The sequence below is a fragment of the Euleptes europaea genome, chromosome 7 (genome assembly GCF_029931775.1).
Source record: "Euleptes europaea isolate rEulEur1 chromosome 7, rEulEur1.hap1, whole genome shotgun sequence".
In the NCBI taxonomy this organism is placed as follows: domain Eukaryota; kingdom Metazoa; phylum Chordata; class Lepidosauria; order Squamata; family Sphaerodactylidae; genus Euleptes; species Euleptes europaea.
This window is the reverse complement of record NC_079318.1, coordinates 47,926,742-48,070,920: the sequence shown is the minus strand read 5'-3', so window position 1 is coordinate 48,070,920 and position 144,179 is coordinate 47,926,742. Positions and strand designations below refer to the sequence as shown.

At 42.8% G+C, this 144,179-nt stretch overlaps 4 protein-coding genes across 10 annotated transcripts; 3 read left to right on the top strand and 1 right to left on the bottom strand.

Annotated features, from left to right (window-relative positions):
• The first annotated feature begins 26,206 nt into the window (after positions 1-26,206).
• MARK1 (microtubule affinity regulating kinase 1) lies at positions 26,207-99,364 on the top strand. 7 transcript variants are annotated; one of them, XM_056852831.1, is made up of 18 exons: positions 26,207-26,259; positions 65,456-65,659; positions 67,418-67,471; positions 70,169-70,217; positions 71,404-71,469; positions 74,220-74,290; positions 75,266-75,322; positions 78,440-78,676; positions 78,755-78,874; positions 83,041-83,140; positions 84,423-84,535; positions 85,694-85,847; positions 88,985-89,178; positions 90,829-90,929; positions 92,522-92,683; positions 93,210-93,461; positions 95,691-95,735; positions 98,511-99,364. In XM_056852831.1, the coding sequence occupies exons 1-18, from the start codon at positions 26,209-26,211 to the stop codon at positions 98,863-98,865; spliced, it is 2,385 nt and encodes a 794-aa protein (XP_056708809.1). In that variant the 5' UTR covers positions 26,207-26,208; the 3' UTR covers positions 98,866-99,364. The 7 variants fall into 7 exon arrangements, with proteins under 7 accessions (XP_056708809.1, XP_056708807.1, XP_056708812.1 ...); XM_056852829.1 differs by having other exon boundaries at positions 85,694-85,868; XM_056852830.1 differs by lacking the exon at positions 26,207-26,259 and adding an exon at positions 46,731-46,772 and having other exon boundaries at positions 85,694-85,868.
• A 7,436-nt stretch (positions 99,365-106,800) lies between these two features.
• On the top strand, positions 106,801-116,266 carry C7H1orf115 (chromosome 7 C1orf115 homolog). The gene is made up of 2 exons (XM_056852841.1): positions 106,801-107,073; positions 116,114-116,266. The coding sequence occupies exons 1-2, from the start codon at positions 106,801-106,803 to the stop codon at positions 116,231-116,233; spliced, it is 393 nt and encodes a 130-aa protein (XP_056708819.1). The 3' UTR covers positions 116,234-116,266.
• Positions 116,267-128,313: 12,047 nt separating this feature from the next.
• PFN3 (profilin 3) lies at positions 128,314-128,716 on the bottom strand. The gene has a single exon (XM_056852840.1). It carries the CDS (start codon positions 128,713-128,715, stop codon positions 128,314-128,316), a length of 402 nt encoding a protein of 133 aa, XP_056708818.1. The 5' UTR covers position 128,716.
• Positions 128,717-132,829: 4,113 nt separating this feature from the next.
• LOC130480349 (mitochondrial amidoxime reducing component 2-like) lies at positions 132,830-142,780 on the top strand. Its single transcript, XM_056852838.1, has 7 exons — positions 132,830-133,077; positions 135,331-135,504; positions 137,374-137,536; positions 138,396-138,536; positions 140,845-140,906; positions 140,983-141,054; positions 142,651-142,780. The coding sequence occupies exons 1-7, from the start codon at positions 132,830-132,832 to the stop codon at positions 142,775-142,777; spliced, it is 987 nt and encodes a 328-aa protein (XP_056708816.1). The 3' UTR covers positions 142,778-142,780.
• The last annotated feature ends 1,399 nt before the right edge of the window (positions 142,781-144,179 follow it).

Genomic DNA, 144,179 nt, shown 5'->3' with positions numbered 1-144,179 from the left:
AACGTCAGGAAAGAAAATACCAAGACCACGGTCACACAGCCCGGATAACCTACAAGAACCATTGCCCTTCATTTTGTGCAAGGTTTTCTCTCCTTGTGCAGGAGGACCGGGTGCAAGGTTTTGTGCAAGGTTTTGTGCAAGGTTTTCTCTCCTTGTGCAGGAGGACCGGGTGAGGGAGGGTGATGTATGCAGGTTCTCTAGGGTTGCCAACCTCTAGGTACTAGATAAATTCAACAAAACAGCACGAGGCTCATATATAGAAAAACATGTATTGCTATTAAATACAATCTTATCCCAAGCACAAAGAAGACAACAATGCCAATACATGTAACAGACCAGGTACTAGCTGGAGATCTCCTGCTATTATAACTGATCTCCAGCAGACAGAGATCAGTTCCCCTGGAGAAAATGGTCGCTTTGGCAATTGAACTCTGTGGCATTGAAGTCCCTCCCCTCCCCAAACCCCCCTCCTCAGGTTCTGCCCCAAAAACCTCTTGCCGGTTGTGAAGAGGGACCTGGCAACCTTAAGGTTCTCCCTTCTTACTGTAGCCCTTTGCTACATTCCCTGGTATTCCTGAGGGTCCCCTGATGCTCAGGAATGAGATTTCAGTGAGCACAGGGGCCTGTACTGAGAAAGAAAAGGTGACAGAAATCCACCTCTACTAGGGCTGGCAACATCCAGGTGGAGCCTGGAGATCTCCCAGAATTACAGCTGATCTCCACTGTAGTTTTTATGGAGAAAATGGTTGCTTTGTAGGGTGAACTATATGGTGTTATAAGTCTCTGAGGTCCCTCCCCACCCAAACACTGCCTTCCCCAGGCTCTACCCCCAAATATCTAGTAATTTGTCAACCCAGAGTTGGTCAACCTAATCTCTGTGTAGAGCAAATTTGCAGAACCCGCCCAAGGCTTTCACCATTAAACCATATGATATTTGCCCAAAATAAAACAAAGATCAAATTGGACATCATATCTGAGTGTATTTTACCTTTTACTCATTTCTCCAGCTCCTGGATACAATGACAGAAAACACATATATTACATCTTTCCAGCATATCCTTCCTTTCAGTGTTTTTGTTCACTTTTTCTCTTAATTGTGAAAATAGGTCAGGCAATGTTGCTGTTGTTTGTAGAACTGATTCACTGCAATTTTGATAGATACCTGCACAGTATTGCTGAGGGGGGGGGGGAATCAGGCCAACTCAATTTAAGTGTTTTTGGAGAATATTCTAGATATTTCAAAATGCAAATTACATTGAAATCAATGGATTGTGACCACTGAATATGTGAAGCCATGATGCTATTTACTGAGCTGTTTCCAACTAACGTTTAAGACTGTCTTTCTAAAATGGGCTGTAGCTCTCAGAGACACCCTTCTAAGTCTCTGGGTTCAGAAGGGTGTAACTCTGCTTAGGATGCTACTGTCAGTAGTAGACCGAGCATCTGCTTTGCATGCAGATGAGCCTGCCTCCACGTGGGCTGAGAGAGTTCTGAGAGAACTGTAACTGGCTCAAGGTCACCCAGCAGGCTTAACCATGCTGGCTCTCTATGTTATGTGGTTAAAAGCATTCGATCAGGAGCAACGCAAGGATTGTGTGAATTAAGATACACACTATCAAAAACACATTTAGATCTAGCACTGCAGTACTTCAGTTAATACTCATTAAAACATTACTGGTTTGCTGTTCATAGTTCAGGGAAAATGCCAACAAGCTAGAAAGGATTTAGTGGAGAGCAACTGAAATGCTAAAGTGATTAAGCTTCAGGATAAATATTTACTGTACTAATAGTTGTCTTTCTCACTAAGAAACAAAGCGGATTAAAAAATCTGAAGGAACAATGGGGAAAAGCAGACTATAAAATATGCCATAAGCAATGCACACAACTTGATTACAGAAGTTCAAAATCAGTGCAGTGCAGATAATATATGCAGGAAACAGCGGTTAACTATCCCGTATTCCCTATATGAAAGCACCTACATGACCAGTTCCATTTACTACAATCCCATTCCCTTTATATAAAGGCCCTCCTGAATATTCAAAAACAATGGAGTGCTAACAAGATAAGACGTATAATAAACTACAAACCTGTTTCCTTTATGAAGATACTCTCCTGACTAGTTCTATTCACTGCTGTATTTACTCTTTATTATTTATTGTGAACTTAGGCAGATCATTAGAGGAAGGGCAGGGAGGGTTGCATCAGTGTTTGGCTCTCGTGGCCCTTTTTCTTACATGCCCAGGGTAATCCCGATTGCCACTTTGGGGTCAAGAAGCAATTTCCCTTCAGGCCAGATTGGCCAGGGATCCTGGAGGATTTTGGTGGGGAAGCATCTTCTCAGCATGAAGTTGGGGTTACTGGGGGCGTTGGGGGGAGGCAGGTGTGAATTTCCTGCATTGTGCAGGGGGTTGGACTAGATGACCTTGGTGGTCCTTTCCAACTCTATGATTCAATGATTCTACAACCCTAGTCCTTTTATAGGAATGTCCTGAATAATTCTGTTTGATGTATTCTGGAAATGACAAAAGTGTGGGAGTCTTTCTGACTTTCTCAGGCAGGTTCCTCAGTGGAACAGGCTTCCTCGGGATTTGGTGGGCTCTCCTTCTTTGGAAGTTTTTAAGCAGAGGCTAGATGGCCATCTGTCACCAATGCTGATTCTGTGAACTTTGACAGATCATGAGAGGGAGAGCAGGAAGGGTTGTGTCAGTGTTTGGCTCTTGTGGCCCTTCCTTACATGCCCAGAGTATTGCCGATCGCCACTTTGGAGTTAGGAAGCAATTTTCCTCCAGGCCAAATTGGCCAGGGATCCTGGAGGGTTTTTGTTGCTATATTCTGGACAGGGAATAGGGGTCACTGTGTGTGTGTCGGTGGGGGGAGGCAGTTGTGAATTTCCTGCATTGTAAAGGGGGTTGGACTAGATGACCCTGGTAGTCCCTTCCAGCTCTGTGGTTCTGTGTGGACATTTCACAAGGTGGAAGTCCCAACAAAGAACACTAAGGTCTAGGAAGCTGTTGATCTCACATGTTGGCAGAGTGACAGTCTCAGAAGCCTGTTCAGAGGAACACAGCTATTGCAGCTGGAAAGGGAGGGAGAAATGGGCATACCTTACTTACCCAAACTACAACATTGTTCTAATCTATTATATATATACTTATTGTTGTGTATATATATAGTTGGGGAGTAATCAAGGGGGACTCAGGAGCTTGAGTTCTGCACGAAGGATCCTAAACCCTGCTCACTCTATTGGTCAAACAAACGGATCCTATTGGCTCTCAGCCAGCATGTCCCATTGGTCACCGAGAGGGTATTCCCCCCCCCATCATGGATCAGGGGGGGAGTGGCCGCAGGCGGCCAGGGGGCATATAAGCAGGGCACGTTCAGTGTGTAAGTTAGTGCTGTGCTGAAATCAAATAAAGCTGTGTTGTTGAACTCCGTCTCTGATCTCGTGAATCCTTCCCACGCGGACTTAACACTTATAATCTTGCTTTTCCTCCAAGAAGCTCAGGATGAACTACAAGGGTCTCCTTTCCTCCATTTTATCCTCACAATAATCATGTGATGTGTGTGTGTGTGTGTGTGTGTGTGTGTGTGTGTGTGTGTGTGAGAGAGAGAGAGAGAGAGAGAGAGAGAGAGAGAGAGAGAGAGAGAGAGAGAGAGGTGAAAATTGTTACATGCACATATTACAGTTTTTTGGGATATTTAATGGTCTATGACTACAAATGAAGTCTGTATTCTGGTATTCATGCACATATTCATAGTTATTTTTCCTGCTGTGTTTACACAGATGTTTTTCTGTATAATCTATATATATATCTACAATAATTGTTATCACATAATTATTGTTACTGCATACTGATGTCTGGGCCTGGTTTGTTTCAGACCGTGCTGTTCTGTTGTGCAGAACATGAGAGTAATTATGTTTCCTCTTGAGCGCAATGATCCTGCTAGGTGATGGAAACAGTGTGAATCAATTAAGGGCCAAATTTGGTAAGCCACCAAGAGATTCATTCGTGGATCTCTCAAACATTTTTATTGGTAAAGAGCTATAGAGAGTCAGATTCAGAGCTCAGGCACAATGTGGGACAGCTAACCCTGTTCAGCCAAACCTTTGCTGCTGATTCCTTCCCCAAAGCCTTGCCGGTGGAAACACACAAATGGCCGGTATGTCCCCTCCAACAGGAAAAATACGAGCTCTAGAGGCCTGCTTGCGATCAGGAAAATTAACAAGGATTAACTCCCTTTGCCTGAAACACAGCCTGAATCCAAGTCTGGAATGGACCTGGAAGTAATTCCTGCCTGCAGAGAGCAAAGGAGCAAGCCAATTTGTTATGCTTAATGAAAGCTCCTGAAAGAGTTCCTGGAGAAAGTTTGGACTTAGCTGTTGCTAGACTGATGTTACTATGGGACTAGCACTGTGGAGGGGCCGTGGCTCAGTGGTTGAGCATCTGCTTGGCATGCAAAAGGTCCCAGGTTCAATCCCCGGCATCTCCAGTTAAAGGGACTACCGGTAGGCAAGTAAATTATGTGAAAGACCTCTGCCTGAGACCCTGGAGCGCCACTGCCAGTCTGAGTTGACAATACTGACTCTGATGGACCAAGGGTCTGATTCAGTAGAAGGCACCTCCATGTGTGTTCATGTGTGTCTTATGCTTGCTGCTACACCACTGCACCTGCTCAACCTGTAGAGAAATAAATTATAACAAATATAGTCCTTAATTTGTCCTGGGGTGTGTGCGCTGTCCAGCAATGGAGATATTGCTTGCCAGTGAATGCTACTAATATTCTCCGGATTATTTTTATTCTTTCCAGCTAACACCAGGCTTTCTCAGGAACAAGCCCAAATCTCTAGGCATTTGTTCGCTTGGAAGATGTTTGGCTCCACAGCTGGATGAAAACATTGTGTCCATAATGGAAAGAATTACAGACGGAGCCCTACATCATGTAGCCTTGAACATGTCTTTATTACACTTGTTGCAGCTTTCAGGTTTATAAACATTATTAAATATTAAGAGCTCACTTCTGACAGAGTGCCAAGTACCTGAAGACGTCAGAGTAAACTTGCCAATATGGAGTCTGTCTCTGCTGTTTCCAGACCATTAGGATATGTCTCTTGAATGTTTAAGAATTCAGTGACTTATACGAGCTCTGACAAACATACAACAGGAGCAGGAAATATAAGAACTTCAGTGAACTCATTAAAACATGAAAAAGTTATTGTTAAATGGTGCCAGCTGCTATATAAAATAAATGCCATTGTTTGTACACTTAAATAAAACTTTAAATAACTTTAAATACACTGACCATCAATGCTGGAATACTTGGATTTAAGCTGTCAAACTTCCAGATACATGTAGTAAGGATTGGTACTCCCTGACCTGTGTTCAACTTATTGGAAAATTTGTCTTGTTGGTCCCAATGGGACTTAAGCGTGTAGCAATGTTCCTATATGGAGATAAATGGTGCAGGAACATTGTAATGTATGAAGCAGAACTAACTTGCAGGTAAACTTGAGAGCCAGCGTCGTGTAGGGGTTAAGAGCGGCAGACTCTAATCTGGTGAACGAGGTTTGTTTCCCCACTCCTCCACATGAAGCCTGCTGGTGACCTTGGGCCAGTCACAGTTCTCTCAGAACTCTCTCAGCCCCATCTACCTCACAAGGTGTCTGTTGTGGGGAGGGGAGGGAAGCTGATTGTAAGCCGCTTTGAGACTCCTTAAAGGTAGAGAAAATAGGGGTATAAAAACCAACTCTTCTTTTTCTTCTAAATGTTGTCATTTAGATAAAAAACTGGAGATGTGCCCTGTATGGTTTAAATCTCTTGATGCATTGGGTTACCAGGAAGCTCAGCTTCTTTCCCACTCCTTTTTGCCCACAGGTCTTTCCACCTCACCCCCCTACAGCACATTGCTCACCCAAGTAGACAGGGTAGGAAGGTGAATGACAAGACTAGAAGCAGTAACCTTCCTTGGTGTGTGTATGCTGCGGCGGCTTGGGGGCCCCTACCCGACAGGTTGTCCCTTGAATCAAGGAACAGCCAAGGCAGTGGGGCTGAATTGGTTCAAGTCTACAAAGAGTAGGTTAACTGATTGCATTTCACACAATCACTCGAAAGGCTGAGGCTTTGAACCAGCAATACCTCAACAAAAAGAGTAAAATTTTGCCCTGCATTCCCTTCCCCATTTGAGGTTGCAGGACCCCTGTAACCAAACAGCCATGGGGATTCAAGGACTGCACAGAGAGGAACGGGAAGGGGGTGACTTTCTCTACCACTTAAAGAAGAATCAAACCGGCTTACAATCTCCTTCCCTTCTCCTCCCCACAACAGACACCCTGTGAGGTAGGTGAGGCTGAGAGAGTGTAATTAGCCCAAGGTCACCCAGCTGGCTTCGTGTGTAGGAGCAGGGAAACAAATCCAGTTCACCAGATTAGCAACCGCTGCTCATGTGGAGGAGTGGGGAATCAAACCCAGTTCTCCAGATCAGACTCCACCGCTCTTAACCACTATACCACACTTTACAGCGCACAGTTTCATGTGCGCTGTAAAGAAAAAGAAGGGAGTAGCTGAAGCCTCCCTCTTCCCAGGCAAAGGAACTATTCAAGAATGCTGGGCACCAGGAATTAATTAACTGAGTGGTATAAAGAGATGGAAATGACTTTAGAGGGACAACTGCAGAGAAAAGCAGGACTTGGTAAAATGGGCCTTAATTCAAAGAAACATGATAAGATCTTGCCCTTGGAGACAGGTATTACCAGATTTAAGGTTAATGTTATATGAAGAGCTTTGCAAAATCCCCCGTGTCAAGTTATACTTGCTGCTCAATGCAGAAAATAAATTTTTCAGCAGTACAAAATGGTCCTAGTGTGGAACTGAATAGATGAAGTCGCCATATGCCTCTTTCATTTATATTCCATCCGAATAATGGAACTGCTGTATATGTTGGTTACGAAAGACTCCAAATATTACAGGCAGCATGTCAAGGAGAAGATAGGTGTTTTCAATTTCAACCAATATTTTTTAAAAGAACTTATCCTGTTGGCCAGCATTAACTCTAGAATATGACCGGTCATGCTCTTAAAATCTCCATATTTTAATGGTAAAACTGTATTTAAGTCCAGCAGGGATTCCCCCTCACTTTTTTGGTAATATTTCCCCACTTTGGGGGTTGCTTTCGTTAATTGTGAATTATAGTCAGTTGTCAGTTTGGGTCTCTTGCTCTCCAATCTTAATCAGTTGTAGTTTGTCATATCATTTGTTTCTTTCTCAAGGATAGTTTCCAGAGAAGGGAAATAAAAATGTATCATGGCTGGAGACACAACTGCTTGCCAAGGTTATAAGAAAAATAACATGATCCAGATTAAACAGAGCTTGTCAGCTCATAGTTACTGGAGTGAATAATAAAGAAATATGTTTAGAATACACCAGTATAAACAGCATTGGGGAGAAATATGCAAAAATGACTCACAGGTGCTTACTAGCCAGGTTAGTTCAACAGACAGAGAGCAGTGGTTAGATGAGAACTGGATTCAAGGCTTGCCTTTGCCATAGAACAACTAGATGATGTTTGACAAATTAGCTTAATTTTCCTGTCTGTAAAAAATTCTTTAGAATATGAGCTATATCATTAGGACTCTCTAGGATTCTTTCAGTGGCTTGATAGACACCTTACGTTGACATCTTCTCCAAAGGAAAGAAGGGTCAAGAAAGTTTTAGATGATGCATACAGGTGAAGAAAGGAGTAGCCAAAAAGGGACGATTGGACCATAAACTGAGGAAGACTGATCTAGCAATTCATCCTCAGCTATCTGGAAGATATGAAGGGTAAGAACTAGAAAGAAGGAAGAGGGATTTGTATGCACGAGTCTATCCTGTGCTGTCTATCCATCCTGTGCTGTCTTGCAGCAGCTGAAATCATCCCTGTTAAAGTCAGATGAGAAAATTAAGTGATCTGCAACATACAAATCAATACCTGTCTTTTTGGTCATTAAAATACTGACGAAATGTTGGACAATGTCAATCGATCACAAAAGCCCTTTAATGTGTTCTTGCAGCAGCACAAGTGGTTTTAATGTTTTATTAGAACAAACCATAATGGGAGAATGATGAGCAACCTTTCGAACATTAGTGTTCTCTGATTCACTACATGATGGGTGAAAGAGGAAGAGGAAAGCAGTTCAATCTATTTACAAAATAAAGTCAAAGGTGGATTGCAGGTAGGGTTCCCAACTGCCCAGTTATGGCCGGCAATCTACCGCCCATTGCTTCTGTTGCCCGCCAACTCTCAGCTGGTCGTCGTCGGAAGTAGGGGGAAGAGAGGGGGGAGTGACCAGTGTCATCTAAGCAATGATGTCACTTACAGTTTAAGCAGAAGTGCTGGTGTGAGGCCTTTCCTGCCCCCTCCTGTTCCTATCTCAGTCTCTAAGCAGCCGGTTTCACTCCCACCACCACTGCTCAGCTGTTTGGTGGCGATGCGGGCTTTCTCTTTTGCTCTGCTGTATCTCCGCAGCGTCCCTGGCCGCCCCAGTGTTGTGAGCCTTCTTTGCCGCTCTGCCCAGCATCCCTGATTTCCAAGGCAGCTTCCCCCCCCCCACATTTTTCCCAAGCAGCTGGAAGGACGCTCTAGCACTCATGAGAAAAAAACCTCTATGGTTCCCATGGAGTTTTTTCTCGCAACTGCTGGGGCATCCCCCCAGCTGCCTGGGACACCACAGGGAAAAGCTGCTGGGGAACCAAAGCAGCTCGGGGGGTGGGGCTCAGGAGAGGGAGGGGCAGGAGAAGGGAAGGTCCAGCCAGGTCCATATGCTCAGATTCTGTTCAGTCACTATAGGCCTGCTCCTGAAGAAAGTGGATTGGAGGAGCCTGGGGTCAGTCCACCCCCCCCCCCGAGAGTCCTTTACTAGGCCAGCCCTGGCAAGTTTATGTATGGGAGACCACCAAGGAATACTAGGGTCATGAGGTGGAGGGAGGCAATGGCAAAGCACCTCTGAATGTCTCTTGCCTTGAAAACCCCACCAGGGGTAACCATAAATCAGATGAGACTTGATTGCAAAAAGAAAAGCTGGGAGGAAAGCAAGAAGGAGTCATAGGGGAAAGTGCTAGGTGGCTTGATGTTATGTATTGGTTGAATATGTTGTTGTATTATGTGGGACAGAATGGAACACTAAGTAAGAGCCTGTCGGCCTGCCGTTGAGCCACCCAATCACAAGAGTGGGGGGGAGAAAGAAGGCGGGCATTCTGACAGTATATAAGCCAGGCGGATAGCCAGAATCCTCAGTTCAATGCAGTTATAGTTACAGTTACAGAGTGTTACCGTTAATAAAGGAGTTATCTGTTAGCTGAGCCTCTGGCCTCTTGGTGTTACCCACGATACATAATACTTGAACATCTCACTCACATGCCCATTTGTTGCTTTAAATTGCACAAAATGTGCTTCAAAGACTTGGAACTGCCACCACCCAAGATGTTTTGGGGCTTACGTACAAGTAATTTAGTGACATTTCTGATTAAGAATGCTTAGGATCCGACTGATTTTTTTCCTGCTGGAATGCATTGGCTTCTTTCTAAAATAAATCACTGAAAAAGAGAGATAAAGAAAGATACATCAGCATTATCTGTCATTATTGATTCTTCCTGTCATTGTGGCTGCTCTACCCATCTCTGAAAGTACAGGTTTTATTGACTGTAATGAGGAAGTTCACTGCTGTGACTTTTCTCTCGATTATTTTCTCTCCTCTTCCCGTTCTCCTTCCCGTCCTTAGATTCACCACCCTCGTATTCTTTTATTTAGAGAATGTGTACTCCACCTTGGCAATCAACGAAGTACTCATGATGCCTTATAATAAAAATAAAAGCAATAATAATAATAATCATAATACAAACTTTGAAATCAATAACCACAACAGAGAAAGTTGCAAACTGGGCATAATAGAGCAATGAATCATTATGTATCAAAAAATTTGGTAAATTATTGTGTGGATGTGTTGTGTTTCCCCTTCTCTGGTTAAGGCAGCCTTTATATTGATCCCTATCTGGAGGGTGGTTAAGGCAGCCTTTATATTGGTCCCTATCTGATTGAAAATGAAATAGGTTTGGGGCAGATCTTGATTACTAGTGGGGTGGGGAATCCACCTTGCAATATAAACCATTCTGTCCCTTAATTTAGTATTCCTTTCCACCAAGACCATTAGTTGTGGGAATGGATTTTCAAGATCCATATGCAGTCTATTTGTAAAGCACTCAATAGACGTAGCTTTCCCTTGGGAGATTATTGGAGAGACTCTCATCTGATCCCCAAGAGTTTTCCTAATATATTTGCCCAGCAATGTGTGTTTGTGTCTACACACACACACACACACACACAGCGTAATATGTAGGAAGTAGCTGCTATAAATATTTTGGGAGTAGCTTTGGAGGACTGTGAGTATGCAAAGCCCCCTCATTCCCTACAGCTACATATTACAGAACTACCCATGGAGAATGTTTTAAGAATACTTTGGCTGAAATCCATCCTTCCAACAGCTGAGTCTGTGTATCTTGTAATATGTACAGGCTTGACAGCTGGAAAATAGTAGAGCCGAGCAAAGCAGCTTAGCAGAACATCCAATATGACTTAGTGACAACCCAAAGGTGAAATAGCTGATACTTCCGTAGAAAACCAGACTACTGATGTAATAGGCAGAGGAATGATTTCCAAATTATGTACTATCAGTAGGGCTGCCAGGTCCCTCTTCGCCAATGGTGGGAGGTTTTGGGGGCAGAGCCTGAGGAGGGCGGGGCTGGGGGAGGGGAGGGACTTCAATGCCATATAGTCCAGTTGTCAAAGTGGCCATTTTCTCCAGGGGAACTGATCTCTATTTGCTGGAGAGCAGTTGCAGTAGCAGGAGATCTCCAGCTAGTACCTGGAGGTTGGCAACTCTAACTATCAGAAGGAGGCAAGCAGTACTTTGAAAACCGAAACCACCCTGTTAGACTGATCTGCTGCCCTTAGCCCACTGCAGCAAGGGTCTCTTCTGACAGCTGGCAATGGCATAGTCCCAAGGAAGAAAACAATTCCCTGGCGTACATTATGCTACAATTTACAGACACAGTGGTGTCGCAAAAGCGTCAGCATTGAGCATTATAAAACACACCTCTAGTCCTGAGTAATTGGGCAAAGGATTGGGTTGCCAACAGGTCTGAAGAAAAATGGCCTGTCTGTTGAATTAAGGCTTATTGTGTAGCAATGGGCAGCTGAAGATTTTCATTGCATGGAGGGAAATAACATCGCTGCATAAATAATATCCCATTAAGATGCTGTTGAACGGACAGGATCTTTTTCTCTCTCTAGGCTATCTGACATCCTTATCAGCCATTCCAAGGACTTCAGAGGAAGAATGGGAGACAAATGTGATAACCTTTTGGAGAAGCAATCCAAGTCTGTGCCTGCCCTGGGGCTGTAAACAGCCAGCTAGGGTCTGTGTTTGTTTTGCCTAAGATCAAACTTCAATGAACCTTACTGTGAAAAAGGAAAGAAATTCCCATTTGCTAAATAAAATGTGAAAGTGACTTTATAAACCTTTCCTGATCAGCGCTTCAATGTGGCTTCTCATTTTTTTGATCAGATCACTTGTACATTGCAGTACAAGCAAGAATCCTGTTTTCTCCCATAAAAGTGATGAGTTTCCATTACTGCTGTGGGAGAATGTAAATGGGCTGCATAGGGTGGCCAGCTCCGGGTTAAGAAATACTTGGAGATTTTGGGGGTGGAGCCTGAGGAGGGCGAGGTTCGGAGAGGGGAGGGACTTCAATGCCATACAGTCCAATTGCCAAAGCAGCCATTTTCTCCAGGGGAACTGACCTCTATTGGCTGGAGATCAGTTGTAATAGCGGGAGATATTTGTTGCTAACCACATGGAGATTGGCAACCCTAGGGCTGCAACTGGGGGTACCGAGGAGGGATCAAAGACAGCCCTCCACCCCAGACGTTTTAAATATATATATATATATAATGGCAGTCGTACAAAATATTCACGGGAACTCCCAGTTTAAGGCTTCTAGCTACTAAAGTGTTCCATGACACAGACTACTGATACAAATGATGCAGCTTCTGAAATAGGCAAAAGAGAGTCTCTTCAAGGAACAACAGTGCTCCACAACACAGCATGAATGTTGCTATGAGCTAGTACGTGCTTTGTGGACTTGGGAACCACTTGGCTTTGGTCTTGTATGTGCATCAAGCCCGGGTGGATTATCTTGTGACAAATGAGGAGCCTAAATATGTTCTTCCGATGACAATATGACCCCACAAGAATAAGATGTTTCATTGTTAGGACAACTCACATATCCTTCCAGCAAAAACTGAAGCTGCCTTGGTTAAATTATCGGGCCCTTTACTATACCTGGATTGAGTGCGTTATCTTACTGTGTGTGGCATTTTAATGAAATGCACATTGCATCTTTTGAACATGTGACGTTGCTAGTGGATGGTTTATTATTCATGAATGTGTCTTTTAGCTGTATGCAAATACAATTGTAATCATTGTTTTGTGTGCTCGCCCTGCATATATCAAACTCATGAAACATATATGTTTCAAAAGCAATGAATTTTAACTTATACAGTTCAGATTTTTTAAAAAGCCTGTCCACTGATATTGTGCTTAGATATTTAAATACTTAATTTCCAATATAACAGGGACATTCTAGGTTTTCTAGGCATCTATAAATTGCAAACTTTTAAACAGAACATGCTTGTATGCGTGAATATATAAATTGAACTATTTGTGTGTTGTTTCAAGGACTGTGAAGATGAAATGTACTTTAACGGCTGATGAGCATAATTATTAAGATTATGTGTGCCTGAAATGTAAAGTTAAATTGTTTGATATTGATATACAATTATTTTATTGTGTAATAATAGTTAAACTACTTTGGAGCTTTGCTTTGATTATGCTTGCATTTTCTGACCTTCAGAGGTTGTCTCGCTCTCCTCACAGGTTTCAGCACGTTTCGCCCGCATTTTCTGAATTTGTGTTTAGTCACCATCCACAAAACGCAGGGGAAAATGCGGGGAAATGTGTGGGGACAGCGAGGCTACCTCTGACGGTTGGAAAATGCAAACATAATCAAAGCACAGCCCCGAAGTAGTCAGTGGGGTGACTGCGAGGAAACAGCCATGCATAAATGGCCTATGAAAGGTACAGGACATTTTTTGCCCTAGGCAGTTGGCCAACCTGAGAGAAGAAGGGGATGGATGAATGTAGCCAAGGCCGAATAGTTCCTGCCTTGGGCTGCCAGGTCTTCCAGTCCATCAGGAGACCTCATGCCTGGCGATCTCTGGTCTCTGCTCAGTAGGGCAGCAGGTAAAAATGTGTGTGTGGGGGGAGGAATTGGCATTGCTCCAACGGTGCAATGTCACTTCTGTCGCAAACCCAAAGTGACATCATTGTGTCAGGGCAATGCTCTAGGATTCCACCAAAACTCAATGGTAAAACCATAGAGTTTTGGGGAATCCAAAGAGTGTCACCCTAACACAATGATGTCACTTCCAGGTACACAACAGAAGTGAAATCATGGCATGGGAGTGACACCAATTTACATGTCCCCACCCCTAAAAAGCTGCCATCTGTTGGCAGCACTGGGTTGACAACTCTGTTCCTGATGGGGAAACAAAGGTCCCAGTCATGAGAGAATATGTTGGAGAAGGAGCCTGTACAAGGCATGAGTAAGATAGAGTTGGAGGCAGGCTCGGGTTAGGGTTAGTGGTGAACAAGTAAGACTATAGGGCAAAGCTTGGCAGAAGAGAAGGCAAGAACAGAGTATGTAGTATTGGAAGTGAAGGGCTTTGTGCTGTCTCTTAGACTCAGACTTGAGAGGGGAACCATAGAGAGTCAGAGAGAGAAATAGGTCAGGACCCTGAACATCCTTCCTTTCTATTGCTCTGATGCTATCCCTTTGATGTGTAGATTACTACTTTCAGGGAATCTTCTTTCCTTCTGGCTGACACCTTCTCTCCACACAGTCTTCTCCATCTTGGCACCACGAGGGCAGGACTTGCCTCCTGCATCTCCATTGATCGTAGCTAATTAGACTAGATTAGAATCCGGTCTCTGCTCTATCCTGTCTAGAATGGAGTTCCTTACTAAACATGACTCATGTGAGTTTTGCAAAGATAAAAAGGCTCTGTCTTCATTTTGTTTCTCAGTAGCACATACACCAGGTAAATTCTGCTGTGTCATGTGCCTTTGAACACTCTACTAACCCAATACTTCTTCATGTAGGTTGACTCAGAGCCTGGCATCTGCCATTTTCGAAACTAAGCACTGGGAGAAAGTGTACTGTGTGAGGGATGTAGAGGTCTGATTTGTTCCTAACTCTCTTTCCTTCAAAAGCTTGAGTTTCCATGCCTCTTTTTGCCTAAGCATGGTGGAGCCGAATTTTCTTCTCCCTTCTGTCCTGACAGCCATGATATTTTTGGGTTCCCAGAATTCGATATATAATTGGGCCCTTGTGATCATCTGACATATATTATGCTTCCCTTACACCAATGAAACAAAATGGGGCAAAGTAAAAATCTGACTGAAAGATCAGAGCTTTCTTTATTAAGTTCATATTAGAAATAATATTTATTTATTTACCATACATTACTTATAGTCCACCTTTCCCACTGAGACTCAAGGTGAATTACACAAATGGAACTCAAATACGATCAATTGGATCCAATAAGCAAAGCAATATGACTTGAATTGCAGAAATCTGAAACAGAGCAGCCGTAAAGCATAAGCATTAACATGACATGTTAAATGATGCAGAAATTATTTCATAGTATCATACTTACAACAATGGACAGTATACATTATTCACAGTATGGCCCAGGCTAACCTGATCTTGTCAGATCTCAGAAGCTAAGCAGGGTCAGCCCTGGTTAGTATTTGGATGGGAGACCACCAAGGAATACCAGGGTTGCTGTGCTGAGGAAGGCACTGGCAAACCACCTCTGTTAGGGCAAAAACGCATGGTCACTTTATCCTCCTTTAATCCCTGTTTTAGCCAGGATCGAACGCACATTAGGCGAAACATGCATTCGATCCAGGCTGAATCCTGGCTGAAACAGGGATTAAAGGAGGAATAAAGCAACCGTGCGTTTTTGCCCATTGTCTCTTGCCATGAAAACCCCAAAAGGGGGTCGGCATAAGTCGGCTGCTACTTGAAGGCACTTTACACACACAGTAGAGTCCACCATCCCTATTGCTTGACCATATTAAACATTTGGTAGGAAGTGAATTTAGACTGCTGCTAGGGTTGCCAGTTCCGGGTTGGGAAATACCTGGAGATTTTGGCGGTGGAGCCTGAGGAGGGCAGGGTCTGGAGAAGGGAGGGACTTCACTGGAGTATAATGCCATAGAGTTCATCTTCCAAAGCAGTCATTTTCTCCGGGTGAACTGATTTCTGACACCTGGGGATCAGATCTAATAACGGGAGATGTCCAGCCATTGCCTGGAGCTTAGCAACCCTAGCTGCTGCCCTTCAATCCTGGGATGCGAAGTGCAGCTACTAGCCACAAACCAACTCATGCTTATGGGTTCTGGGGAAGAACCATTTCTCCCAACCTGTTGTTCTACCTTCCTGCCTACCTTGCTCCTTGTCATGGGATGGAGTGAGATCACAGTTTTGCATGAATGATGGAGGTGGTGACAGAAAACATGAATATGAGAAGTTGATGGCTCATGAATGGTTATAATCTGCTTTTTAAAATTTTGTATATCTGTCAATTGAAATGTTTGTTGAATTGATATAAGCCACTTTGAGTCCAATTGATCAGAAGAATAGTTACGAATAATTTAAATAGATAAATTGAATAATTTGTTTTAATTTATAGCAACTGCTGCTGCAGCAATGAAATGAACCTTTGCAGCTACATTCTTTTCTTGAGGTTATGTGAACACTTGCTAAAAGCTGAAGCAAGCAGAACTCAATTGCGCAAGAAACTTGAGTCCAACTGAGTGAAAAAATATTTCCTGGACTGGAATGTATGTGAAGTACTAGTACCAAATTTAAAAACCCTTATTCAATCATCAATCCTGCTGAAATGGAAGTTTATTTCAGAAATCCCCAGAGCTTCAAACCTGCAACTTCCAGTATTCAGGAACAGTAAACCAGAACTTAATGAAATAATAAAAACCCTCTTTGCCCATAGGGTATTGGTCTGAATTATTATTTTTTTAACAAAGGGAATTGATTGCTCTCGAGATGATCTCCCAGTGGCACAATTTAAGAAAAAATCAAGAGGGATTATACATACACACAAAACAAATGCTGTTACTCACCATATTTCTTGAGTTATTTTTCCCCGAGCAGGCATCGTCTAATATGTTTGCTGCATTACAAGCAAAATGCCGGGGAAATGTGACTAGCTGACAAAATAAGCTCCCTACCATAAGCAAAGCATGAAAACTGGGAATACAGAAACTTGGCACCTACCCAACCAAAGTTAACAGTTAGGGTTGTCAGGTCTCTCTTCACCACTGGCGGGAAGTTGAGTGGAGCCTGAGGAGGGCGGGGTTTGGGGAGGGGAGGGACTTCAAGCCCATAGAGTCCAATTGCCAAAGCGGCCATTTTCTCCAAGTGAACTGATCTCTATCAGCTGGAGATCAGTTGTAATAGCAGGAGATCTCCAGCTAGTACCTAAAGGTTGGCAACCCTATTAACAGTGCAATCCTAAGAACACTTTCTTAGGAGCATGCCCCACTGAATAGGCCTGAGTAGGATTTTGAGTAGACCTCTTAAGGATCACTGTCCTTAAGGATTGCTGTCCTTAAGACAACTGGACCTGATGGCCAGAATCCAGTTGATAAAAAGTAAGTTTCCATGCTCATCTGGGACTTTTCAAATTTAGCTTCCCTGCATTTTCTGAATCCCTGTGTAGTATGTGAATCTATTCTAGGGCCTCCAGTGAAGTTGGGAGTGGGGGGGGGGGGCACTGGTGAATACAGAGCTTCTCAGCTCACTGAAGCTCCACCTTCTGTCTTTAATAAAGCCTTCATAAGCACTTGATGGTATTTGATAAGCTTTTCCTCACAACTTTAGCAACATGATGTATGCTGAACAGTGCCAAAAAATTAACCTTGACTAATTTGTGTTTTGTCAATGAAATACTTGAGAATCCTTGACCTTTTCAGAGTGGGTCTGGAGAATTTTACTAGGACAGTCTTTTGGAAAATGTTTCAAAGAATTGGCACTAAGCCTGCAAATAGAAAATGCTGGCTTTTCAATAATCCATTTGTTTGTTGCTTGTTTAAAGATGCCAAAGAGGCTTGACAGCCCAGCTAAGGTTTTATTTTCAGAAGTGGGTAAAAATTGTTCTTTCTGCTCATGTCAGGAGTGGATGGGTGTATAGAGGCCTTATTGATCAATAATCTGGTGTATTTTTTCCTTGCTGCCAATTGGTAATTTATATGATGAATTTTATTGGTATGTTTTGAATGAAATATTATTCCTCTGTTGACTATGATGTTATTAGTTGCCTTAAAGCGTCATGGTAGACATCTGGCAGGGTGTAGATTTTAAAATAAACTAAAAAAAAGTTATTAAACCTTTAAAGTACAGATTCTAGCACAACAAGCTTCCCCATATTTTAATGGGAAATATAGTGGTGGAACTGGACTTGACCCTGGCTTTGCCGGGGGAGGGCAGAATATAAATTAAAGTTGTTTTTTATTATTTATTATTAATTATAATTACTAGAGTTATTTGTTACTATTTCTAGGCTGCAACTAGGATGGAAGACCCTATGTTAGGCATATGCTTGTCAAGGGCCACGGCAGCACTTATGCCCCCCTTTCAGAGTTTGCAGATGCTTGTAACTACCTTTTAGGTATGAACCTTGCCTGCCTCCCATGTATTACATTGCTATCTTTGATGCTGTTCAGAGAATGACTCCATCCCTGCCCCAGGTCCAAACAGCAAGTGCATTCTGGAAAGTTGCACAATAAACCACTAGATTCTAAGGTGGCAGGTAATATTTTTCCTTTCAACATACCTTCCTTGTCAATTTCCCCAAAGAATGAACTTAACTAGTATTTTCAGAAAATGAGGTAAGACCTCATTATCTGGACTGGCATTTAGTTTCTTAGGAGGGGGAAAGTTCTGTGGTATTTTAATTAGAATACTTTATCTTTCAGTAATGCCCCCATTTTATTGTCTATTAGTTATTGTTACATCTATTGAGCCTTTGGGATCATGTAAGAAGCAAAACCTAGCTGACATTAACTAAATGCAGAAGCAAAGAAGATTTATTTTTCTTTTCTCACTGGCTGTATCCCACTCCACACAGTGGTGAATGATGAAAGTAATTTTTAATAACATGCTTTTATATAGCATTTAATAAATCTGCACAGCATTTATATAGTCTTCATCTTAAAAATGTTTAACAAACATCTGTAAATTCTTACGAACATTGCAAAGAAAATTGTTTCCTTCTTATCTTTTCAAAGGAGAATAATTATTGACACAAAAACTTAATAAGTAGTAGCTGAGATTTACAACCGAACTCTAATTAGGTATAAACCGTACTTGGTTCCAGAGTAATATTAAAATCAGGGAAGCATCTCTACCAATACAGTATTTGGAATTTTATTCTTAATGACAGTTTGACATCATGATTTGCCACTGGATATTCCGATGCCATAGAACAAGTAATATGCAACGAAAATGCTGGCTTATGGTTTCAAAACCTTACGAGACCTTCCACTTTCCTCACTTAGCAGGTCTGTGCTAGTTCTCTTTCTCAGAGTGTCTTCCCTTCTTCAGATCCTCCTGCTGGCCTGTTCACTTTTGGACCATCACTTCTTCCAACCCCATTGCCTAAGCCCCAGGTTTTCCTTGGGCCTTCTCAGAAATCTGTGTGCTGCTTTTCTGTACCTTTCTACCATTCCTTAAGTTGGCGTTTCTGGATACTCTGTCCCTTTCTAGTCCTGAGCAACCCAGCTAGTGGAAACCAGCAAATTTTGCCTGTTTAGCCCTTCCGTGACATTACAGAAATCCAGCCAATCACTACAGAGACCCTTCGTCATAAAATATTACGCGGTGCATTACAGCATAGATTTCCCCCCTTTATTTTTTAGGCCTGATCTACTAGTCCAGAGCAGACTGAGCTGGTAACAAGGTGGCAGAATGTTGAGGTAGCAGAATGGACAGTACCATTTCAGGTGAAGGATTAATTTTTTTTCAGAATTCCCTTACGTTAATAATTTCCTGTAAGTGGAAAACTAGCACAGCATGTGAAGAGCTCGGTTAGAACCTTTCTCCCCGACACGCTATTATTTTTTTTAATTTGCAGGGAGTTTTTAGATAAAGCATTGAAAATAGGACCCTGCACCTGCAATCTGAAGGGGTACAACCCACTCTGCCACCTCGGATTTCTACCTTCACTGTCACAAAACCTCGTGTAAAGTCTGTTTATGATCTGGAATCACTTAAGTGCTCCAATTACATGTCTTAATTGGAAGTCTCATATGTGCTACAGACTAGAAGTGTAATCCCTCCCAACTGTAAGATATGAGACCCCTTATAGAGCTGCAGCAAACAAAAATGACTTCTTGACTTTATTGTGGTCTTTTACTTTAGAAGCCACTGTGGTTAATTTTACCTCAGTTGTGGGAACGGCTGCCCAGTTTCAGTTTTCTAACTCTTGATATGTGGTGAGAAAACAGATGAGACTGGAAGGGAAGTGGGAGGGAGTGACTGAAAGGTGAACAAATATCAAGCCGAGGTTCCTCTGTATGGCTCAGTCTGAGCTGCTGGTTCTTGACTTGTGACTTTTCTAACTCGAACCAAAGCATTTGAAAATCATGAACCACAGTTAAAAAGAAACCAAGTACGAAAAATTTACATATATTTTTCCTACACAGAAATGTAGGTGAAAGTTTACAGCATACATATAGGTCAGGAGTTGCTAACCTTTTCTTTGAGGAGAGCTGCTTTTGAAAAATGATCAATCAATCAATCGACCTTTATTGGCATATACTCAGAAACATGACGTAAGCAGTACACAAAATTCACTGTCCATACATTTTTGGAGTAATGAAAAATATCCTAAGCTACTAAAACATACATACACACATACATACCTATGAATATATGCAAGTTGCTTCCTTCCTCCTGCATGTTACCAAGTTTGGTTCTGTTACAGAAACTGGAAATGGACTAGGAAGAGCACCAGGTATCGGCTAAGCAGCACAGAGAAAAATCTTATGAAAGTTTTTTTTTAAAAAAAAGCTCACAGCCGTATTTCTATAAAAGCACAAAATAACAGCAATTTACTAAGAGAAAGTAAACAGTAAATATATCCACACCATGGTAAAAGTAATGCTGAACACATTTCCAATAGCAGTGATCTTATGAAAAAAGGTAAAAACAATGATTACTACAAAAAGAACAAAGACAAACCAAGAAGACACCCAGCAGCCTGCATTCCTAATTCTCCTGTCTACATTGCGGTCCCCCTTCCGAGCTAGATGAGCTCCTTCCTTATGCCCACTTGGAAAACACTCTCCATTCCTATTCTCTTTCACTCTCACTTTGGCCATTCTCAACACAGAAAAGGGAAAGAGCTAATGGCACCAATTCCCTTCTCATGTGACAGTGACCACATGTACATCCTGCATGTACATGTGAACATCTGTTTGTAAGAATGAGCCAACATACGCTCACTTTAGAAATGAATCTGGGGACCAGTACCTGGATAAACATGTGGCTTTTAATCACCCATACAGGCGCACATGAGTTGACGGCAACAGAGTTACTCAGTGCACATATACAGAAAAAACACGCGTACACCGGACACGAATTGTAGACATATTCATGGTAACTTGTGAACAGGCCTTCAAGACACGTCAAATGAGTTGATTGAGTCTCCCCAGATCTTTGAGCCCTGCAAAAGCATTATCTGCCATGATCATTTCCAGAGTCTTCTAGGGGCTGTATGAGGTACTCTTCAGTAGCCGGTGAGCTACCAATAGCTAACAAGTTGGTTGCTGGAGATCGATAATATAGGTCATCATGTCTATTTCATTTTATGTACACAAAACAAAAATGGAGACACTCAGCCCCAACACAGCTTTTTAAGCAACAACCATACTTGCTGTGAACTGGTTCTCTGTCCGTTTCAGACGAACCAACTTCAGCCATTGTCCTTTTCCCCTCATTAAGGTGGTTTTGTGCCATTGTATATATTTTTAGGGTTTTTTTTTTCCAATTGCCTGAGATTGCTTCAGAAACAAAGTAGGGGATAATAAGCACAAGGGAAGGGGCTGGGACCCAGCGGCACACAAGTTTTACCGCAGAAAGGCAGAAATTCAATTCCTGGTGTGATTCAGTTAAAAGGATTTCAGTCCATAGATGTTGGGAAAGAGAGCCACGGCTAGTTAGACAGCACTGAGGTAGATGGACCGCTGATCTTGGTGAAAGGCAGCTTTGTATAGATGTTCAAACTATTTGAGTCCAATATTGAGCTGTTGTTGAACCAAGGTCTTAATCTGGACATTCAGCTTGTCTGTTCTAGACTGTCCACCCAGCCACAATATTGAGAATTCTTGATTGGTCAGAAAGGTAACCAGGGAGACCTTCTGAAAATGTAACTGCCCACTGTTGCCCTACTGTATTGCAATAAAGAGGTCAAATGTTGTGTTTTAATTGATTAAAAGTTTCATTGTTGTGGAATTTCTTTTGTATGTCAGTTGATAAACATGCTCCCCCCCCCCCATTATAGCAAGGTTTGGTGAATTTTCAGAAGGCAGAGATAGATTCCAGAAGGCAACGACAGTTGTAAGGAGCAAACCCCAGCGTATGTTTTCATCTATTAGAAAAAGTATTCTTTATGGCAAGTGGGAATTTCAGTCTTATAGTTCCAGGCAATACCAGCCTTGAGCCTTACAAACCTCACCACAATAGGATTTTTGTTAGCTGTTTAGTTTGACCCACCCTCCTGAAAATCAGGAAGATGTTAAAGCCAACAACTGAAGAGAAATTACCCTCAGAATGGCCTGAAAACACATATTGTCATAAAGCTGTTAGCTAAGCATATACTTTTATGTGAAGAGAGAAAGGGGGATTCCAGGAAATAGGAAAGTATTGCTTTAGTCATCTCTCCCTTATGTTTTTGCACATCCCAGTTAGATCTTTTCCTGTCAGTTATGGCTGTTCCAGCCCTCTCTGCTGCTCTGTTATTAAGAACAACACTTCACCTCCGAAAACAACACATCATAAAAGAGATAAAATCACATTGACAACAGTGAGAGTACTGGACAAGAACACTTTAGGTTACCAAAAGTATAAGGTAGCATTCTGTATAATGATGACCTGGTGTGTGTGTCTGTGTGTGTGTGTGTGTGTGACCGTATTATTAGTCAGCTCATGCTCAAATGCTATTACAGGAAGTCAGCCAGTCTTTTCCGACTCAGTGGTGACACTGAATACATCTTGATAAGTATTTAGTTGAAGCCACTTTCCCCTGAAACCACAAATCCATAAAGAAATTCATATTGGTCTTTCTGAAAATCATGCCTGTGCTATGCTGGCTCTGTATGTCCCTATGCATGCGTCTGAATAAAGTTGAACATTTTAGATATGTGAAGCAACCAAATTCTATTGTAGCTTTCAGGGAGGAGCATGATGTGGCACACTGAGAGATCATGCCCTCCTTACCCTGGAGCAGAAGGAACCTTCATGGTAAATAATCCAAGGTTCATTTTGTGCTACTCATATTTAGATCCAGATGCCCATGACTGGAAAAAAAATTGTATCTAAATGCCGAAAACCACACTAATTCTCAAGTTGCAGAACTTCTCTTTTTAGGTTTCTTGATCGTTGAAAACTGCTGGAAATCGATGTGAGTCACACCACTCCCATCTGTTCTTGAATTATTTATTAATTAAACGATTTCTAGCTCACCTTTCATTGTGGGTTATCATCACACTTAAAACATTACAATTTAAAACCAACAAAATAAAACCCCAGATATCCCCCTCCAAAAAACGCCTGCAGTTTGTACCCCATTAAAAGCGCTGGTGAATAAAATGGCCTTGCAGAGCCTCCTGAAGATTTCTAATGATGGTGCTCCCCTCACCTTCTCAGGGAGCCTGTTCCACAGAGTGGGAGCTACAGAGGAAAATGAAAGGCCTCTGATGCCAGGCGGGTCACCTTAAGTGGAGGACTAGCCAGAAGGCGGCAGCCTGAAGTCCAAAGTCACATAAACACATGAAGCTGCCTTATACTGAATCAGACCCTTGGTCCATCAAAGTCAGTATTGTCTACTCAGACCGGCAGCGGCTCTTCAGGGTTTCAGGCAGAGGTCTTTCCCATCACCTACTTGCCTAGTCCCTTTAACTGGAGATGCCGGGGATTGAACCTGGGACCTTTTGCATGCCAAGCAGATGCTCTGCCACCTAGCCACGGCCCCTCCCAAGTCAGCACATGGAGACATATGGAAGGAGATGGTTCTTTAGATATGTGGGTCCTAGGGAGTGAAGGGCTCTAAAGGTCATAGCCAGCATGTGGAATTGGACTCAGGAATAAACTGGCAGCCAATGTAGCTGTTTTAAGATGGGCAAGATATGTTCCTATTCTGAACCAGCTGCAATTTCTGGGTTGTCTTGAAGGGCAGCCCAACATACAGCGCATTACACTAATCCAACTGCGGGGTTACAAATGCAAAGATCAGATTGGGTGAGTATAAGAAAGTTTGGCAAACCAAATGCAGCTCATAGAAGGTTCCCTTGGCCACTAAACCAACCTGTTTTTCTAACTGCAAGGCTGGGTCCATGAACACCCCTCAAACACTTAACCTGCCTTACCAAAAGGAACTCTGCTTCATTCACTACAAGTGGATCCAGGCCATCTAGAACATCACAATTCCCAACCAGCATCACCTCTTTCTGGATTCAGCTTCAGGTTCAAAATACCGGTTCAGAATAAACAGCACAGAAACCTCTTAAAGAATCAAGATATTTTCAAAATTGATCCCCAAATTAATAGCCATTACTTGTACCTCAGTCTTTAGTGTGATTCTCTTAACTAGTCATAGGCAACCTTTTCAGTACAGTTAAAGATGGTCATACGAAAAGTGTTATCATCCAGAAGCCTATAGTTAATGTGAATGTATTTCCCATTAATATGAACAGTTAGTGGACATATTGCTTTCATTTGACTAGGAAATTCTTGTCACCAAGAGTGCAAATTAAAACTTCTGTCACCCTTTAGAGAGGTGAAACGGACATTATTTCTGATATTTTAGTACTTTACCAAAAAAGTCACCAATTTCTTTCTCTATAGTAATCAAGGCCAGAAAGATACTTTTTACAGATTAAAAATTGGGATTCTAAAAAGGTCTCCAGGTTACATAAAATGGAACAAGATTGAGGAATGGAGACTGAAGCAGTTGCACCTAACATTGACATCATTAGCATCACCATGTCTTTCATACAGTAGAGTGTTCAGAGCCCTTTATGTAGGATCTCAAGGATCCACTGACAATCAATCCCCTGTGGCCACATTCCTAAGAACACTTTCCTAGGAGTAAGCCCTGTTGAACAAAATGGGATTTACTTCTCAGTAGACCTGCTTAAGGCTCCCTCCCTGTGAAGATGTCAGCACCAGCATCAGTCTGGACTCACTGTCTAGACCAAACCTAGGCTAAATCCTGACATTCTTATTTCACTGGTACCACCTTTGGAAACAGTCCCTTCTATCCTACACGCCACAAAGGGCTGAAGAAAAGGAAAATGTCATGTAGGAAATGTGCGCGCTATAGTCACGTGTCTCTATTGCGGTCTGTGTGAGCAGGGAGCCCTGAGTGGAAAGGGGTTCATGCAGAGCGCATCCCTGGCGACACAGGTACAGCGTGCCTCTGCCAAAGGTGACCCTGTTTCCCGCATGGCACTGATTCCTGTGCTGTTTTTTTGTTCTTTTTAAATGACATCATGGGGAAAAAAGCACAATACACCATCCGTCGAGGCATCTCCTTGCGGGGAATTCACAGCCCGCCTTTGCGCGTGAGACGCGCGGTGGTTTCCAGAGACACGCCGCGTGGGATGACCGCACGTCTGCCAGGCGCGTCTGGCGTTCCTTCCTTCCCCGCGGGAATCCCGTAACGTGTGAATGAATCGAGAAAGACGGAGCGGCAAGAGGGGGTGGGGGAGAGGAGGGGATCGGATTGCCCTCCATGAAGATAATTCGCAGTGGGTCGCCGTGTGAGTCTGTCTGCAGTAGTAGAAAAGAGCAAGAGTCCAGTAGCGCCTTAAAGAGTAACAAAAATATTTTCTGGCAGGGTAGGAGCTTTCGTGAGCCACAGCTCACTTCTTCAGATACAGCTAGAATATGAATCCACATTCTAGCTGTATCTGAAGAAGTGAGCTGTGGCTCACCAAAGCTCCTACCCTGCCAGCAAATATTTTTGTTCGTCTTTAAGGTGCTACTGGACTCTTGCTGTTTTCTACTACTGCAGATCTGAAGAAGTGAGCTGTGGCTCACGAAAGCTCCTACCCTGCCAGAAAATATTTTTGTTCGTCTTTAAGGTGCTACTGGACTCTTGCTCTTTTCTACTACTGCAGATCTGAAGAAGTGAGCTGTGGCTCACGAAAGCTCACACCCTGCCAGAAAATATTCTTGTTCGTCTTTAAGGCGCTCCTGGACCCTTGCCCTTTTCTACTGATTGCCCTCCTTCTGTCGCTGTGACCGGTGTTGGGGGGGGGGGCGTAGTGGGCAGGGCAATGAATGAAGACGGGGGCTCCTCCGCATCGCCTTGCTGAAGCGCCCCTAGTGTTCCCTGCGTCCTCCCGCACTGGAAGCGGCGGCGGCGGCGGCGGGGCTGCTGCGTTCCCTCGGCAGGGACCGAGCCGCGTCCCTCCCCTCTCTTTGGGCCTGGCTGCGGGAGGAGGAGGAGGACAGGGAGGAGCCGCCGCCGCCGCCGCCGGGTGCGTGGAGGCCAGGGCCCCGGCTCCCCCCGCGCAGCCCCGCCGGCCGCTCACCTGAGCGACGCAGCCGGAGGCGGGAGGGGTCGGCCGGGCCGCCGCCGTAATCCCGGCCCCGGCGGGGCGGCGGCGCAGGCCATGGCCACGGCCCCGGGAGCCCCGCCGCGCCGCCGCGCCGCCCGCTAGGAGCGCCAGGCCGGCCGGGGGCCCGCGACGAGGCGCGCCGCAGAGGCCTGCGAGGCCCGCCCCGCCGGCCCGGCCCGGCCCGCAAGATGTCCACCCGCACGCCGCTGCCCACCGTCAACGAGCGGGACGCCGAGAACGTGAGTGCCGGCAGGGGCGCCCGGCCTGCTTGGCCTGGCCCGGGCGGGTTCATTGCGCGGGGGGGGGGGAGCTGTTAGCGGGACGCCTCCTACACCCACAGACCCCTTCCCCCAGGCCGCTGTTGGGCCCCCGAGCGCGGCCCGGGCACCCCCGCCGCCAGGCCTCCTCCCTCTGGGGCGCCTCTCTGCCTCGCTGGGGGTGGGGGGGGGATGCTCCCTTTTTCTCTCCTCCAAAAGCCACACCCGGACCCCCCCCTCCTCCTCCTCCTCCTTCTTCTTCCTCCTGGGGACACGGGCTGCCCTTCCTCCTAGCCCTCTTCAAAGCCTCCCAAGCCAAAGCCTTTTCTGGCTGAGGGTGCGCCTCTGCCCCCCCTCCCCCCCTCCTGGGTCTGGCTTAGCCCAGCAGTTCCCCAGAGCCTTTTTCTCCCAGTGGGTAGTCTGTCTGCAGGAGTAGAAAAGAGCTGGAGTCCAGTAGCACCTTAAAGACGAACGAAAATATTTTCTGGCGGGGTAGGAGCTTTCGTGAGCCACAGCTCACTTCTTCAGATCTGCAGTAGTAGAAAAGGGCAAGAGTCCAGTAGCACCTTAAAGACGAACGAAAATATTTTCTGGCAGGGTGTGAGCTTTCGTGAGCCACAGCTCACCTCTTCAGATCTGCAGTAGTAGAAAAGGGCAAGAGTCCAGTAGTCTTTTTTTGTTAGTCTTTAAGGTGCTTCTGGACTCTTGCCCTTTTTCTCCCAGTTTGACTTTCTGCATCTCTCTGTTCCACCCTCCCTTTCCATAGCTGTTTCCCTCCCAAAGTTGGCTGTCATACCAACTCAGGTTTCATATCTTTAGTTCTCAAATTCATATCTTTAATTCTCAAATTCTCAAAACTCAACAATAAGCCCCCCACTCCGTGCAGAGTTTGGAGAATTCAGATGGGGGAAATGTGCATCGAGAGAGTGGCGAATCCAAGGCAAAACCTCCCGTGCGTTTTTGCCCTTTATTTCCTTTGAGAAGTACTGCTCCGTTCTTCAACACTGTATCTTTAGGGGTTCCGTTGTCAGGCTGCATATGCAAGACCTACATCCTGTAATGGGCCAGGCCTGGATGTCTGCATATGACCTCCAAAAACAGGGCTGTTCTGTATATCTGTCGCTGTCTTTATCTATCCATTAAGGCCAGGACAGGATCTGCTTTCATTCCTGTTTTGTCCCAGACTCCTCCTCCTTTCCATTTGCCTCTGCTTCTAGCAAACAACGTATTTCTTTTTCCTCCTGGAGAAGCTCCCTTGGACCTTTTTTTTTTTGGTTCCTGTGAAGTATTCCAGTGAACTTTCCTTTGTGTGGGGACTGCTACTAAAAGAGAAGACTAAGATAAGAGCAATAGAAATAAAGAGGGGTGATCATTTTCCACTGGAAGAGTGTTATTGGAAAAAAAATACAGGAGGAGAAAAAGAGAATGAGAAGCTTGTAAAATCAGTGTTTAAGGCATGCAGTATTTTTAATTGCTTGCTGTGTTGTGACTCCTCAATACAGGAGCACACAAAGTGGAAGATATTAGGCTCTGGGAAAGAAGAAACATGTTTTGAAACGTCCATTTCACATTGCTAACGATTGTTTCAGGTAAAGGAAAAGGCATAGACAGTTCTGAACAGTGATGTGGGACAGAAAATTTTCCAAAACTGTAAATTTTCCAATGCTATATTTTTCCATGGAAAATTTTCCACCCCACATATGTAAATACAGCAGTTTATCTAAAGATATCAAGGGAGTTGTGCTGCAAATCAGTTATGTTTGATGAGTTAAATAAGTGGTATGAAGTGTGGACAAATCCCAGTGCTTATACAAGTTCCAGGGTTGTGTGTGTGTGTGTAAAGTGCTGTCAAGTCGCAGCCGACTTATGGCGACCCCTTTTGGGGTTTTCATGGCAAGAGACTAACAGAGGTGGTTTGCCAGTGCCTTCTTCTGCACAGCAACCCTGGTATTCCTTGGTGGTCTCCCATCCAAATACTAACCAGGGCTGATCCTGCTTAGCTTCTGAGATCTGACGAGATCAGGCTAGCCTGGGGTGTATTTGTCTTTTTTGGCTAACATTATTTAAATCTGAATTGGGAACATATTCAGAAATTTTTTCAATGCATATTGTCCCCCCCACCCAAAAAAAAAAAAACATCACTAACTCAGGGAGTATAAAATCTGGCACTATGTCGGTATGAGCTTATTCTAGTCAGCAGGTGTGATTAATGGGAAGTGAACTGTGGATGGGGTGGAAAGGCTCATTTGTAAGTGGTGGTTGAATGGAAGTAGGGTTTACTATGTTAATGGTGAAATGGGGTATGGTATGTGCAGCCCCATTGGGTTTGGAGGCACAATCTGCTGTGCTTGCTTTTCCTAACAGTTGTAGACAATATTGAACTTGGGAATATTGTGACAATATACCAAGCCCTATATAAAAACCCTTGTTTTGAGAGTTTGATTTAATGTGAAAGTGTGGGGGGCGGGGAGAGAAGCACAATGGGAAAAGCAACTCAAGTCATGAAAGTAGCATTGCTTCCCATAGTCCAGTATACCTTTGTCAGACATTCTGACCAGTGTAAACTTCTTGTGAACGTCTCCCTTTTACTGGAGACTGGCAGCCCATTCCTAAGGGTGTGTGTGTTACAACGACAGCCGGGAGTGGCGCTGCCATGCTGCCTCCTCAGAGGCTTTCTGGCTGCCACAAAGAAATTTAACTTCTGTAAAAAATAGGAAAATGCCTCCATAGACTTCAACGGGGCTAAAACACCAAAAAAGGTACTGTAGTTATGCCACTGCGGGAAGGGGTGTTCCTGGGGCAAAAGTGGTTAGGAAGCTGCCTGAAGGCAGCTCCGCCCCCGGGAACACCTCCCAGGATGGTGGAGTGGGGACTTGTGCCACTGGTATGCTGCCAGGAGGCAGCGCCTGAGCCACAGCGTGGCATCCCAGCACCAGCGTGGTTGCCACACATTATGGCATAATCGCCCCTTATCACAGATTAAATGGGTACTTACACTGACGCGGGGTCATGCCGTCTTCTAAGGAGCTTCGCCTCCCCCCCCCCCCGCCCCGTTCAGCCTTGGTATAAACTTGTTCCTGATTATTGTGCAACATCTCTTCTGGTTTAATTAATACTTTCAGATGTAAGACTACTGTAGTGTAAAGGAAAACACCTCGTATCCCAATAAACATTACACTTTTCCAATGGGTTTTGCTATATTTAAGACCTCTCAAGTGGGGAGAGCTCCTCTTCTAATATGTCTGTACCTCCTACCCATCGCAGTACCTTCTACAAGGGAAAATGAAGAAGAGTTGTTTCTTTATCCACAGTGTTCTTAAGGATAACATCATCCCTTCCAAAGGCAAAAATCTTACTCTTGAAAGGGGATGGTATAGTACTAGGATTACCATCATGCTATGATTTGTTATTTTCAATCAAGGTTGAAAGCATGGTTTAAGTCACCGAAGGGTGCTCCCTCCTCCTTTTAACTTGTCATATTTTGACATTACTTCCTTGACAAATGGCATTTTGTTGGCTTGGTTTCACAGTTTAGGCAGATTAGTTTGTTTCTTGTTCTGTTCTTTGAATGCATTATAGTAAAACCGAACAGCTGTATGAAGAAGGCAATGGGATGGATGAGGGTCAATAAACTGAAACTCAGTCCAGATAAGATTAAGGTGCTGATGGTCAATGATTAAGCCACTCAAGAACTGAGGAGTCCGTGAACACCCCATGAAGGAGCAGGTTTGTAGCTTGGAGGTGCTGCTGGTAGGGATATAAATTTCATTTTTTAAAGCAACCATTCAAACATGATTTAATTAGCTAGAGGACCTCAGACGTATAGAGAGGGCCCAATCCTGCAGATTCTGTAATTGTTCTGTTGGCTCTCATTAACAGACTCCTCTGTTCATTTGGCCTTATGTTAAATGTTTGTGGAAATATATAAATGGTAAATGAATAATTCTTGTTTAATCATTTAAATATTTAACAGTTTAGACCTCTACCTGTCAGATTCTAGCTTGTGGTTGGAGGCTCAGATCACCTCTGTGGTCCCTAGCAGCATTGGTTGATGCAGTAGCTATAGTCCTTCCTCAGAAAGTGTGGTCTGGTCATGGAGATGCATGTTTTGATCATATACAGGTGACACTACATTTTTTGATCATATGCAGGTGACATTACTGTAATGTGCTTTGCATGAGACTGGATGCTTCAGTTGGTCTAAAATGTAGTGGCCAGACTATTGTCAGGGACTGGATTCAGCTGCATGGGCTGCCCATCTGTTTCTGGCCACAATTAACAGTACTGGTTCTTATCTTGTGTGCGTATAAAGTGCCGCCAGTTGCAGCCGACTTATGGTGACCTCAGCAAGGGGCTTTAAAGGCAAGTAAGATACAGAGCTGGTTTGCAATTGCCTTCCTCTGCGGAGTCTTCCTTGGTGGTCTCCCTTCCAAGTACTGAACCTGCTTAGCTTTCAAGATCTGATAAGATTGGGCTGTACCATGCTGCCTTCCCTCCTGGTTCTTACCTTAAAGGTCCTACATTACTCGGGATGGGGGTACTTGAAAGACTGCCTCTTCCCATATTGTCTGGCCTGCCTGTTAATATCCTCTTCTCAAGCCCTGCTCTTAGTGCTTCCACTTGCAGAAGTGAGACAGGGCTTTTTCAATAGTGGGACCTCACCTTTGCAATTCCCTCCCCCTTGAGGCTCACCTGATGCCTACCGTACTTTGCTCTTCTTTAGATGCCTGGCCAAAACGTTTCTTTTGATCCAGGCATTTTTTTAAAGCTGTTTTTGTGGTCTGCTTCTAGCCTGATTCTTTTATGAATATCGTTTAAGGCTGCTTAATGTTTTATGCTGGTTTTTGTTTTTGTTTGTTTGTAAGATCTCTGGAGAGGCAACATACATTTTCTAAATAAATAAAAGGAAGTCTTGTTTGCTTGCTTTGGTAAAGCTAATAGAAGCTTGAAGAAGGTTAATTTTTCTTTCATATTGTGAAGCAGATTTATTTATATTTGACATGCTTTGGAAACCTAGAAATAATGTAGAATATGGTTACGGTAGTATATATGAACTCTGGGTCTTCTGTGGATGGTTCTGAACAGAAAAATATAGCAGTCTGTGGTCCACCGTACTGGCATCTTTCATGGAAGGAAGATTAGGAAAGCAGTGTGAGGATTGTTAAGAAAAAAAGAAGTTGGAAAATAACAAAATACTGTAATATGATGAAGAATCCCACACCAACACTACAGAAGCAAATAACTGATTGTCTGAAGAATGATCTGAAGATATTTTAAAGGATGGGATGTAGTTTTTCTTCCTGCCACATGAACAAGCTAGTTCCTAATTTTATTTTACACCGCCTTGATATACCGCCTGTCTTTCCAATGGGGGGACTCAAAGTGTCTTACATCATTCCCTTGAATCTGTGTCTTCTAGATCCTAGTCCAACACTAACCACCACACAACACTGGCTGTCATAGATGCTTTGGTTCTTCTGCTGCTACAGATGATGGGTTTGTTCTGGATTATAAGAGTGGTGTGGTTGTAAATCCAATAGTCTCTGAATGTGGGAAATCATATTGGAAGGGCTGAGGATGAGGCTTGTTTGTTTGTGGACTTCCGAGGGCAGCCTTTAAACAGTGTGGCAGAGGGAACCTACATGCAAGTCCATAGGCTGAGAATTCCCTTGTGGCTTGCTTATGACTGCAATACCCAGAAAGGAAGACTGAGATACCAAGAGCGGAGTGAGAGGGGCCGGACTGGGCACAGTACCTGGGAAGGCTGAATAACTTCTTTACTCCCACAGGGACAGAAATAGATGCTTGCAAGATTGTTTCCCCACACTGTGGGAATTTTTTCCCCTTTGGGGGTGGGGACTGAAATTTTAGGGAAAACTGAAATATAGGTGATACTTATTTTGCTATTAAACCAAACCTATTTTGCTGCTTTAACAACAAAGTGCATTTATCAGGTGACACAGTTGGCCCATTTCCAGAGTTCTCACTCTTCAAATGCCAGCTAGATTTGTAAATAGCAAAGCTGTATTCTTCTTAATCCTTTCATTGCAGGCTTGGATACCCTGGGATAATGGGGCAGGATGGCTTGAGAAGGTAGCTGTGGAAGGCAATGGCATAATTCCTGGCTATATAACACTTCCATGACAGTGGCTAGATTCATTGGAGTGGGATGGAATTGAACTACTAGAAGAAAACAACTTCACCCTCTAGTATGGGGACTGTATAAAGGAGCGTCTTTTCCCAACTAGACACCTTTCTTCATTAAAGGTGGAGCTGGGTCACAGATCCTTCTAGTGATCAGGAGCATGAGCAACACAAATGAAGGTAGTAAACTGCTATTTTAAGGAAATAAATTGGTGCTTTATTTTTGCTTGGGAAGTTTGATAGACATTAAGTTTGGACTTGTTTTTTTGAGAAATTTCTGCAGAAGTTAAATGGAAAATTCTCTCTTTAAAAAGCCGTGGAATTATTTAATTAACAATCACCAATAGATTACATCATCTACTTTTAATTTTTTTAACTTTTTATTCTTGAATTTGAAATTGTAACACATTCATAACAGTTTTGTTAACTGTGACTTAAAATCTTAACTGTAAACAAATTACCACTCAAAGGAGATAAATTCAAGCTTTTGGAGCATGTGATGTTCTTAGTTGAACCAAACTTGTCTTAAATTAGTTTTTAAAAGCCATGCAGTGTTTCCACTCTAAAGCTGGTGCATGTGGGAACAGTTTAGATTGGGCAACAAATCTGTAAGTTTCAAGACTGACAACTGGTGAAGGAGCAGTTTAGAAAAGCACGTAGCAGCAATGACCACTTCTGGTTTGAGAGAAAGAACAGGTATTTGGCTCAAAGAAGAAGAGGTAGTTGGCTACATGTATGACAGTAATTCTTAGGCTTGCTTCTGAGTACGAAAATATGGATCATATCTGAGGAGCAGAGCTGCAGGAGACAATTCTTGTTAAATAGTTCCTTTTATTGCCTTAAGGAACAGCATGTCCTATTTTCAGGTTCACAGCTGAACTGATTTTTTTTTGCCCATACTTGTAGAATGGTGTGATGATAGTATCTCCCTGTAGATGGGGTGGGGGGCACTCTTCACTATTAGGACATATGATACCTAGTCTCAGATCACAGTATTAAGGACTAGTCCATCAGATTTTCCTGTTTTGTGCACTGGTTTTCCTATTTGCTTCTAGGCCCAATTCAAAGTGATAGTTATTACCTTTAAAGCCCTTTGTGGCCTAGGGCCTTCATACTTATTGAGCCACATTTCCCAGTACGTGCCTATACACCAGCAACGTTTTTCAGACAGCCTTCTCTTTATGATTTCCTCCCTTTGGACTGTCCGTGCCGCAAGGTCACAGGCTTTCTCCAGGTCACAGGCTTTCTCTGTGGTAGATCTGGTCCTTTAGAATGGCCTACCAGTGTAAGCATGGAGGGCACCTTCACTTGCTACATTTGCAAAATACGTGTGTGTGACGTAGTTTTATTCCAGAGAGCGTTGGATGGTAGGTAATCTACTTTGGGAGATTTGACTGCAATCTTTTAAAAATCAGTGTGCTTTTAAATAGTGTGTGCTTTTTAATCTGTAGTTTGTCTGTTTTTACTTTGTGCATTTTAAAATCTTTATTGTACTGTTTTGTTTCCTTGTAAACAGGTGTTGCATTGTTTTATTTATTTATAAAATTTACATACTGCCTTTTCACCCAACTCAGGTACCCCAAACTGGCAAACATTTGAAACATAAAAATAGCATATTATATATTTATATATAATTTAAAACAAAACATGCCAACAGGCAGGATGGCTAATAAGAGTTAGTAAGGGAATGCCAAATAAAAATCACCCGCCAGCCGAAGACAACAATTAGGGGAGACAGTTGAATCTCCTTGGGTAGGAAGTTGCAAAGTTTTGGTGCCGTGACTTAGAAGGCCCTTTCTCTGGTTGCTGCCTCTCTAGTCTCTGATTTTGGAGGCACCTGAGGCAGAGCCTCTGAAAATGACAGGAATGGTTGGATTGGTTCATACGGGAGAAGGTGGTTCTTCAGGTATGCTGGCTTGAAACTGTACAGGCCTTTAACAGTTAATATCAGCACTTTGAATTGGGCATGGAAGTAAATAGGGAGCCAGCGCGGAAGAAACAAGATTGGAGTGATATGATCCCTATGACTCGCTCCTGTCAGCCTTTTGGCCGCAGCATTCTGTACCAGTTGTAGCGTCCAGATAGTCTTTAAGGGCAGCCCCACATAGAGCACCTTGTTAGCAGCCCTGAGTCTGAGGAAGTAAGGTGGGATATAAATGTTTTACGTAAAGAAAATTTGATTATTCTTCACAGACTAGGTAAATTGTCTGTAAAGTTCATGTAGCAATTGTCTTTTTTCATTTATTTATTTATTTTCTGCATTTCAGCTAAGAGTTAGTGTGGTGTAATGTGGTTAGAATGTCAGACTGCCCTTGGAAAGACCTACGATAGGTTCAAATTCCAGCTCATGTATCTCACTGAGTGGCCTTATGCAAGTCACCTTTTCTCACGTAAAATCTACCTCACAAGGTTGTTATGAAGATAAAAAGAGGGAAGGGGTCAATGCATGTTGCTCTGAGCTTCTCAAACAGTAGGCAAGATTTTAAGAAAAATCCTTATAATAGATTTCTTACCAAATGTATGTCACCATTTTAGAGTATGCATGTGTGAAGTGGTTAAGTTCTATTTCTGTGCTGTAACTCCTTTTCCCCTGACCGGAAACATCTGTGAAGAAGTTGTGGAGAACTGTAGAACAACATGCAGTGAGAGCCAGTGTGGAATAGTGGTTAGAATGTTTGGACCATTCTTCCTCAGAAGCTTGTTGGGGCCAGTGACACACTCTCAGCTTAACCATCTTCACATGGTTGTTGTGAAGATAAAACGGAGAAGAGGGAAATGTTATAGGCCACTTTGAGTCCCCATTGGAGAGAAAAGCTGGGTATGCATATATTAAATATCCTACATACTGAATAATATTGAAAAAAATATTTCAAATTCCTTGCTGCCAAAATAATTTTTAGAGGTGCTAACACAAGATATTTAAGTTTTGGGGATTTTTCAGCCTTGAATGTATTTGTAAAGCTTTCATCACTATTTATAGAAGAATCTTTGGGTAGTGGGGGTAGGTTGAAGGGCTGTTTGAAAATCAGAACTGTGGGTTCATGAAATTTTGTGGTAATGTTCTAGGAGTTTTACTTGTAATGGTTTTCTGATTATTCCTGCCTCCAGGTTGGAGGTAACAGGTGACAGTTGAGCCGTGTGACTGGGTTAAGTCTTCACTTGGTATTAAGCCTTTTTTAGTGGAGGCGTTTCTTATTGTGATGATTTGTAGGTTACTGTAATTTGAATGCCTAGCTGTAGAATAGCGTTCTGAGAGTGAGCGTTTGTACACACACTGGGAGATAAGGTAGCTTTCTTTATATTGCTGTTTTGTGATAGTGTCTTATCGTTATTCCAAGGAGTAGTGGATGTATGAGAGTTGGTTGAAGTTACGAAAATTCCAGATTTTTTTCAGACTTAGTATCACAAGGTCACTTCAGAAAAGGTCAGCATATCGAGAAGCTGGTTTATACGCAGCTTTCTTCATGATTTTGAACAAAGCATCATTGAAAGGGTGAGAATGAAGCAAATTGGTTTTATCCTGTACTTCAGAGTGAATTTGAGTGATTGCTACTATTCAGTATGTGTAAGACAGGCTGTAATGCTGTCCAGATGGGGAAACTTACAGGGAATGTCAGAATCTTGAGAATAGATGGTTGGTGTAGAAGAGTAGAGAAATATACGGTGTTCTGAGTGAAACTAATTCTTTAGACATGCATTTTTAAGCTTGTATAAATTTAAATATGTCTGGAAAACCTGCTGTAACCCACTCTGAGCTCATAGGATAGTGTCAGAAACGAATCTAATAAATAAAGTTGCTTTATGTTAAATTAAATGTGGATGAGAACAGTCTCTGCTACATTATACTTCTCAAGGTAATAAAAGAGGCAGTGTGAACATTTATTCTGAAATGTGCAAAATTCAGGAATGACTATGGATATGAAAAGAATTTCCTTTCTAGGAAAGGTGTATGGGCACTGACAATTTACTGCAAAACATGCCTTCATTGCATGAATGTTGAAAGTTTTGATTTAAATTACCGCTAGAAGATCTGTTAGTATTTTTGCTGTCTCCTTAAATGTTTGAAAGTGAATGTTTGGACCACTGTATACTAGGGAACTACTCTTGCAGAAATAGTTTGGATAGAGGGCTCTTTTCAATGCATTTTCCATTGTTATTTAACACAGAGGAGTATGAGATACTTACTACTTCTCTGTACGAGGACAGATTTTTAAAAGGTTTAGAATCATCCCCACTGAAGTGGCCATTTAAACAGTATTTATATTTTATTGTATGTATTAAGGTTTCTTTTCTCATTAAGATCCAAGTCTCAGAATCCCCTTCGGGGGGAGACCATAGCTCAGTGGTAGAGCATCTGCTTGGGGTGCAGAAGGGCCCAGGTTTAATCCCCAGCTACTCCAGTTAAAAGGACCAGGTAATCGGTAATGTACAAACCTCTGCCTGAGACCCTGGAGAACCACAGCCAGTCTGAGTAGACAGGACTCACTTTAATAGACCAATGGTCGGATTCAGTAAAAGGCAGCTTCATGCGTTCAATCTTTTAGTAGCTCTATCATCTATGAAGCTAGTGGCCAGTATAGAATAGGCTTTCTTTATGTGCAGTGATCCCCAAAACCATCTTCTTGCTGGCTGAGATGGTCTAAATTAGGGTTTTTTAAAATCTATTTATACATGTCTAATCTAGGATGAGAAGAGCCCTGTGGCGCAGAGTGGTAAACTGCAGTACTGCAGTCCAAGCTCTGCTCATGAGTTCGATCCCAACAGAAGTCGGTTTCAGGTAGCCGGCTCAAGGTTGACTCAGCCTTCCATCCTTCTTAGGTTGGTAAAATGAGTACCCAGCTTGCTGGGGGTAAAGGGAAGATGACTGGGGAAGGCACTGGCAAACCACCCCGTCAAACATAGTCTGCCTAGGAAACGTCGGGAATGTGACCCCATGGATCAGGAATGACCTGGTGCTTGCACAGGGGACCTTTACCTTTTTTTAAATCTAGGGTGATTTGGTTTTATTTGCCACATTTTAGTTATTCTGCATTTTGCTTTTTGGATTTTTTTTATTGCCATGTGTTAAATGTTATTTTCTCCTTGCCTTGAAAATTGTTGTATTGAAAAGTAGACTAGAAGTCTTCTAAATAAATATACTGTACGTTCCCCTCTTGTAAAACTATGTGGTTGGCATCATGACAAAGTTGTGAATAGACCACAAAGTACCTGGGCCTCTTTTTGCTATTTTATGGTACATATCAGAGGCACCTTTAGGATTTGCTGCATCAGACCTGATGCCATCTGTCTACTACATAGTAGTGAAATGGCAGAAGAAGAAGAACCTCACACAGACTCTGTGAAGTCCAGTGGGCCCCTGTGACCATCAGCCTTCGTGGTTAGATTTGGAGTCTGTGGGTAGTGTAATGTCAATGCGGAAGAGCCCCCAAGGAGGATTGGGGATGGTGGGGATAAGCTGACCCTTATTCTGGCTTCCACCATATTGGCAGCTAAGTTCCATAGCAAGGGCAGCCCATTCCTGAGCTCTGGGGCCAAAAGAGCTCAGGAGGCGCAAGTGACCATGCCAGCATCCGGGCCACTTGCACTGCCGAGAGAGGCAGGGACGCCAGCGTTGGGGCACTCATGCCGGTCTCCCTGCACTGGTGCGGCAGCACAGCCCTGGGACGCCGGCATGCCCTCCTGCTGGCGTCCCACCGACGCAAATTCCCGTGCCATCATCCCAGGAGGCATTTCCAGGGTGTGTCGGGGGCGGAGCTGCCAGCAGGCAGCTTTCTGACCCCTTTCAGGCCAGGAACGCCCCCCTCCAAAACAGCATTGCTGTGCCAGGTTTTTCCTGGTGCAGACTCGCTGTTTTCAATGGGGAAATTGGCCCATTTTTAGGGGGAATTTTTTTAAAGGCTTTTTAAAGCCTTTTGGCAGCCGGAGAACAGCTTTGGAGGTGACGTCTTGGCTACGCTGTCCCCAGCCACAGAAAAGTTCAGGAATGAGCTGTAAGTAGCTACAGGAATACCTCCTTCTCTTAATCATTCAACCTTCCCAATAAAAGGTTGGTAGCTCCAGCTGCAGGTATTAGCCCCAAGCCAGCATGACCAAGCAGATTGCCAGGTGTTACTAAGAATCATAAGACCTGGGAGACTGTACCTAACAGGTAGAGGAAGAAGAGGTAACAAGTGAGCTTTCACCAGAGACCAGGAGGTGTTATGGAACTAGGTTCTGGGACCTGGCTATTGCTGCTGATGTAAAAGACTGCTGTCTTTGTTTTGTGGGCTGTTTTTGGTTAAACCGCATTCACATAAACAAGTTATCTTGCCTCTGTGAGTTTTAATGACCGTCCAAATCCTTTGAAGGACCCCTGCCTCAGGCAAAACAGCCTCTGGGAAAACATGAATAAGTGCAGCTGGTGGTGGAACAAGCTGTGACAGTACATATAGAACAGAAATGATATATAACTCCTCTTTAATCATCAGTTCGGCAGAGTATTAGCCACCTGATGACGCAAGAAGTCATCAAACACACATCAAGCTGCTTTCTACTGAGTCAGACCCTTCACCTAGCAAGGTCAGATTCCCCCCCCCCACTGAGCTCCATCCCCTAACAGTACACCTTGTGTCCCTGCTCCCCGCAAGGCTAAGCGTATTACAGGTTCATTTTGTAACTTGAACTAGTATTGGGTGATATTGCGTGTTTACTGTGTTTGCTGCAGTAATAGGAATTGTGATCAGCCCTTAATGTAACAAAACATCCTATGGGCAGGGAGCTGTTCCTGTTGGCAGCAGAGGCTAGAACTCACAATAGTGGGTATAAAGTATGGACAGAAAAGTACCGACTGGACATTAGGAAAAAAAATTTTTACAGTAAGAGTAGCTCAGCAGTGGAATTGGCTGCCTAGGGAGGCAGTGAGTTCTCCCTCTCTGGAAGTATTCAAGCAGCGGCTGGACGAAAATTTGTCAGGAATGGGCTGCTCCTGCACTGAGCAGGGGGTTGGACTAGATGGCCTCTTTGACCCCTCTATGATTCTATCCATGTTAGTTACAGTGTTTCCCAGCCTGTGGGTTATGACCCAAGCCCTCCCTAATGTTGTTAATTAATTAATTAATTAAATTCAATTTATTCCTCATCCTTTCCTGGCAGGGCTGGGCTCATGGCGGCTTACAATGTAAACATGATAAATAAATAGATGTATAACATTAAAGCATGTATTTAAAACCATAAATCCTAAATCTAATAACAATACAGGATGGCGCCCTATCACTGCTATGAAGATGGTAGACTAGAACAATGACTATTAGGGAGGCCACACTGTTTTAGCCAGAATCTGGAAAATGCGGGCAAAACGCATGGGGAGAATGAGGTGACCTTTGAGGGGTGGAAAAGGCATGCATAATCAAAAGGAAGCCCCAAAGAAGTCAGTGGGGGTGACCATGGGGAAACGTCCCTGCATAAAAGGCCTTTGTTACAGCAACTAATGGAAGCATGTTAAATTGGAGGGGGCCATTGGAGAAATAATGCCTTAGCTGATCAAGAATTTCCTTCTTGGTTTCCCATGTTAAAATCTAAAACTCTGCCTTGCTCTTCTATAGCAACCCTGTTACCTTTCTGAGGGTCTATAGCAATAAATGTTAATTTTGATCTGTTGCTTATCAAAGATGTTCAGAATAGGGTGTAATTCTTCTCTGTGGAGTTGTGAGCAGTTGCTAATGAGGTGAGAGTTTCTTCTTTTTCTTGTCTGTTTCTCTCACCTTCCCCTGCCCAGTCCAATTTTAGCATATTTTCATTGGGACAGACAATAATTCAAACACACTCATTGTGATTTGAATATGCTTGCTTTTGTGCTTAGCACTGGGGATGACAGTGCCATAGGTATCGATGTGTGTGATGTGTATATTGTGAGCTATCACTGTTCAACTGTTGCCGAGATGGGGGGAAAAGCTTTCCGCCAACATTGGGAGGCAAATTATGAGAGTTCAGGCGCCAGCATGTTAGTAACACAGTGCAGGCGCCAGATCATCCGAGAGGCTTTTGGCATATGTGCAGTCTGGCTTTCCCAGAACCATGTCCACCAGGCTGAAAGTTTGTTTTGTTTACCTTAGGAGATTTGCCTTAGGAGATTTGTTTGTCTGTGTCTTCTGGTCAGGTGATTATTAAATGACATAGCTTACAAAAAAAGAATTGTGAAGAAAGACGATAGCTGATGATGTAATTCAGTCTACTGTAGAGTTAAATTGCCCAAATGATGCTCAGAAAAGGGGAGAAGGGTGTCCATCCATAAAGAATTTTGAAGGTCTTTGGTACTATGCCAATAGTTGCTGTTGTCAGCTGTGCTGGTGGGCATAAATGCACCATTTGCATTCCTTCAATCTGCCATTGCACATGTCAATCACTACAGCACTACTGCATCTGCTGCTAGGACTGCTGGATGGGTGAGAAGAGATCCTGCTGTACATACAGGGAGGGTGGGTTATAAATAACAAAATAAATAAATAAATAATGGCTTAATGAGTATTCATGGGATGAGATCTGTGCACAGAAGCTTTGTTGTTCAACTTTAGGGGCATGCTCTTTAGTGATTCTGTAAGCCAACATAGCTATGAAAAGAATGGCCCTTATAGATGAGACTAATAGACAACTGAAGTAAAATTGCAGAGTGAAATGTACTTTGATCTGTTTTCCGTGCTAAGCCTCTGGTGTCTTGGACTTTATGAACGGCATAAGCCTCAAGTGGACCTACTAATAGAAAGTTGCATTTCAGTGCTGTTTGGTTTTACAGTACTGAAATTTCCCCTATGTAACACGGTTCTGGAAAATTATATTGTTGCCCTGCTTCTGGGCAGAAACTTCCAGATTTTTTTAATGGCAGTGTTAAAGATCTGTACTATCTAACTCATCTTATATTCTAATAGCAAAGTCAGCTAAATCTTTGGATAATTAATTCCAAAGACTGGAGCTATGAATGGGCAAGACAGATCTTTCTACAGAGCTTAAAATGGCCCCAGGTTTGCAGAAAAAAATGAAATCTAAAAGAAAAAAACCTTTTTGGGGATTTTAAAAAATCCAAAAATGATAAAAGGAGTGCATGTAGTTTTAAGCAGCAGATTCCCTCAGTGGCTGTCACTAGGCAACCACAGCATTCCAGGCTTCAGTTGCAGATGGAAGGGAAAAGGCCCTTTCCAGACCTATTTTGGTCGTTGAGGGAGGACACGTTGGGGCCAGGCCTAGGGTTATCAGCTCCAGGTTTTCAAATTCCTGGAGATTTTGTGGTGGAGTCTGAGGAGGGCAGGGTTTTGGAGAGACCTCCGCTGGATATACTGCCATAGAGTTCTCCCTCCAGAGCAGCCATTTTTTTCATGGGGACAGGCTTCTGTGGTCTGGAGTTCAGTTATAATCTCCAGATCCCACCTAGAGGTTGGCAATCCTAGGCCAGGCAGCAACCTTTGGATGGCGTGATGCCACCTGACTTGCATGACTCAACTGGGTCTGGCTGTTAGGTACTGTTCAACAGCAGCCACCCAATGAAAGCCAGTGTGGTGTAGCGGTAAGAGCTTCAGAGTAGGGTCTGGGATACCCAGGTTTTTTAAAATTGCTTTTATAAAAGAATGGGTACAAAAGGAAAAAAGGGGAGAGGGGAAGAGTAAGGGTTTCCACAATACAATTAAAAAATGAAAATACACAAACATATCAAACAGACCCAGGTTTGACCCCCACTTTGCTGTGAAAGCTTACTGGGTGACTGTGGACCAGTCACATGTTTTCAGGCTGACCTATCTCGCAGGGTTGTTGTATGGATAAAAAGGAGATGAGACTAATGTAAGCTGCTTTGGTCCCCTTTGTGGTGAAAAGCTGTAGTTTTCAAAGTAGAGGCTGCGGGGGTGAGGTGGAACTCTTAAGGTGGGGGTGGGGTAAAGGTAGGTTGGTTGTTGGGTGAGGAGGTAGGCTTGCCAACTCCCGGTTTGGAAATTCCTGGAGATTAGAGGGGTGGAGCTTAGGGAGGGTGGGGCTTGAGGAAGGGAGGGGTCTCAGAAGGGTATAATGCCAAAGACTACACCTTCCAAAGTAACCATTTCGTCAAGGAGAGCTAGAATGGCCAACGTCCAGGTGAGGGCTAGAAGTCACCTGGAGTTATAACTGATCGCCAGATGACAGAGATCAGTTTCCCTGGAGAAAATGGCTGCTTTGTAGGGTGGGTTTTATGACATTGCACCCTGCTGAGGTTACTTCCCTTCCCAAACATCACCTCCCCAAGACTCCACCCCAAAATTTGCAGGAATTTCCCAACCTGGAGCTGGCAACCCTAAGAGAAACTGATCTCTGTAGTTGGGTGATCTGTTGTGATCCCAGGAGAGCTGCCGCCGCCACTGCTGCTGTGTGGGGGGAGGGAGAGGAAGAAGGTGGGAGGCCAAAAGTGTGATGGGAGGCAGAAAAGGAGAGTGATGGGTGGGGGGCAGAAAGAGAGAGAAAGTTACATGCATGGAGGAGAGAGAAAGAAAAGGTTTGGCAGGAGGGAGACAGAGGGAAGTAGGGGGGAGAGGGGAGGAAGCAAAGGTTGGGGGAAATGGGATAGCTCCTCCCGCAAGTTTCTTGCAGGTCCCCACTTGTTTGTACTATTTGCTGATTACAAGACTGCTGTGATCTCTTTTCTGACTTCCCAGTGTTTGTGAATGTGTGCATGCTGCTACTAAAAATAATCTTTCCAATTACTTGTAAACAGTTGTTGAATGCCAGACTATGGTTTTCTTCAAGCTGTGTGTATTCTTGTTTCTTCTTAGGTCATGTGTTCTAATGCTTTATGTTGTTGTTGTTGTTGTTTTTGATAATGACAAGAACCAAATACCTGACTGTCTTCAGTCTGCACAAAGGCTGTTCTGTGAGATTGATTGCATCCTTTTTTAAAAAAAAATAATAATAATCACATCTCAGGTTCTTGAAGAATAGACCAAGAAGAGTTGATATTACATGAAGTTTGACAGAGCCATGTAAGAATCTATGTATGATTTGGCAACCCCATAGATAGTAAATTTAAAAAATTCAATTCTATACCACTGGGGCTAAATAAGAAATAAAGAGGTTAATGTAAGTGAATATCTGTTTGATTTTTTTTGAAAGAGCCAATATAACTGGTCTAATATAGCACTTTTACATATTAAGAAATATCCATAACCACCAGTCACTATGGAAGCTTAAAAACAGAATTTTTGGTTGAGATCTTGCTTTTAGAATGGCTTTCCCAAAGTACCCTTCTGGCTAATTGAGGTTTGTTGAAACATCTTGAATAATCTGTCCAGTTGCTGTTATGTGTTCATTGTAATGTCATACTAATTTATCTAATAAGATATGGTTGCTATATAATAAGATATAATTTATTTAATAAGGTATGGTCATAAACAGATTGCCCATTCTAAGTGGCATACATCACAATCATAATCCTATGCCTGCAAATAAGGGTGTGAAACCAAGTGCAAGACGGTTGAACAGGTGTTGACATTTTTGGTGCAGCAAGTTTCCTTATGGCTTCCAGACTATAGCAGACAAAAAGCAAGTTGCAAATATTAAAATTCTGGGTCATCAGGTCAGTGCCATCACCAATTACCGTTGCCAGAGATGCCACTGATATTTGTATAATAGCTCAGAACTTAGTGGAGAGAGAATATGATAAAACAGGATTGAAGACATTCTGTCTGACCTACTTAAATGCGTTTGTGCAACCACAGAAATAATGGCCTGTCACCCACCACTATTCACCAAAGTTTAAGTCTGTCTTCTGGAAAAGAGCTACTAATAGCTCATTCTGCAGCGGCCGGGGACAGCGTGGCTGCATAAGGGGACATTTCCGGCCTGAAAGGGGTTAGGAGGGAACACCTCCTGGGACGTCGGCATGAGGACATGCGCCAACACAACACCGGCGGGAGGCTGAGCTGCTGTCCAAGGGCCGTGCTGCCGCAGCAGTCTTAAAGGGCCACTGCAAGTGGCACGGACGCCGGTGTTAGGGTCTTGGCCCCTCCTAAAGCCCATTTGGCCCCCAGGCTCAGGAATACACTGTTAACCTTGAGGAAGGCAGCTTCGAGATCTTGCTGTGTGGAGTGGTAGGATACAGGGTGCTGACTTTGGCCCACTCCCTCTATGTTGGACTGTAGTACTGTGTAGTAGTAGTGACACACCTGATGTGCAGTGGTAGAAAAGAGCTAGAGTCCAGTAGCACCGTAAAGACTAATAAAATTTCTGGCAGGGTATGAGCTTTCATGAGTCACAGCTCACTTCTTCACTTCTGAGATGGTTTAAAGTAGAACACCTGATGTGCAGTAAACCAAGACTATGTCTGTGCCACTGGACTCACCTAGCATGTCTCTATAGCAATGTTCTCCTCTCTGCATGGTTGTCTTACGCGTTTCAGGAGTGTTGGGTGTCTGGTTTCCAAACTCATAGCTGCATACAAATGTGTTCCCTTATTGACCAGTGTTGTCTTTAGCCTTATACTGAATATCAAATGATATACTTGCTTTCAGATAAAAATACGTTAATAAAGCTCTGCTCAAGAAATCAATATGTGTTTATTCCTATGCTAGTAGACAGTCACAACATAAACATTGAACCTTGAGAAAAATGTACTGTAATTGGCACTTAATAGATTTTGGTATGTGTATGTTAAGTACTATCAAGTCGCTTCTGACTCATGGTGACCCTATGAATCAATGTCCTCCAAAATGTCCTATCTTTGACAGCCTTTCTCAGATCTTTCAAATTGAGGGCTGTGGCTTCCTTTATTGAGTCAATCCATCTCTTGTTGGGTCTTCCTCTTTTCCTACTGCCCTCAACTTTTCCTATGATTGTCTTCTCCAGTGACTCTTGTCTTCTCATAATGTGACCAAAATACGATAGCCTCAGTTTTGTCATTTTAGCTTCTAGGGTCAGTTCAGGCTTGATTTGATCTATAAGCCACTGATTTGTTTTTTTGGCCGTCCACGGTATCTGTAACACTCTCCTCCAATACCACATTTCAAAAGAATCTACTTTCTTCCTATCGGCTTTCTTCAATGTCCAGCTTTCACACCCATACATAGTAATAGGGAATATGATGGCATGAATTAACTTGATCTTGGTGGCCAATGACTCATCCTTACACTTAAGAATCTTTTCTAGCTCTTTCATGGCTGCCCTTCCCAATCTCAGTCTCCTTCTGATTTCTTGGCTGCAGTCTCCCTTTTGGTTGATGATGGAGCCAAGGAATATGGTATGCAGTACTAATTTTAGGAAGCACAAATTAATGGAAGAAGAAAATCTCAGATTTTTTAAAGTAGAACATTTGATGAAACAAAAATGCTTGTTGATAGCCATTTTGTAGTAAGTGGGTTGGACCCTGGAAAGCAAGAATAGAAGGCATTTGTGATCACAGACCTTCCTACATCTCTCTTCCCCAAGAAACCTCCTGAGACCTTTGAAAAGGTGATGCTTGGAGTCATGGAAGGTCCAAGGGCAAAATGCTGTGGGGCATGAGGGGGGTGCTGTGAAAAAGGAGATGAGTTGGGTGGTTTCATGCCCCCTTCTCTGTTGCAGGTACAGAGCTTCTTGCATCAGCAGAAACTGTTAGCAGAAGAGTGAGAAGGGATGATGTTGCCTGGTCAGGACCAGATCTGCATTTCTTTAAGGGGGGGCAAAAGTACAAATTAACCCCCCATATATACATATTTTTTCTTTATATGATCATCTGCTGCCGCTGCCCCCCTCTGGTGCTCCCCAGGGCAGGCACCTCCCTTGCCACCTCTAGATCCAGCCCTGTGCATGTTTCCCTTTATTTATAGCAGCCCTGGGCCGCTCATATGCAGTTGGGTTAAATATTGGTCCCTTCTGTTATGCTGAAACTCTGTTATGGAATCAATTATATATTTATGCTGAAAGTGTTACTGGTTAATATAAAGTTGTAAACTGCTATGTTGGGCCACACAAAGTCTACAAAGAACAACAAAATCTATAATACCTTTTATTACCAACCTTTTAATACCAACCAATTAACACAAAACATTGTACAAGCTTTTGAACTCACCAGAACTCAGGCTGGATGTTACAAATATTTAAAAACATAGAGGGGTGAGAAGCATATTTTTCAGGCCAAAATATTATGACCTGATCTTGCAGACATCCTCTGTGAGATGTATGCAGGCAGATCGCTTACCTATATTGCTGGGGTTAGGTTACAGTACATTCTCTGGTAAGGAACAGTTGTTGGATGGCATCCACTCTTTGTTGACTCATTGGAAATACAAAAACCAGTTAAATAGCTTATATAATCTATTTTTGCTTTTGTTTTGGGAAGAGGATAGTCTATGCCACTGGAAAGAATTCCCAGCTGGTTTCTAATTCAGGTACATGGTAGAATATAACATAAAATATCACTGTTTAAAATATGTTCTACCATAACTCCTGTGTACTTTGCATTTCAGTTACTGTAGAGATTGTACATGTTTATACCAGATATTTTTCTTAATATTACCAAATTGTATTTGCCGTTAAGTACACTGTTTCTATGGGAGACCAGGAGCACTGTTGTATCCTCATTGGTCCTGGAAAGAATAAAAGAGGGCAAAATTACTATTTTTTAAAGTAAGTTCTCTCATGCCATTTGCTTAGAAAGATTTCTGCTTATGGGTAAACTTTAATTTGTCACTGTTTTCTTGTGTCATTGTTTTGAAATCCCCTCCTTGCAGCTGAGTACATTCTTTGCTTTTCGCTGCCTAAAAGTACAGCAAGGATTAGCCCACTCCTCAAGGCCTATCCTGTTGGGTCGGCCGTCTACAATTTTAAGTTAGGATTCAGCTTATAATATTGACTCTTTTCATGTAAAGAACAGTGATGCCATGTCTGTTTTGACTTGCATGTGAAAGAGCACGTTGTATGGAAACAAGGAACAAGGAGTCGTTGCAAGTTGCAGTTAACATTTGTTGCAGAAAGGGGGAAAAACCCATGCTATATTAAGGGACAGTTATAGGGCATCAGACAAAAACCAAATTTAAAATTAGGAGACCATGTAGTCTGAAAAGAAACACGTGAGCGTGGTACTTGAAATGTGGATCTTGTTGCTATGGTAGTCAAAGTATAACACATGTGTTTTTTTCCCTAGTTTATTGCCATTTCTGTTGCAACATAAAGAATGCAACATGTTCCGCACAAAGCCAATATGTTTTGAAATGGAAGCACTGATTGTTGTTGTTTTTTAATGTGCAAGTGCTTCATCAATCATTTAAGTCCATTAAAATCAGGAAGACAAAGATTCTAATGGAAGAACATATTTTCAGTATTTGTATATAGCGTTCTCATTGGCTTTAAGACATCATTTATGTGGCATTTTGGTGGGAGAGAAGAAGTGAAGATATTCGGTTCTGATTCACTGTGATTCAGAGACATGTCCCTTAGTTTTGCACACTGTTTAGGTGCAGAAGAGAAACACAATTGGCTTCCAAAAGCTATAGCATAGAAGATTAATCAGAGGAGTGATGTGGAACATTTGCAATTGGCGCTATGTATGGTTCCTCCAGATTGCAAGAGGGAGCGTGTCAAGAAAGCAGTGTGGTGGATGAACTCCTCCTACATAAGAAGGACACCAGGATGTTTACTGGAGCCACTGTGGCATGATTACTCCAGTTAATTCTGGAAAGGTTTGAAATTACTAAATACATGAGTAAAACAGGCAACATGGCTACTTCTCTGTCCTGCTCACCAGGTAGGAGGCAAGTTCCAGACCACAGCGGGTCTCTCAGCAAGGATTCTAGGGTTCCAGTCCAAAATTAAAATCCAAAGTTCAGTAGCACTGTCCAGAATCACAGTCCAAAAGTAATTCAGGGTCAGATAGCAAGGTTTCAAGAGCTGAAGCAAGGTAGGAAACTGGTAGAATTGTTAGCAGGATTGCAGCCAAGTTGATTCCACCACTGGCTGCAGCCTTATATAGGGAGTTTCCCTACAAGTGTTGTTGGGTCCCACATTAGGCTTCTCCTTACAAGCTGAGTCAGCTCCCCTACTCATGAGAAGTACTGAACCCAGATCCTGTCTCTCTGAGCATTTCTTGAGCAGAGGGGAGGCCTCGGGCTTCCAGTTGTGCAATCCTTCACCTGGTCCATGCCTCAGCCCCAGCCCTTCACCTCCTCTGCTCCTAGGGTGCTTTGGTGGGTATGAGCGTAGGCAGGCCCATGATGGGGCACCCAGGTCTGAGGGCCCTGCTGGCTCAGCAGGCAGTGCTGGCTCAAGGTCCGTTTGGGGAGGCACTGGGCATAAGTCTCCCTATGCCAGCATCCATGCCAATTTTGCTGTGCAAACTGGCAGCATCCATGCCAGTTTGCAATGCACAAGTGGCATGGATGCTGGCATAGGGGTCATGCCAGCTGCTGTGGGCATTCAGGGGGCCCTTCAGGATTGCAGTTTGTGTTTCTGTTTGTGGCAGGCATAACTCATCAGAAAATAATGGTGCATGTTTGAAAACTGGCCACCCACCCCATAATGATGATGGGAGTTGCAGTGCTAAAAATGAAGGGAATCAGAAAATCCTGAGCAGGTTATCTTCATGATAGGCAACATATAATAAGAGAGCTTTTAAGCAACCTGCCATATGTCTCTAATACTCAAATCCCAATTTGTCATGAAAGGTTGCTGGGTGACACACTCTCAGCCAGACCTACCTCACAGGGTTGTTGTGAGGATAGAATAGAGGACAGGAGAACAATGGAAGCTGCTTTGGTTTCCCATTGGGAAGAAAGACTGGGTATGACATTTGTTATAAATCTAATTTTGCCTACCCTCTCAAGCACCTGGCATCTCTAAGAAGGGTTTCACAACTGCCTTCTTCAAGGTAGTTTGGGTACCCTGTACCCAAACAGTCAATTCCCTCCAGTAAGATGAAACAAGCTACATTAAGCAAAGGTCAAGCACAGCTATAACATTACAGGAAACGTTCACACTTGCAGGTTCCAATAACGTTGAAACTCATCCATGCAACTGTAAATAACCTGATAAAATTTAAACACAGTTATAAGCTTAATAGTAGGCCTATGGAGGAATTTGCACTTAAGAAAGACACAATAAATGTTATGGTTGACAATATGGCCAGCAAAATAGCTTATCTCCAAGTGGTACACCAGACTTGTGCTACTTTTGTAAAAATAAAGTGAATTCAATTTCTGAACTAAACGAACACAAATCATTTTTATTAGTTAAAGACTCAATAGCAAAATCTGTGGTCAGCCAATCTAAGTTATCTAAAAACACAATTCAACAGTGACTCTTTAATAGTCAACAGATGTCATAAAAAAGTGTATCATATGGACTACTCAACAGCAAAGGCATAATAAAGCGATACGTCAGGTTCTTCTCCAGCAAAAAGGTATACTCCAAGCTCCCTAGCTAAGGAACTTTGTCAAAGTATCCACAGCATCATTCTAAACATAAATAGCTTTTATTTGATGATGTTGTTGTATAACTCCTGTTAAATTAAAAATGGTAAATTCTTGTTGGGGTTCCCACTACAAGTTAAGTCAAGGGGAAACTAAACACCAACCTCTGAAAAACAAGCGGGCAAATCAAGACATGATTGCTGCTTACTGCTTGCTCTTTGCCTTTTTAAATCTTAGTAGTTTGTTTTCTTGTGTTGGCTGAACATTGAGAACCATGAGTGGAAGCTGACTGTGGTCCATTCCAACCTCCCTTTACCCCAGCAGGCCCTGGGGTCAGGCAAAAAGCTGATGACCAGGGCCATGGGAAATGACATGGTGGTCCTCTGTGGGGAAGGGGAATCAGGCAACACCACCCCCATTTTCCTCTTTCTTGACCAGACCTCTTGTGACAGAAGAAGAGTGAGGAGGAGACATGCCACTCGACTTCCCCTCTTCACACCAGCCCCATGAATCCTATAATAAACTATTTTGTCACAGATATCTGCAGTGATTGCTCTTTATATGCTGTAAGAGTGTGAATCATGACATTTCCTATTTTGGAAAAAAATAAGCTTGGTTTATTGCGTAGGAGGATGGGAAAATAAAATAAGGATCCCTTTGGCTTAATACCATAGGAAGCTTTTCTTCAAGTCTTTCTGCACTTTATGTCTCAGATTACTGAAATCTAGCCTTTTTAAAACTCAAAGCAATGTACTGACACATAATTAAAATGTTCTATGTGAAGAAGGACTTTAAGTGATGAGCAGTAAAATACACTTAAGTTACGCTGTGATTATATTAAGTCTCAAAAGCACAATCATTACCAGGAAGAGAACAGCTACAAATCTCACACAAATAAAAGAAAGATCTGAGAAAATAAAAGAAAGATCTGAGAAAGCTCAAAACAGCTTCCCAAAAGCTATTACAGTCACCAACCACAGTGTATCCAAGATGCCTCTTGAAACGTTATGATCCATTAGTGGGCAATAATGTCACACTGAAGGACCCACTTGAAACCTTATACCAAGGAAAGCCAAAAGGCAGCTTACTAAGTGAGCCCTTTTAAAAGAATTCCAACCATGTCTGCCATCGAAGCAAGATGAATCCACTTGTTTTTATGTACAACGCTTCCTATACAAATCTTCAACAGTCTTGAAAATCCGCATTCTTGCTCTGAGGGAGGAGGGCATCTTCAGCTCCGGTTATTTACCTTTCCTTGCTAGGGAGGCAGGAATCAAAAATATACTAGGCCTTACTGTCTCCCTGGGAAAGTGACCCCTTCCTTCCTGAAAGCTCCAGTTTTGTTTCCTGCCTTTGATAGGGAAGCAGCTTCCGCAGCGTTCCACTGCTCTCTGATACATTCAAGCTAAGGAAACTAGATATTTGTCAAATTTAGATAAAAAATTAGATTGTGTTGGTCTGTGACCTTCCCTTTGTCTCCTTGTCCCCCTGCTTTTGTTGGCTCCCACGCTTTGGCTGTTGCCAGGCAGTTTTTTCATTTCCCGCCTTTAAAAAAGATGGCGGTTTCTACATGCGATGAGTTCATATCGCCTATGGCAGGGGTCTCAAAACTGCGGCTCCAGAGCTGCATGCGGCTCTTTGGCCCGTTGAGTGAGGCGCTCTGAACTTGGTTTGGAGCCCCTGCTCTTGTGTCCGTTTGCGCCGGCAGCTGGGCTGCGGAGCCAGCGCGCCTGAGAGAGAGAGAGAGAGCGGGCGAGCGGGTGCGCTGTCTCTCCCCCCCCACACACACCATGGAGAATGGCCGGGTACCCCTTTCCCTTGCCCTCAATGGTTGGGAGGCTAAAGCCTCCCCTCCCCTCTAGCCGCGCGATTGCTGGGCGGGTGGCTTGGTGGTTCCTGCCCCCCCGCCTATCAGCTGTTGGGCGGGGTGGGCTTCCTTTGGTAGACCTGGCCTCAGGCTGAGTCCCATTGGGAGGCCATGTCTACCCACTGGCTTTCTTGGCAGTAGACCTGGACTCTGAGGATGGGGGAAAAGTCCCCCTTCAGAGGCCAGGTCTACCAATTGGCTTCTATGGGCCTCCGGAGGCCAGGTCTACTGCCAAGAAAGCCAATGGGTAGACCTGGCCTCCCAATGGGACTCAGCCGGAGGCCAGGTCTACCAATAGGCTTTTACGGCGGTAGACCAGGCCTCCAGACGAGGACTCCGGACGGGGAGGGGGAAATGGCAAGGACTTACAATTTAATTTTTATCAATAAATAAGATCACTATTAAGTATGATATCAAGTTTTATTCAGTGTACCTATAGTTTAATTAAGACTTAAAACTTTAATTACAGTTTATTAAGTTAATAAACAGTGTACCTACCTATATAGTTTAAGAAATTTGGCTCTCAAAAGAAATCTCAATCGTTGTACTGTTGATATTTGGCTCTTTTGACTAATGAGTTTGCCGACCCCTGGCCTATGGTTTGGATCCGGGCCTCTCCTCCGACAAACCTGTCCAGTCACCGGGTAAGGTCGTTAAGCGCAAAAAAGCACTGTCAAAAAAGGGACGAGGGAGCAAAGAAGAAATCTAAGAACTCCGCATTAGGTGAAGCCCGAAGGGACTGCGTGGCTTCTAGCCGGATGCCAAACATCGGACGGCGCGGCTTATAGCCGGATGCCAAACATTGGCACCATGACTTCCGTGGCCGAGAGAGTTAAAATTGCCTTGGCTTCTAGCCGGGCGCCAGGACCCAGCGGCGCGACTCCTTCCATTGCCACCGCAACTCCCAAAGCCGAAGCTGCAAGGAATCGTGCAGCTGCTAGCTGGGTACTGGGGCTTGGCGGCGTGGCTCCTAGCCCTGCGTTTTCAGCGCCCCAGAGTTCGCTCCCTCTGCAAGAGGACAGACTGCCCCTTAGCCGTCCCCGCAGGATTTCGTGTCGGCCTCTCCAGCACAGACAATGAGCAGTAATGTACAGCCGCGTGTGTCAGCTCTAGCCAAGGAAGGGCTATCCGCCTTGCGTTCGGAGCTCACTGAGCCTTTCAGAGGTGTGCTTAGAGAAGGTCTGCAAGCCATACAGGCTTCTCCCGCTCCTTCAGTCCACAATCTAGCCACCTCCCCTTCGGGGGGTTCAAGTCGCGATCACAGGGGCTCCCATATGGGGGGGGGAGTTCTGGGCCCCCATCATCAATACATTCGGAGGCTACCCTCTCCCCCTACTCCTCAGATTCAGAGACAAGGGAAGAGGGAGAATTTCTTCTGAGAAAACCTTCCCCCAGTAGAGGAGAAGCAGTTCAGATTGTTCTCTCAGGAGGACTTTCCTGCCCTTTTTTCCAAGGCCCTAACAGCCCTGGATCTCTCTGAGTCACAGCCTGTCAACCTGAAGGGTTCTAAAGAAATCTTCCACAGGCACTCTGTTTCATATAGGACCATCCGAGTACTTTACCTCCATAATTATGTCAGAATGAGAGAAGCCACTTGCAAGCAAGCAGGCTCCTGCTGTGGCCAAAATTTTTTACAATCTAAGCAATGCTGCAAATCAGTTGCTTCAAATCCCGGTGGTAGAAGCCCTGGTAACTGCATTGCATTCCTTTGATTTAGTCGCCAGAGACGGCATAGGGTCCATACGAGACCCTTGGGATAGGAAGGCTGAGCCCCCCTTCAAGAGGTCTCACAAAGCATCTGCCTTACCTATTAGTTCTTCCGTAACATCTGCTCTCATGTCCAGGGCAGCAATTGTGTGGACACGCAAGCAGCATCAGCTTATCCCTGAATATAATAGAAAGGCCCTAGAGGGTGTCTCCAGAGTCCTCAAAGCCATTACCTTCTTAGCGGACTCCATGCACGGGCCATAGCCACCCAATCGGTGGCCATGTGATCACTTTGGCTCCATCCCTGGCAGGCGCACACACACGCTAAGGCAGACCTTATGGGGTTCCCTTACAGGGCACTAAGTCTTTGGAGATCAGTTGGACTCCATACTGATTGAGACGCAGGACAAGAAGAAGGTGCTGCCCAAGAGTTTCCGTAGAGACCAGAAAGGCTCTTCGTCTCACTCCTTTTGTCCCTCCCACAATCTCCAGAGGTTTTGAGGCAACCAAAGGAGAGGCTCATGGAATGTGAACAGAGGTTCCTTCCGGAGAGGAGGTTGCCTCTTTAGAGCCTCACGCTTCTCCCAGTCCAACTCTGACAGATCCGGCGGTGCCTCACCAGACCAAGCAGTGACGCCAAAACTATTCCAGTGGGGGGGCCGCCTGAGCCATTTTGCGGCCAAGCGGGAAGCCTCCCAAGTGGACCACTGGGTGACGCAGGTAGTCAACCAAGGGTACCTACTAGAGTTCCACCACACTCCACCCAACAAAATCATTGCGCAACCACGTTTCCTCAGCGGGGACAAGCTTCTTTGCACAGAGTTAGGGTCGAGCACTTGCTGGATTTTCAGGCCATCGAACCCGTCGAGACCTTACAACACTTCTGCGGGGTCTACTCCGTGTCTTCGCGGTCCCCAAAAAAGAACGGGGACTGGAGGGCCATCCTGGACTTGCAGCTTGTCAACAAATTGACAGACACGATCTACTCCTCCAGGGCCCTATCTGTCACCCGGACCCGGGTTTGGTACCGATTGACCGTGTGGCCATTGAAAGGTGAAGGCAACTAGACCTCGGGTACAATTTGGACATTGTCAACACCATAATGGTGTCCAAGAGACCCTCCACTCATCGAATCTACCAGGTGTCACCTGAAAAGCCTTCGTTTCCTGGTGTGACCGCGCTATAGTCAACCCTCTCAAGCCCAGGGTGGTGGATATCCTCTCCTTTCTCCAGGAAGGAAGGAAGCTGGGCCTTAAGACCTCTACCGTGTGGCGTCAATTGGCAGCCATTGCCACACTGGTTCCTCAAGTGTCCGGCCTAAAGCAAACATCTGCACGTCAAGGCGTTCCTCCGGGGAGTTACATCCACCTTGCCAGCGGTAGTACACCATTTTCCCTACCTGGAACCTCAGGACGGTCCTCAAGGGCCTCACTAAACCACCATTCAAACCCCTTTGAACGGTCAAATTGAAATGGCTTCGATTGATCTGTATAAACTTTTTTGGCAAATTAAATTAAAAGATTTTTTCCAAGGAAGCACCTGTAATCGTTCCTTGTTTAGACCTGCTTCCACCTTCGTTCCCCATAACCAAAATCATTTGATACAGACATTCCAGCATGTTTTTTTACAAGACGTTTCTAAGATGGAAAAACGCCACATTCCAACTCGAGTCAATTTTACTGCAGCTCAGCGTTCTGTCTTGGAACAGTTAAGTAATGACAAATCATTAACCATCAAGGAGGTTGATAAAGGAGGGGCCATTGTTGTCATGAACACTACAGATTTTGATAATGAAAATCTTAGGCAGCTTAAGGATACTAGATTTTACAAGCCTTTACCATCCAATACGGTCAAATCTATAGATCTCATCATCAGAACCACTGTTTATGAGGCACTTAATGCTGGACTCATTAATCAACATGTGGCTGATTTCCTCATCAACAAATTTCCAAGAACTCCGATTTTTTATACTCTCCCAAAAATTCATAAACCCACCCGTCCTCCCATAGGTCATCCTATTATTTCAGGTTCAGATTTCCAATTGGAACCTCTTGCCAAATTTTTGGATATTTACTTAAAGCCCTTTGCCAGTGCAACTCCTTCTTTTATTTTGGATTCCCGGGACTTTATTGCACAGTTAGAAAAGCACACAATTCCTGCTGGTAGTGTGCTGGCTAGTCTAGATGTTTCTGCCCTGTACACCAATATACCTTTAGCAGAAGTCAGACACATAATTCAGAATCTTTTGGACACCAGACCTGACCCAGAACCTCCCACAGATTTTTTGTTACAGTTATTGGACATCTTATTTAAACACAATTATTTCTGATACAATGGAGTTTAAATCAATGGAGTCTCAATGGGTGCAGCTTGTGCCCCATCCATTGCTAATATTTTTATGATTAATTTTGAAAATAATTTTTTGTTCCATAATAATTCTTTCCATTCAGATATGTTGATTTTTCGCCGGTTTGTGGACTATCTTTTCTTTAATTTTAAATCTGCTGAACAATTCATAGTTTTTACTGACTGGCTAAATCAATGCCATCCTAATATTTCCTTCTCTGGTATACATGACTCCAATAAAATTGCTTTTCTTGACTTAGAAGTTTATGTTGATAGGCACTTCACTTTAGCTGTCAGACTATACTCCAAACCACTAGCAAAACGTGCAGGTTTAAATTATTCTTCTTTTCATCCTCCTCATTTAATAAAAAACTTACCTTTCAGTCATTACTTAAGATTAAAACGCAACTCCACCAATGCAATGGACTACCAGCATGCAACTGACCAACTAGATAGAGCTCTGGTAGCAAAGGGTTTTCCTCTTCATGTTTTGCACACTGCCAAATATTGAGCCGACTCCAAACCAAAATAATCTTTACTCGCGAATAATAGTAATAATAGGAATCTCTCAGGAAATTTAAACTGGTCTTTACAATTTAGTTCTAAATCTCATCTCATAAACAACATAATAAAAAAACATTGGCACTTATTAGCTTCTATACCTGGCTGTGAATCTCCTCCCCTTTGTGGCTTGTGCCAGCCCCGATCTATCAAGGATGCTTTAACCCACACGGACTCTTTTCCTACTCACATTCCACAAGAATCTGGTTTTGGTCCTTCTTTCTTACTGCCTGCCTCGGGCCACCATCGTTGTGGCTCATGCTCAGTTTGCAACCTATGTCTTCCAATTAAAGAGCTTTCATCTACTTTCATGGGCTTTAAATTCACTCTGTGACAATTCTCTGTGCTTCCAAACAGGTTGTATATTGCATTTTATGCAAATGTAATTTAATGTACATCGGGAGCACGGTTAGAACTATCAGAACTAGGATATGTGAGCATCGCTCAAGGATACGTGCCCGCATAATGGAGGCGCCCCTCACATCCCATTTTATTGAGAAGGGACATAGCGAAAATGATATGTCCTTTTGCATGTTATGGCAGTATCGTGGTCGCATGCATGATTTTCAGAATGCCCAAAAGATTCTCCTCCAAATGGAAACCAAGTTCATCTTTCTTTTCAGGATGCTTGCCCCAGAAGGTTTGAATTCAGAAATGGATTTTTCTTGTTTTTTATAGAAAATGTATTCTTTTTCTTTAAGAGCTCCCCTGACATTCCTTTGACTCTTACTGATTAAACAACTTGAGCTCATTGCCTACACCTGCAATTCTAGTCTTATTCAGATGAGCTGTTAGATTCCCTTACCTTGCCTTTTGAAATCTTTGAGAGGAACCTTCGGGTCCATTGCAATATAGCACCTATTATGGTATCTTTCAACCTCCGTATGGTAAGAAAATTTGCATACATGATGGCTTTTTATATTTATAAAATTACAAAATTACTATATTTAGACTGTATTATTGGTATATTGTAGTTTTATTATGCACAGACAGCTGATGAAGCATATAGCGAAATGTGTTAAAACGATCTAGACGACACGTCCTTTTTTCCGCTATAACATGAACATTTGGAAAGTATCCTCTGGTCTGATATCATTTTCTGGAAAAGAAGAAACGAACAAGGTTAAAAAGGAATAAGCAAATCATCGTCAACATAGACTTCTTTTACACTTCATAGTGAAGTAGCACGTACCACTGTTAAGACTGATACATTGTTGCTTATTTGTTGCTTATTTGTTATACAGACGGATACTCTTCTTTGTGCCCTTTTGTTCATATTGTATATAGTTTCACTTTGTATTCATGTTGTTTGCCCTTTTGTCACCTTAGTCACTTTAATATAGATTTTTCATATTTATATTAAGATATTGTCGTGCTGTTTTTTTCTTGCTAGACTTTACTCAATTGGCAGTGAGATGTAACCCCCAAGGTCATTTATCACATAAGATCCCAGTTAAAAGAGGAGTGAAACAAGGATGCATTTTAGCTCCTCTGCTCTTTAATTTTTATATAAACTCTATGGTACGATGTTTATCCAACTTTAATTTCCATCCATCCAACAAGGCAATCAGACCAATCTCCACACTTTTGTATGCAGATGACATGGTAATCTTAGCTCATACAGAGAAAGGGTTTAGAAGAGCCCCTAGAGCTCTTGTGAACTATTGTAAAGAGGAGCACTTATTAATTAACTTCACTAAGACCAAAATTATGGTCCTATCTCATAAGACCATAAAACATAAGTGGCAGATAGATGGTCATGAGATTGACCAAGTCAAAGTGTTCAGATACCTAGGCAAAGTATTTCAAGCCTCTGGCTCATGGTCAGTTCAGCTGTCCCAAGTGTCTGAGTCATCTCAAAGGACTGCTATGGCAACTCTGAGATTCTTTCTTACAAAAGGAGGTTCCCACATACCTTCTGCTATGAAAGTTTTCCAGGGAAAGGTGATTCCTCAACTCATGTTTGGGTCACAGATATGCCTCTATAACAGATACTACAAATTAGAAATAGTCCAGTCTAAGTTCCTCAGATCCCTATTTGGAGTACCACAATGTATTTCAAATGCACTGATCAGACTGGAAGCCGGGATGGTGACATTAGAAACACATGTTTTGTACCATTCTATTTCTTATTGGTTAAAGCTAAAGCTGTTCCCATCTGGTTTAACTCCCCTAATCTTTGCAGATAATTTTTCCTCAAGATAGATTAAACCAATTGAGGATAAATTGCAATGTTAAGGTTTATCAAGCACAACTCTACTAAATCTTGGCTATCAAGGAGCAAAAACTATAGCTAAACAGAGGCTTTGGGACACTGCCGTTCAAGCTGACAGATCAAGGGCTCACTCGGTTCCAGTAGTGGAAAACCGTATTAATTTTTTGGCTCCCACAAATTATCTCTATGCCTTAGATTACCCTAAATATCGGAGAGCCTTTACTTTGGCCTGCTTTAATGCCCTCCCATCTGCTCTTCTTGAAGGGAGATATGCCCGTCTCCCTTATGAACTCTACCTCTGTCCATGTCAATCTGGAATGGTGGAAACAGTTGAATATGTTCTTTTACACTGCCCATTTTATCAAGTCATACGTAAAATGTTCATCGATCCAATTTTGTCTAGCTTCCCAGATAGAGACAGAGATAGAGTTAGCCACACTACTTTGTTATTAGATGATTCTATTAAAGATATTACCTATCGGGTTGCAAGATTTTGTGCCAGGGCATGTGTAATAAGGCAGAAGAAGCTGTCATAATGTCTTTTATGTTAAACAGGCCATTTTACCAAGAGTTGTTGTAACTAAATTTTTGTTTTACTTGATCAAATACTGGATATTTTTAATTATTTATGATATTTCTTTTTGTGTAAGCTGGTCTTTGACTATAATAAATAAATGATGATGATGATGACTTTATTCAAATACAGCGAGAACAGAAGTTGATCTCGCCAACAAATTGGAAGTGTGTATGTGAGTGAGAGTGTGAGTGAGTGAGTAGGTGCCAGAAGGTCTGGTCTGCAGGAAGAGATTCAGGTCTTTCCTGTAACACATAGTACCTTTAGTCAACTTCGCTTGGTATGCCAGAGGAGCCCTTGGAAGCTTGATCTGGCTAAGTTGGATTCTTGTAGTGTGTTCTTTGTGGGGATGTATTTGAAACATTAGTTAATTTAAAGAGCAGCAGCAAGGTAACTTCTCACCAATGTTCAAAAACTATCACTGGCTGCCAAACAGTTTCTAAGCACAGGTCACAATGCCGGTACATACCATTAAAGCCCAATTAATTTTGGACTAGGATGTGAAGGACTTCCTATCTCCATATGACAATGCCTAATCAGCATTAATGACTGTGCCTCAGGTATGTATTGTCACTTCTTCCCTCCTGCCTGAATTTCATAATCCATGCCAGCCATAGTTTAGAATGACATCTGGTCAAATTATGGTTTTTCAGATCAGATCTGTCAGAGTACCAAGGTTCTGTCCACAGTTTGAAGGGACCAGAGGCAAAGGATGAGCTCAAAAGCATTCAGTGGCTGGGTTTTCCAAGGAGTCAGATGAGGTCCTGAGGCAAGAGGCAAAGTCACAAACAGGAAAGGGCTTATGACCAGAGAAGGGCAAGCTTCAGCTTAGTCTTGTCCAGGACTGTTCACACCTGACAAGATGCCCAGACTGAAGAAGTAGCCTGTAAGCTGGGGTTTTATAGAGCCTGGGGTATCCTGATTGGGTCCCATCTGTCATATGCTGAGGCCCAGTTGGGTGATGTTTTTAGCCTAAATTAGAGTGGAGATTAGATGGTGTTGTGGTGCAGATTGTAAATTGCTGAAGATTCCGTCACAGATGGCCCACCTGGGTGCCTTACTTTGCCAAAACAGAATGGGAAACCATGGTTTGAAGTGGATTTTAAGTTCTGGTGTGGAGAAAAAGTTAAATAATGGAAGCTGAGGTTTCTGAAAAGCAGAACATTCAGGACATAATTGGATCACAACAGAAGAAGAGGGAATGCACAAGCCTCTGAGGCATGGCTGTCATTGCCACCATTTTTTGTTATTACATCATGTTTTGGAGCTACATCTGTGTGATATGTGTCTGGTTAGTGTTTCCTGGTCTGCCTGAGAAGTCAAAAAACAGAAAAGCATGATCTTTTAATTCTTCTGCATTACATAAAGCAGAAAGCTTATAATATGACAGGTCTTATTTATATTCTTCCAGGAAACTCTTACTTGAATAATCTCTCTCTGTGTAGTCACCAAGCAAAAGAGTGGTTCTACTTGACTGCTTTTGCATATGTACTTGCTTCAAAACAAATCTGATCTTGGATGCCTTACAAATGAGGACATGAGGTTGACTACAAACAGTCTGGCAGTGGAATCAAAACTCTGGGATTGCTTTTGTTTTCTTCTAGTCTCACCTGCCTAAAAACCAGTCATTCTGAATGGGATTGGTTATTAAGAACAATAGGTTTTTGGCTTTATGATGTTGGATGATGGAACGCCTCACTGAAGTCATGACTTCAGACAGTGGAAAGAAAAGATAACCACTGCAATCATATTTGGATCTGAATAATGAGTACATCTGCATTAGTATTATAGCAGCTTGTATGGAAGGATGTCCAGACAGCGTTTTCACTTACTGATTTAAACATTTTGGATACCTGGTAATGAGCTGTATCAATGCTGCCTTCCCCCTGCCCCCAAACAGGCAAAAACTTCCCAAACGGATGCCTAATGCAAAATATAGGCACACAAAACAAGACATACGTAGCAAGTGAGAATAAGAATGGATGTCAGAAATTGCTTATTTGCTACATTGTGAGGGTGACCATCAAAATCTGATACAAATGGTTTTTGTAAATATTTGGAAGAATGCATTTATGAAAGTCAAATAATATTGCGAAAAAGGTGCTTGTGTCTGAATAGTATCGTCGTCTTCTATTTCCTCCCTGCCCGCTTCCTTAAAAGGTAAGGTAAAGGTCCCCTGTGCAAGCACCGGGTCATTCCTGACCCATGGGGTGATGACACATCCCGACGTTTACTAGGCAGACTTTGTTTACGGGGTGGTTTGTCATTGCCTTCCCCAGTCATCTTCCCTTTACCCCCAGCAAGCTGGGTACTCATTTTACCGACCTCGGAAGGATGGAAGGCTGAGTCAACCTTGAGCTGGCTACCTGCAACTAACTTCCATCAGGATCGAACTCAGGTTGTGAGCAGAGCTTGGACTGCAGTACTGCAGCTTACCACTCTTCGCCACGGGGCTCTTCACATGCCCCCTTCCTTAGTATGACTAAAATAATAGATTGTATGAAAACTTTAAGGCTGAAGAGAGAGAATGATGCACAAGCGATTTGCTTTTTTCCCAGGGTTAATTTTTTTCTGTTGGACCATTCATGCCTGAGGTCTGCTTCATATGTTACTGATAACCAAATGGAGACTGCCAACAATGCAGTTGTGTGGCAACATGCCCATGGCAAGGAGTATCAGTTGTATTGCCACACAAGTTGGCCCAGTTGCATAAAATGTCTCCACACTACTTCTAGACATTGCCACAGACCTGGTAGTGCTAGCATGGAGAAAACTCCATGCAAATGTTAGATTTCCATGGTAAGCACAAGTTCCTGAGAGTTCTACGTTTGGAGCTCCCAAACATTTTTCTTTGCAAATGCTGAGGGACTAAATAGGGATTATGAATGTGTGGCGGTATTATCCCTTATCTTCTGTCCCAGATCTCAACGGGAGATCTGCTGAAATAGCCCCAGAAAAGACTTAATTTCAAGTATTCAAACAATAGTCAGTATTTGAATCTGAAGGGGTTCATTTTTTGCAAACTGAGCAAAATGTAAAAAAGGGGGCAACATGAATTGATTTAGGCAGAAGAATCACAAGATTTTCTTTCCCAAGCAACTCATGTGATGACAGATCAGATAACATAAGTGATGGATTAAACATCTTATGAAGTCAAGTATGTTGCAGTTGAAGTACAGTGTCCTTTTACAAATACATGCAGATTTGATAGCAAAGGTTAAATGTAGAGATAACAACCCCAAATGTCACTAGTTACTACTTTAAGGTTTATTTGTTTGTTTGTTTAGTTAGTAAGTTAGTTCATTTATATCCTACTTTTCTTTCCAGTGGGGACCCAAAGACGCTTACAACATTCTCTCCTCCATTTTATCCTCACAACAGATCTGTGAGGTAGGTTAGGTTGAGTGTGTGTGACCAGCCCAAAGTCACCCAGCAAGTTTGCATGGCAGAATGGGGATTTGAACCTGGGTCTTCTGGATTCTAGTCTGATACAACCACAGCACAACACTAGCTCTCATTTAACATTACACATTCTAATTTCATTATATTATAAAACTGGCTTACTGGGTTATAATGGCCATGAACTACTTTTTACAAACTTATCCACAGAGAAGAATGCATATAATATAATCTTACGACAAATTTAACTTTCTTGCCTAAGACAGTTGTCCAAAACATTGATCATATTTGTACACCTTGACCTTGGTGTATAAACAATATATTACTAAGAACTGATTAGATGAGGTATTCCATACTAAATATCTTCTGGGTCATTGCCTGTGTCCATGAGTAGAGATTTTTAGGAGGTGCTGTAAGGTTGTTTTATTTGCAAGGGTTTTATGGAGTTTAAGCTGTAGGCATTTTCTTGGGGAGGGGAACTGGGTTTTATTGTAGCCTTGTATGTTTTTAATTTTGGAATTGTAAGCTGCCTTGAGCCACAAGGGAAAGGCTGGGTATACATATTATAAAAAATAGATAAAAGCAGTGTTTGAATTCTCAGTCTGATGATATGAACCCATGTTTTGTAGCCAAGGTGGATATTAACAAAATAAAACTGGGTTGTAAACTTTCCTTTCCAATTTTAACTGGTTACCCCAACTTTTTAATTCCCTCTCTTCTTACTTTGGATGGTGTAATGAAATGGGAATAATATTTGTGTAGTGCCTAGAAACCAGACACTGTATAAAAGTTAAATGGAGACATTCCCTGTCTGTGGGTTCACGATCTAACATAGATATAAAGATGGAGGGGGTGGATGGACAGGGAAAGGCAAAGGCTAAAGGATCTTAAGTTGGGATGGAAGTTTTGGAAAGGTGAGATTTAATATTTGCATAAAACGGGAAGAGAGAAAGGGCATTGTGTAAGAAACAGACTCTAACCACTAAGAATCTAAACAATGCTGACTAATCCAGCATTGTTTCATGCTGTAACTAGTTATGTGCATCTGGGAAGTCCTTAAGCAGAGCATATGGGCAGCAGCTATCATCTGTTGTTCATCTCTCTGTGAAACGTTCAGTGGCCCATTCACTCTGATGGTATTCATCCTAGAGGTCTTCAAGAACTCAAATGGGAAATTGATGAAATTCTAACGATGATATGTAACACGTCCCTTAGATCAGCCTCTGTACAAGAGGACTGGAGAATGGCCAATGTAACCTCCATTTATAAAAAAGGTTCCAGGGGGGATCCAGGAAATTACAGGCCAGTTAGCTCAGCGTCTGTTCCAGGTAAATTGATGGAAAGCATTAAAGATAGAATTGTCAAGCAATTAGAAGGGCAAGCCTTGCTGAGCAAAACCCAATATGGCTTTTTTAAAGGTAGGTCCTGTCTCACTAACCATGTAGGGTTTTTTGAAAGTGTCGATAAGCACATGGACAGGAATGAGCCTGTGGACACTGTGAATTTGGATTTCCAAAAGGCTTTTGACAAAGTCCCCCACCAAAGACTGCTAAGCAAACTTCATAGTCATGGGATAGGTGGACACGTCCTCTTATGGATTGAGTGAGCAGTGGGGTCCCTCATGGATCTGTGTTGGGACTGGGGCTTTACAACCTGTTCATCAGTGACCTGGAGTTGGAGGTGACCAGCAAGGTGGCCAAGTTTTCAGATGACACTAAATTATTTGGGTTAGTTAAAACAAAATCGGACTGTGAAGAGCTCCAAAAGGATCTCTTCAAACTGGAGGAATGGGCATTAAAATGGTAAATGAAATTCAATGTGAGCAAGTGTAAAGTGATGCATATTGGGGCAAAAAAATCCCTACTTCACATATACACTGATGGGGATCTGTGCTGGCAGTGACAGACACAAGGGATCTTGGGGTAGTAGTGGATCGCTTGATGAAGATGTCATTGTGTGGCTGCTGTGAAAAAGGCAAATTCCATGCTTTCTGTAATTAGACAAGGAATAGAGTAAAACTGCTGCTATCATACTGCCCTTGTACAAATCCATGGTGAGACCACACTTGGAATACTGTGTACAGTTCTGGTCACCACACCTAAAAAAGGATATTGCAGAGGTTGAGAAGCTGCAGAAAAGAGCAACCAAAATGATCAGGGGACTACAGCAACTGCCCTATGAGGAGTGGTTAAAGGGCTTAGGGCTGTTTAGCTTGGAAAGGTGGTTAAGGGGAGACATGATAGAGGTCTATAAAATTATGCATAGTGTGGACAGGAAGAAGCTTTTCTCCCTCTGTCATAATACTAGAATGCTACATCTGCTGAAGCTGGAGGGTGAGAGATTCAAAACAGATTAAAGGAAGTATTTCTTCACACAATGCATAGTTAAATTGTGGAACTCCCTGCCCCAGGATGTGGTGATGGCTGCCAACTTGGAAGGCTTTAAGAGGGGAGTGGACATGTTCATGGAGGAGAGGGGTATCCATGGCTACTAGTCAAAATGAATACTAGTCATGATGCATACCTATTCTGTCCAGTATCAGAGGAGCATGCCAATTATATTAGGTGGTTTGGAACACAGGCAGGATGGTGCTGCTGCAGTTGTCTTGTTTGTGGGCTTCCTAGAGGCACCTGGTTGGCCACTGCGTGAACAGACTGCTTGACTTGATAGGCCTTGGTCTGATCAAGCATGGCTTTTCTTATGTTCTTATTAATAAGGAAATCAATTTCATTTACTTTCATTGGTTTGAACACATGACTCAGTTTTATTAATATCTCAAAAGAAAGCTAAGCTTGAAATCAGTCAGAGGAAACATAACCTGTAAAACCAAATATTTAATACTGTTATGTAGATAACTTATTTTTTATTTGCAAAGTGCTTTGCTGTCCTGTACTTTCCCACAGAACCACTATGTGAGGTGGGTTATTTTAATCCCATTTTAAATTTATTTTATAACTTGTGCAGATTACTATTGTAATTTTTTTAATTGTGTCTTATAGCACACTTCTGTTGATGGATATACGGAGCCCCATGTCCAGCCCACAAAATCAAGCAGCAGGCAAAACATACCCCGTTGCAGGAACTCAATCACATCCACAAATGAAGACCATCCTCACATTGGGAATTACCGCTTACTCAAAACAATAGGAAAAGGAAATTTTGCTAAAGTGAAGCTGGCTAGACACGTTCTTACCGGTAGAGAGGTAAACTTCTTGTGAACAATTATTATGTGTTGCCTTATTCTTGTTTGGCTGTTTGCAGTAACAACGTTGATCATCTAACTCTGTGATACGTAACAGACTTTTCTCAGGGCCAAAATACACTCAGTGGTGGCAGAGGCTTGCGTGCAGAGTAGTATCTGTTGTTAAATCCCTGTAAAGAGGTGAGCCGAAGGGCTGAATTCCCATGCTTCCCTTTTTTAAAGCTTTTTTTTTCTCTTGGTGAGAGCAGTGGGGCCAGAAGTAGTCCTGTTAAAAAATGATCCAAGGCAGTAAGTAAGGTTGAGCTCCTTCTTCTGCCCACCAATGCTGTGCTTTAAATCCATCATGTTACATCTTAGGTGTGAGGGTTCCCCACCTCCCTGTGCAAACTCCATAAAATCACTTGCTCAGACGGTCATGCAGAAACAAGAAACTTTATTGGAAGCTTCAGAGAAGTATAGGCCTTACACTGGTAAAGTTGCAAGTGCTCATGATTTCACAAAGACAGAATTATAACCCCTACAGGGAAGCAGATGTCAAACGTATGTTATGGGAATCTACGAGATAATTGTGCATGGTACAAAACATCAAAGCACTCAGGGAGCTTGTTAGTACTATCTACTCACCAAGGCCATAGCTGGTGGAAGGGAGTCAGTGAGAGCAAGGGAGGGACGTGGGAAGAGGGAAGAGACGTTCCAACCTGGGGCCTTTCAGACGCCGCGCCTGAACCAAGGAAAGGCAAAAGGCCTGGACTGCTTTTACGAGTCCAGGGAGGGGGGGGAAACATACAAGGCAAAGGCCTTACAGACCCTCACATTAGGGAGCTGGCAGGACCCTGGCTAGGTCCCATTGCTATCATGTCTGTTTGTAGTAGGGTTGCCAACTGCCAGGAGATCTCCTGCTAATACAACTGATCTCCAGCCGATAGAGATCAGATCACCTGGAGAAAAATGGCCTCTTTGGCAATTGAACTCTATGTCATTGAAGTCCCTCCCCTCCCCAAACCCCACCCTCCTCAGGCTCCACCCCAAAAATCTCCCGCCGGTGGCGAAGAGGGACCTGGCAACCCTAATTTGTAGCCATTAAAAAGTAAAAACATATTTGTGTGAAGACAAGATAATTTGTGTGAGAACCAGTGCAGCATATGGTCAGATTGTTTGATTTAGACTACTGAGGTTAGATTGTTGGACATAATCTGAGGAGACTTGGGTTCAAAACCCTGCTCAGCCACAAAGCTAATTGTAATGAACACAAACCAGTCGCTCTTAACCTAACTCACTCACAGGAAGGTTCCATGAGGTTAATTACCGCCTGAACTCTTCAAACAAAGGCAGGATAGAAATGCAGACAGATTTCTTGTTTTGAGATTTCCCCTGAAAAGTCTAGCTCTGATTTACAGACATATAAACAGTTGAAAATAAAAGGGGATTTTAAAAAAAAATCTGATTCCTTTTTTCTCAGACACTAAAACCTCTAATTAAAAGGGGATCTGTGTTTGATTGTTGTGGTTTTAAGCTAAAGTGCTTTTTAGGTACTGTTGGACTCAAAAAACCTATTAGAAATCCTGACATTGCCAGCATGTGAGACAACTATGTTGCATAACTATGTTGCATAGATGATGTGAATTGCTTTAAGAACATGTAATGTAGATATACATTGTACATTATATAGTATTTAAAACTTTAAAAACTGTAAACTTTCACCATATCCTCCTTAAAATTGCATGTGTCATATTCAGAGAATTCCTTTCTTTCTGTTTAGGTTGCTGTGAAAATAATAGACAAAACCCAGCTAAATCCCACCAGTCTACAAAAGGTGAGAATGTTATTGTATCAAAGGGCTATATGGAAACTTTATTATTCTTTCCCTTACCGGATGACTAAATAGCTCTGAAAATAGTTTATATGCTCTTAGTCACTGTTGAGAGACTTGGTTGAGCTGAGATGGAGGTATATACATCCCAGATGGAAGATGGGGGGGGGGGGCGGGGAGTTGCTTGATCTACATTCTGGGTTAAGTGTGTTTTTGTTCATGGCCTCTATTCCCAGGAGTGAGAATATGCCAGTAAATTTTGCAGTGAGATGAATTGGGTACACATACCAACAACATTCTCTTGTATTGAAGCTGAACAGAGAAAGGATCAGATTCTCTTACAGCATGGCTTGACCCAGTTGCTGAGCTACCAGTATATTATTATCAGTTCCTTAGCTTTCTCATGTAATGCTCCTACAAATGAGCAAAAATCATTAACTCTTTAGCAGCCTTATATATTATCCACAGAAATAAACTTGGCAGGGGGGGGGGCAAAATCAGGGTAGAATCTTGCTTTTGAACACATGAAGCTGTCATATTTGAATCAGACTACTGTTCTTTCTAGATCAGTATTGTCTACTCAGAGGGGCAGTGGCTACTTTTCTCAATATAGCTTGGAACTGCTTCCATTTAGTAACTGTTCCAGGTAGCTTCATGTGTCTGCTAGCTGCGTTTGGTGCTGGTGAATCTTACTGTGCAGTGAGAGCTGATCAGTACAGATATTTAGTATGTCCAGACTGTTGGCTTCATGGAGAAGTTACGCCACACGGGCAATTTCAAGCAGCCTCTATGGTCCGGCTGCATATTATAGGAATGTGTAGTCAGAGCTCAACTAGAAGCAAAGAGGCATAGAGAGAGATCGACCTACTTTGTTGGGTTGGTGAACATCTCCTTATATAATGGAGGCACTTCATTTGCATTAAATTAGGTAAGGAAGATCACACACAGAATGTTGGTCAGCAGCAATGCGTACTGGTATGTTCTCTGTGGGCAATAGTGTGTTCTCAGTGGGTGTGGGCAATAGTGTGTTCTCAGTATGAGATTATTTGGGGGGGCTACTTACCCCCACCCCCCGTAGAGAGCCGGTGTAGTGGTTAAGGTGTTGGATTAGGACTTGAGAAACCCAGGTTCAAAACCCAATTGTGCCGTGGAAGCTTGCTGGGTGACCTTGGGACAATCATACACTCTCAACCCTGACCCTGTCTAGTATTTGGATGGGAGACCTCCAAGAAATACCAGTGTCGGGACGCGGAGGCAGGCAATGGCAAACCACCTCTGAACTTCTCTTGCCTTGAAAACCCTACAGGGTTGCCGTAAGTCAGCTGTGACTTGATGGGGTGGGGGGAAGTGTGCTTCCATTGGATAATTATACACAATTGTATTTTAGTGAATAAGAAATTATTTTTCTTCCCCTGTTGGGTCTATTTAAAATTGATTGCTTCTTCACTTATTTCAAGTAAAAGGAAGTGTTAAGCTTAATTGGATCAAATATTAATCATCCTAATTGTGTGGTGTAGGCTTGTTTAAATCCCATTATTCCTACTTAAATATTTGCAGTAAGCATATGGAATAAAAATCTTCTGCTTAATAGAAGTAAAATATTTCAACATGTTATTTGTCTGATAATAGCTTTTAAATTAGGCAACCAACAATCTTCATATATTCTGTCTATATAATGAATCTTTTGTAGGCTCATTGTGAGAAGACGGCATTTCTTGTTCTTTAACCAACCCTTTATCCCTTTCCAGGATAACGTCTTAGTGTCTTTATGTATGCTAACCCTCTTGTCATGAAGGTTCTGACTTTTTACTTCTTGCAAAATGTTATGTTCTATAATTCTCAGTACCTGGTATTGCTTCTTTTGAAATGCTATAACTCTTCAGAACGACCATTTCTTCTAGGGATTACCTTTTTATGTTGCTGTTTGTCATTAAATTCTGTCAAGTTCTACTTATCCAGACATCTTTGCCTAGAGAGCCTGAAGAGTTTTCCCATGAACCTCTCCGTTCCTGTATCCCTTTCCAACCTTTGGAAAGACCATTCCTGGGGTTTCCAAGTCAGCGTGCAAGAACTGCTGTTTGAACCCGAAGGCTGGAGCGAGGAAGGAGCTAGCACTTTCCTTAGTGGAGCACTTTCCTTAGTGGAGCTAGCCGCACTTGTGGAAGAGGAATAAGGAATAATTTCACCTTCTTGTCCTTCCTCACTCTTAATTCCCCCCGAACCTGCATAATTCCTCTGTGCAGGTCCTGCATCCCTAGTAGTGGTCTTTCCAGAGTTCAGAAGAGGTTGCTAGAACAGAAAAGAATGCAGGAAAGTTGCACGTTTCATGTATGAAGTGGTTGGGTAATTATCAGATAATAATTTTATAAGAAATATAGGGTATAAATTATTTCCCTTCATTTCTAGTTAGCATGAATGTTTGCTAGTAAGTGGAATTCTATCACTCTGGTAGCCCCAGGTCTATATCTAAAAGCCACAGACATTTATACTAGAAGGATAACTTACTGCTGCAGAATGTGCTTGACATCAACCTCTAGGAGAGCATTTGATGGCAAGTGTATCTAATTGTTAAATTATATCTTAAAATATACTTTTACATTATTCTTGAGCTATCTGTGCAGCTCTATTTTATTTTACATACAGACATGCTTATATAAACATCACTGTAAATAAAAATAGTTTTCTTTTTTTTAAAAACAGCTGTTCCGAGAAGTACGAATAATGAAGATATTGAATCACCCTAATATTGGTAGGAATTTCCCATTTTTCTGCTGAGTCATATATTAAATGTGTTTGGGTTTGTATCTTTTCTAACTAGGCTTTTAGAGTTAGGATCAAATTCCCAGTGTATATCAAATCTTCACCGTTTTGAGTAAATTGTCCTGTCGGTTTATGTGGCATTATTGTTTTCCTGAATTAAACAACTTAATATTTCCTGTAGGAAATGAAACAGTTATTCAAAAGTTTTACATTCTTTACTAGGAGAAGAATAGGGTACTAGTAGGCAATGTGTGTTGCACAGTTCTTTGGCTGCTTTCTACAAGGCCACTGTGTCTTCAGGTTGATTTTACGGCCTTTTATTAAGGGCCTGTTGTGGAAGAATGTACTGCTAGTCCAACAAACCGATATTAGGCATACCCTTGAATATCGTGCTTCAAGCTATGCATAATCAGTGGTTTGACAGCATAGGATTGCGCTGTTGATTCAGAATGGAATGAATCTATGGTAACTGCGTTTTTAAAAATGTGATAGTGATCAGACAAAATTTAAGTTTTTAGAATCAGCTTTGTTTAATTCAATAGCACTTTGTTGTGACAAACTGAGACCTGTGAATGAGAAAACAGGATTACAAAGTGTATAACTTTCCCTTTCTGCTTTAGTTTCCGTTGCCTTTAGAGCCCTACTTTGTGATGACAATTCTTCTGGCTGAGGAAGGCAGAACAGTTTTGTTCCAGAGACAGTTATTGTTCCTGAATCGGCCAGAGGGCTTGTTGCATACAAGGTATACATATTGTTGCATACAGGGTATGCCCTTTTTCCTCCCTCTTCTAGCCGAGTGTGCTGCTTTTCCAACATGCTTGGCTCTTGTTGGCTTATTATAAACTTTTAAATAAGCAACATTCATATTGTTAATATACTTGATGGGCAGTGTCCTTCTGATTCTTAACAGTTCTGCGGTCTCCCCTAGTATTTAATTGCTATCTTTAGTTGAATCAGAATCTGCACTGTTTCTAACCTGGACTAGCTCTGGAAAAGAAGTGGGTGGTTATTATTATTTCTTAATAAAGAATTTGAAGTGTAGATCTAAACCTTGACTTCAGCATGGATTTCCTTTTATCTATGACATGGATAAGGTGCATCAGTTGAAGATTATTATTGTAAATCATTTTTCTTTATGGCTTCAGGTAATTCACTGTCATTCTTTTATCTTTCAGTTAAATTGTTTGAAGTGATTGAAACGGAGAAAACGTTGTATTTAGTAATGGAATATGCCAGTGGAGGTAAGTCAGCGCTCTCTTCTGCTTCTGTGGGTAAGTTGGAAATACATGAATTTGAAGATGGAGGTTCAGCTGATATAATACACTTTTGGTGTTGTTTGCATGATTCATAGCTCCATGAAAACCATAGTCAGAATTAAAGACATTTCTTCTTGTTGATGCTTTATCATCTACTAACGTATTTTAAAAAGAGGATTGCCAGCTACGCCTTAGATTATGACAAGCAGGAGATGAGGTGGGTAAACCTGCATCTAGACTAAACCGTTTCATACTGCAGGTGGAGGTTTACATGAATTAATGCTCCCCCACATACTTGCCAATAGAAAACTAAATATTAGGGAGAAGTCAGCTGTTCCCCTTGATGGAGGAGGGCATCCTTTTGAAGGATTGGCCTCCCACCCCATGTGAGGGTGTTGTGTGTTGAAAATCTTGCAGAGTCCCTCCATGTGAGCAAGTGTAAAGTGATGCGTATTGGGGTAAAAAATCCCAACTTCACTTATACACTGATGGGATCTGTGCTGGCAGTAACAGGCTAAGAAAGGGATCTTGGGGTGGTAGTGGATAGCTCGATGAAGATGTCAACCTAGAGTGCCACTGCTGTGAAATAGGCAAATTCCATGCTGGCCATAATGAGACAAGGACTAGAGAATAAAACTGCTGCTGTCATACTGCCCTTGTACAAATCTATGGAGAGACCACACTTTGAATACTGTGTACAGTTCTGGTCACCACACCTAAAAAAAGGATATTGCAGAGCTTGAGAAGGTGCAGAAAAGAGCAACCAAAATGATCAGGGGACTAAAGCAACTCCCCTATGAGGAGCGGTTAAAACGCTTAGGGCTATTTAGCTTAGAAAGAAGGCAGTTAAGGGGAGACATGATAGAGGTCTATAAAATTATGCATGGTACAGGGAGAGTGGACGGGAAGAAGCTTTTCTCCCTCTGTCATAATACTAGAATGCGTGGTCATCTGCTGAAGCTGGAGGGTGAGAGATTCAAAACCAATAAAAGGAAGTATTTCTTCACACAACGCTTAGTTAAATTGTGGAACTCCCTGTACCAGGATATGGCGATGGCTGCCAACTTGGAAGGCTTTAAGAGGGGAGTGGACATGTTCATGGGGAAGAGGGGTATCCATGGCTACTAGTCAAAATGGCTACTGGTCATGATGTATACCTGTTCTCTCCAGGAACAGAGGAGAATGCCTATTACACTAGGTGCTTTGGAACACAGGCAGGATAATGCCTCAGTCATCTTGTTTGTGGCTTCCTAGAGGCACCTGTTTGGCCACTATGTGAACAGACTGTTGGACTTGTCTTTAATTAAACCTTGGTCTAATCCAGCATGGCTTTTCTTATGTTCATTTCCGTTGGGAGGCGAATCCCCACTACTGGCTCTGCCTGCATTGCAGAAGGCAAACACCGTCACTGTCAGCGCTCAGCCACATAGAAGGGACAAAAGCGAATGACTAAAAAGACTCTCAGAAGATCTGCTATGTTTGCAGTGCCACAATGCCGTTCTCAGGTGCTGCTGAAGTCAAGTGGCAGTGGCTCTCAAAGGTGTACAAGGACTCACCTTGTGCAGCCATGGATTGTCTTCCAGCAGCCTGACCAGAGCCCACAGCACTCACAATTCAGCAGGGCGTGTCCTCTGATGGACTGCTCCTACCCCATGCAGATTTGGCTGCATGCAGTGCTGAACCAACCATCTCTCCAGCTGCTGAGTTTCCAACACAGTATGAGACACCTGAGTACCCCCCTTCCCTGCTAGTCAGGCTTCTGGGACCAGGGCTAGCCCTACAGAGGCAAGAAGAAATCAAAGAGTAGCACCCTCCCCTCTTACCAGTCGTGCAAAGTCCCAGGACCCAGGCCAGCCTTGTGGAGGCAGGAGGAGAGTTAAAATCAGTGCCTTCTTCTGACTATTCAGAGATCCCGCCCCAGTCTAAATCCTTGTGGATGCTGGCCTGACCAGATAGAGTACTCATTGTCCCATCCTCCTTGCTCAAGGCAAGCCCACAATCAACCCATCAATTCACCCATGAAAGGAAACTCTCAAAGTAAGTCTAATGCTTCACTCTCTCCCTAATATAGTCTTTTCCATATGTAGTGATGTGGGTTTTTTCCCATGGGCAGCTATTTCATCTCAAAAGCAACCACCTACAGTCTGGCAACCACCTACAGTCTGGAGTGGTACAGTCTAGGCACAGATTTACTGCCTCGTCTGCTGTTTTATGAGAGCTAGATGTGATTTTTCACCTGGTTACCTCACTGTAATGGCTTTTCACTCAAGTTGCCAATTAAGCTTACCCTCTTTGATTTAGTTGGTTTGGTGTAGAGGTTGCTGAGAAGACGTTCTGATTCAGGGCTGCATTCACTACTCAACTCTTATACCTTGGTAGGAATTCTGCTAAAATGGGGAATTGCTGATGCCGAAGGAAACTATATAACATGAGGAACTGAAGTGCCCTGGCTGTTGTTATCCATATGCTACGAAGTCCAGACTAGGGACTTTGCTTTTATGAGTACTGAAAATCCAGGGAAAGGATTTGAAATGTATCTTTGAGAATTCTGGATCTATGGAGGCCTTTCTCCTGCCATGGTTATGGCCCTGGTAGAACACTCTGGAAAAAGTTGTGTTCCTGATGAAATGCAAGGAGTCAAAGCACATTCAATTTTATCCGTTGGCTGGGCTCAGATGCTGTTGTCTTTTTCATCTGGAATCCAGTGAAATTCAATTTTATCATTTCTGTTATAGGCGAAGTATTTGACTACTTGGTTGCACATGGAAGAATGAAAGAGAAAGAAGCACGTGCAAAATTTAGACAGGTACAGTAATCTATCAGTGAAAACAGAATTTGAAACTCTGTGCTGAAAGTATGGTTTATTGCTAAAGACTGAAGTTTGGAATTACGGTATTCTGAAGAGGAAATATATTTAATTGGAGGGTGTCACTGGAACCTGAGGAATAGCAGGGGGACAAAGTGAGGGTCTACAGTGAAAGGGGGAATCGGTAGAAGTTGTCACCTTTAATTCTTTGTACTTGATGATTAACTACAAGCCATAGTAAATATTCTTAAAAAGCACACTTTGCAAGTTACATCTTTGAGAACAGAACTCACCTTTAAGCTGTTATAAGAATCAAGAGGGAACACCTGAAACCTCTTTATCTGAACTGTCACTGAAAAGATAGCGTTCATCAGTTTTATTAAAATCACTATGTTGGTAAACTGGTTTACTGATATTCATTATTGGCTTGAATGCAGTTTATAAATACCAACTCTGTTCTGTCATATAAATTTAACTTGGCATTCTCCATTTGGTCTCTTGTTTCTTAGATTTGCTTTCTATATCTGGCTGAAGAAGTAAATTTAGAAATGAGTGGGATGGTTTGAGAATATTTAAAAAACTACTTAGCATGTTATAAGTGTTGGTTCCCTTGAACACCTGAAGCTGCCTTAAACTGTATCAGACCCTTAGTCCATCAAAGTCAGCATTGTCTGCTCAGACCGGCAGCGGCTCTCCGGGGTCTCAGGCAGAGGTCTTTCACATCACCTGCTTGCCTAGTCCCTTTAACTGGAGATGTCGAGGATTGAACCTGGGACCTTCTGCATGCCAAGCAGGTGCTCTACCACTGAGCCATGGCCCCTCCCTTAACATGTAAGGAAAGGAAATATGAAGGCTTAAATATTCAAGGTAGATGGTGCAGTGGTCAGCAATGGCCTTTGCCATATATTGTATTAAAGTTTTTTTGTGTGTGTGTGTGTGTGTCATCTTACTGATGATCCAATGGTGATATTTCAGATTGTGTCTGCTGTTCAGTACTGCCATCAAAAGTGTATTGTTCATCGTGATCTTAAGGTATGTTTGCTTTCTTTCATTCAGGAATTAGAACTATGCTGGACCAAAACTATTAGGCTTATTACATTTTGAAATACCATATTTACTCAAAAGGAAGACAGCCCCCTTTTTAAAAAGTTAATTTCCCATCAATTAGTTTTTACTGGACATGACTGTAACTGGTATGCGAACGTAAGATGAGGCCCCCGCCTTATTTGGTGGCATACTTGGATAAAAAGCCTAGTCTTGCACTTGGAGTAAATACTATAATATTTCAATGCTAAATTTTATATTTTCGTAATGACGCCTATTTTTGCTGGAGATAGTGATATACAGTATGTCTTCCTACTGGTGATAGAGAGGTGTAAATATATGTGTTGCCAATGTAATACCAGCCCAGGCTCATCAGATCTTGAAAGCTAAGCAGTGTTGACCCTGGCTAGTATTTGGATGGGAGACCTCCCAAGGAATACCAGGGTTGTGCACAGAGGCAGGCAATGGCAAACCACATCCGAATGTCTCTTGCCCTGAAGACCCTACGGGATCGCCATAAGTCAGCTGAGACTTGATGGCATTTTCCACCACCAATGTAATACCAACTCCCTGATGCTTGTTTCATGAAGGCAACATATGATCTCCTTTCTACTCATATCATGTGTTGAAGAAGAACAAGAGTTGGTTTTTATACCCCGCTTTTCTCTACCTTCAAGGAGTCTCAATGCAGCTTGCAGTGGCTTTCACTTGCTCTCCCCACAACCTTGTGAGGTAGCTGGGGCTGAGAGAGTTCTAACAGAACTGTGACTGGCCCAAAGTCGCCCAGCGGGCTTCATGTGGAGGATTGGGAAATTGAACCCAGTTCTCCAGATTAGAGTCCACCACTAATAACCATTGTGCCATGCTGACTCTCAGGCCATTAACGCATGGCCATCTTGTCCCGTGAATCTCCCGGGCATGTAGCACTTCTCCTCAGACTAAACGCATGGCTGCCTCTGGCCAGTGTGTTCGACCCGCTCACTTCCTCTACTTGCCCATGTCTTCCTGTTCTTGTTTTATTGCGACTTATTTCCAAAAAGCGCTGCAAAAGGGTGGATCAACTCCCCGCCAAAAGAAGCTATTTTGCCGGACTGACGGCAGCAGCAGCTGCAGCACCCTTCCGGACCCCATGCCCTCACTCTTCCCCTCTCCCACCCACCGCCTCCACCCACCACTGGCTTCATCCCACCTCACCCGGGCGACGAGATCAACAGCGACTCCTTCCTGTCGTCGCCAGCTCCCCCTCTCCTCCAGAGAAGGCAGAGTGACAGCGGCTCCCTCCCCCAGTCGCTGCTGCTTCCTCCTGTTTCCCTGATGCCGGCTTCCCCCACTCACCTCCACCGGAGGAAGGCAGAGGAGGGTGGTTCCTTCCTTCCTCCGCCGGCAGACTGGACCCCATGTCTCTCTCTCCCCTCCAGCGCACCTTATCAGTCCGTGCGTTCCCTTAGTATCAACCTTTTTCCTGATTCCTTCTCTCCTTCCCACCCACCAGCCAACCTACCTTTATCTGCTCCCTTGTCTTCAGCTTTCCCTCCTTCCCTCCCCCTGGCAGGCTCTACTCAGGAAAAATATGGTCCAGTAGTGTAGTATCGACTTTTTTAAAAAAGATTTCAGGTGTTTTCTGCAAACCTGGAGCTTTTTTCAGGTTTGTAGAAAGATCTGTCTTGTCTATGCATAGCTCCAGTCTCTGAATTTAAGTATCCATAGCTGACAAGTATCCATAGCTGAGAAGGCCAGCATTCAGTAGTAAAACAAAACCAACAAAAGAGCCAAAATTGTTTTCTTTGTAGACACATGCACAACTAAAAGTGTCTTTTTTAACATTTTCAAATTTGCTTTGTTCTTTCTGTACCTGCTGCAAAATTCATCTGGCTCTCCTCATCTCTCACTGAGATTTGGAAAGTTATTGCTGGTTAATTTGCTCTCAAAATCTGGTTTTCACTCTGGGCCTAATCATACAACCCTTTCAGAATGAAAGTCACCATAAAGTGGCTGCCACTAAAATAAGCAATTGAGACACCATGAGATTCACTGAAAAAAGATGAAGCTAGAAAATCTCATTTTGAAATTGGAGTACACATTTTTAACTCTAAAAGAATGGATCATAATCCATTCCGATGGCCTATAATCACGAGGAAATCGAGATAGCATGGTTTTCTTAAAGAAGGTTCAACTAAATCTGATTCTGTTTTATATCTGTAGATGATTTTTGGTGATGTTAGTATTGTTTGGATTCTTTAACTGAGCATCATTGTTTAGCTCCTCTCCCAGTGTTCCCCCACATCCATGACAGTATCCCAACAATGCTCGAATTGTACTTGGGCCTCTGATTACGAGCTTTGTGGAGTTCTCAGCTGGTTCTATAGTGTTTATGGATCATGTGTCCTCATATTGCTTCATGGGAATTGTAATCAGGGTGGGTAAACAGCACAGGGCTTCCGAAATGATTTAGATTGCTGGGCTGCAGATGGAGCACAAGACCATTGTTCTGTAAATTACAGTTCCTTTAAAAACAGAACAAAACACAGAACTTTAAAAGTTCATCTGTCAGGAAGGAAAGGAGTTGAAGTATTCAGGTTCTGAGCATGTGCCCATAATGGCTCCTTGCCTCAGCTGTCTAGTCTGGAGGCTAGCATCATGCACACAAAGCAAGCATCATGCACACAAAGCAAGAAGAAGTGTCACTATTAATTAAGAATGGTGTAAGAGTTTCAGAGAAATTTCGCCTGTCATAATGACACAGCAAAAGTATTGCTAGCAGTGCAAATGTATATTAACAAGTCCATTATTTGTAAACTTTGACAGCATCACTAAAGGAAAAGAAACCTATACTCTGTTCTATTCCGGCCAATAGCAGCAATCATGCTTGTCAGCTAAGGTGAAATCATGCACAACACAGTTGATTAAAAATTCCAGCCTTCTCATTTTAAATATGCCCATTTTCAGACTTCTGCACTTAAAGCGCTATGTTCTATAATTCTCAGTACTTGGTATTGCTTCTTTTGAAATGCTATAACTCTTTGGAATGACCAGTTCTTCTAGGGATTACCTTTTTATGTTGCCGGTTTTCATTAAATTCTTTATTTTCTGTGTTTTCCCTGGTAGGCAGAAAATCTCCTTCTTGATGGAGACATGAACATTAAAATTGCTGATTTTGGTTTTAGTAATGAATTTACCATTGGCAATAAACTAGACACTTTTTGTGGAAGCCCTCCATATGCTGCCCCTGAACTCTTTCAAGGAAAGAAATACGATGGCCCGGAAGTAGACGTCTGGAGCCTCGGAGTAATTCTTTACACTCTAGTTAGTGGATCGTTGCCCTTTGACGGTCAGAATTTAAAGGTAAATCTGAATATTTTAATTGTTTAATTCTAATAGGCTTCAAATTTTCTGTCTCAATGATAATTTTTTTTTCTAAAGGAACTGAGAGAACGGGTATTACGGGGGAAGTACCGGATACCATTCTATATGTCCACAGACTGTGAAAATCTACTGAAAAAGCTACTTGTGTTGAATCCAATCAAGAGAGGGAGCCTGGAAGTAAGTAATCTGATCATTATCCTCTTTTTTGGGGGGTGGGGTTAACTTCAGTAAAATACGCTGAAATATGGATGGAGTAGTGTGCTGCTATGTCTCCTTTCTGGTACTCAGTTCTAAACATGGTGCTTGGGCCATTTAAAAAAAATCCTACACTGAAGGCTCTTTTCCAAAGAAATAATGTACAATCTAAATTGTTATATATGACAATGAAATGGGCAGAGTGCTGCTTACTGAGTCCACAAATTTTAGGAAATGATGCAATGTGCTTAGTCTGCATGGAAGGACCTTGCTGGTTCCTGATAACCAAGTATGTTTATAGTTGGGGTGCTTTTTCCTCAGGTTAGTACCATTAGACAAACATATGATTAATCCAATAGGTCTTTGAGGCTGAAGCAAGGCAAGGAAAGTGATGATCACCGTTAATATAAATTGTTTTGTTATGTACTTGAGTAGGCCAAGACTTCAAAACCTATTTAGGTAATTGATGGAAAACTGGCTACTGTTGTGTAACCGTTTTAACTGAAGATGGTATAGTCTGAAAAGATACTTATGTGCAATTGTCTGCTTGTTGTTTGGAATGAAAGTTGTTGGGCTTTATTTCAGTAAAATACTTTGGCCTTTCTGGCACATTTAAGAACCTGGTCATGATTGCTTCTGAGTTCTGCATCCCAGAACTCATTTACTGCGTATTCATATCCAATAAAATTGCAGTATGTTATAAAATGGTTTTAGGAAGACAATATATATTTGTCATCAGTGACCTTTCTTTCATCTTCATAGCTCTGCTTTGGTAGCTGTAGATGGTGTTCCACCATATTAATCTCACTTAATCACTTTCTGACATAGATAACCTGAACACTAGCTTGGAGATATACCCCTGATCGGCTGTGACTGCATGCAGACTGGTTCTTTGTCAGGTTACTAGAGGGATTTGGTTGTGGGTGCTTTCTGCTTCACTGATGTGTAGCATACATTGTTATAATCCTTTCTGTAAAGTGGAGTAATTGGGATCAGGAGAGGTCAATTCACGGATAATGATCACATAACAAAATTTTGAAATCAGCAAGTCCGAAGGATGCATAGTGCTTATTTTTAGGGTGGTCTTTGCTGTGTTTTCTACTAGCTTCATAGCACAGGCGGTAGTAGGAGCAGATTTTCGCAACCTGTGTCAGGTTTGTGGGAAGAGAAAGAAAGAGAGGTTCTGGCACTTCAAAACATAAAGGACTTTTCACATTATTTCAGTATATGATGGGAGGAACAGGACTGTGTGTTCCATCCTTACTTCCAGTCTCCACACATTGATTTCAAGTTCTGAATACTTACATGCAAGCACAACTGTATGTGGGTAGGCAACTCCCCAGACGACCAGGAACCCTCCTCATTAGGAACCCTGCATAGTTCTCTGCCACTCTCCCTAATTAGCAGAAGCAGAATCATTTATGCATAGTAGTCCTCTGTATGTGCTAGCTTTGCATAATGTTTGTAAGCATTAGCCTTTTGTAGTTCTGCTTTGGGTTATCTGGTAACAAAAATGTTGTGTGTCTATAATAATTGTAATTGTATATATGACCACTGAAGAAGGCCACACAAGCCGAAACGCGTCTGGTTATTTATTGGTCATTTATATTGGTTTTTATCATCAACAATGTTGGAAAGTTAGTAATTATTTTTATATATATTCTTTGAACCTATGAGTAAGTACCCAGTAACACTGTACACTTCCCTCCATTCCCCAGTCAAGTTGTGTCAACAGCCTTACAAGAATTAGCTGTTGTTGGTTCAAAAATTGGCGGCTGCCAGAACATAGTGTTCAAAGCAGAGTACATGAATGCTATAGAAGGGTGTGACTGTGTCTGTCTTAAAATGAAACACTGGGCAATTGTCTGCAAGGCAAAGGGCCGTCTCAAAAACACTTTTCAGTAATTATGTAGTGTTATATACAGATGTTGTATTAGGAAAGGGGGTTAGAACAGCTAATGCCTCTATCTGAGCATTTGTTTCCATCTTCCTAAATTAAAACAATGATTTGACATAGGTTATCTAAAATAGAATTATAACATTCATCTTTGTTTTCTGTCTGAAGTATTGTTAATTTTGTTACAAGCGTGTTTATTTTATTTATTCTTATTTATTTACAAACTTTATATCCTGCCTTTCTGCCCTCACAAGGGCCGACAAGGTGGCTAACAATTAAAAACCCACATGATAAAATCTTATTTTAAAACCATTGAAGTCACCCTAACACAAATCATTAAAACAAATGAAAAAAAGAATTTAAATATGTACAAAGACATTAAAAAACAGCGATTAATACAGTCAGAGAAGAGGGATAACTGAGGGAATGACAAACAAAACAAAAAAGTGTTCACTCACTGGCTCAAGTTTGGTTCTTGCTCAAGAATGGAACATTTGGGACCGGTCGGTAAGTATTGAGATCTCCTGGATCAAGGGTATTTTAAGAAGTGGACGCACCACAGTCTGTTTCTAGGCTGGGGTGACCACTCCTTCTCTTAAGGAACATTAACTACTTCTCGAACCCAGTTAGCTAGCTTCCCCCTGGACTCATTCCAGCTTGTCCATGTTGCCTACTGTCATACTCGGATATTGTGTAATGGTTTTTATGGCATGGCTGTTCAAAAACAAGAGCCTGCAAAACCTGTAACTCAAAGGTGTCTCATCACTTCTGACTTTCCTTGAGAACTAGGCAAAGTATGTCAATGTTGCAACATCCCTTTATAATGTGGGCATTGTGCACTAGTCAGAAAAGCTCTGTGTCCCCTAATCTGTGCAGCTGCTAGCAGTTCAATTATCTACATTTGTGTTTATTTCTGAGAATCTGAAGATAGCAAAAGCTTGAAATGATAAGTAAAAATACTAATATGTGGAGCCATACAAGGTTTTTTAAAAAAATTATCAGGCGTTGTCCACATAAAACAAAGCCATAATAAACACAGAAACTGTATTCAGTCATAGTATGTCACAAAGTTGGGCATATAATGTAATAAATCAAATAAAATTCTGCTAAATAACTCATCTAATACATAGGATCAGCAGAAATCACGACCACCCCTAAGTATCTAAGTCTTAAGAACTGTATGGTAGGATACAGGCCAGGATCTTTAAAGTAGATCTAACAGAATCAGGATTTTGTTTACCCAGAACAATAATATTTTAAAGATCATCTTTATTCAGAGTTCTTGTAAAGGAAAATATTTTTAAAAAAATATCACCACTTTTACATCTACGTATTTAGTTGTTTTCCTCTTTATAATTTGTTTCTTTTAGGATATAGAAGTCAATTAAGAGATATACAAGCTGTATAGATTAATATGTTGTTCATATCCATTTTAAAATGCAATCTAGGTTGCGGAAGAAAAGTTATAGCTGCATTGAGACAGGATGTCAAGCCAACGTTAAGCCTACATGTGTGCGAACTCGGCTAGTTGCTAGGCATGCCTTGCCCCTCTCTGTTCCCTACTATCTTCTTGTATGAGGCTTTGTGAAGGAATCGTGGTATGCCGGTGGCATACAAATTCAGACCCAGCTGAACTAAAGGTGGTTTCCTTCTACCTACCAGTATTCTGAACCAGAGTTGAAGGGCTACCCTCTTGGCTTCTTGAGGGGGCGGGGACTAACTCCAGTTAAGCTAGGCACTTGTATCTGGTAGATGCAAGCTATCTGGCCGATAGCTGACATTGCTTTTAAGCCCAGATTCTTTCATTGCACTCTGAGTGGGGAGAAGAGCATACAAGAAACCAGCAACAAGCCAGGTTCATGCACAATCAAGCTTGATGCTAGACAGATGTGATATCTGGATGCCACCTTTAACAGTTACATAATTATCTGTGGCCTGTTGGTATATTGGTAGTATTTTTCCCCTATTTGTTACAGACAAAATGAATGGGGTTTCAAGTGAGAGAATGTAAACCTGAAACAGGCAGGAAGCTGTAAACTGGGCTTTTGGCTTGTCTTCTTGGCTAGATGCTTATTTTCGAGCCCAGTATATGGCCAGCCCTTGAAATTTCAGTTAGGTGTTCTGTGTGTGGATTGAGGCATCTGATTTCCTTTCATCTGTTGAAGTACTGTGCAAGTTTTCCCATTTACAGGGCTTTGGATCTAGCAATAAACAAATTGTTGAATGTTTTTACCATGTGTTTATTTTCCAGCAAATAATGAAAGACCGATGGATGAATGTTGGCCATGAAGAAGAAGAATTAAAGCCATATATTGAGCCTGAGCCAGATTTTAATGACACCAAAAGAATAGGTAAGAATTTTATATAATCATCTTTGTCTTCCAGTTTTTTACTTCTCGTATTCTCCTAGTCTAATTCCTCACCTCTTTTTATAAGTATACGACAGACACCTTATTTGAGAATTTTGCCTATTCATCTCATTAGTTTGATGGAATGGTTCTCATTTTTTAGAAGTGATTTCTAAACAATTCCTAGAGAACTTCTCTCTTGAGTTATCCTAGCCTCATCTTACCTGTCCTTCTATTGCCATCTGATTCTATCTATTCCTACTACTACTCACTGTCAATTCCCCCCCTTCCTGTCTTTTGCTAAATGGTCTCAATTCTATATAGGATTAAGCTGGATGTTGTATTGGCATTAAATAAATGGTTACTACTAGTAGTAATGTGATACATTGGAAATATGATAAATTTAGTCAATTTGATGAAATTTCCAGGAAACATTTGTGATTCGTATCATTCATATGGTTGCCAACCTCCAGATGGCACCTGGAGATCTCCCACTATTACACTTGATCTCCAGATGAACAATATCAGTTCCCCTGGAGAAAATGGCTGCTTTGGAGGGTGGACTCTATGCCATCCTCCAGGTGGTACCTGGAGATCTCCCGCTATTACACTTGAACTCCAGATGAACAATATCAGTTCCCCTGGAGAAAATGGCTGCTTTGGAGGGTGAAATCTATGGCATACCCTGCTGAGGGCCTTCCTCTCCCCAGGCCCCACCCCCTAAATATCCAGGTATTCCCAAACCAGAGCTGGCAATCGTAACCATTCTGCTTATGGATCTTTTCCTGAAAAATCCATTTGGATGGCCAAATCTGAAACAGGAAAAGATTCTTATATCTAATAGCTAGATATGCCCTGCCAAAGATACAACAAAATCTGTACAGCAGGGCTAGTACTGAGGTTTCAACAAACCAGGTGAGAAGAAAAATATAAAATGCTAACAAGGGTTTTGTTTTGTTTTTAAACAAAACCTCCTAATGTCTATGGTTGCTTTTGGGAGGCATTTGGGGGTTGCCATAGCAACTGAAAATGGCATTTAACATAGTGTGAGCCGCCAGCATTCATGAGGAGAGGAAATGGAGTTAAAAGGGGGGGTGAGTGGGAAGGGGGGAAAGGGAGGTATGGGCAGTAGAGCCTGTAGGTGGAAATAAGATCATATGTCCCCCATGAGTCCTTGCAGGTCTCCATTTGTTACATATATTTCTCCATGGGAACATATGATAATGAGTTGATGCATTTAGATATGTATGGTTAAGAATAAATCATGCTGTGTTTTTCTTGATAGATATAATGGTTACAATGGGTTTTGCAAGAGATGAAATTCATGATTCTTTAGTAAACCAAAAATATGATGAAGTCATGGCTACTTACCTGCTCCTAGGCAGAAAACCACCTGAGGTAATTTATTGTTACTTTTAACTGTTAGCCTTGAAATATTTATTGTCTGGTAGAGATGGTTGACATGTGAATATACTTTACAGGTTGTTGGGAATAGGAGGTTAAATATCATAGTTTTTGCTTGCCATAGATTTAAATGTGGTTTAGCTCAATATATAAAGAATTTCTCAACCCTTGCAACTAGTTTTCTGCTTGATTTTTATTTTATTTTTAAGTGAAGAAAATTATCTATAGACCAGCACTGTCTTGGGGCTGGCCAGCTAGCAATGTCTTGGAAAAATTATGTCATATTAGCAATCATTTATAGCTGCTGTTGTACAACAGAACATTTGAAGCCTTTAGTCAAAAACGGCATGGTTTAATACAGATTTGCTTAGCACTTGAATGAACATTCATTGAGGCATAGTGGAATTGCTGTATATATTTTGACCAGGCTTAGACTGTGCTCCATTTTTATTGTGAAAGTGGCATAACCCTCCAAGAAACTTATTTATACCAGATTAATAGAGCTGTACTTTCTTTGGTGATTTTAATCAACAATACAAGGCCAGTGGACTGGTATAATGACCAGTATGCAAAGAGGAGCAACTCACACAAGTTATTCTGACCAGGTGCAGGTTCACTCTGGGACTTTTTCCATCTCTGTACTAGAGCTTAACCAGCATAACCTGTGCCATCAAGCTAGCAGAGTAAACATTTCTTTCCCTTCCTACCATTTGTCTCCTCAGAACTCTACCCAACAGCTTTCCCACTGGCAGGAGAAAAGATACAGGCTGTCCCCATATTGTTTTCCTCCTGGGTAGGGAAGCAGAAATCAGCAAGAGAAGAGAGGGTTAAACAGCACCCCTTCGGTATAACCCCCCCCCAAAAAAAACTGTATCAAGGCTGTATCTGAAATCGTATATAATCTCCCAAAAAACTACCTAGAGTGAAGTTCAGCCTTATGGTGACTGCAGAGCGCTATCTAGGTCCAAGAATATAGCTAACATGGCAGTAAATAGTAGCATGAGATTTAATCCTATATGTTGTTAGAGATTGTTAGAATTACACCTAAAATTAGTTATCTGAAAAGATTTGAATAATAATTGCTAAGAAGGGTTTTTTTAAATGGGGAAAGGTTATGTTTAACTGCCTAAATACTGCTGCTTATTCTTGTAGTTTGAAGGAAGTGAGTCCCTGTCCAGTAGTAACCTGAGTCAAAGATCTCGACCAAGCAGTGATCTCAACAACAGTTCGACGCACTCTCCCGCTCAGCTGAAAGTCCAGAGGAGTATATCGGCCAATCAGAAACAACGACGGTTCAGCGAACATGGTGGGGATGGCATTCAAACAAGTAAAGTAGCAAAATACAGTTTAAAATTGTGTGCCGTGTTTTCTGGGCTTGGCAGCTCGACTTCTCTGTGCATGAGTTCTCTGTGCCTCCTCATATTCCATCATGATGCTTTTCTCACGTGAGCATTCTGTGATAAATATAGTTTGGGTTATTCAGCAAATGTGTGAATTTCGTTAGCATTTCTTTTGGTGTTTATAGCTATTTTGGCTCTCTGCATTATTAAAACTGTGCCTCTCTGTTTGTCATCATTGTTCTGAATATAAAACCTGGACTGGCATATCAGCAGTGCAGAATTTTTTTTAAAAAAGGGAATTGATTAGGTTATTAGGCTGGTGTTCCTTCCAGAGAGTGAATGGCCAGGTGACTGACCAAAATTGCAAGCCTATGGTTGCAGCCCAAAAGACTCGATCCCTCTTTGAAGTTGGATCTTTCCTCTTCTGGTTTATAGCAAGGGATGGAACAAGCTCCCTCTGTGCTTATGAAACTTTGCCTTTCCGAAATAAGCAGATGAGAGATCTGCATAGGTTGTGTTTGTTTGCCACAGTCCAGGAGCACTTACCTGTGCAATCTTGTATATATGCCCACTGACTTGTTTAAACTGGGTCCCCAGCCATCTTGTCCGTCTGTCACATTTTTATCCTGCTCTTCCTTCAAGAAGTTCAGGGTGACGTACAATCCCCTGCTCCATTTTATCCTGAATAATCCTAGATAGTTTAGGCTGAGAGAGAGTGACTGGCCCAAAATCATCCAGTGAGCTTTAATGACTGAGGAGGGATTTATTACCCAGATGTCTGAAGTCCTAGTCCAAACACTACACCATGCTGGCATACCACGTATGTAACAATTATTTGTTTGTTTGCCGTCAAGTCACAGTGGACTTATAGCAACACCACAGGGTGTTCTAGGCAAGAGATGTTAGGAGGTGGTTTGCCATTAGCTGCCTCCACATTACGACCCTTGTATTCCTTGGAGGTCTCCCATCCAAATACTTGCCAGGGCTGACCCTGCTTAGCTTCCAAGGTCTGATGAGATTGGGCTAGCCTGGGCTACCCAGGTCAGGGACATATGCAGTATTAGCGTACCAGAAATCCATAGGTGGGGGGCGGGATGTCATTATGTGGGCATAGTGACATTGTACATGTAGCAGCCCTGTGTAAACAAGATGCTGGATGAGTGTAGCATTGCATGGGTGTAAAATTGTTCTTTCTCACCAGTATCCTGATTAAACTGGGCCACCTTTATGGTGTCAGAAGTGGCTGAATGAGACTCTTCGTTAAGAATTCAGGCATCCCATACTCTCTTCCTACTTAACAGCTGATCAGTGATGTGTGGAAATTCATTCAGATACCTCATTGTGCAGCTCTTGTAGGGAGATGAGACAGTGCACCTGAGGAAGCACTTAGAGTACACTCCTGCATGTTTACTAGAGCATGCTACATATGGAGATCTTAATTCCCAACCAGCAGCCTATTGCATCACAAGCAAAGCTATTTCTGCATGGATCAATCTGGCTGATGATGGCAAAAAACTCTATCAAGAAGGTGCTTTTTCTTTAGCTGTTTCCCTTTGTGTAATTTAACAAGGCTGTCTGTATATACACTGTTTTGTATTTGAAAATGGACTGAATAGGAAATATTCACACGCCATTCACTACATGTATGATTACTTCTGAGCAGCCTTTTTTTTTTGCTGTCAAGTTGCAGCCAACTTATGGTGACCCTGCAGGGTTTTTAAGTCAAGAGAGGGGCTGTGGCTCAGTGGCAGAGCATCTGCTTGGCATGCAGAAGGTCCCAGGTTCAATCTCCAGCATCTCCAGTTAGAAGGACTAGGCAAGTAGGTAATGTGAAAGACCTCTGCCTGAGACCCTGGAGAGCCACTGCCGGTCTGAGTAGACAATACTGACTTCGATGGACCAAGGGTCTGATTCAGTATAAGGTAGCTTCATGTGTTCATGTGACATTCAGAGGTGGTTTGCCATTGCCTGCTTCTGCATAGTGATCCTGGTATTCCTTGGAGGTCTCCCATCCAAAGACTAACCAGGGCCAACCTTTCTTAGCTTTTGAGATCTGGCAAGATCGGGCTAGCCTGGGCTAGCCAGGTCAGGGCTCCATGCAGTATCCACAGAAGTAATCTGGAAACAAAAATATACTGCACGTGGAAGATGAGAGGGGAAGGGGAGTAAAACTTTAAAAATCAGTTAAGAAACTCTTTTCTGTTATAAATTTTGCAGTATTTTAAAAAAGCTCTAAGATAGCCAGTTAAGATTGTCAGCTCTGGGTTGGGAAATACCTGGAGATTTTGGGGGTGGAGCCTGGGGAGGGTGGGGCTTGGGGAGTGGTGGGACCTCAGTAAGGTATAATGCCGTAGAGTCCACCCTCCAAAGCAGCCATATTCTCCAGGGGGACTGACCTTGGTTGTCTGGAGATCAATTGTAATAGCAGGATATCTCCAGGTACCACATACCTAGAGACAGTGTTGTATAGTGATTGGAGTGTCAGACTATGATCTGGGAGACCCAGGTTCAAATCCCTCTCTGCTGTGGAAGCTCGCTGGGTGACCTTGGGCCAGTCACTCACTCCCAGCCCAACTTACCTTAAAGGATTTTTGTGAGGCTAAAAGAGAGGCGAGGAGAACAATATAAGACACTTTGGGTCCCCATTGGGAAGAATGGCAGAGTATGAATAAAGTAAATACTTTAATATCAATAAATACACAGGCATATCAAATCAGAATAATCTGGGACATACAACGTACTCTGTAATTCCATGATGGTAATGATTCTAGATTCACATTTTCATGAGAAAATGTTTGGCTATAATTGCTATACTGTGGACCAACAAATGGAACAGTAACCCTGAAGGACAAAGTAGACATGCAAATGAACCACTAAGAGCTTGTATATATTTTAAGTGAACGGGGAACACATCATAAACTAATGCTTCTCGTATAAAATTATGCAGTCAAGATACTGGTAGCGGAATTGTTCTGAGGTAACTTCTCTGCATGATATTGTGTAGAAGGGCATCAGGATCTAATTTGTATTTGTTGTCTGGATATTATTTTTAGTATACATGGGAATAATTTACTCACTCACTGACCTTACCTCTGTTTGACAGTTGGCCCAGCAATTCCTCCTGCTGTCTCATACTCAAAAAGGGGCCAAGCAAATAGTGTGGAGAGTGAACATAAAGAGGAATGGGATAAAGATGTAGCACGTAAACTTAGCAGCACTACAGTTGGGTCCAAAGGAGAGATGACAGCAAGCCCGCTTGTGGGCCCTGAAAGGAAAAAATCAACTCCTGTTCCAAGCGTAAGTGAGATTTCTGTTCCGTAGTTGGGTCAAGCCTTCTCTGTACAGTAGTAACAAGTCTTGTAGTTAATATTCATGAGTAAAGTGCTTAATTTTGGTATATAAGCAGGGGTGCAAAACGGCAGGTGTCTAGTAACCACATACCAAACACCTAAAATCGTTGGGACTGGCTAATGGGCTGTTGAAGTCCACGAATTCCATTTAATCCTAAACCCTGGCATCTCTCGATTGAACAGTGCTGGAAAAGAAGGCAGTGTGTGTGTGAGCAAGGGTCCAACCACCCCTTCCTCCTGTCTTGCTCCGAAAAGCTTTGTTGGATCCTGAGTTTTGCAAAATGTTTTGCCCTCCTTGGAATAAGCAGTGCCTCACAGGGCAAACATTTAATTCTGGACTGGTTTTTTTTTAAACTCTTTGAGACAAAAATATTCTTCTACTTTTCATTGCATCATTTGGATGTAAAAGCAGGCAGAGGCTTATGTAATAGTCTGGCAAATGGGAAAAGGTACCCTGATCCAATAGATCGTCACATAATTGTAGGGGTGACAGAGCAGCATGGGCTAAGGTGGCTACAGCAGTATCCTGCATGAGGCAAACAGGTGTCTCCTACAGCACTGCTTGTCTGCTGCTTACTATGTATGGATTTGTATCATGTTGCTCTCTCTGTAATTACTGGAGGGCCTTTAGTGTGCCTCATTGGGTGAATCTTTTCTGCTGTCAATTCCAGCCAACAAAAACTGCAGATATATAAGCTGGCAAAGATGGCCATTCCACACGCTGCATCTTTACCTGTGCTGTTGGTCAGCTTGCAGTGCCAGTAATGCACTGTTTGTTATAATTAGCGCTAGGCAGAAACGTGTACCTCATAGTCTACTGTAATACAGTCAGCAAAGATGGGCATGGCAATAGGTCCTTTTGGGTGTTCAGGTAGCGCAGCAGTCTAAGAGATCTCTAGGCTGCAGTACATCCACAGTAATATTATTAGGGTTTGTGAATTTTGGACCTTTTGTGGTGCTGTTTCCAAGCCTAGGCCTTCCATTTGATCTCTAAAATGAGCCTGCCAAAAGTGGACCCCTTATGAGTGGCAACACAACTAGCATTTTGAAGAGTCTAGTGCCATTGTTAGTTGATGTTATACTCTAAATATAAGGGATGTAAATTATTAAATTATAAAACAGTAAAGATCCATTTATCTTTTCTAGATTACTGTAAAAGTTTAAACAGTAAGGTCAGTGATGAACAAGCAAGTATATTATTGCGAGAAGTGAGAAATGAGAGGATGTATAGGGTCAGTCTCCCTCCCTGTATCTGAGACTGTTTCTAATTAATATTTAAAAAATAATTAATCGTTTAAGTATTTTACTGCTTTTAATGACTGGTGATATTATGTGTATAACAATGAGGGAGGAATATTCTTTTGGGTGTTATATTTTTAAAATGTTGCTTATAGTCTGCTTTGTGTGCTGTTATAGTTTTTTTTTTAAGCCGATTATCTTAAAAATAAATATTGTGCATGCATACATTATTTCATGTGTTATGGCTTCCCTGTCTTCTTTCACGTTTTCAAATGTGCTATATGTGAGTGCTTTTTTCAGCCTTACTTTGTATCTTGAATTTGAATTTGATTTACATGTAAATTCCTTTTCTCTCTAGAATAATGTGTTTGCTGGGACTAGCATGACACGAAGAAACACCTATGTCTGTGAAAGGTCTACAGATCGCTATTCTGCCATACAGAATGGAAAAGACAGCAGGTACTGAAGCCGAGCCTTCCAGAATTCCTGAATTTGTGTTGAATTGTTGTGGGATTTAAACTTTTTAGTGTGTTTGTTTGACACACAGTTTAAGGGACTTTGAGAGCAATACGTACTCGAACAGGTCTTGCAGGTAGGGATAGGGAAGGAAATGGAAGTCCCCAGGGCATGGCAAAGGGGAACCAGGCTTATTTGTCACATCGTCATCCTGATGCCACCTCTGTTAAGATGGTTGGTCCAACCTGCCCCAAAGGTTAGAATCTATCTTGGTTGGATGGCTGCATCCCCATCTGTGCCTTGGGCTGGCCAAATATCATTGTGTTGTGTTAAATTGGTTTTGTTGCAACTGGTTTTACGCTCCAGCTTTGAGTGATGGTTGTCCTTGCTTCCTCTTTCTCCTGCCTTGGGCACAGCCACTTCTTAGGTATGAGGATTGTTAGCCAAAAGTTCATTATGTTGATATTACGTAGCATTTAATTATGCTGTGAACAGGTAAGAACAGATACTGTTTTTGTCATTAAAATACTAAAATTATGAAATTCTGGTCAATGAAAAGAGTCCCTAGTTAAAATTTTGATATCTGGGTTCTCAGTATATTGATTACATTTGCATCTAAATGTTCTCTTTAAAGCTCGTCTTTGGGACTTTAGCTCTTTAATCTGGTATAATAGTGGCAGCATTAAATCATATAGACTACAAATAACATACAGGTTGAGTATCCCTCATCTGGACCGCTTGGGACCAGAAGTGGTCCATATTTCGGATCTTCCAGTATTTTGGAATATTTTGGAATTTTTGTATATACATAATGAGATATTTTGGGGATGGGACCCAAGTCTAAACACGAAATTTATTTATGTTTTATATATGTTTCATATATACTTTATACAAATAGCCTGAATATTATTTTAAACAATATTTTTAAAAATTTTGTGTACATTGAACCATCAATGGCATTGCTGAGGGCCTGTGAGTAATGCCTGCATGCCAGCTCAAAAGGTCCGGTTTTCGGCTCAGTCCAGATATCGGTTGTCCAGATAAGGGATACTCAACCTGTAGTACAGTTGATAGAGATTTTTTTAAATAGATAGACTTTGGTGGGAAACCATGTCTTTTCACTAAAGCATTGTACCTTTCCACTGGTTTCATTGGGGAGAAAAAATTCAAATACCTCTCGTTGTACAAATTTAGGAGCAGCTGTCTGCCATCTATTTTCCACTAAGCTTTTGAAAGCAGTTCCTGATTTTTGTTTTCTCAACTCCACTTTCTCTTTTCTCAAATCCATGAGAGCGATTATCAGTGTTTAAGTGATAAACTTGCTTTATTTGGGGAGTTGGATGTTCTGTAACCTAAAAGTATGTGTCCAGACTTTGAGCAGAGCACATAAGAAGCTGTTAAGGCAACATGGTTGTAGTAGAAGCTAATTGCAAAAATTTTCGAGACTTGGTACCAGGGATTTCAAGTTGTGTACGAAAGCAGTTTGTTGCAAAGAATCTACTCTGCATTTGAAGGTGTTATACGAAAATACTTGGCCCCGTGCATCTGGAAATCTCAAGATGTTTCTTTTGATTCCTTCCTTCTGATAATGCAAGCCTAACGGAAATGTCTGCAAGCAGCACCTCTTCTGCTGGCTCTGCTGCCACTTGTGCAATAGCGACACGACCTCGACACCAGAAGTCCATATCTGCCTCTGGACACCCAATAAAAGTTACATTGCCAACGATCAAAGATGGCAGTGAAACTTACCGGCCAAGGTATTCTTCGATACATTACAGGAACTTTTGTGTGGTTAGATGTTACGCAAACACAAATGTGCTATTGCAAGTGACACAGCATGCCACATTGCTGTGCACTGATGAGCTGCATAATAATTTCAGTTGAGGCACTAGGGGCTCTGAAGAACCTCCACAATGCATAAGGTCAGGAAGGGCTGTATAGTGTTCAGGGCAAAAACAGACAGGAGTGACCGGGAGACTGTCCAAGAGACAGTTTGGCTAAAGGAATGTGGGATAACTGAACAGTGAGGAAACTGTGGTAGTCCTTGACTTGAAGAAAGAAGGAGCCAACCAGAGAGTAGGGCTTTGTATAAGGGCTAAGCACTGTCAGAATTGATGAGGATATCTTCAAAATTAAATGTATGACTTGCACTATCCCAAGGGTGTTGGACAGCTTGTATACCTGAGGGCAGTGCATGACCTTGAATGTCAGTTTTAGTCAGGAAAGTTAAGTTTTGGGAACCGGCGGTGATACTGAAGGCGTCTCTTAACTGTTCCCCAGCAGCGCAACTCAAAGAGCGCCTGCTGCTTCCCCGTCTGCTCACAGTATTAGCACTAGCACTCCAGACCGAACCCGCTTTCCACGGGGGAGTTCAAGTCGCAGCACTTTCCATGGCGAGCAGCTACGGGAGCGGCGCAACGCCACTTACAACGGCCCCCCTGCATCGCCGTCGCACGAGACAGGCACGTTTGCTCAGACTAGAAGAGGGACGTCAACTGGCATTATCAGCAAGATAACATCCAAATTTGTTCGCAGGTTAGTACCATGCATTTCTGAATGTATCTGTCTTTCAAGATACCCTGAAGGACTACTTAGGTGCTCTTGATTCCTGAGTCTTTCACAAGGTTGGTAACAGTACATCTCCAGGCATACAACAGATTTTAAGCTGAACTGAAATCCTTCTTGCTTTGTTTTCTTCCATAATTATGTTTTCCACTTCAATACTACTTGGTCAGGTTATTTTGAAAAACAATTGTCTTGTTCTCTCTTGGCTCAAGATGCTAACCTTATTTTAGGATCAGGGCCCAGAGAATAGTTTTGCGAACCAATAATGATACATTGTTAAAGCTAAGCAAGGTTCACCATAGGAGACTGCTTGGAGGCCCCCATGTAAGCCCTTGGCCTCTCTGCCCCCTGCACATTCACCTATAATGTATTTCTGAAGGCAGTTCTGAGTTTTTCCATGCTCAGTTCAGGAACCATTTGACAGCAGATAAAATTTCACATTCAAGTCTCCCCATATGTATACTTTGAAAGCAAATTACCATGTTTCTTTTGTATCACTTACAATTGCATCTAAGTCTTGATTGTATTGCTTTTTAACATTGTCTGTTTTCTGTATACAGTAACTTAGAATACATTTCATTGACCTACAATGTACAAATATGTTGTCTAATTTCTGAGGTAGATTTTGAAATGAAGTATATTAATTCCCCAACATGTAATTGAATATACTTAAAGATCAGTATCACCTTAAGATTAAATTTTTGTTATTTTTTAAAAGCTGTTCTGGTAAGTATGTGGAGTATTTTACATTCATTCTGTACACAACTTTAAACCTCCAAACCAAATGCAGCTCACCAGTCATTTAGAGTGCTCACCAGTGGCATGATAAACCTGTTGTTTTTACCACTTGCCCAAAATTGCAGTAACATTTAGTTTGTTTTGCACCTAGTAGGATACACACACACACGCATCTATCAAATCTAGTACATTTTTATCCTGAACTCCTTCTGAGCAGTATACATGATTCTCGTTTCCTCATTTTATCCTCACAACAGTCCTGTAAGATAGGTGTGGCTGAGAGAGAATGATAGACTAAGCTTCAGAGTGGGGATTTGAACCCAGGTCTTCTAGGTCCTAGTCCAACACACTAACCGCTACACTACACTGATTTTGAAGCTGCTGTGCTGTGTTTGGCTTGGTGGGTAATATTCTAGGTCAGTCTAATATACTATTCTTGTACAGTTAGTTTGAAAGTTTAATGGGCCAGATAATGAGTAAACATGTCTTACGTAAACTGAGATGCATCATTTAGCATAACTGGCTCAGATACAAATCAATATAGTGCGCAGTCTAAGGATGGCATCCTCAAGTATTAAAATATGTCTGGAAAAGTTGATAAATCCTAAATTTAATAAGATATTTTTTAGGTTTGCCTTTTCTGACCCCCTAGATAGGTGTAGTCTAAGATACCTTCTGCAAACACCGTCGAGAAGTGGTGCCTTAAATAGAATTAGGGCAAGAAGGCCATCCATCATTCTCCTTTGCTGTAGCTTCATGGACACTGCTGTTCGGGGGCTCCCTGCCTCTGAAGATGGCGGTCCCCATGTAGCCATTCTGTCTGACAAATAGTTGATAGACATGATCCCCATGCTTTTGTCTAATCCCTCATGTCTGCCCACGGAATACAATTCGTCTGACAAGGGAAATTCCTGCACTTTGATATGCTATTTTCAGGTGTCTGAATAGATGAACAAATTAATTGATGAACAAATTAATTGATGATGTTAGTGCTGGATGGGCTGCAAGTGCTGTGATTTAAGGGTATGAGACACCAGTTTTAAATCCAGCCATTATAAAGCGTCTCTCTGGTTCTTGTTGACTGCTGTGGTGTTCTCACCTTTTTAATGTGTGTAGGGGGAAAAATGGAACAAAATTCATCATATTGTGACTATTCTAGCTTTTGAATGTCAGAAGGTGGTTATTTTAGCTAGCTATAGTGCGAGGGGGAGGGGGAAATAGAGACACTGGAGCTTACCCAGCAGGGCAGAAATAAATTGGGGTTTCCCAGGAAGAAATAAAAAATACAGCTATGAAAAATAATATTGAAAACCTCCGAAAATGATAATTTCATGCTGAATATTTGCTCAACGGTAATTTTGGCTTTGTTCTAGGTACAGGTTTTCTTGACTCTTTTTAATACTATTATTACTTTTTTTTATCCTTCATTCATTAAAATCTCAACCTTAACTTTGTTTTGAGGGATCCAAGTGAAGGCGAAGCCAGTGGCAGAACTGACACCTCAAGGTGAGAGGAGCCACTATTAATACTTCGCTGCTGGGTCCCCTTTGTGTTTCCAAGGTTCATGGTTTTTGTTTTTTTTGAACTAATATGCAGAATAGAGGAGTCTCCTTTATTGATAAAACACTATGTGCAATTTGAATTTCCCTTTTCTCCTGTAAATATTACTGAGGCAAACAACTATCCATAACTATGATTCAGCAAGTGTTTTGACATCAGTAGACGTCACCGGGCGCAGCTGCTTCCAAACCGTTCGCACAGTCAGAGTTTCATACACTTAGGTATTAAAATATAATTCTTCATTGTTTCATAAAAGCATACATTACCTTTTTGAGATGTATGCCAACTGTCCATTAACCCAAATCAATAAGCACTTCTGGCATACTGTCAACCCTCCCCCTCGGCAAATATTAAGAAAAAAAATCAAGTAATTATCTATTTTTGATACTTCTATCCAGCCCTTGTGTGTTCTGGAGATGCTAGAACGGGTGGGGAACCTTTTTTCCGCCAAGGGCCATTTGGATATTTATAACATCATTCGCGGGCCATACAAAATTATCAATTTAAAAATTAGCCGACCAACCCCCAAGCAGGCAGCTGCCCCAGATGACCCCCCCCCCGCTCAGGCAAGCAGGCAGGCATCCAACCAGAGGCACAGGATGGTCTGTTGCACCAGCCGGGCGTAGCCATCAAGCCACACGCCAGAGTTGCTCCTGCTCCGCATGGTTGGGGCCGGATTGTACAGCCAGCTCCTGCTACCTCCGCCTGCAGGGATGAAATGAGGACACACTGGCTAAGAACTCCCCCCCCACACACACACACACATATTCTGGCCCTGTCCCCTTTAACCCCTCCATTGTCGCTACTTCCGCCCCCAGCCCTCTTGTAGTACAGAGGGAATACGTTTCTCCACGGCCCGGGTGGGAAAGGGTTAACACAGTTTCTTGGGCGGTCCTAGCAGCTCTATAGCTAATGACTTCTGCAAGGGAGGGAAAAGGTTCCTTTTCTTGGCAAAACAAACTCACGTCTGCCTTGAATAGAGGCTATTCCTGTCTGTGGGAGGGGACGGATCACCAGTCTTAGATCTTTCTGAGCTAGAGATCTGCCAGGACCCTCGAAGGGCCAGACCAAATGAGTCCGCGGGCCTTATATGGCCCCCGGGCCTGACGTTACCCACCCCTGTGCTAGAAGCTCTCACCTCATTGCTAGAAGCAACTGAACCTTCCATCCCATCCAGCTTCCCTGCACATTATGACTGGAAGACCCTAACACATTTTTTTCTTTAGAAATTCAAATGTATGTATTGTTGGCTGTAGCTACTGCTCAAGTAGCACTTTCTGGCAAAACAACAAACATGCTTTCCTAGTAAATTTAAGTTACAGTCACTGCTGTAGTGACTGAGCATGTTAAGGAGGTTTGTGGGGAAATACCAAATGACACGTGTGTATAATTCCTGCTTTCCTCTTTGCATGGGTTAGCCTTTTAACACTGTCCGTCTTGAGGTTAAAACTTTTCAGTGGTGAGAATGCATTCAACCTGTTAGCAATTGAACACTAAATACCCTGCCTTTCGGGTGTTTATGCCAGGATTCAGTTAGCTCCTGAAGGTGCACCCAAGTGTTTGCGTGCCTACATTGAGCTTTCTTCTGCATTGTTATTGGTCGTGGCTCTTCCTCAAAGGCTCCTCCCCGAATTTCCTGTGTTTGACAGGTAGCTAGAGGGCCTGCTTTCAGAAGGGCAGAAGCTCAGCACGTGATTGTTTGATAAATCAATATCTGATAACTTGTAATAAGCAGTAAATTTTGTGGTTATGAAACATTGTATTCCTCGCTTTACACTCCAGAAGAAACTCTGAGGCTACTTGCTCCTTACTTGGCCACCTAGAAGCTAGAGATACACATGTTGCACTTGATGGTGTTGATGCCTACCATACACTACATAATATTGGCATGGGTAGGCAGTTGTGGGCAAGGACAGGCTGATGACTTGGAGTTAAAGAAGCCCCATGAGTCATGCAAAACGTTGACATAAAACAGGATTGCAATCCTTTTTTGCATCTGCTAGGAAGCGAGTCCCACTGATCTCAGGTGGGACTTCCTTCTGAGCAAATATGCACAGGGTATCATCCTGCACAATCCCTCCCATTTCTTCAACTGTGTGGCACCACAAAGTAAGCCAGAAAACAATACTGGAGAATAGCCCCACACGGGGCATGATGATACAGTTCTGCAACTGCCATTCTTTCCAGTATGGTTTTTGTTGTGCGTTGGGGTGCATTGTGCCCACTGAAAATATTGTTTTACAGTGTTTCAGCATTGTTTATAAAATTACACAGTAGGCCTAAGCAACCCAGTTGTTGAAGATACACTAGTATTCTTAGCTGCGCGTGGAGACAGAATTGCCGGTAGTTGGGCATTTTAGACAAGAAACATCCAAGATTGTTCCCCTGACTTTCCAGATCTTCAGCTTGAAATGGGAAGATTTGACTCCCATTATGAAGAAGTATAGACTTAATGGTGGATTGCAGGATGGGTTCCTTTCTTCCCTGCTTTTTACTGCATGTCTTCTGGTTTATGATATTGTGAGATGTTTTGGAGATGTGTAGTGTACTCCAAGTGGTGCTGTCAAGGGAAATCTAGTCATTGACAGCTGAGGTGCCTCCTATTGCAGCTGTGCATTACCAAGGTTATGCTAAAATTGGAAGGATTTTTAAACTGCCTAGCACTTAAGTGTATCTCCTGTATTTCTTACTTGTGTGCTTAAACTTTTTTTCATCTTTCAGGAGCACTTCTGGAGAACCAAAAGAGCGAGAAAAGGAGGATGGCAAAGATTCTAAGCCACGGTCTTTGAGGTTCACCTGGAGTATGAAGACCACGAGTTCCATGGACCCAAATGACATGATGAGAGAGATTAGAAAAGTGTTAGACGCTAACAACTGTGACTATGAACAAAAGGAGAGGTTCCTGCTCTTCTGCGTTCACGGCGATGCACGACAGGATAGCCTTGTCCAGTGGGAGATGGAAGTTTGTAAATTGCCCCGCCTATCGCTCAACGGAGTCCGCTTCAAGCGAATATCTGGGACTTCGATCGCCTTTAAGAACATTGCATCCAAATTAGCTAATGAGCTTAAGCTGTAAAGGGTAGCGTCATTTCTGGGATCAGGGAAGATTCATACGTGATCTGAGCTTACATTCTGAATGTACTGGTTATGCCTAACATTGATTGGCCTGTGAAACGCCCGTGTAGAGATTGTCCCTATTGCAATAAGGTTATACATAGTTATTCTGAATTGTACAATTTAATTCAGTATGACCTATATTAAAAGAAAAAAACTGTAGCTAAAGAAGTTATGTTCACATGTACAGGTTAAGTATATAGAGCATTCTGTTCATTTTATGTTCATAGAGTTGTATAATAAAAAGGAGGCTTAAAAATCCAGATCTTGTATAGTTGCCTAGAGATCTGCACAGAAGAGTGTTTCACTTTGAGTTGGAAAGACCTTCCTGTCATTATTTACATTTTTTGTGGTTTTTATAATTCTTACCTCCTATCATGCCTTTTTTAAAACTGCATCCATAATAGAAATGCACAAAAAATTGTTTTCACAACTGTAGCATGGACAATTTTAGTTATTTAAAAAAAAATCATATATAAAATTGAATTACCAAGTAAAAAATAGATCAGCTTTTTACCATACATGGGATTTCTTCCTGCTTACCTTCGATTTTTACCTTCCCCTATACAACAGTATTTAGTTTGGAACAAGAAAACCAATGCAAAAATGTTTACAGTGTTGGCGCTTACAGTGATGAAAAAAGGGTTTGTAGGTGTGTTTAGTCACTGGCTACTTAAAACATGATGGGAAATAGAAATAACATTTTGTTTGCAAGTTCATAAATCTTGCTGCCTGGTCAATGTAGCAAAAGAATAGAAGTACTGTTTGTATTCAGCATAGTGTAAAATATTGTTTGCTTTCTTTTAAAACAATACAGATCCCACTTTGTGAAAGCGTTATCTCCATAATGAGACTGTTTCATAGCACAAAGTAATCTGAAATGTTGACCAATTGTCAGAGCTAATAAATGCCACCTCAGGAATTAACAGGTTTTTGAGATATTCTCCTCCTTTCCCCGCCAAAAGAGTCAAGACCGCTCCATATACTTTATAGCTAAGCATACTTTGTTTATAACAATAGATGATTACTTCTGTGATTGTACAAATTTTGTTCCCATATATCTTGTGTTTTAATATTTTGCCCCATTTCTTGTATTTATTCCCCATCATTACACCTGTAATGTACAGCTGTGCATAGGTATGTTGCCTATGAAAGAAGGGATAAAATCCTTCATTAATTAGTGATATAAACTATGTAAAACCACTAGTACTTGGGTACATTTTAATATTCGTTATTTTGTACTGAATTAATCATAGAGATTGGTTGTGCAATGTTATTTAATGTCGTAATTACTGTAATTTCAACATATGGCCCCCATCTGCACACTCCTGTGAAGATTAGAAAAGTCATTCAAAATTGTCACTTTTTAAGTTTTTTTTAAGCTGTGGTAAACTCTGTAACCTGAAATTAGAAGGCTGTAAGTGTAGCTAAATGTGCCATTTTGAGAATGGCTTTCTGACAGATGGACTTGACATGCTGTACTGTACTGTGATGTAGCTCTCTCTTCTGTAACAGTTCTGTTCTGAAATGAACGTGTATTGTTGCCTTAGAAAAAGGATGGTGTTTTGGCAAGAAAGAACTGTACCCCCTTTTTTTCTGGTGTTCCTTTAAAAGAACAACTTTTTTTTTGACGCAAGTCATCTAATTCACATTCACTGGTGCACTCTATTAAAAACTTACTTGAACTGTTCTTATCCTGTTGTCCTTGGCTTTTGCTCTATAGTTAACAGGGCAGTTGGAGGGTTTTAGGCAAGAACGAGGAAAGTAGCAAAGGGAAGGAGGAAATGAATATATAAAATTAACCCAAGTGTCACTTCTGACAGGGAGGAGGGTTTTGTTTCTTTCTAGAAGTGGTGGTTCTGTGGTGTAGAGCCAGTGTGGTATAGTGGTTAAGAGCGGTGGACTTTAATCTGGAGAACCGGGTTTGATTCCTCCTCATGAGCAGTGGGCACTAATCTGGTGAACCGGTTTGGTTTCCTCACTCCTCCACATGAAGCCAGCTGGGTGACCTTGGGCTAGTCACAGTTCTTTTAGAGCTCTCTCAGTTCCACCTACCTCACAAGGTGTTTGTTGTGGGGAGGGGAAGGGAAGGCGATTGTAAGATGCTTTGATTCTTCCTTAAGTGGTAGAGAAAGTCGGCATATAAAAACTAACTCTACTTCTGTTCATGCCCACCCCCCCTGGTGGTTCTTCTCCAGCTATGAATTAGGGGCTCCGTTCTTTTAACGTTTGCGCATTCATTCATTCCATACATTCTCCAAGGAACTCATGGTAATATGGATGGTGGTGATCATATTGTATTCATTAAAATATTTGTATCCCTTTCCTTGTGTTTCAAGGTGGCTTAAGCATCACAGTTAAAACTGTTTTTCCCCCACAACCACCCTGCGTGGTAGGGTATACTGCACAGGAGAGAGGCTGATTGCCCCAAGATTACTCAATGAGCCTCAAGACCCAAAGTAAGGTCTTTCCAGTCCAGTACAGCACATGGCTTTCTTAGTTATTGAATTTGTTTATCTTTCAGCCTGCCTGCCTGATACCAAAGACCCTACACAGGGGGTCAATTATAGGAATAAATTAAAATCAAGTAAAATGCTTTGGTTCACAAGACATTGTAAAGGTTTGATACCCACCCAAAAGAGTTAAAGCCTCCGAACGTCAATCCCTTCATGGAAGGGTTAATGCATCTCAAAAGGTTTTGGCATGCCAAAGCCAGGGGTGAAGGGGGTACAGGATGGGTTTTAAGATGGACACACATTCCTTTTGCCCCACTATCTGATCAAGACAAATTTCACAGGATTTTGAAGTTCCACAATAACATCTGTGAACTGAGAATAGTGGGGTGAATTGCTTAAATATGTGTGTGAAGTGCCATCAAGTTGCAGCCATCTTATGGCCACCCCTTATTGGGTTTTCAAGGCAAGAGACTAACAGAGGTGGTTTGCCAGTGCCTTCCTCTGCACAGCAACCCTAGACTTCCTTGGTGGTCTCCCATCCAAATACTAACCAGGGCTGACCCTGCTTAGCTTCCAAGATCTGATGAGATTGGGCTATACCATGCTGCCTTCTCTCCCCAATTGCTTAAATAATCGGGCAAAACAAGGCCACTGTCAATGCAGCCTTATTTATTTGTTCGTCTTCACTGTTTCTGTGCCATCTTTTCAGAGTCCTGCTCAAGGTGGCTTACAATTAAAATATGACAGTATAAAATTACAAGCTATTATATATGGGGAAACAAATGAGGGACCTGCAAGAACTTGCAGAAATTAGTAGCAAAAAAAAGCACAATGGCCAACCATATATAACACAAAATCTAAACAATTACTGTGTATCAATATTTTAGAAACTTATATAACAATTGTCCACAATAGGCACTGCAAGTAAGTACAATATAAACAAGGTGATGTCCAAATATTGTCCATAGAACAGTCCCAATGTGATTGATTTGAATTCTTCTGTATATATACGGGTGTATCAGTATATATAATGAATACAATATCAGTGGCTCAAATATCACCTTCAAGGCTGATGAGTATAAAGAACTTGCAGAAGCCATAGCATATCCCCCATCCCCCACTATTTTCTCTTTCGCTTTCCTGAAAGCCCCCATAACCTGACCTTTTCCTGCTTCCTTCTCTCCTTCTAACCTGCCTTTATCTGCCCGCCCCCGCCCCACATTCAGCTTTTCCTCTTTCCCTTTCCCAGCAGCCTCTACCCAGGGAAACAATGACTCAGCTGGGCAGTGGAAAACCTACAAGGTCTTGCGAGGGGCATCTCATTTTCCCTGTATCCCTTTCCCCACACTGTTTTTTCTTTCTGTCCTCCTGGCAAGCCCCAAATCCTCACCTTTCCATGCTTCTTTCTTACTTCCTACCCACCCACCAACCTACCTACCTTTTATTTGTCCCCATCTTCAGCTATATTTATTTATACCCTGCCTTTCTCCACAATGGAGACCAAAAGCAGCTCTCATCATTCTCGTCTTCTCCATTTTATCTTCACAACAACCCTGTGAGGTAAGTTAGGCTGAGAATGTGAAACTGGCCCAAGGTTATTCACCTTCCATGCTAGAGTGGTGATTCAAGCCTGGATCTCCCAGATCCTAGTCTGAGAGTTTGACTACTACACTACACTGACTTTCGTGGGGCTGCTGCTGTTGAACAGCAGCAAGCAGCTGGGCCTGGATGAATCATGCATGACAGGTGGTAACAAGTCACCCAGTGACCACAGTTGGGCTTGGCCAAATAAGTCCTTTAAAGGCCAAAACAGCCCTGGAAAGGGCCTTGCTTTTTACTGGCAGAAACCAAGGCTTGAAGTCTGGCAATACTGTTGTGGTTGTCTAGCAATGGCCACTGAGGGCACTCATTTCTTCAAGTTACAAGCACTACTTCTATTTAGGGAGGTTTAACCCCCCCCTTCCCGGTTTATTTTTTTAAGATTTCAGATTTTTTTTGTCAACTTGAGGCTTTTGTCAGGTTTGTAGAAAGATTGGTCTTATCTGTTTATGGCTCCAGTCTCTGGATTTAAGTATCCACAGATTTGGCCATGTTGAGAATTAGATATTACAAATGGAAACCTGCAAGAACTTGCAGGAGGCATCTCATTTACCCCTCCCCCACTATTTCTTCTTTTCCTTTCCTGAAAGCCCCCATAGCCTCTCCTCCTTTCCTGCTTCCTTTTTAGGGTTGCCAGCTCCAGAATTACAACTGAACTCCAGATGACACAGATCTGTCCCCTGGGAAAAATGGCTGCTTTGGAGGGTGGACTCTATGGCATTATATTTGACTGAGGCCTCTCCCCTCCTTAAACCCTGCCCACCTCAGACTCCACCACAAAATCTCCAGGAATGTCCCAACCTGGAGTGGGCAACAGTAGTCAGGTGCTCTTCCTCTAATGCCAAAATAGGCCTGGATAGGGCATTGCCCCCTCTCCCTTGTTTTTACTGACAGAGCCAAGCCTTGGAAAACTGGTTGCCTACAAAAGCCACTGAGGGAATCTGTTGCTTAAAGCTACAGGTGCTCCATTTATCATTTGCAGGTTTTTTAAACCACCCAATGTTTTTTTTTTTTTAGATTTCAGATTTTTCTGCAAACATGCAGCCCTTTTCAGGTTTGTGTAAAGAGCTGTCTTGCCCATTCACAGTTCCAGTCACCAGATTTAAATATCCAAAGCTTTGCTGACTTTGCTATTAGAATATAAGATTAGAGTTCTGTTTAATGTCGAGAATGTTTACCATAAACTTGCTTCTATGTTTTAATGACTTTCCCCTCCTCTTGCCATGCGGATTACGATCTTGTTGTTTTTACATGAAAGTTTACATGTGAAAGATTCTACAGGGTCCATATCATCCCTTATGTTCTTCCAATAGGCACTGCAGCCTTGGAGATTTTTTTACTCCTAGATGATCCAAAGACAAATTTGACATATAGAATGTTAAAAGTGATGTGCCTTAAGGCTTTTGTTTGTTAAAAAGCACTATTGGCTAGCAAACAACATCTCATAAGTTTTAATTCTGACACAAACACACACACACACACACACACACACACACACGGCCTTGTCCAACTTGTTTCTCTGATCATGCATTTTCACTCTATCTCAATAGTGATCCTTAACATGTTTTTGTCTCAGTACTGAAGAAGAAGAGTTGGCTTTTATATGCCGACTTTCACTGCCACTTAAGGGAGACTCAAACCAGCTTACAATCCCCTTCCTCTCCCCACAACAGACACCCCATGAGGTAGGTGGGGCTGAGAGAGTTCTGAGAGAACCATGACTAGCCCAAGGTCACCCAGCTGGCTTCATGTGGAGGAGTGGGGGATCAAACCCAGTTCTCCAGATCAGACTCCACCGCTCCAAACCACCGCTCTTAACCACTACACCATGCTGGCTCTCGCGGGGGCCTTCAGCAGCAATAGTGGGTTGGGAAGGAAGTCAGATGAGATTTTTTGTGACAGCTCCTGCTGGGAAATGTATGTAATTCTTAATATTCTGATAATTAAAACAACAGTCTTAATGCAGTGGCTGGACAATGAGGCGTGGGATAATACTTAATGGCTTGGTGAACTGCTTTAGTAGTTGCATCCAGGGAAAACAGGATAAGCTTATTAATGAATTCCTGCCAGCAAGACACTGAACTTAAAGAGGAAATGGCATACAGTAATAAATAGGAGAGCTGGTGAGGATTTTTCATACCTAGTTTCTCTGTGCCTAATGACACAATCAAAGTTAAATATTAATAAGTTTATACTTATAAAAACTGACTTGCTTCTCTTGCTGTTACATGTGTATGTGGGGAGGATGTTTATTTAAGCAGAATAGAAGCAGATCTCCAGGTATTCTGGATGGAAAGTTTACAATGCGAAGAAGAGTTGGTTTTTATACCATGCTTTTCTCCCACTTTAAGGAGTCTCAAAGCGGCCTACAATTGCCTTCCCTTCCTCTCCCCACAACAGACACCTTGTGAGGTAGGTGGGGCTGAGAGAGTTCAGAGAGAACTGGGACTAGCCCAAGGTCACCCAGCAGGTTTCACGTGGAGGAGTGGGGGAAAAAACCTGGGTCTCCAGATTAGAGTCCACTACTCTTAACCACTACACCATGCTGGCTCCAAATGCAGCTCATTTTTGAAAAAGGGAGTATCCAGGCTTCACGTTGAGGTAAGGTGCTCACACTCCACATACTTTCCTGTCCCTTCCCATTCCACTGAGCCCTTTCGACACAGTCATCCCGTGATGATATAATGGAAGTGTTCTCTTTGTGGGAACTGTGTCCTTTATCTCCGTACAATTGAATAATGGCATCCACTTGTGTGAGTTGGGTGTGGGGTTTGTTTTTATTGGGGGGGGGGAGAAAATATTTATATGCTTCTGAACAGATTTTTAAATATCACTGAAAATGTAAAGTACTCAGGATTGTAAGGAGGCACTGCTCCAGCCCCCGTGTTCTATGGTTTAGTATTCTATGCATTAGGGCATCGACATCATCTCTGGTTTCTTGAGGGAAGATCTGTATTTTTCCAAGGGAACAAGTTTAAAATGGTTGAGATGCTCATGAAGGCTTGCTGAATACTAACAGCTGAATTTAACAGTAGAGTCCTGTTGCTCCTGCTTGCCAAAGTAGAAGCAGAACGAAAAGGTGCGTGGACTACAGCAGAATAGTGACCCTGCCCCCTGTGAGCATGGCGGCCGGCTCCCCGGGCCGCTATGGAGCCCTGGCGGCCTCAGTCACCTGCTTTCACAGCTCCAATGTACGAAGAGGGATCTTCCAAGCACTGGTGACGGCAACGGGCACTTTCACACATGCCAAATAATACACGTTCAATCCACTCTGAATCTGGATTGTACTGCGTGAACTGGCAAACCCCACTTGCAAACCATCATTAAAGCGTCCTGAAAGTGGATGGAACGTGCATTATTTGGCGTGTGCGAAAGGGCCCAATGAATGTTCTAGTTCTCCGGCGCCGAGTTGGCTTCGAGCACGCCCAACCCTGCTGCATCCTGGCCTCAGTCCTAACAACAGGGCGAAGCCTGGTTTGCATGACTGCTGGCGGCTCTGTCAGGCTGGCCACGCGGAAAGGAATTCAAGCTGTTCCCATAACAATGCCCTTTCTTAGATTGTATTTGTGTCTTTCATACCAGAGCGAAGCTCTTGGAGCCACAGGAAAGGCTGCGGTAAAGAGTTTGGAGCTGGGCCTTTGAGCTGCCTGGAGCCGCCCGTTCCTCTTAGAGGCAGGCAGGAAGGCGGCCTTGGGGAGGGGGCTCGGCCCAGTCCCAGCTTTAGAGGCGCGGCTGCTGGGAGCGCCGCTCTTGAGCTCCACCTGTGGCCTCCCGGGCTGATCTCCGTCGGGAGAGGGCAAAGGTGCCCTCCCCGGATCCCTGCCGGAGACCACCCGAGCGCTATGGCCGTCGGGGCCAAGGCGGGGAGGCCTCTCGGGGCCAGGCGCCTCCGGCGGGGCCCCGCAGAAGACGAGACCGCCATCCTCGAGGAGGAGGAGGAAGAAGAAGAGGAGGAGGAGGAGGAGGAGGAAGGCTCCGGCTGCGCCTCCAAGCAAGTGGCGTTCGCCAGCCTCCCGGACAAGTACGAGCCTCTGGGCGCCGGCGCGGCTCCGCGAGCGCAGGGGGCCGAGCGCAAGAGCAGAAAGCGCAGGAGGAAGCTCAAGAAATACGGCCAGGTGGGCGCCAGGGGCGGGGGGGGGGGGCGGGCTGGAGCTGTGCCCGCCTGGGCTCTAGAAGACCCCCGGAGCCTCCTCCGACGGCGCTGCTGATGTGGCAGGCGGGGATGAGGGGCTGGGTCGCTCCGCCTCTGCCACCTCCAGTGGTTGAGTCCGGGGTTCGAGCGCCGGCGGTCAGAAAACAACGGGCGAGTCCTTTCCGGGCGAGTGAGGTCCCGGGTGTCCCTTTGGGGGAAGGGGCGTGCTCAGACCACGACTCACGAGTCAGGCTCAGTGGACGCGAATGCGTTGACACGTGCTCCTGGGGTGACCGCCCTTGGTATTCCCAGCGATGGATCAAGAGTTTGAAAACGTTGTAAAAAAAACATCGCTTTAAAAGGGTTTTCGGATGCCACGGCTTATAAATGGTTGGAAGACGGCTTCGCAGCTAAAGGGGCCAAACAAAGTGCGAACAGTATATTTTGTAACGTTTTCAAACTCTAAATACATCGGTGGGGATACATAGAAAGTGCGAACAGTATTTTTTCTAACATTTTCAAACTCTTAATACATTGCTGGGAATACAAGTTCGGTAACTAAATTTATGGGCAAGGTTTAGTAGGCTTATGGGGAGTGGAGGGGGGCAGGAGGATGTTAGTTATTGGGTCTGTTTGGGCATGCCAAGCTGGAGACAGAGACCACTTTAGATTTAAGCCAGCGTGGTGTAGTGGTTAAGAGCGGTGGTTTGGAGCGCTGGACTCTGATCTGGAGGACCGGGTTCGATTCCCCGCTCCTCCACGTGAACGGCAGCGGCTAATCTGGTGGACCGGGTTGGTTTCCCTGCTCCTACCCAGGAAGCCAGCTGGGTGACCTTGGGCCAGTCACAGCTCTCTTAGCCCCACCTACCTGACAGGGTGACTGTTGTGGGGAGGGGAAAGGAAGGTGATTGTGAGCCGGTTTGATTCTTCCTTAAGTGGTAGAGAAAGTTGGCATAGAAAAACCAGCTGTTCTAAGAGACCTTTGCAGAAGCAGAGAACTGGAGGGTTCCTCCAGGGCAAGTGGGTGGCTGAGTTTTATCTACCGCACAGATTTGAATCAGGCACCAAATATACAAAACAGAAATTCATTTGAGATTAGGTGTGACTTCCCCTTTTGTTTTGAAACCAAAACAGAGGAGCGGGTCATTAAGATAAACGGCTTGTGCATTATAATAACTGGATGGCATTGCAGCTTTAGTGTAAAGGAGCCCCAAATAACCACTATTTATCAGCACCAATGTGGATCAGAATCTTTCTTCTGTTCACAAGGATTCTACAAACGGACTGTGTTAGTGCAACAAGAAGAGCCTTACGGCACCTTAAAGGCTAAAGCTGTACAATGCATTAGGTTTTAAGGTGCTTTGAAGTTCCTTTTTTTCTTTCTAAACAATTGCAAAAAAATCTCCATTTACCATGCATTCTGTGTACCCAAAGTTACATTCTTTTACACCGGATGGTTAGAAGGGGTGGTGGTGGAAAATGCGGACAACTTATGGCGACTTGATAGGGCTGTCAAGACAAAATGCATTCAGAGGTGATTTGCCATTGCCTGTCTCTGCATGCCAACCCTGGACTTCCTTGGTGGTCTCCCAAGCTTAGCTTCCAAGATCTGATGAGATCAGGCTAGCCTGGGTCATCCAGCTCAGGTTAGAAGTGCCACCCCTTAATTTTGGACTCACAAATAGTAATATAGATAAGGATCCCTGTTTCACCTATATAGGTGTATGCATTAAAAGGTATTGGGGTGGGGGACATGGATTAACCTGCCTGGAAGGGTGGTAAAAAGGTAATGAATGCAAATTTATTTATTTGATTCATTTATACCCCTCTGTTTCCCCGTGGAGACCCAGGGCGCCTTACCTCATTCTCCTCTTGTCCATTATATCCTCACAACAACCCTGTTAGGTAGGTTAGGCTGAGAGTGTGTGACTGGCCCAGGGTCATCCAGTGAGCTTCTCTGGCATGAGTGCAGATGTGCACCTGGGTTTCCCAGATATTAGTCCAACACTCTTAACCCCTACACAACACTGGCTCTCACGTTAAGTGATCTTGAGAACAGACAGACAGTTGAAATGTGCTAAGGAATCCCTAACAGGCATGCAACCATCTTGAGTATGTGTGGTAAAAGACCAAGAATCAAAAACATGGTTCATTTATTCACTGGGTGGCTTTGGGTCAAATGCTTTTTCCCCAAGCCTCTGTTCCCCATCTGAAAAAAATAAAAACAACTGTGATCTACTTTGTAATTAAGTGTGAGGATGGAAAAGAAATTAGGAAAGCTATTATTGAAGTTGAATGGTTTAAAACTGCTTTGTGTGAATCACTATTTTGAGGCTTGTGGCCATATGTGGAAATTAAAATAAGGTGGGAGTGGATACCAAAGTGATGTTCATGTTTGAAATGCTGTAGCAGTGAAATAGAATAGTACTTTCCATAGTCTCTTCTTTCCAGCTTTGATTGCAAATAGCTTGGCTCTATTTCCAGTTAGACCAGGGCCCTAACCTTTGGGTTAGGTCTGCATGAGGTCTTTTGGACAACTCTTGAAGCAGAAGGCTACTTCTGCAGCACAGAATTTTCTTTGAAAAAGAAATAATTAGATCCAATGATGGATTGTTCTCTCCTATTTAGAAGAAACAAGTTCTATCAAGAGCATGAATGAAACCGGTGTTCACATAGATCAAAAGAGAGCTCTGTCATTTCCATCTAGAAAGACCTCTATGCTCCTCCATGTGACAGATGCTTTGCATTTCTTTGTGCTGCATTTCTCTTGGCATCCTTATTTTGACAACATTCCAATTAGCAAGAAGTATGAGGCTCGATTCCCGCTCCTCCAATAGTCACAAAGAGATTAAAAGTAGACAACTCCCCTTCCTTTTAGATCCTAGGCACAACTACTGGTTTGCTGCTCGAGCGATCACTCCTAAACTTTGGGGTGTAAACTTTGGGGTGTCAGTGAGACTTATGCCCCCACCAGGATTTCCTGGTGGGAGCAACACTCCCCCCCCCAGCTGCCAGGCCCTCCCTTATTTCCTAGTGGGGCAGTGCCCACTCGGGCTGCCAGGTAGCACCATTTCATACACAAATAAAATATTTACTCTAATTGTCTCAGTGCAAGAGTTCCTAACATCTTTCCTCTCCTCTTACAGATTCCCTTTATTTGAGTGAGACTGTTATGAGTGGGGGGGGGGGTCATATTTTTTAAACCACATGATTAATTGTTGATGGAATATGTTTTTTAAAAAAATATAAATAATTTCATATTGAAATAATTCAATATGGATTAATAAGTATGGGTCTGGGCTAGGTTCAGTTCAGTGCCACCCCCCTGCCCCCCAGAAATTGAGAAGTCTACGCCCCTCCTGCAGGTGTTATGTTCCTTAAGGGAGGCTTGATGTTAAATCAGCTATAGTTTCAGTCCTTCCAGGGAAACCCCATCTTCCAATATAAGCTGCTCTACAATGCAGTGGCTGTGTTTCTGTCTTTCCAAATGGAAATAGAAGATTTATCAAACTCAACAACTCCTTAATTTTTACAGAAGAAGAATATAACAAACTGGAGGTGAAAGCTGGTGGAGAGCTTAGAAAACGGATGGTAAACTCAGTGGCTAAGCTGAAACTGTTTCTCTTGGAAAAAATGTTTGAAGCATCCATCCACTTCACTGAAAAGAGGATTTCTGAAGCAACCTCAATTGTATTTAGAGATGTCTCTGTGTGTGGCAGCCAGGCTGGCTGGCTGGGGAGACATTTTGGTAGAGGAAGATGTTTTAGTGAGGAATGACAGTGAAACACAGGATGGGAAAGAAAAATCATGCACTTCGATTCCCCTCCTCCCCCATGTGCACATCCCCATGGTGTGGCCGAAGTACTGAATATTCCAGTTTGGTATTAGGGTTGCCAACTTCAGGTTGGGAAATTCCTGGAGATTTGGGGGTGTGTGGAGCCTCCTATGGCAGCCCTTTTCTGGCAGCCCTTTTGTTGCTGCGCCCACCATGCCGTGTCAGAATTCCAAATGTGCCCAAAAGCTCAGAAAGGTTAGGGACCCCTGCTTTAAGGTACGACAGGTGTTTTAGGCAGTTTTTTTAAAAAAATTAACTGACTAACGAATGAAATTGTCACAGGAGATTTTGGTAACATCCCCTCTGTCTATCGTCTTCTACTATGATGGGAGAAAAGAACAGGGCTGAATTCCCAGGGGCTTGGCAAGGTGGGCTTTTCTCCTATACAAGTTCTAATTTTTTTTCTGGTGGAGGTACAGCATGGAGGAAGAAGCTAGTTCTTGTTTGTTCTAGGATGTTCTGCGTTTGATATTTTATTTTGCTTTTAGTTCAAAAATAAATGTCGCTTTGGGGAATAAAAACATCGATTGAAGAATGCGTGTCCTTCACTGCATCACTGCATAATACCATTGTCTTTTCTAGCACAAGCAGAGTTGTACTAGATTTATTTATTCATTCATTTTTGCCCTGCCTTTCTCCCCAGCGGGGACCCAAAGCAGCTTGCGTTGGGCTCCTCACCTTCATTTTATCCTTACAACAACCCTGTGAGGTAGTTTAGATTGAAAGTGCATGAGTGGGCCCCGGTCACCCAGCAAGCTTCCGCAGCAGAGTGGTGATGAGGAGAAACTTCCTGCTTCCACCTCCCTCTATAGCCCACCCCCCTATATTGTCAATAGACCCCTGGAAACAGTGCTGGCGTGTGCATGTAGTGGTGCTCTGCAAGGAACTTCCCATCCTAACCTCCCACCCCTTTCCATGGGTGGAAGTGTATTCTACAACCAAAAAAGGAAGTTGTGATTCAAACCCCTGTGTGGTAAATATCTAGATGTATGTTCTTTGTGAAGTCTTGAATCTTGTATGGATTAGCTGTAAGGTTGTTTACCAACTCCTGTTGATTCAGCTGTCACAGCCGACAAAAGCGTGTTTTGTGCTTGCTACCAATCTGCAGTCTTTTGCTACAACTCTTGGTGAGAGATTGACATCCTGCCTTGCAAATGTAGCTGCACTGCATACAGGGGTTAAGCTCAAGTAGGGGCTGGGAGTGTTATTTATTTGTGCTGGGAAGGGCTTTGGTCCTTGCAGAGATCAGCGCTCCAGTGTTCTGGCCAAGGTACAAACATTTTATGGCACCATCCCTGCCACGTCAAATCATGTGGTGTAATGTTCCCAAAGTCAGGGAGATTAGGTGATGATGCCCTTTATATGATCAATGGCTGTGGGTAAGAGAGTGCTGGCCTGCAGGTTTTATACCTCTCTTCCATATCGAAGCGGAAGCAGCGAACAGTTTTCATCTTGTGCGCACATGGCCTCTTGATTCCATGCACAGGAGATGGTGCGTTTTGTCTGCAACGATAGCAGAACATCCCTTGATATTTGGCATAATACCCTGCATCATGGAGGTGCAACCATTGGTGCATTCCAGTTGAGCCTTAGAAATATTGTTGCGGGGAAAACGGGGATTTGAGGAGGAGAGAGACCCGAGACCATTAGTCGAGAAAACAGTTTTATTGAAGCTGTGGCTCAGCCTGCATTAACAAGCACAAAGACTGAGCCCCAATTGTACTGGGGCAACAAATTTTATCCTAGTTCCGAGTTAAGACGTGGCACTTCAACATTCGGTGCCTGCATAGCTTACCTGGTAGTTTCGCAGAGTCAGGAGCACAGGCTTCACCCGGTTCCCTTATCATTCACCATGACTTTCCCCCTACTGTCTCAACACATGAAGCTGTCTTATACTGAATCAGACCTTTCCCTTACTGTCTCAGTATATTCATCTTAATTGTAGATATTCTTCCTAACCAGGAGATATTCATCTTGGACCACCTGTTTAGATCTTTTTCTATTTGTCCCCAGACTCTCTCGTAGTTGGTTTTAAATAGTGTCTTGTTTTGAGATTATATATTTATTCAGAGACATTTTATCGAATCTCTAGTTATTTGACATCCTGTTGTTTTACAGACCTGTATCTTCTTTTCCTTTGAAAGATTAAACGTCAAAGACAGTTATGTAACATGCCTTTTTAACACATGAAGACAATAGTCAAGAAAGTTTGAGCTATGATGTAGGTGATTACCATATCACTGGGGTTATCAGAACCCCTCCTGAGAACCTATTCCCACAAACCCACTCCAGAAGTTGTTACTGAGGGATGATCATGTGATAAACTTGCCTCAGTAGTCCGGCACTGCATGTTTATGCTCAGAAAGCTCAAACCATGTTGGCTGATGTCAAGTGGGAATATTTATCGTGAGATAAGAGCTGCAGTTATCGCAGAACAAACATTTTGGTGTGATGCAATCTCTTGTGCAACAGATGCTCTGGCCATGCTGAAAAAATGCACTCACTTATCCCTCCCTTGAATTACTCCTCCCCCCCTCAGTTCTCGCTGCAGGATTGTGTTGTTGCTTTATCTTTCTGTCTCGCCCAAAGATCAACAAGGGAGCTCTACCCAAATCTGCTCTGATGAATGGGCCCGTGGCCAATTGAAACAGGTAGTTATGTTGTATAATATAGCCCTGAGGCAACCCAAAGGAAAGGAAATGGCTAGGATTGAGGAGAGTTTTGTTCCAAGTGTGTTTAGTGCCAGGTATTTGCAGTGCCAGTGTAACAACTATCAACTGCTTGCATGTCAGAGAATGAATCGAGCTGGTCCAGATTGTGGGCTTTTCATTATTTATGGGTTTGTTTAGGTGGTGCCATCCACATACGTGACATTTGTGACTTGTGCACCAGCTCTCTTGTTTTCATGTTCTTTTCCTTGGTTCCTTATCACCTTCATTTGTTTTCATTCTTTGTCAACATGTATCTTTCTTTTTATTTCCATTGGTTTCAATGAGAAGCACGTTCCCGGCTGGGAAACATTTTGTTTCCTGACTTGGCCAAATTTTAAGCCAGTAGTTGAAGGTGTCACCATTTTGGAGGTTGTGAAAATTTCACGGGCAGAGAGGAGACAGGGAGGCTCTCCTCCTCCTTTGCTGGGCTTCTCAAGTAAGATGTGTGCAGGGGTCAAGAGCTCGCGGGTGAGGAGAACTGACCCCTGGCCTCACCATACCATGCTGTGGTCAGCTGACTTCTGGTATTGAAGTTCAGCTGGAAGAAAGATGCTGAAACCAATCAGCCAAATATAGTAAGATCACAGGAGAGGGGTGCTAGAGAGGGCTTGGCTCCTCTTGCCTTCACATGCTCCCCGTTTTGCTTTAAAAACAGATCCCCAGCCTCCCCCTTCTTGACATGGGAATAGAAGGCTACTCAGATAAAAATACGTGGGTTGCCCTTTTGGCCTGGAACTCAAAGGTTTGCCTATCTTCCCCCTGCAGCTCTGCTCTAACCCCGCACCCCCTGAGCTTGTTTTTAAATAAAATTTTGAGAGATCATAGAATGTGGACCTTTGTCACAGATAAGTTATATAGAGATCCCAGATCTTTTCTCATCACAGGTCTGTCACATCTCATCTGGTTTGGCCCTGCCTTTCACTGGAGAGGAAAGCATTCCCCTCTACTCCTTCTCACCCTACAGCAGCTTTCCTGCCTTCTAGAAGCAAAGTATTTCCCCTTCTCCTGTCAGGTGCACTGCTTGTTGCCAAGGAAATATGAGCAAGGTTACCACTGCCTCTCTTCTCCAGTCTGAAGGTGCCAGAGAAAAAAATAGGAAGGAACCACAGCCCACTTCTGCCTGGAGGAATCAAGGAAACTGAACCAAAGGGAATACTGTAATGATTGATGGAAAATGGAAACACCGTGTACAAAAGTGCTGATGGTGCTGTTTGGCTGCAATATGTATTATCTCCTCTGGTTGGAAAATGTCACCATCAGTTTATCTGCTGAGTCTCTCTCGCTCTCCTCATTGTCCCTCCTGCTTCCCTTTACTGTGGAAAACAGAGTAACTGTGAAAGGCCAAGAGTGAGGTGCCAGAACAACTGTTATTGATGATTGCAGTTTTTAATAATCAAATTCAGTATCATTCCAACACTGCCATCTTTTAAAAAAAATTCTGGCAGTTATTTCATGAGTTAATATATAAGTGTATATCCCTGGTGAATTCAGCTCAAGAAGAGGTCAAACTTCATGAAACATTTTGGTATGGCATATCATCTTGTAATAATTTTTTTGTTTCATATTGTGAATATTTCATTAGTCATCAAAATGCGCTTCTTGAAGATATTACTGGGAATTGATTAGTTAATCAGCATTTTGAGCTGACTTTGATAATTGCTTTTACTATATTTATTGTAATCCATTTAAAATTGTAAGCCACTATGAGGGCCCTTTGAGATACAGAGCCAGGTAAAAGGGTTAAATATAAATCAAAATGGAAAGTGTTCTCCTGTGGGGGAATTGCAGGGAAAACTAAGATGTAAAAACAACTCTGACCACAGAAAATCATATTCATATGATATGGACCTGACATGTAGCAACTATATTGTATTTTTATTTTGCTATTATGGTTGCACACTACAGTTTCATTCTCACAATAACCCTTTGAGGTAGTCTAGGCTGTAACTAGCCCAAGTATCATAATGTTACAATACAAGAATTAATCATCCAGTCTGCTTCATGCAGTACTCTTAACTACCGCACCCCACAGGTTCTTCAGTACTGTGTGATCAAAAGGTAATGTGAAGAATGAAGCCCCAGTAAGGAAAAAAAGGTAAAGGTCCCCTGTGCGAGCACCTGACCCATGGGGTGACGTCACATCCCGACGTTTACCAAGCAGACTTGGTTTACGAGGTGGTTTGCCAGTGCCTTCCCCAGTCTTCTTCCCTTTACCCCCAGCAAGCTGGGTACTCATTTTACCGACCTCAGAAGGATGGAAGGCTGAGTCAACCTTGAGTCGGCTACCTGAAACCGACTTACATCAGGATCGAACTCAGGTCATGAGCAGAGCTTGGACTGCAGTACTGCGGCTTACCACTCTGCACCACGGGGCTCAAGCCCCAGTAAACCCCTTTCTTATTGCTGAAAAAAACCCTTGATAAACAGAAGTGCTTTCCTGTTCTTTAACAGCTCTATCTGTCTTTCTGCTAATCCAGAATGTGGGCAAAGTGCTTCAGAAAGGATGCCGTTATGTGGTGCTCGGCCTGCAAAGCCTCGCCAACGCCTACTCGTCGCCCTTTGGAGTGGCAGCCTCGGTAGCGACGCTGTTTCGGTAGACCGGTGGCCCTCTTCTTTTGAGATGGAAGGAAAAAAAAGAAGCCATCACTGAGGTGCATACAACCTTCCCCTTTAATGCCTTCAGAAATGACAGCATTTCAGCAATAAGAAAAGGATCAAACCGGGACATTTGGAGGGCTTGGCTTGAACCGTTTCCTTACATTTGTCAGAAATTGTTTAGTTAATATTAAATCAAAGAATGAGTCAGACCAAAGGAAGAACACTTAGATTAGCTTGAGTCAGATCTTGTCCTTTAAAAAGAGAATCAGAGTGCCCTTTTTACAGAGGAAGAGAGGAAAAGGGAGTCAGAGTGAGAGAAAGAAAGTGGTTAAAAGAAGGAAGGAAGAAAATAGAAAGAGAAAACGTTTCCTCCTTTTTACTCCATGATGATTTGTCATTCAACAGGGGCAGTGTTTCCTATCACTGCTTCTCCATGTCAGGGGAAGCTGCACCCGTGGTGTCTCTATATATGATTAGTATAGTGGGAACACTGCCAGAACTGGGCCAGCCTCAGAAGAAGTTGGGGAAAAGGAGTTTTGTTTTATCAGATAGGAAAAAGGCAAAGCAAGAGCTAAGGGAACATCTACTGTGTTTCAGACAATCAGTTTCCAGTTACCTTGCGGCATGGTCCTCAGTATGAGGTAGGCCTTACTAGTAGGATTGCCAGGATCACACCTGGAGAGACCTGGATCTTTAGGGGGTTCATAGAAAGGAAGCTTTGCCGGGTGTACCTTCTCCTCACACAGCCATCAACATGATGGTGAAAGCCACACTGGTGAAATTCTCTATTATTCCCAATTATAAAATAATAAGCCTTTGAAAAGGAGCTCTCAGAACATGGGCTTGGAAAACCTCTAAAGAGGCAAAAGGGCAGTTACAGAGGAAGCTGAGTATCTAAACACATCAAACTGCTTCATACTGAATCAGACCATTGGTCTATCAAGAACAGTATGGTCTACTCTGACAGATAGCATCTCTTCAGGGTCTCAGGTAGAAGAGGTCTTTCACATCACCTGCTACTTGATCCTTGTAAGTAGTGATGCCAGAGATTGAACCTGGGACCTTCTGTATTGCCACGCAGATGCTCTACCACTGAGCCATGGCTCCTTTCCTCGACTCCAGCAACTCCTTGCTAGATCAGGGGAATGCTGTAGACATAGTTTAACTAGATTTCAGTAAGGCTTTTGATAAGGTTCCATATAGTATTCTAGTTGACAAATTGGGAAAATGTGGTTTAGATCCTATTATTGTTAGGTGGATCTGCAACTGGTTGACAGATCATACCCAAAGAGTGCTAGTAAATGGTTCCTCATCCACTTGGAGAGAAGTGACTAGTAAAGTTCCTCAGGGATCTGTGCTGGGCCCTGTGTTGTTCAACATCTTTATAAATGATTTGGATGAAGGCATAGAGGGGATTCTTATTAAATTTGCAGATGATACTAAATTGCGAGGGGTAGCAAATACGGTAGAAAACAGAGCCAAGATGCAGGATGATCTTGACAGGCTGGAGAAGTGGGCTAGAACTAATAAAATGCACTTCAACAAAGACAAATGTAAAGTTCTGCGATTAGGTAGGAAAAATCAAATGCATAATTATAGGATGGGGGGGACTTGTCTGAGCAGTACTGTGTGTGAAAGGATCTTGGGGTCTTAGATCAAACACTGAACATGAGTCAGCAGTGTGATGCGGTAGCTAAAAAGGCAAATGCAGTCTTGGGCTGCATCAACAGAAGTGTCCAGATCACGCGAGGCGATGGTATCGCTTTACTCTGCTCTGGTTAGACCTCAACTAGAGTACTGTGTTCAGTTTTGGGCACCACAATTTAAAAAAGATGTAGACATGCTGGAAAGTGTCCAGAGGAGGGCAACAAAGATGGTGAGGGGTCTGGAGACCAAGTCCTATGAGGAAAGGTTGTAGGAGCTGGGTATGTTTAGCCTGAAGAGGAGAAGACTGAGAGGGATATGATAACCATGTTCAAGTACTTGAGGGGCTGTCATATAGAGGATGGTGCCGAGTTGTTTTCTGTTGCCCAAGAAGGTCGGACCAGAAACCAACGGGTTGAAATTAAATCAAAAGAGTTTCTGTCTAGACATTAGGAAGAAATTTCTAACAGTTACAGCAGTTCCTCAGTGGAACAGGCTTCCTCGGGAGGTGGTAAGCTCTCCTTCCCTGGAGGTTTTTAAGAAGGGGTTAGATGGCCACCTGTCAGCAATGCTGATTCTGTGACCTTAGGCAGGTGATGAGAGGGAGGGCATCTTGGCCATCTTCTGGTCACGGGGTGTGTGTGGGCGGGGGGAGGTAGTTGTGAATTTCCTGCATTGTGCAGGGGTTGGACTTGATGACCCTGGTGGTCCCTTCCAACTCTATGATTCTATGACTCCTTCCAGTATTCCTTGACCAGACTGGCAGTTGAAGTGCTTTCTCTATAAACCAGTACCATGTAGGAAGCAAGGTGTCCTACATCTTATATTAGTAGATTGGGTAGCATTCTGTGCCAAGCTTATTGATGATGGGCAGGATACACATTAAATAATAAAATGGCATTTAGCATAGTCCAGCTCTGTCCAAAATCAACCCACTCAATACTGACCAGAGTTATCCTTTCAGAATGGACGAGGAATGAGATTGTAGCAGCAAGTTTAGCTCCCAAGCTATGCACATTCGTTGGAACTTGTGCATAGAGTATGTACATTTACATAGACTCTTTTTGCATAGAGTCTGATGAAGGGAGCTTTGACTCTTGGAAGCTTATACTCCAAAAATCTTGTTGGTCTCTAAGGTGCTACTGGACCAATCTAGTTGCATAGCTACTGTGCAGGTATACATGTACAGCTCTCTGCATGTGATCAGGAACGTAATCACAAGCAGGGACTTAAGTGGAGCACAGTAGAAAGAGCCTGTAGAGCAAATCTGTTAAGATGTTTCAAGCTACATGAACCATATGTTTAGATGTTTCAGCAAATCAAGCCACATGAGCCAGTAAAAGCAAAACACACACTGCATTTATGCTCACTAAGGAAACTTTTGTGTCTGTGTATGTAGGACTGGGACGTATGATCACGGCTTGTAATCAAACTCTTCTCCATGCCATGGCCTGGGCATCAAAAATAAGATATCAGAAGCAAATCTCACAGTGCAATATATTAAGCACTGAGCTAGATTTCTGGGGCCGTCTAGCTGCCATTGAAAGACGTAGCGTGTGTGATGTTGACAGCAGATTAACCCAGATTTTGCATTCCCAAATCATAGATTTCTTCTTAGCTGATAAATACTTTTTGATATACAAGTTTTCAGTCTTGAAGTACTTAATGCAAGAACACATGCTTAGTTTGGACAAAATACCATAGCGCTATGGTTTTGACCTATTGTTAACAAACCTGTCTATTAAGAAGAAAGACTGTGTTGCCAGGACAATAAATGTTAAGTAGATTTAACTAGAGAACAATGTGAGTATAAACTGGTTTTCGTGGATTTTCTTTGACTGAACAATGCAAGATCTGTCACAAAGGCTATTCTGCCACACCTGTTTTTATTTTATTGAAATATTTGTACCTTGCCTTTCTTACAATCAAATGATTTCTCAAGGTGACTGACAAATGCAGCTATAAGCCACACTGCACAAACACATTTTAAAATTATAAACTCAAAAGTACAAAAAAAGACCAAAAAGAAAAATCCTGACTCCACGTCCGTTGCATGCCCTCTTGGCTGGACAACTTTGTTTCAAGTCAGTTCAGCTGCAAAGCCTCTTCAAAAAAGAAGGTTTTGCAGCACTTCTGGAACTGTGAAGAAATACTTCCTTTTACCTGTTTTGAATCTCTCACCCTCCAGCTTCAGCAGATGACCCCGCGTTCTAGTATTATGAGAGAGGGAGAAAAGCTCATTTCACAACTACCTCCCCCCCACACCCCCAGTGAGCTCTACTCCATGCCCAGAAGATGGCCAAAAAAAAAACCCCTCCCTGGCCAATCTGGCCTGGAGGGAAATTGCTTCCTGACCCCAAAGTGGTGACTGGAATTTCCCTAGGCATGTAAGAAAGGGCCACAAGAGCCAAGTGTGATGTAACCCTTCCTGCACTCCTTCTCACAATCTGCCTAAGTTCACAGAATCAGCATTGCTGACAGATGGACATCTAGCCTCTGCTTAAAAACCTCCTAAGAAAGAGAGCCCACCACCACCTCCCAAGCAAGCCTGTTCCATTGAGGAATTGTTCTAACTGTCAGAAAGTTCTTCTAATGTTTACCCAAAACCTCTTTTGATTTAATTTCAACCCATTGCTTCTGGTCCGACCTTCTGGGACAATAGAAAACAACTCCACACCATCCTCTATATGACAGCCCTTCAAGTACTTGAAAATGGTTATCATATTACCTCTCAGTCATCTCCTCTCCATGCTAAACATACTGAGCTCCTTCAACCTTTCCTCATGCAACTTGGTCTCCAGACCCCTCACCTTCTTTGTTGCCCTCCTCTAGACACGTTCCAGCTTGTATACATCCTTTTAAAATTGTGGTGCCCAACACTGAACACAATACTCTTAAGTGAGGTCTACCAGAGCAAAGTGTTACCATCACTTTGCGTGATCTGGACACTATATGAGTAGCTGAATTCCATAGCAATTGAACTTTCTGGATAGCCTTCAAGGGCAGCCCCATAGCAATAGTTTACCTTTGAAATTATGGACTCATGGATCAGAATGGCCCTGCTCAACAGGGCCTAAATAGTAAGCCAATTTCAGCACTAAATGCAAATGAAACAATCACATCTTGCAACTGCATAAATCTGATTGTCCAACAACACATTGCACATATTGTCTTCTGTGAGTTGTGCTTGCTATCTTGTTTCTTTCATGGTCGCTCAACTACAATCTACAGACATTAAATCCCAGAGAGGGGGGAGCACATGTGTCATCTCTAGTGACGAAGTGCGTACATTAACTTTAAGGCACTGTCCAATGCACAGCCCACCAGTTCACACATAAAAGCTACATATATTAACATGTTGATATCATACTGTAGGACAATTATGTGTTTTTAGTATATTTTTAACCCAAAGAAAAAACGCTCCTATGTTTTAAGTAAAACTCAGTGGAAGACAGGCAACTGCAGGGAAGGTGGAGCAGAACTTTGAGCAACGTATACTTGGGGCGGGGGAGGATTCAGACAGTGATCCTTGCTGCAAGATCTAGGATGTTACAAGGGTTTTCCTAGTTTCATATGGGAAATTTAGGGTGAGGGGTATTGCACAAGATGAAGAAAATAACTGGGCAGAGGAACTCACCTCTAAGTCATATCTGATCAGTTGCTATTCTGTCTCATTCTTAAATTATTCCCTGACAAAACATTTGTCTGCAGCCAAAAGCTTCACTGATCTGTACGTTTTGCAGTAGAACAACTTGAGGAAAGCTAACGTGGTGGAGTGGGTAGCCACCCTTGTGAATTAAAGGATTTGCGAGTCCAAACTCACTTTGAGACCTCTGAGATCACCGTGCGAAGACCTTTCAACCCTAACACTGCGCCCAAGATGAGAGAACACTAATTTTACTGTTGTTTATTATTTACTTACATGAAGAGTTCATTATGTCCTACATTACTATCCTGCCGAAACATGAAAGCTTACTGTTCTTGATCGCCCTCTACTGTGAAAAATTCAAATTATCCTGTGAATAAATAAAACTTGCTTTTGAAAGAATGCAGTAAAAGCAAGCAGACTGGCTTTTCAGTAGAGTCCAGAGGAATGCTGGCTTGGTGCGCTGGAGCTCCAAAGATGTGAACCGACCATGGCTCCTCTTCCTGTTCTAAACTTTTCTTCATTAAACGTCCTCCTTTAAAGACATTGTGTATTCAACCCTTCGGTTGCTAGCCAATTGTAAATCTGATGGACACTGGCAGATAATCTGTTTTATTAGCTAATGTGTGGCTTGAGTGTACCTTTGTTCCACTGATGTGCAGAGAGGTTTGTGTCCACAACTGTACTAGAATACATGTGGAAAGGAGAAATAGCTCCAAAGGCTTCATTAATTTTGTACCATTGATCAGATTCCATTTGAGCCACATGCAAATACGCATCTGCTCAGAACATATAGGAGCCGGAGCCTCTTTGTGGGTTACTTTTTACTTAGTGCAGGTTGTATAGTGTTTTTTGTCATATGTGGAGGTGGTGTATGTTTTCTAGCACAAGAACACAGTGGCAAGTTGGAAGTTTTGTCAATAAATGGAAAATATGGCCTTGTTGAGTTTCATACATTAATACACATACTATTTTTGTGTGTGTAGGAAACAGGGTTATGAACCTCCAGATAGTGGCTGGAAATCTGCTATTATAACTGATCTCCAGGTGACAGAGATCAGTTCACCTGGAGAAAATGGCCGCTTTGGAAGGTGGATGGTATGGCATTATACCCCATTGAATCCCTTCCCCTCTCCAAACCCCACCCTCCTCTGGCTCCACCCCTAAAATCTCCAGGTATTTCCCAACCTGGAGCTGGCAACCCTAACAGGAAACAGTAATATATTATGAGCCATGGTGTCTTACAGCTTAAAACCTTGCTGTATTCCATAAGGTGGGGCCACTACAGAGGACAGGCAGTTGTCAATATTGCCCATTTACAAGGTGGCACATGCAGAAGGTGGCACCATTTACAGGGTGGCACCTCATTCAGATGAGCAAAGGGGAGAAGAGGTCCTGTAGATATGAAGGACAAAGGCCATGAAGGGCATTGTATGTGATAGTTAATACCTTGACTAGAACCCATTGCCTTGAGTACATAGTGGTCAGAAGATTGTTCAGGCCAAATCTCCATCCCTGAAACCCACAACAACCTACATTTGTGCTCATCACAAACCAACAGGTTTGTCATGACATTTGAGTGTGGCCATCATCATGTTAAATGCATTTCATCATATCCCAGCACAAGCAAGTCAGTCCTCTGCCTACATTTCAAGACAGTAGCATGAATGCACCTTGAGCAGTGACCAAACCAGCCCTGTCAAAGAAGAGCAGGAAAAACAGAAAGATGAACCTAAGGTAAGTGACTTGTGAAATATTTTCCAACTAATTCTAAAGTCGTTCCCCCCCCCTCAGGGTGATTACTGTAAGCCATTTAAATTTCTCAAGGTCTAAACTAATTTACTGTGGAAACATACTCAGGATTTGACAAAGGACAAGAATTGATATTGCCTGCCTCTTCTGGTAAGAGGTTTGTGTAACAGCATTTTAAAAGAGGCTCTTAACTTTATGGGCCATGGATTTCGGAAGAGGAGTCACTGTTCCAGTGAGGAAGAACCATTTACATTTGCTAAGGGCCATCAAGGGATGTTAATTAGATTTTAAATGCATATTCTCTGTATAATAAACTGGTATTTCCTGTCATCTGTTCTGAACTGGGTAAATCAGACCACGGCTGTGGTGTAGCATATCAGAAATTGATATTTCTGTAATACTATAGAACTGTACAGCTAGGATTCTCTCACAATAACTGACAATGGGTGCTACTCAATAGGCAATCAGTGCAATGGATCACATCAGTCATCTGTATGGTCAGCGCAAAACCACCTGCAGGGCAAAGTCTTGTCTTGCTTGCATATTGGCTTTGGGAACAAAGTGTGCTAAACAAAACAGCTGCTGACTGGCCCGGTTGCTAAAAGATTTCTAGGAGAAGTCGTTCTGCAGGCTTTGGAAGCAGAGCGATTGATGTAGAACGACTATTGCAGCAAATCTAGATAGCACAGGTATATTGTTGTCCAAAGGAAAACGATGGTCAAGCTAGATGAGATTCTGGAAGATCTACAGATGGTTCTTGTAGGTTATCCGGGCTGTGTAACCGTGGTCTTGGAATTTTCTTTCCTGACGTTTCGCCAGCAACTGTGGCAGGCATCTTCAGAGTAGTAACACTGAAGGACAGTGTCTCTCAGTGTCAAGGGTGTAGAAAGAGTAATATATAGTCATATATTAGACTATATATTACTCTATAATAATATATTACTCTATACTCTATATATTAGACTATATATAGACTATATATTACTCTTTCTACACCCTTGACACTGAGAGACACTGTCCTTCAGTGTTACTACTCTGAAGATGCCTGCCACAGTTGCTGGCGAAACGTCAGGAAAGAAAATTCCAAGACCACGGTTACACAGCCCGGATAACCTACAAGAACCAATGAACTCTGACCGTGAAAGCCTTCGACAATATCTACAGATGGATCTTTAGTGTGTGTTTTTATTGCTAAATAATAGCTGTAGACAGCGATGATTCAGTTTGGGGTGGGGAGTTAACTTATCCACATTGTTTTCCCAGTCTCAGATGCCCATTCCATACCTGCTGTTTGGCCCCTGGGGGAAACAAGCAGATTGATTGCCTGTACAACCATCCCCTGCCCATAGGGCCAATTGTTTACAGGATCAAGAGGCCCATGTGCTTGGGTGTGGCCAGTGTCAAGGGTGACACCCTGACTTCCCTCTCCAAAGTTATGCTGCTGCCTATTTCACTTGGTTCAGCAGACTAGAAGAAAACATACTCAAGTGCACATGCACATACACACATATGTATTATGGTGCACACTGGAGTGATGCCATCTCATAGTTAGGATGTGACTTATGGCACACTTGCCAGTTGCAAGAAGAGGTGGATGCCATCATTGATGGGCTGGCCATTGAAATTGCAGTGAAATTTCCAAGTGGGGAGCTCCAGCCAAGCCCCGGCAACTTTGCCAGTACTTCAGGTCTCTTGGCTCAGACCTTTCAGCAGCAATGCCAACAGGAGTCAGCTCACCCATTGTCTCCGTCCATGCAGCTGTCAGGGTGTGGGAGAAAGCCATGGGTGAGCCAAGGCCTACTGTCGGCACTAAGCCCTGAAGCCCTGGCTTCTAGGACCACAAGGTCTGCTAAGCATAGCTATCTCCAGGGTCATTTTATCTTCCCAGCCCTTCCCTGGGCTCATTGAAATGGAGTGCCCTTCAGCTTTGGCAATTGGACTCCATGGCACTGAAGTCCCTTCCCTACCCAAACCCCGCCCTCCCCAGGCTCCGCCCAAAAAACCTCCCGCTGGTGGTGAAGAGGGCCCTGGCAACCCTACCTTCAGCACAGGGCATATCTACAGCAAGCTGTTTCTTCCTGTACTGGAATGGATAATTCCAAACATCCGACTTTCCAGATTTGCACAAGTTATCTGTTGCTGAAAATTAGAATATCCACATAAGTGATTTTGCACTGAGGGAGAGGACTAGAAATGAGAGTCATTATTTTGCTGCTTTGCAGAAGGGTCCTTTACCAGACATTCATTAGTAATTACTTTATTTGTATTTCTATCACTGGCCAATTATTTGCCAGAATTATTCCCTGCCTCCTCATTAGCTCTATTCAGGTAAAGTGCATGACTCACTAAGCTCTGTCTCTGTAGATTACAAACAGATGGAAAGGTATATTCATCACTCCTCCACCTTAGTTGAAAGATAATACTTCTAACTGGTTTCCCTGTTTAGTCAAAAGAAGATCTCACTCAGTTGTTTTATCTAATACATCTCACACCCACAGCCCCTAAGACAAACAGCAAAAAAAACATTTTAAAAATTGGCTGACTACAATTAGAAATTAAAAGTATGTGAAATTTGTTTTCTACCCCTGCCTTTTCTTCTGCTGCTGATTGTCAGTGATCATACATGTGTGTGTGTGTGTATAATCTACCAAAATGGGCCTAGGAAATGCCAAAGAACTTCAGTTTCAGATATGGTATTCCAAATCTTGATCTAGTTTGGTAGACTCTGATTTATTCTGCAACAGGTTTATACATAGAGTAAATGAAATGAAGGCTTTGGAACTCTGTGTTATACTTCTTTAAGGTGTACACATTTTTGAGAATAGGTAAGGCAAATGAGCCAAAGCAAACTGAAGGTCAACATGAGATGAACCTGAACATACTAATAACAAACACTGGCGATTGGGGTCAGAGGACCCCCTTTGCTGCTGCCGCCATGGCACGTTTTCATGCTCCTGTCTGGAAGCAGCCTATGGGAGAGAGCAAAGATTTCTTTTTAAGCCAAGGTGTCCGCTGCATGTACAACTGCAGATATCCAGAGCCAACTGCCTCTCCCTGAGATGTGTACATCCCATGCATGTAGTTAGAAACTGTTCGCATTGTATGGGGCATACAATAGGCATGTGCCCATAAAAGCTTTTTTTCACCGGTGAAGCAGTTCTTATGGTCCAAAAAGAAAACCCCAGAAGCCATTTTAAAATGTATGCAACGCAGAGGCTGATCGCTTGAATGTTGTTGTCCAAGGGAGGGGAGAAGCTGAGGAGAAGCAATCCCTGTTCCAGGGTTTTCCCTCAAGCATCCTCTTAACCAGTCTTCAAGAACTCACAAAGTACCTGGACAAATTCAATTGCCTATTATGCATGTATTTTATGTAGAATGCAAATGATCTAATTAGTACTGAACTGCATATTTGCACTTCAGTGTTTGCCTCTGTGTGTGTTCACCTTACAGTATGTAAGTACTGTACCAGTACCAAATCTTGCAACAAATAATGCTCGCAGTCTGAAATGTGGGCTGTGCTTGAACCATACTTGCTTGCATTACAGATGCAACCACAGTGCCAGAACAGTCTGTTCACTGGCAGAAGTTATGCCCACCAGGAGCCAGGTAAATCCCAAGCAAGAAGGAAGGCAGCAAGCACTGGATCGATGCCAGTTCAAAGATGCTCTACCAAGACAATGCAGAAGGTCCTCATTTAAGGGAGTATAAAGCTGGGCAGGAGGGGGAAATAGAAACATAAGCAATAGCTTTGCACGTGTCAACTGGGACATCCCTGGCTTTCCTCCTTGGCAATGAAAGAGGGATTTTGGCAGACCATGAAAAGAAGCCTGCCATCCCAGGCCGTTGTAAAGATGACAAAAATAATATACACAAAGTGCTCTGAACATTTGAAATATACTCTATAAATATTAACCAGGTAATTACACCACACAAGATTCTGTATCTGTATTTAGCCTCTATAGCTATCTAAGGAACTATTAGGGATTTTGAAGACTGGATATAAGATTTCATATTTATAACTGAAACTAATCTGAGATATTGTTGATACATGACTGGCTTCAAACCATCCTAATTTTTGCTCCTCTCTTGCTGCCCTCCCACCAATTGATCATTCAGAATTTTCAAATATTCCCACAGTGCTTACTTAGCATTTATACAGTGCTTTCTTGTAAAAAATGTTTTACGCTAGGACACTGTAACATAGGCCAGTATTATCATGTACATGTAGAGTGATGGAAGAGCCTGAAGGCGCTGTCTAGTGAGACACAAGAGTTGTCCCAGGGACCTCTCAGATCCTAAATCCTATCATATGCAAACTAACCATCTTTTTCTTCTTCTGCTCTGATCCTGGGTAGCTGTCCCAAAAATAGTTCTGGTAGATTCTCTTCGGTGAATCATAGTGAGGCCACTTCTCCTTCAAGGTTCAGGGAAACGGATGCTTATTTTTAAAAAATTATATCCCACTTTACTCTGTAATCAGGATCCAAAGTGACTTATTACATTGTTCTCTCTTTATCCCCACAACAACAACCCTGTAAGGTAGGTGAGTGTGTGTGACAGGCCCAAGATCACCTGGCAAGCTTCCGTGGCAGAGCAGGGATTTGAACCAGGTTGTTGCAGGTCCTCTCTTAGCCACGTGACGCCAGCTCTCCCTGATTATGTGTACCCAATGCCTTCAAACTACATGGGGGCTGTGCCAAACCCTTTTAGTCCAAATGATAGCCTGGGGCCTAGCAGGATCACTGTGCATCTTCCCTCTTGCTATATCTTACCTTCTCATCTCTAGTTTAGTACTACAGTTCACATTGATCTGGGAGAGAAGCTGCCTGCCTTCTAGACAGTGCCTTAGACAACAGCTTGGTTTGCTCCCTTACTCCCAGCTAACCAGTTCCGTTTAGAACAACAGGCAAGTCTCGTCCCAACCTCACATCTCAAAGAGACAAGGTAAAAGCTGGTTAAATGCCCTTTTATTTTACGCCAACGATAGCTTCCCCGCACCCTTGAGCCAGGAGAAAAGTGACTGAACTGTGAGTCTGGCTATTTCATGCCCGCTATCAAGTCATGAGTCTTCTTATTAAGAGCGCCTCCGTGGACTCCCTTCTTGCCCATGAGGAAGATCAGCGCTTTTGGAGTTTTCCCGATGCAGATAGATTTGCTGTCGCCGCCTTTGATTCTGGTGTCCATCACAGCATCTTTATCCACGAGCAAATTGTCACGGATCACACTGCACTTCTTGCCAGCTATGGTGATTCCGGTCTGCAGGAACGCTTTTCTGTCCTTTCCAACGATCACTCCTACTTCCTGGGGAGAGATGGCTGCCAGGAGGCCTCCTGGTTTAGAAGCCCACACAGACTTATTGTCGGAATGTCCCACAATGGCTACGTCTTCAATGTTTTTATCCTTCAGGACGGTGTTGATGTAAGCTTTCCAGTCTCCCATCTTGCTTTGCCTCTCTTCTTTGCCAAGTCCTCCTCTGCCTCTGCTTTTGTCAAGTCTCAGGACTTGGTTGTTCTCCCGCTATTCCTAACAATCGAAACCTTCTGTGGAGTCCTAATGGAATAGTTCAAGTAAGTTGAAACAAAGATTTGAAAGGATATCTGTTAAGGATGTGAAGAGAAGTCATGGGAGAGTCAGAATCTCCTGTCCCAGCTCAGTATCCTGGGCTCAAGCTGAGAATTTGAGATCAGGACTCCAGATACTTCAGACTTCAGATGCAGAGAGAGTTCACCAGGTAACACTTTTGCTTGGTCAGCCAAAGTCAGTGTGAGTTCACAAAGCAATGGCGTCTGTGTTTATGCTTCAGCCGTTGCCAAGGAGCTCATTATGACATCAGAAGTACCAGTCATCACAGCCTGCAATCCATTATGACCTCATGTCAGCCATGAAAAAACATTCTTTGCTCTCTATTTGTTCCAAAAGGGACAAAAATCATATTTCCTCTCACTCCATTATCTCCCAAAGTTAAATGATCCATTGACTGCTTCATAGTAAGCTATTCAGCATGAGCATGAGCATACTTTCTTAGAAGTAAGTCAACAGAGTTCAGTGGGACACTCTAGCCAGGAAACATGGTTAGAACTACAGCATTGGCGTAACATCTACATTATAAACAAGTAAAACATTAAAAGGCAAATGTGTTGGCATTCAAGGTATTAAGGAATTCATTTCTTTTAGTTTACAGTAGGTCACAGTTGGATCCTACAGTCTATTTCCACCAACACCACCAACGGAGGAGGAACCAGATTTTCACCAATCCCCCCTAACTCACCTAACAGAGTTAATTTGCAGTAGGTCCAGTACAAATATTTCACACAAAAAATAACTGAACTTTTGGAATTCACTAGTGATGATTTGATGATAGCTTAGATTGCTTTGACAAGAGCCCTGTGGCACAGAGTGGTAAAGCAGCAGTACTGCAGTCAAAAGCTCTGCTCACGACCTGAGTTCTATTCCGGCAGAAGTTGGTTTCAGGTAACCGGCTCAAGGTTGACTCAGCCTTCCATCCTTCCGAGATCAGTGAAATGAGTACCCAGCTTGCTGGGGATAAAGGGAAGATGACTGGGGAAGGCACTGGCAAACCACCCCATAAAAACAAAGTCTGCCTAGTAAACATCGGGATGTGACGTCACCCCATGGGTCAGGAATGACCCGGTGCTTGCACAGGGGACCTTCACCTTTATCTTTTAGATTGCTTTAACAACTGATTAAAATAAATTCATGGAGGATACATCTACCCATGAGAATTAATTATGATGACGATGAAGAAGAGTTGGTTTTTATACCCTGCTTTTCTCTACTGAAAGTCTCAAAGAGGCTTACAATCACCTTCCCCTCCCCTCCACAACAGGCACCTTGTGAAGTAAATGAAGCTGAGAGAGTTCTGCGAGAGCTGTGACTAGCCCAAGGTCACCCAGCAGGCTGCATGTAGAGGAGCAGGGAATCAAACTCGATTCTCCTGAATAGAGTCCACCGCTCTTAACCACTACACCATGCTGACTCTCTAGTTACAAAACAACTTCCATATTTACAGACATTTCATTTCAGAGGACCAGACGGTGGTGATTAATAACTATGCCTATCGCCTTCATTCCCTGCTTGTGAGCATGCAGATGCACCTGCCGGAAACAGAATGGCTGGACTGGATGGCTCGTTGTTCTGAACTGGCAAATCTGTTCTTTAAAATGTTGGCATATGATCTTTGAGAGCAGTCCTCTCACTGCAGAGAGGATAAGATTGGTCTGTAAGACTGGGCCATTTATCAGTGCACACATGCGCATGTATACATTAGGTGTTTAAGGAACTGTGAACCTTCCTTGGCAGGTGCTCACTCAGAAGCAGGCTTTCCCTCTGTTGCCCATCCTGCAGATATGGCCCGCCTCCACTCTCCTCAACTAAGGACCAGAGGGTGTAGTTGGAGCACCAGTTGCATGTGATTCCCACAGGCAGAACTCTCATGTAGCTAGCAGCAATAGTGTGGAAGGTGCATGAAGGAGGAAAGACCATTATATGTATTCCAGACAATATTCTATAGAAGTGCCCTAATTTAATGCACAGTTTGGGGAGCAAGAAATATGCTAGGTGCTTCTCTTTAAAGAAAAAAAAACATATACCCCAATCCCTCCTTATTTGTGAATGTATACACAGCCAAGATCAGTTTACATAAGCAGTCCTCCACTTGAATGTGTGGAAACGACAACAAAGATCAAACCTGAGAGAAGGGGATTGTATGCCATGTTACATCATCGCAAACAATGGTTCTCATTGGAGTCCATTCCCCAGTCCCTTGTCTTCAAATGCTGATTAATACATGTGTGAACGACTTATACAGACCAAAAAATCTCAACACAGAAGCTGGTGACACAGCATGAAGATGGTTCCCAGTTCCTTATTCACAAATCCAACCACAAGCATTGATAATATTAAAAAGCTCTGCACTCCCAAATCATACATCCTCAGATTCAGGGGGCTCTACCTTAGAAGGTGACATACACAGATGCCCAGTGTAAATACTGGCTTTGACAGTAACTGTCCCACAATAATGTGCCCCTCAGGAGAAATAAATCTTTTAAAATTGGGGCCAGCTACACTCGAAAATAAGCTCTGGGCCTCCCTGACTCATACACCCCCTGACTCTGGGGACGGTGCCTTGTAAGGGAGGGGCTGTAGCTCAGTGGTAGAGCATCTGCTTGGCATGCAGAAGGTCCCTGGCTCAATCCTTGGCCTCTCCAGCTGAATCAGGTAGTAGGTGCTGTGAAAAACTCTGCTGGAGACCCTGAAGAACTTCTGGCAGTGGGAGCAAGCAACACTGACCTTTGGTGGATCAAAGGTCTGATTCAGTATAAGACAGCTTCATGTGTTGTTCATGCAACCCACAAACTGGAGTATCTTTCTATTATAAAGAAGCTGTGTTCTCCCAAGCAGCTATGTTGGTTCACAGAAATAATTTAAAAGCCATTGTACTGTAATTTATAGCAACATTCAATCTGACAAAGTAGCAAGAAAGTTTCTGAGTAACCAAGAACACTTCTTTAAGCTAGAACAATACCAAAATGGGGTGTGTGTGGAAAGCAGAAACCAAAGCCACAATGTATACTGTCTGGGGCAATCTGGCAACGACAGTATCTAATCTAATTAATGTGTTGCAACCTCTGGGTTGGGAAATTCCTGGAAATTGGGGGGGGAGGAGCCTGGGAAGGGCGAGATTTGGGGAGAGGAGGGACCTCAGCAGAATATAATGCCATTGAACCTTCCAGTGTGGTGAAGTGGTTAAGAGCAGTGGACTCTGATCTGGAGAACCTGGTTTGATTCCCCACTCCTCCACATGAGCGGCGGAGGCTAATCTGGTGACCTGGATTTGTTTTCCTGCTCCTACACAGGAAGCCAGCTGGGTGACCTTGGGCAAGTTACAGCTCTCTCAGCCCCACCCACCTTACAGAGTGTCTGTTGTGGGGAGGGAAAGGGAAGGTGATTGTAAGCCAGTTTGATTCTTCCTTAAGTGGCGGAGAAAGTTGGCATACAAAAACCAACGTTTCTTCCTCGTCCTCTTCTTAGAAGCCATTTTCTCCAGGGGAACTGATCGCTGTAGCTTGCAGGTAACTTGTAATTCCAGGAGAGCTCCAGCCACCACCTGGAGGTTGGCAACCCTAACAAGGTTGTCGTGTATTGTACTGTGTATTAGAGCTACAAACGTTCAGGCTTTCCGATCACCTCCTCCCTTCAGTACTGAATATCCAACCTGAAGAGTTAGGTGAACCTTGTCACCTTGACCGCTACTTGTTGACGTCTGAATTGGACGTAGGGATGCTATCTCCCATTCCCGAATCTGGTCCAGCTTGAGTCGTAGCTCACATTCCCCGTCAAATCCCCCTCTGCCGTCGGCCAGGGAGCGACCTTCCACCCGGCGCTGTCTCGGAGGGGAGCGGGGAGGCGTCTCCGCTCCTGCCCAGCGGCGGAAGAGTGCACGGAAGCCCTTCCCTGCAAGGGAGCCGCCTGCTGCCCGGAGAACGGCCCCGCCTGCTGCTGCTGGCTTGCTGCTGCTGGCGCCGCGGCGGGCATGGGGGACTCGGGCCTCCTCTCTCTGCCCAAGGGCCGGCCCGGCTGGCTCCTGGCCTCCGCCTTGGCCCTCGTAGCCGCGCTGGGGGTGGCCGCGGCCTGGCGTCGGCGGAGGGCTCCTCGAAGGCTGGCGCGGGTGGGGACGGTGTCGGGGCTCTTCGTTTACCCGGTCAAGTCCTGCCGCGGAGTGGCCGTGGAGCGGGCCGAGGTGACCCCGCTGGGTCTGCGCTGCGGAGAGATGCGCGACAGGTAGCGGGGGCTTGTCCGGCCTCTCCGCGAACTCTCTCCGTGCCAGGGTGGGGGAGGTGGTTGGGAATTTCCTGCATTGTGCAGGGGGGTTGGACTAGATAACCCCGGCGGGCCCTTCCAACTGTTTGGGCAAAAACGCATGGGAGGTTTTGCCTTGGATTTGCCGCTCTCCAAATGCACATTTTCCCCAGCCAAATTCTCAAAACTCAACAACAAGCCCCCCATGCAGAGTTTTGAGAATTAAAATTTGCATCTAGAGAGCAGCAAATCCAAGGCAAAACCTTCCATGCGTTTTTGTCCTATGATTCTATGATTGCAGTTTGGTCTCCCTCCCCACCCCCTCCAATATTTATCCTGTTTCCCGGTGTTTTATAAAATAATTGCATCTTGATCGGCTTTTGGAAGACTCTGCTCCCTTAGGACCTCCTGAAGCTCGATTCAGTGCCCTTATGGGCGAAAGTAAACCCGATAACGGGCTTACTCTCAGACGAGAGGTTGTAGACCAGCCATCCCTACTAGATGATCATTTACTCGGAAGTAAGACCGCCAAGGTTTATGTACAATTATCTCCAAATACAACTATGTGTAGGGCTGTAGGTTTAGACTTTGACCCCCCCCCCACAACTTGCAAAAAAGCCCCATTGCACTTCTCTTCGGTGCTGCATTACAGCGAAGTACCATTTCTCTGCTCCATGGTAATAAATAGGTGCTAAAGTATAAGAGGTTTTCTCTTAGTGCTTCTTCATTAGGTTAGTTACTTAAGTGTTCTCAGTTCATTACAAGGTTGTGATTTTTGTGTGTGGCATAATCTGAGTCCTCTGTGGGTTCTAATTTGCGGTCCTGGGGCAACAGCATTGTTCTGAAGTAAATCTCATTGAGCTCAATGGGACTTCTGTGTTAATAGATAACAGCTAAGAGTGCCCTTGGTAGTTTTGGAAACAGAGGCTGGATTACATAATATTTGTAGGGGGGTGGGAACCCTGCTCTTTAAAGTGTCAGGTTTACTTTAATCTGCTTTCACTATATTGTTTTCATCTACGAGTCTCCTACATTTAAAAAGAAAGTTCAGCTGCAGGAATTCATATACACATATGCTAGCACACACTTTGGCCTGGTAGTCTTTTAAATCTTACTTTTTTTACAGCTTGGTTGACTTCAATAGATTTAGAACAGGGTGACTATTTAGGAGTGCGCTATTATAACATCATATATTATAATATCATTATATATATATATATATATATATATATATATATATATATATATATATATATATATATATATATATATATATATACACACACACACACATATATACACACACACACACACATTGTGGGCCTGAAACAGCTTTTCCCATTTTATTTAAAGAGGTCTCCACCCCCCCCCCATACACTAGTTCCTTATAACATTTTGATCTTAAGTAGCTATGTAGCTAGAAAAAAAATCCTCATGTACTACTTCCATTTTAGGTAGAAATCAGGAGGTTAAACTTTTTATAGCATTCATCTTATTACCTAGTAATTTCTTCACATCAAACAAGCGTTAAGTTACAAAAAACGGGTTCAAAAACAGACAAACCTACTTCCCACTTCTTTTAAAAAGCAGGGAGGGATCGTGGTAGAGACTGTAGCCAAGTGCTAGAGGATCTACTGGGCATGTAGAAGGTCCCAGGCTCAATCCCTGGCATCTTCAGTTAAGAGGGTCAGGAAGTAGTGGCGTGAAAGACCTCTACCTGAGTCCCTAGAGAGCTGCTGCCAGCAGTCCCTAGAGCAGTGGTCTGACTTGGTAGGAGGCTGTTTTGTGTGTCCTTCCTCAGTCAGCATCCATTTGTGGGAACAAGCATTCTAGCGACTAGTGACCTCTGTCACCAGATATCATGATAAGATCAGGAGTTTCATGGGCTGGGGATAATCAGTGGGCAGGACTACAAGAACTAACTGGCTGCTGGCACAGAGAGACATGCCTCAGTTCTATATAGAAAAAATTTGAGCAGAAGGGATAGTTATAGAGATTGTTCATTTAATTGAGAACTACTAGATGTCGTTCCATGAAGTCTAGATATAATTCATACTTAAGTAGGAGCTCTGTGTACACAACTCTGAACTTACGGTGGGAATACAAATGCCACATTGAAATCAGCGCTGCTTAACAGTTTAATTGCTCACTTTCAGTCTTAAACAGCTGACCACTCTAGAAAGTAGCTGCCTTTCCATAATGCTTAATACATTTTGATGTGTTTTTGAACTTCAGGTGCTGGCTTGTAATAAAAGAAGATGGACATAAAGTGACTGCGCGGGAAGAGCCTCGGCTGGTGTTGATTTCTCTTGCTTGTGAAAGTGGACATCTAATTCTGAGCGCTCCAGAAATGAAGGATCTTCATATTCCTGTAGAGTTATCCCCAAAAAATCCAGTGCAGAATTGCAGGTGACTACGATATTTCCTTCTGTTAGCCTCTTGCCTGTTTTTCGTGATCAAACTGTAAAAATCCTTACCCTTAAACTGCATCTGTTGAAGTTATGTCACTGTCATCTCTAAATGCAGTTAAAACATGTTCTTACATTTTTAATGTTCCATACATGGCCACGACAACAGTACTTGACGTTAATCTCCTTCTTTGTTAACAAGGACTATCATATTTTTCTTCTGCTCTCTCTTACAAGTGAAGGGTCTTTAGAGAACTCAAAAGCTTGCTTGTTATTTTGGGTGATCCTAATCAAAATGATACAATACTACTGTTTTTAAGTCCCCTTGGAAAGAGCAGTACTTACTTAAAGAGTTTTAGTGAGTCACACTGTAGTATCTCTGAAACTCTTGTCTGTTTGGTCCATCCTGTAAGTTATGGGATGGATCTACAATCCAATCTATTGACAAATTCTTTACATGTTAAAGTGACCTGGCAATGGCATGTTAGAGATGAGTAGTGATGCTGAGATGGGGTTAATGTCTTCCCATATATCATGTTGGAAGACCTGATCATGTAATGTGTCTCTTTAAAGATCATTTCCCCATTTTGCTGTAATTGCTGCTGCAAATGCAACATAGTGGGAACGGAGCCTGTCAGGATCTCGGGGTTGGTTAACATTGCTTTAGGTGCTTGCTTCCCAAGTAAAAAAAACAACTCTTCAGATCCAAACAGAATTTTTAAAATATATACCACCAACTTGATAACAATAGAAAAATGCAGAACTGTCCTTGTTCGTGTTCTATATGTTAATTCAAATTTATAATCTTCTGAGGGTTTTTTGCCAGCATTTTTAGAGGGAGGGGAATCTCCTCTTCCCTGCACTTCAATGTAGCAGTTGTCTTCGTGGACTCCCTTGAGACTGGTTGTAGACAAGCTGCTGGGGCCCAGCTCTTTCCACCGCTATTCAGCCTTTCCTGCTCTATAGCTCTCTCAGCTCTCAGGCACCTTTCACCTCCTGAGGGAATTCCCTGCTTCAGTTCTGTCCCTCTCTTCTGAAGTCCTTCAGAACTCTTTCTCTGTGTGTCTCCTTTGTGGCTGACTATGCTAGCTCTACTTATAGTTTGAAGAGTGGTTGTAAAATCTAAGTAGTTTGCTAAAAGGGCCAGTAAGATTGCTACACTCTACCTGCTGCCTGATTGGTTCTATTCATACCAGGCTAAGAGACCAATACAACAGCTCTATTTCCCCTCCTTCTTTAGCTTTACAACCCTGATTTGCATGAATGTTCAGCTTTCTACTACACATACAGACCTTAAATTCATTCTAATACATCTACATTTATGTTTACAGTTATAAATATACAAATATATACATGGGTTTTTTATTTCAGCATAGAGCCTTTGCACATGGAATTAATCAGTGCTTGCCCCTTGTGTTCCCCCAGCTAAGCTTTTGCAAGTTAAAAAAGTAGTTTTGCCAGTTAAAAAAGTAGTAGCCATATTGCTATAGTGGTAGGATGCTACAGCAATACACTGCCAATATTTTTTAACGGTGAAAAGCCTGCTTGTGGTGGAGGAAGCAAATGTCAGGCATGAAGGGAAATGGCACTACATATGGGTGGGGAAATGTGGAAACCTGCACCTTCCCGTCTACCAGAACCAAACCAAATTTGAATATTCTCAGTGTAGTCTTTGGCTCATTTTTGCTTAGAGTAATAGCTCATAGGATATATAATGACTATTTATGGGTTTATCATATAAATAAGAGCAAGCTTCCAAAGAATAACAATTTCCCCCATTGTTCAGAAGATGTGTGGACATAGTCTAAATTATTAAATGAGAATTATTTGGCTAGCAGAGAATGTACTGATATCCCTCGCAATCATTCAGGGTGTTTGGCTTTGACATCCAAGGCAGAGACTGCGGTGAAGAGGCAGCTCAGTGGATCACTGCCTTTCTGAATTCGCATCCATACCGCCTTGTTCATTTTGAATCAAACATGGCTCCAAGGAATGCAAAAGATCTTATGGAGCCTTTTCAACCCAGTGATAAGGTGAGGTAATGTCTTTGTATTAGTTCTTAGCACGTGTCTTACAGTGCAAACCTATGTTGCAGGTTTTTTTAGTCAAAACCCATTGTAATAAAGTATAGTCAGTGGGCTTTAGACTGCATAGGGTTGACTGTAAACTTTCTAAACACCTGTAAGGAGAGTATAAACAAGTGTTGAGAAATGTAGAAAACATTCACAAGCATCTAACTAATTAAACATTGGCAACTAACTAGAATTTGTTATTTCAGAGTAGTCTCAAGGTTGGAACCAATTTTTTTCCATTGTGTTATGGGCTTCCGATACAAGAGGGTTCTGATTTACCTTAGTATAGGTATCTCATGGGTCCCTCGTTGTAAACAGCCTTTTGATTTTTCTTCCACCACTATTGTACAGCTGTCATCCTTTCCCACATTCATTCCAAAGTAGGAAATGCACTGGCACATGTTGAATGGCTGTTGTGGTGAGGTATGCTTGGTAGGTGCCCCTCCAGAGCTAACTATGTATTCCTGGGAGCCATTTTCCTAGACAGAAGCTCTGTCATGTAAACTGAGCCCCTTGCAGAGAGTTAGACCTCTATAAAAGTTTCTCCAAGTAACTATTGGGCAGGACATTCTATAAAAAATCTAGACAGAAATGCAACACAATATAGTAGAATATCATTATTTCTGACCTTTCAAAAAAAATTGCTTTCATTATGTGACCCTTTGGGTCACACACTTTATCATATTTTTTTATTAAAGTGCCTTAGGACAAACAGAAACGACATACTTTGAGAGCTGCATTCAGTTTGTGGGCTAGCAGTTTGGTTTGTTGTCTTAGGATGCCGTTAATAGCGTTTAACTTTTTAAACGTTTCCCTGTAGATTGCCTATCCTGACTGTAGTCCAGTTATGGTACTCTCTGAAGCATCAGTGGAAGAGCTGAATTCTCGGCTGGAGAAGACAGTTCAAATACGTAACTTCAGGCCAAATATTGTGGTCACTGGCTGTGGTCCTCATGAGGAGGTAATTGGGCATAAACAAATACAGCTGCCTTTGCACTTGTACGTGTTAATATTTAATGGAAGTGACATATTTATAGATAAATATTAACCAACCATTTACATAACCTATTGAGGGAATAAATGTTTGGATTTTCAGTGAAGCAGTGACAAAGGGGGGCACCTTCAGTTAAAATTGGGAACACGGCTGACAAAATTCTTTCTCGAGTAGCATACATACACAAATTCCTTTTCTTTGAACTATTCTCCTGATACCTTCATCTTTACAAGAGTTACAATGCAAGGAGAAAAGTTGCTAATGAATGCATGCATAAACCTGGGCTGCTTCCACATGGCGACCGTTCTCCATATAGCTCCTGTTGTTGCTGTAAAAGCTGAGGCCCTTGCTTTGGCATATTGGAACATCCCCATGGAAGTTTTCTCCATTCTGTCCTTAACTCAGCCCTCTGTGGCTGTCATTCCTCTTCCCTTTCCCACCACAAGAGAGCTTTCAAAAATCAGCAATAACTATAAATCTTTAATAACTATATTGTTGTAATAATGTGTTGCCACCATGTACTAGTTGTTGGCTTTCGTATTTTTAAAAACGTGTCCCTAGACGTTTTGGTCGCAGAGTTACAAGGAGAAATGTGCAACCAGTATTCTTCCCCCTATACTACTTTCAACTAAAAGGGCTAGAGTCTTACATAAAAAAGGCAGCTTAGAAGGAGTGCATTATGGCAATAAATCATGACAACATTTTAAAGCTACAGCAATATGGGTATTAAACATGCACTCTGGGGTGCAGGGGTGGCCACTGCATGAATCAAGTAAAGGCAATGGTATTGATACGGGCAGGACCTGAAAATATGTGCACCTTCCTGTTCACACAGCATCCAAAAGCCCTTTGACTACGATCCTTCAAAAAAAGGATTGTATCAAACCAGATTTGGGGGAGAATGCAGCAAAATGGGGGGGAAACACTGAAACCTGGATGAACTGAGGATGATGTCATGTGGATGCTTCTGAAACCAGTACTTGTGTAAGGAAGAGCAAAACATCAATGCGGAAAGAATCCCGTTCGACAGAAGCTTAATCCTTTTATTATTCAGTGTAAAGGTCTGAAGTTGGATTAATTTTTCTACCTTGAACATTCAGTGGTTTCCAGTCAATTAAATCAGGACATTGCTTAATCAAAAGTTACTCCAGTCAGGTAGGTAAAATCAATCGTTACTTGGCTGCTACACATTAAAACAGGTGAGGGTTCATGTTTTCTTTAATTAAAAAATACAAAGAAGTTTGCCTGGCAGCTTCACATTTGTGTGAAGTCTACTTTTGAGGGACACTAGAGAGTTGCCATGCAACAGGGGATCTTTGCTTCAAAAATGACCTGCTTTTGAAGCTGTGCATCATTGGAAATAAAGCTAATTTCAGTTTTGTGTTTGTCTTGCAGTAGTAAAATACCAGGCCTCATATGTACAACAAGGACTATTTGGAGATGTTCCTGCAGCAGTTACAATTACCAGCTTAGTTGCATTTTACTTTCTTCATTTGTTTTGTTTATAATGAATGGTATCCAGTGAACAGAGCAGGTTTACAAGGTGGCTTTCTTCCCTCCCTCCAAAAGTTGATCAAGGGGGTAAGGGACACTTGAGAGCTAATTGGGTTACATGCAGGGGGCTGTAACAAAAAGAAGACATTTGCAGAAATCACCCGCCCCCCCTTGAGCAAACTATTCTGCAAGAGGGGTAGGAGGATTTCAGCTGATTCCCCTTTTTGTTGCAACCCCCTGTGCCAGATTCAAGCGTTCCCCAAACCTCAGGAACTACTTTTGAAGGGGACACATGCAGATGTGGGGAAGGGAGATTGGTTTCACAAACTCACAGTGCATTCCTGAGAAGAGTTACTCCAGTCTAAGCCCATTGAAATGAATGGGCTTAGACTGGAGTAACTCTCCTTGGGAATGCACTGTCATTCAGTGTATTGGAGTCCACCTAATATAGGCAACTCATACTAATTTGTTCCTCCAAATCTGAAAAGACCTTTAATAATGGTGGTGGTGGAAAGTGCCATCAAGTCATGGCTGACTTATGGCCACCCCGTATGGTTTTCAAGGCAAGAGACGTTCAGAGGTGGTTTGCCATATCCTGCTAATAATGTCTTAATGCCAGAGCCATATTTTAAACTAATATTGTTACACCTGTTTTTTGTAGCATCTTTAAGAGAACTTAAAATGGAGATTGAGGGAAACTCTTCTCTGTGTTACTGCAATGAATATGCTCAGTGCCAGTCTGAGATGAAACGCAGTGTAAATGAATGTTGTATTTCCTTAGGATACCTGGAATGAGATTGTGATTGGAAGTGCAGAAATGAAAGGTGTAATGGCCTGCCCACGGTAAGCATCTTGGATAGTATTTGAAAGCAGAAGCGTGAAGTTGTTTTTCTCTCTCACACTGCTTTTATCATTTTAGGTGTATTTTGACAACTGTTGATCCAGATACTGGGATCATGGACAGAAAAGAGCCTCTTGATACCCTGAAAAGGTAACAAAGTATTATTGGTCCTTCTCTTCATTCTCTGTGGGAAAATCAGTAGTTACAATTTGCAGGGCTTTCTTGCTGTTTTTAAAGCATGTACCAAAAGTTTTAGTGTGTGGGCTGGAGCAGAATAACTGCTTTTCTAGCCCACGTACAAAACTGTCCGAATGTTGGGGAGGATGTTAGGCATCTTGGTAGCAATCACCACTTGATGTAGATGCTGTTTAGCTGCTAATTGGGATGGGCACTCAAATAATTTTGCCTCTCTCTCCATAATGCTTCACTTCATTGTCCTAATTGAACTCTGTTCCCAAACTCACTGCTTGCACGGAAGTCCCATAGATTGAATTCAACTAGCTTTCAAGTAAAATGCTTTAATTTGGCTGTGGCTTTGATTTTTCTTAGAGGATAGTCCTCAGTGAGTTAATGCAAGCTTATTGAGGGCTTCCTTTCCTCATAAGCCTCAACAGGACAGAGGCGGAGGTCTGGGGTGCTCAAGAGGCACTCAGGCTTCAGATCTGGGATAATTTTGATTTTTGGACATATGTATGAATATTTCAGGATGCTGTGATCCTTTTGTATAGTGCTGGTGTTTAATGTGCTGGAAGATAGTGTCATCCCGTTCTTGACAGTTACTGTGAAAATAATCTTTTGTGGATGACTCATTCCTCATAAGGAGAAATTGCAGATAATTCACATGGAATAGAATAACTTTCACTAGGAAATAATGCCCCCCTAAGCAGGTGCATTGTTTCTATGAGGGGTGCTCTGAGGCTGCCAATTTAGTAACCATCTGGGCGTCATATTTAGAAATTCTGGGTTGGCGCCTGCGGTTTAGCAGTGGAAGGCACTGATGGGTTGTGGGGCCTGCATTTAATAATTATTTAATGCAGGCCCCAATGGGGGCCCAAAGAGGCTTAAATTGTTCTCCTCTCCTCCATTTTATTTCCTCACAATAACCCTGTGGGGTAGATTAGGCTTAAAGCGTGTGGCTGGCCCAAAGTCACCCAGCAAGCTTCCCTAGCGCAACTGGGGGTTCGAACTTAAGTCTCCCAGATACTAATCCAGCACTCTTAACCACTACACCACGCTGGCTGTCAATATCTAGGTGGGTTGGGAAGCTGCAGTGGAGAGGGGGGAAGAGAATGAATTTCTCCCTCTCCCCTCTTGCATGAGGAGCTCTGCTGATAGAAGAGAAAGAAAGGAGTGGTTTCTCTTTGGGCACTTTCGCACATCCTGAATAATGCATTTTCAACCCACTCTCAATGCACTTTAATGACTGTTTGCATGTGGATTTTGCCCTTTCACACAGTAAAATCCAGCTGCAAAGTGCACTGAAAGTGGATTGAAAGTGTAATATTCAGGATGTGTGAAAGTGCCCCCTGTCTCATCTGAAACCTTCTGACCTGTGTCGGTTCCACATCTGTCAGAATAAAGTTTCCCATTCAGAAATGGCTGTGTTGGGGCAGGGCCGGCTGAGAATGTTGGGGAGCCTCTCATAATCCTTTGCTTTGGATTCCTCCCTCTGTGTTTCATTCATCTTCTCACAACAGCAGTTAACTATCTTGTAGATGACTTATTCTGATCTCTTCTTGTCTGCAGCTACCGCCTGTGTGATCCTTCTGAACAGCATCTATACAGATCGCACCCACTCTTTGGATGGTACTTTAGAATTGCTAAAATGGGAACACTTCGAGTTGGAGACACGGTGTACAAGATAATTCGGTGATACAGACGCAACCCCAAAGGAAATTCTTCTTTTGTACCTTAAGGGCCTTTTTTGTGAACAAGTATTTAGCACTCTTTTTTTTTTTGTAATGTATATTTCCTATATTGCATTTTTAAAAATTAATGTAATACTTTTATGAAATATTGGTGTACATATAACTTTCTGAAAAGGGTTTGTGGTTTGAAGAGGGAAGATATTGTTATAGTAATAAGCAGACCTTTTTGTATGTTGTACATGCATAATTAGATCTGAACCTCAGATTTTCAATCATTGTAAATGGATTAATAGAAATCTACTAAGAGGTTGAAGAAAGGAGTCACATCACTGGATAATTGCTTTTCATCATTTTTGCACAGCCAGGTTCTAAACAGACTACTTGGAAATAAGTTTCACTGATGCCAGTGGGACGTGGTTGTATAATGGCATTTATCTAGCCACACCGTTCCAAAGACTTAAGTGCTATTAGTCTGTGGAAGATGGGACATTGATTTCCACCCATTTTCTCTCACTGTAGACCCTTTCTTTGCCCCACTGCTGTTTCTGAAGATTGTCTGAATTGAACAGAAAAAGAATTGCAACAAAAATCAAAACCAAAGAATAAAAAGCTGCAGAGACACAATATATGTAAATGTATATTATCAAAAGTAAACACAAAATTGCTGTCTCTATAACATACTAAGGCAAATCAGAAATACATGACCAACAAAATATCTCTATATACATAAAGCATCAAAACAAATCAGAAATGCCCGGCCAGACGCATTTTGTTGGTCATGTATTTCTGACCAACGTGGGCTGATTGCTAGATGGAGACCCTGGCTGCCAATGTGACTGCTGCCAGGAGCCACCTGGAGACGATGCTTGGACTGACACAGAACCTCTTGGAGGGGCAGGCACGGGTGCAGGGGTTCCTGGACAGCCTGATGCGCACAATGGGCCCTCCCCCCACAGTCAGCCCACCCTCCCCACCTCCTCTGCCCTCCAGCACATGTTCATAGGTATGGCAGCTTAGTCATGAATAATCATCATAAATATGGAGGATATTTGGTATTCCTGTCAATTTTTGTAATGGTACAATGGTGTGAACATCCCCTTTTATTGCTATGGAATAAACAACTCGGTCAAATAAAGAGAAATAATATTTACAGAACCTTTGTATGGTGTATGTACAACTGAATTCCAAGGTTTGTGCACAAAGTGCCACTGGAATTCAGCTACCCTCATTCTTTGTATTTGTTTTCTGATTTGCTAGAGAAAGCTCTTGAAGAGATTTATGTAACTCTGCTGGTAAATGTTTACCTGTTAACTTTATCACTGTGCTTTTTGTTTGCTTTAGCGAAAGTGTGTCCTGGAGAGCAAGGCAGTAAAGGAGATGGTTAATCACACAATGAAGTTTTTCTGA

Coding starts and splice junctions, on each gene's coding strand:
- MARK1 (XM_056852829.1), top strand. CDS start 26,209: ATGTCCACCCGCACGCCGCTGCCCACCGTCAACGAGCGGGACGCCGAG. Junction 26,260..65,455: donor ACGAGCGGGACGCCGAGAAC/GTGAGTGCCGGC, acceptor TGTGTCTTATAG/CACACTTCTGTTGATGGATA. Junction 89,179..90,828: donor AATCAACTCCTGTTCCAAGC/GTAAGTGAGATT, acceptor TTTTCTCTCTAG/AATAATGTGTTTGCTGGGAC.
- C7H1orf115 (XM_056852841.1), top strand. CDS start 106,801: ATGGCCGTCGGGGCCAAGGCGGGGAGGCCTCTCGGGGCCAGGCGCCTC. Junction 107,074..116,113: donor AGCTCAAGAAATACGGCCAG/GTGGGCGCCAGG, acceptor CTGCTAATCCAG/AATGTGGGCAAAGTGCTTCA.
- PFN3 (XM_056852840.1), bottom strand. CDS start 128,715: ATGGGAGACTGGAAAGCTTACATCAACACCGTCCTGAAGGATAAAAAC.
- LOC130480349 (XM_056852838.1), top strand. CDS start 132,830: ATGGGGGACTCGGGCCTCCTCTCTCTGCCCAAGGGCCGGCCCGGCTGG. Junction 135,505..137,373: donor AATCCAGTGCAGAATTGCAG/GTGACTACGATA, acceptor GCAATCATTCAG/GGTGTTTGGCTTTGACATCC. Junction 141,055..142,650: donor CCTCTTGATACCCTGAAAAG/GTAACAAAGTAT, acceptor TCTTGTCTGCAG/CTACCGCCTGTGTGATCCTT.